The 124,738-nt window shown below is 46.6% G+C and overlaps 5 protein-coding genes, 1 long non-coding RNA gene and 7 other non-coding genes across 15 annotated transcripts; 8 read left to right on the forward strand and 5 right to left on the reverse strand.

Annotated features, from left to right (window-relative positions):
• The first annotated feature begins 8,759 nt into the window (after positions 1-8,759).
• Positions 8,760-9,743, forward strand: LOC110123544 (olfactory receptor 4D10-like). Its single transcript, XM_020871563.2, has one exon. The coding sequence runs from the start codon at positions 8,760-8,762 to the stop codon at positions 9,741-9,743; it is 984 nt and encodes a 327-aa protein (XP_020727222.1).
• A 16,797-nt stretch (positions 9,744-26,540) lies between these two features.
• LOC139036968 (olfactory receptor 4D11-like) lies at positions 26,541-27,476 on the forward strand. The gene has a single exon (XM_070472816.1). The coding sequence runs from the start codon at positions 26,541-26,543 to the stop codon at positions 27,474-27,476; it is 936 nt and encodes a 311-aa protein (XP_070328917.1).
• A 15,172-nt stretch (positions 27,477-42,648) lies between these two features.
• Positions 42,649-43,584, forward strand: LOC110122597 (olfactory receptor 4D9). Its single transcript, XM_020870107.2, has one exon. The coding sequence runs from the start codon at positions 42,649-42,651 to the stop codon at positions 43,582-43,584; it is 936 nt and encodes a 311-aa protein (XP_020725766.2).
• A 13,142-nt stretch (positions 43,585-56,726) lies between these two features.
• LOC110122596 (olfactory receptor 4D9-like) lies at positions 56,727-57,849 on the forward strand. The gene has a single exon (XM_020870106.2). The coding sequence runs from the start codon at positions 56,797-56,799 to the stop codon at positions 57,730-57,732; it is 936 nt and encodes a 311-aa protein (XP_020725765.2). The 5' UTR covers positions 56,727-56,796; the 3' UTR covers positions 57,733-57,849.
• A 6,012-nt stretch (positions 57,850-63,861) lies between these two features.
• On the reverse strand, positions 63,862-63,934 carry TRNAV-UAC (transfer RNA valine (anticodon UAC)). The gene has a single exon. It is a non-coding gene; the product is annotated as a tRNA-Val (tRNA).
• Positions 63,935-64,218: 284 nt separating this feature from the next.
• TRNAR-UCU (transfer RNA arginine (anticodon UCU)) lies at positions 64,219-64,304 on the forward strand. Its single transcript is given in 2 exon segments — positions 64,219-64,255; positions 64,269-64,304. It is a non-coding gene; the product is annotated as a tRNA-Arg (tRNA).
• A 404-nt stretch (positions 64,305-64,708) lies between these two features.
• On the forward strand, positions 64,709-64,791 carry TRNAL-UAA (transfer RNA leucine (anticodon UAA)). The gene has a single exon. It is a non-coding gene; the product is annotated as a tRNA-Leu (tRNA).
• A 4,832-nt stretch (positions 64,792-69,623) lies between these two features.
• Positions 69,624-69,696, forward strand: TRNAK-UUU (transfer RNA lysine (anticodon UUU)). Its single transcript has one exon. It is a non-coding gene; the product is annotated as a tRNA-Lys (tRNA).
• An 872-nt stretch (positions 69,697-70,568) lies between these two features.
• TRNAF-GAA (transfer RNA phenylalanine (anticodon GAA)) lies at positions 70,569-70,641 on the reverse strand. Its single transcript has one exon. It is a non-coding gene; the product is annotated as a tRNA-Phe (tRNA).
• A 741-nt stretch (positions 70,642-71,382) lies between these two features.
• On the forward strand, positions 71,383-96,065 carry LOC139037042 (uncharacterized). Of its 2 annotated transcripts, XR_011489821.1 has the most exons (3): positions 71,383-71,695; positions 74,325-74,408; positions 94,895-96,065. It is a non-coding gene; the product is annotated as an uncharacterized lncRNA (long non-coding RNA). The 2 variants fall into 2 exon arrangements; XR_011489820.1 differs by lacking the exon at positions 94,895-96,065 and having other exon boundaries at positions 74,325-77,541.
• Positions 71,400-71,472, reverse strand: TRNAK-UUU (transfer RNA lysine (anticodon UUU)). The gene has a single exon. It is a non-coding gene; the product is annotated as a tRNA-Lys (tRNA).
• TRNAF-GAA (transfer RNA phenylalanine (anticodon GAA)) lies at positions 75,899-75,971 on the reverse strand. Its single transcript has one exon. It is a non-coding gene; the product is annotated as a tRNA-Phe (tRNA).
• OSBP (oxysterol binding protein) lies at positions 80,584-112,790 on the reverse strand. 2 transcript variants are annotated; one of them, XM_020900106.2, is made up of 14 exons: positions 112,124-112,790; positions 107,461-107,669; positions 105,062-105,312; positions 100,168-100,363; positions 99,868-99,970; positions 99,507-99,561; positions 99,189-99,320; positions 94,572-94,817; positions 94,207-94,327; positions 86,669-86,772; positions 85,546-85,641; positions 84,637-84,818; positions 83,608-83,828; positions 80,584-83,194 (listed from the first exon to the last, which is right to left on the reverse strand). In XM_020900106.2, the coding sequence occupies exons 1-14, from the start codon at positions 112,486-112,488 to the stop codon at positions 83,052-83,054; spliced, it is 2,424 nt and encodes an 807-aa protein (XP_020755765.2). In that variant the 5' UTR covers positions 112,489-112,790; the 3' UTR covers positions 80,584-83,051. The 2 variants fall into 2 exon arrangements, with proteins under 2 accessions (XP_020755765.2, XP_020755766.1); XM_020900107.2 differs by lacking the exon at positions 112,124-112,790 and adding an exon at positions 111,560-111,976.
• Between the last annotated feature and the right edge of the window lie 11,948 nt (positions 112,791-124,738).

Genomic DNA, 124,738 nt, shown 5'->3' on the forward strand with positions numbered 1-124,738 from the left:
TCTGGGCTTTCTATTTTGTTCCATTGATCTATATTTCTGTCTTTGTGCCAGTACCATACTGTCTTGATGACTGTATATTTGTAGTATAGTCTGAAGTCAGGCAGGTTGATTCCTCCAGTTCCAGTCTTCTTTCTCAAGATTGCTTTGGCTATTCAAGGTTTTTTGTATTTCCATACAAATTGTGAAATTTTTTGTTCTAATTCTCTGAAAAATGCTGTTGGTAGCTTGATAGGAATTGCATTGAATCTATAGATTGCTTTGGGTAGTATACTCATTTTCACTATATTGATTCTTTTGATCCATGAACATGGTATATTTCTTCATCTATTTGAGTCATCTTCGATTTCTTTTATCAGTGATTTATAGTTTTCTATATATATATGTCTCTTGTTTCTTTAGGTAGATTTATTCCTAAATATTTTATTCTTTTCATTGCAATGGTGAATGGAATTGTTTCCTTAATTTCTCTTTCTGTTTTCTCATTGTTAGTCTATAGGAATGCAAGGGATTTCTGTGTGCTAATTTTATATCCTTCACCTTTACTATATTCATTGATTCAGTTCAGTTCAGTTCAGTTGCTCAGCTGTGTCCGACTCTTTGCAACCCCATGAATCGCAGCACGCCAGGCTTCCCTGTCTATCACCAACTCCCAGAGTCCACCCAAACCCATGTTCATTGAGTCGGTGATGCCATCCAACCATCTGATCCTCTATCGTCCCCTTCTCCTGCCCTCAACCTTTCCCAGCATCAGGGTCTTTTCAAATGAGTCAGCTCTTTGCATGAGGTGGACAAAGTATTGGAGTTTCAGCTTCAGCATCAGTCCTTCCAATGAATATTCAGGACTGATCTCCTTTAGGATGGACTGGTTGGATCTCCTTGCAGTCCAAGGGACTCTCAAGAGTTTTCTCCAACACCACAGTTCAAAAGCATCAGTTCTTCGATGCTCAGCTTTCTTCACCATCCAACTCTCACATCCATACATGACCACTGGAAAAACCATAGCCTTGACTAGACAGACCTTTATTGACAAAGTAGTGTCTCTGCTTTTCAATATGCTATCTAGGTTGGTCATAACTTCCCTTCCAAGGAGTAAGCGTCTTTTAATTTCATGGCTGCAATCACAATCTGCAGTGATTTTGGAGACCAGAAAAATAAAGTCAGCCACTGTTTCCATTGTTTCCCCATCTATTTCCCATGAAGTGATGGGACCAGATGCCATGATCTTAGTTTTCTAAATGTTGAGTTTGAAGCCAACTTTTTCACTCTCCTCTTTCACCTTCATCAAGAGGCTTTTTAGTTCTTCTTCACTTTCTGCCATAAGGGTGGTGTCATCTGCATATCTGAGGTTATTGATATTTCTCCTGTCAATCTTGATTCCAACTTGTGGTTCCTCCAGCACAGCGTTTCTCATAATGTACTCTGCATATAAGTTAAATAAGTAGGGTGACAATATACAGCCTTGACGTACTCCTTTTCCTATTCATTGATTAGCTCCAGCAATTTTCTGGTGGAGTCTTTAGGTTTTCTATGTAGAGGATCATGTCATCTGCAAACAGTGAGAGTTTTACTTCTTCTTTTCCAATCTTGATTCTTTTTACTTCTTTTCTTCTCTGATTGTTGTGGCTAAAACTTCCTAAACTATGTTGAACAGTAGTGGTGAGAGTGGGCACCCTTGTCTCATTCCTGACTTTAGGGGAAATGCTTTCAATTTTTCACCATTGAGGATAATGTTTGCTGTGGGTTTAACATGGCTTTTATTATGTTGAGTTATGTTCCTTCTATGCCTACCTTCTGGAGGGTTTTTATCATAAATGGATGTTGAATTTTGTCAAAGGCTTTCTCTGCATCTATTGAGATAAGCATATGGTTTTTATCTTTCAATTTGTTAATGTGGTATATCACATTGATTGACTTGCAAATGTTGAAGAATCCTTGCATCCCTGGGATAAAGCCCACTTGGTCATGATGTATGATCTTTTTAATATGTTGCTGGATTCTGTTTGCTAGAATTTTGTTAAGGATTTTTGCATCTATGTTCATCAGTGATATTGGCCTGTAGTTTTCTTTTTTCGTGGCATCTTTGTCTTGTTTCAGTATTAGGGTGATGGTGGCCTCATAGAATGAATTTGGAAGTTTACTTTCCTTTGCAATTTTCTGGAAGAGTTTGAGTAGGATAGGTGTTAGCTCTTCTATAAATTTTTGGTAGAATTCAGCTGTGAAGACATCTGGTCCTGGGCTTTAGTTTGTTGGAAGATTTCTGATTACAGTTTTTATTTCCGTGCTTGTGATGGGCCTGTTAAGGTCTTCTATTTCTTTCTGGTTCAGTTTTGGAAAGTCATACTTTTCTAAGAATTTGTCCATTTCTTCCAAGTTGTCGATTTTATTAGCATATAGCTGCTGATAGTAGTCTTTTATGATCCTTTGTATTTCTCTGTTGTCTGTTGTGATTTCTCCATTTTCATTTCTAATTTTGTTGATTTGATTCTTGTTCCTTTTTTTCTTGATGAGTCTGGCTAATGGTTTGTCTATTTTATTTATCTTCTCAAAGAACCAGCTTTTAACTTTGTTGATTTTTGCTATGGTCTCCTTGGTTTCTTTTTCATTTATTTCTGCCCTAATTTTTATGATTTCTTTCCTTCTACTAAACCTGGGGTTCTTCATTTCTTCCTTTTCTAGTTGCTTTAGGCATAGAGTTAGGTTATTTATTTGATTTTTCTCTTGTTTCTCAAGGTAAGCTTGTATTGCTATGAACCTTCCCCTTAGCACTGCTTTTACTGAATCCCATAGGTTTTGGGTTGTTGTGTTTTCATTTTCATTCGTTTCTATGAATATTTTTATTTCTTTTTTTATTTCTTCTGTGATTTGTTGGTTAATCAGAAGCACGTTGTTTAGCCTCCATATGTTTGTATTTTTAATAGTTTTTTTTCTGTAGTTGACATCTAATCTTACCACATGGTGATCAGAAAAGATGCTTGGAATGATTTCAATATTTTTGAATTTAGCAAGGCTAGATTTATGGCCCAGGATGTGATCTATCCTGGAGAAGGTTCCGTGTGCACTTTAGTCCATTGTATCATTTAAAGTTTGTGTTTCCTTGCTAATTTTCTGTTTAGTTGCTCTATCCATAGGTGTGAGTTGGGTATTGAAGTCTCCCACTGTTATTGTGTTACTGTTACTTTCCCCTTTCATACTTGTTAGCATTTGACTTACTATTGTGGTGCTCCTATGTTGGGTGCATATATATTCATAACTGTTATATCATCTTCTTAGATTGATCCTTTGATCATTATGTAATGTCCTTCTTTGTCTCTTTGCACGGCCTTTATTTCAAAGTCTATTTTATCTGATATGAGTATTGCTACTCTTGCTTTCTTTTGGTCTCCGTTTGCGTGAAATATCTTTTTCCAGCCCTTCACTTTCAGTCTGTATGTGTCCCTTGTTTTGAGGTGGGTTTCTTGTAGACAGCATATATAGGGGTCTTGCTTTTGTATCCATTCAGCCAGTCTTTGTCTTTTGGTTGGGGCATTCAACTCCTTTACATTTAAGGTAATTATTGATAGGTGTGGTCCCGTTGCCATTTACTTTGTTGTTTTGGGTTCACGTTTACACCACCTTTCTGTGTTTCCTGTCTAGAGAAGATCCTTTAGCATTTGTTGAAGAGCTGTTTTGGTGGTGCTGAATTCTCTCAGCTTTTGCTTGTCTGTAAAGCTTTTGAGTTCTCCTTCATATCTGAATGAGATCCTTGCTGGGTACAGTAATCTGGGTCTCAGGTTTTTCTCTTTCATCACTTTAAGTATGCCCTGCCATTCCTTTCTTACCTGAAGAGTTTCTATTGAAAGATCAGTTGTTATCCCTTTGGGAATCCCCTGTGTGTTATTTGTTGTTTTTCCCTTGCTGCTTTTAATATTTGTTCTTAGTGTTTGATCTTCATTAATTTGATTAATATGTGTCTTGGGGTGTTTCGCCTTGGGTTTATCCTGTTTGGGACTCTCTGGATTTCTTGGACTTGGGTGGCTATTTCCTTCCCCATTTTAGGGAAGTTTTCAGCTATTATCTCCTCGAGTATCTTCTCATGGCCTTTCTTTTTGTCTTCTTCTTCTGGGACTCCTATGATTCGAATGTTGGGGCATTTAACATTGTCCCAGAGGTCTCTGAGGTTATCCTCATTTCTTTTGATTCTTTTTTCTTTTTTCCTCTCTGCTTCATTTATTTCCACCATTCTATCTTCCACCTCACTCATCCTATCTCTGCTTCAGTTATTCTCCTGTTGGTTCCCTCCAGAGTGCTTTTGATCTTAGTTAATACATTATGCATTATTGATTGACTCTTTTTTATTTCTCCTAGGTCCTTGTTAAACTTATCTTGCATCTTCTCAATCCTTGTCTCCAGACTATTTATCTGTAACTCCATTTTGTTTTCAAGATTTTGGATCATTTTTACTATCATTATTCTGAATTCTTTTTCAGGTAGACTCCCTATCTTCTCTTTTGTTTGGTTTGGTGGGCATTTATTGCGTTCCTTTACCTACTGAATATTTCTTTGCCTTTTCATCATGTTTAGATTGTTCTGTTTGGGGTGGCCTTTCTGTATGCTGGTAGTTTGTGGTTCTTCTTTATTGTGGAAGTTCCTCCCTGTGGGTGGGGTTGGAAGAGTGGCTTGTCAAGGTTTCCTGGTTAGGGAAGCTTGTGTCAGTGTTCTGGTGGGTGAAGCTGGATTTCTTCTCTCTGGAATGCAATGAAGTGTCCAGGGAAGGGGAGGGAGGAATTGGGATATTGAGATTGACAAATATACACTATTGATACTATGCATAAAATAGAAAATGAATGAGAACAACCTGTGTAGCACAGAGAACTCCACCTAGTGCATGTGGTGACCTGAATGTGAAGGAAGAGTCCAGGAGGCACGGGGACATGTCTGGCAAGTTCATTCTACTCCACAGCAAAAACTAGCACAACGTTTTAAAGCAACTATTCACCAAAAAATTAAAAAAGAAAAAAACATTGTTGAGGAGAACCTGGACCTACTGGAGTGCTGCTGGTGGCAATGTCAAATGAACATACAATAAGCAAGTTTCCCAGTAAGAGTAAATGTGTACTTACCATATAATTGCCCTTACACCTCCAGGTACTTACCCAAGAGAAATTAAAAACTATGTACTCCAAAATGAACAAGAATATTGATAGCCAACATTTACCCATAATAGCCAAAAATTGGATACTACTCAAATGTCATTTAACATAATTAGATAAACAGACTGCAATATATATATTATATATATATACATATATATATATAATATATATATATATATATAAAATCTAATACCACTCAGCAACAAATAGGAACGACTGGTACATTCAATAACATGGATGAATCTCCAAAACAAGGAAAATTCAAATACAAAAGTTCTTCTATGTTACAACTCTATAGGCTTGATTTTTTTAATTGAACTGAAATCAACATGCCAAAAGATTAATATTTATATAATCCTGGTAATGAATACATAGTTTTCTATTGCTCTTTTTCAGTCATATTTATACAGCTGCAAAAGTTATCCCCAAAGACCAATCTTGTCAGTTCTCTGATAAGAATCTTCCGTTTCCAGCATAAACCAAAATTCTCTCAGTTAATCTAACCCTCCAGTTACCCTTTGACATCATTGCCTAATTAGTGGCATTCTCCATGCCTCACTCAACTATTCTTTCTGTACAAGTGTAAATTGCAACACTATAGGGCTATAATCATCCTGTGTGTAATTAGAAACTGGAATTGTAAAAAAAGGATTTGTCCAGTTGTCTTATTCCGGCTCTTTGGCAACCTAATTAAAACTCATTTGTATATGGTCCTCTGAGCCTTGTAAGTCCTAGAAATAGAACCCTTGCAGTCTCTTGGGCACAGAACTTGGCATGTTTTAACAAAGGTCTGATTGAGTGGTGGATTAAGGCATAAGTTTCATCTACTGCCTCTAAATACTTTGGACACTAATTAAAATTTGTATGAGTGTGTGTACATGTGCATGTCCTGGTGATGTTTTAATAACTCCCATTGAAAATTCATCACCAACAACACAATCATGCGATTGACTTTCCCTTCCTAGTCCAATAATATTCCCTTTCCAGTTCTTATATGAGATCAGAGGCTGAAGGGTTTGTCCATTAGACCAACGGAAGAGCCTTGAAGATGTGATTCTTTGAATCTGCACTTTCTCTCCTGAAAGGGGAGAAAAGGCACTAAGATATTCAGTCCTCCAAAGAGCTTTACCATCAGAAACAAATTTTTCAAGAATTAATGCCACCAGTATCTTGTTCTGCACTTACGTAATGTCATACAATTCACACTTGGAGTTTTAGGATCAAAGGAATTAGGTAAAGACATTTGACTTCTAGCTAAAGTTAAGGTCACGCAGAATGAAATTGAGATGTCCTTCTTGATTTTGTATAACTGCTTTGACTTTCATATTTCTCAGTTAAATTGTTTCAGAGCCAAGATGGTCTTCTCAGTGACAGAAACAAAGGTGGGTGTTAATCAGCAGGAAGAGAGATGTTGTGCTCAGAGGAATGCAGAGATATGGCCCATTCAGTGTGATTTTCAGAGCCCTTTTCGCCAAGTGGCTTATCTTCAGACATACTTTATCACACATTCCTGTTATACAAAATTATTGCTATATATTCCTCTTATATGTATACAAACACACATACACACACATACATATATTGTTATTGTTGTTCAGTCACCCAGGCATGTCCGACTCTTTGTGACCCCATGGATTGCAGCACGCCAGGCCACCCTGTCCTTCACCATCTCCTGGAGTTTGCCCAAGTTCAAGGTAAAAAAAAAATGGACAGTATTTCTTTGCATCCTATTTCCATCTCTTTATTCCCTTCAACCAAACATAAATTCATAACATATTCCACATAAAAACCAAGAATAATATTAATACTTACTAAAAGATGATGATAAATAAACTTTTCATTAACTCTTCACATATAGTAAGATCTTAAAAATATTAGTTTTGTTACTACAGAAAATCATGATATCTCCTATCAAATCTCTTATCCCACCCAAATCTATACTTCTCTCCTCACAACACATTTCACTTTATATCATTCTGAATTTATATATGTTCATCAATTTACATGTATCATCAATTTTGTGAACCTGTGGACACTTTGACAACATGGTGCAATATATCTATATGCATTGGGGCTTTTTATATACCTATAATTTTTAAACTGGAATATATGTGCTTTACAATGTTGTGTCAGTCTTATCCGTATGCATTTGAAGACTGCAACAAATGGTCACTAGCTAAGGAAGAACAAATGATAATTATAAAATTTCCTAAAAATGATCAGTAACAGCTTATGTAGACATGCTGATGATACAAGTGTCCCTCCCTGCTACGTGAACATGCCACTCTTTTATCTTTCATCCGCAGAAGAAAAGAGGCAGCGGAGAGTGTGCCTGACACCGTCTGGGCCGCCACCCAGAACCAGGCCGCTGTCTCTGCCGCTGCCCCCAGACTCAAGCAAGGATCGCATCAGTCATGCAAGATGAGGTCTGCTGCACATGACTGTGACCACAGTTAGCAGTACTGTATTGAGCACTTGAGATTTTTGTTAGGAAGGGAGCTCTTACATTTGTGTTCTTACCAAAATTAAAAAATTATGGTATCATTTGTGATTTGGATTTACACAGTTTCAAGCTATTTTCCAATAGCAAATTTTAAATGTTTTAAGGAATTATTAAGTAAGTTATCTCATTAGTATAAAATAATTGCAATGACAAGTTATCTACACAAAATAATGGGCAGCAGATTTAAGAAATCCCTCAGAAAAAGCCAAGAGCAAGGAAACTGACTCATGGACAGCAACATTGTAATGATAAACAGACAACATCTTTTTTTAAGCAAGAAGTCAACAGAATATTTCCTCATATGAAATTGAAATTTGCTAATATAAAGTGAAGGTTGCTCAGTCATGTCCGACTCTTTGTGATCCCTTTGGAATTCTCCAGGTGAGAATACTGGAGTGGGTAGCCTTTCCCTTCTTCAGGGGATCTTCCCAACCCAGGGATCAAACTCAGGTCTCCCACACTGCAGGAGGATTCTTTACTATTTGAGCCACCAGGGAAGACCAAGAATACTGGAGTGGGTAGTCTATCCCTTCTCCAGCAGACCTTCCTGACCCAGGAATGGAACCGGCATCTCGTACATTGCAGGCAGATTCTTTACCAGCTGAGCTACCAGGGAAGCCCAATGAGAAACAGATGACATCTTTTTTAAACAAGAAGTCAGCAGAATATTTTGCTAATATGGATATTAAACTTGTAGATTCTTAAGTCCACAATGTCTTACTTATCTTTGAATATAAAGATATGGTTTGAATACAAGAAAATACTTTAGACAGTTTCTGATATCAATAAATGTGTGTGAAATTAAAAATAATAGTAACATTTTTAAATAAATTAATTAAAATAGGTTGTGTAAAGGTCACTACTTAACACAAATGCTTATTCCTTCCAAAAACAGGTTTACAGGAAGTGAATTGTTAAATGGCTTCACATATGATGATTTGAATGGATCACTAAACTGACTGCAATCTTAAAAATTTGGACAACTCAACAAACTGCAAGCACTACAGCCACATGGGAAAAGTTCTGAATTGCATTCACAGTGTTTAAGAAGAAAACAAGGTAAACAGCTGACTATTTTCATATGAAGTAGCTTCAAACAAAATAGACAGAAAAGGGATGAATCCATGGAGCTGGGAAATGGCACCACGGTGAAAGAATTTATTTTCCTCGGCCTGACCCAGAATCAAGAACTGAGCCTGGTCTTATTTCTCCTCCTCCTTTTGGTGTACGTCACCACTCTGCTGGGAAACCTCCTCATCATGGTCACGGTGACCTGGGACTCCCGCCTTCACACCCCCATGTACTTTTTGCTCCGCAATTTATCTGTTGCCGACATCTGCTTTTCCTCCATCACAGCCCCCAAGGTCCTAGCGGACCTTCTGGCCCAGAGAAAGGCCATCTCCTTCAACGGCTGCTTCACCCAGATGTTTTTCTTCCATCTTATTGGAGGAGTGGATGTATTTTCTTTGTCAGTGATGGCATTGGATCGGTACGTGGCCATCACTAAGCCCCTGCACTACGTGACTGTCATGAGTAGAGGCCGGTGCATTGGGTTGATCGCTGCCTCCTGGGCGGGGGGCTTCGTCCACTCCATCGTGCAGATCTCCCTCCTCCTGCCCCTCCCCTTCTGCGGACCCAACGTCCTGGACACTTTCTACTGCGATGGCCCCCAGGTCCTCACACTCGCCTGCACTGACACAGCTGTCCTTGAGCTCCTGATGATTTCCAACAGCGGCCTGCTCACCACCCTGTGGTTTGTCTTCCTCCTTACATCGTACATGGTCCTATTATTACTAATAAGGTCGCACTCCGGGGAGGGCCGGGGGAAAGCCGTCTCCACCTGCACCGCCCACATCACGGTGGTCACCCTCCACTTTGTGCCCTGCATCTACGTCTACGCCCGGCCCTTCTCCGCCCTCCCCACCGATAAGGCCATCTCTGTGACCTTCACTGTCATCTCCCCTCTGCTGAACCCCCTGATCTACACCCTGAGGAACCAGGAGATGAAGGTGGCCATGCGGAGGCTGAGGGCAAGACTCGGTCTGACAGGGTGTAGACAGGTAGCTCACTCCATTTCACCGCCTTTGAAAGTCTTTGTGCATCAATAATCTCTAATTATTAAAGGATCTCTGATTAATTTTTAAAGTCTACTAAGATACATTATTGTTTTTGTTATTGCTGTTTAGTTGCTAAGTCATGTCCTACACTTTAGGACCCCCATGGACTATAGACCACCAGGCTCCTCTGTCAATGGGATTCTCTAGGCAAGAACACTGCAGTGGGTTGCCATTTCCTTCTCCAGAGAATCTTTCCAACCCAAGGATCGAACATGCATCTCCTTCATTGGCAGGCAGATTCTTTACCTCTGAGCCACCAGGGAAGTCCCACTAAGAAACATATGACTTACAACTGTTCTGATCAGCATGCAATCATAATTTTTAATGGATTTTATATTACAAAAGAAGTAGAGAAATTGAGTAGTTAGCTAGAGAGATGAATGTCACTTTACAGCCTTGGAAGAAATAAAGAAAATGGAATCCAATACACTCAGATAATTTTATCACACTGGATAGCTGTGAGGTTTTTTCAGCTCTATTGAGGTGCAATCAACAAATACAAATGGCATATATTTAAGATGTACAACTTGATGTTTGGATATACATGAATATTGTGAAATGGTCACTGGGGCAAAACGAGCTACAGTGGGGTCTCTCTTGCTATCTCTTACAGCTGCATGGGAATCTACACTTATCTAAACAAATTTTTCAATTAAAAAAAAAAAGCAGACTATATACCCAGACATTGTCTCTGCATTCCTACACTGTTCACAGAAGGGAAATGAGACACATTAGAAAATAACACACTTTGTGCATTTGAGTTCTATCAGGTTTTCACATCTTGAGGAAGTAAATATATCCAAATGAACTTCCTTCTCTGACTTTAGACTATGAATAAATTAAGTAACTATTTGCTGAAGGTCTTCCTTTCCAAAGCCCACACTTTAGTGGTGGAAAACAGGTGCCTTGCAGTTAGCACAGCTTGAATTAGAATATGGATGTAACCAAGGAGTTCTGTCTGAGCCACCCAGGAAGCACAGTCGAGAGGAGCTGCCCCACATCCAAGGTCAGGGGTGGTGGCCAAGAGGAGCTGCCCCACGTCCAAGGTCAGGAGCCTCATGTCCAAGGTCAGGGGCGGTGGCCGAGAGGAGCTGCCCCACGTCCAAGGTCAGGGGCGGCGGCCGAGAGGAGCTGCCCCACGTCCAAGGTCAGGGGTGGCAGCTGAGAGGAGCTGCCCCACATCCAAGGTCAGGGGCGGCAGCCAAGAGGAGCTGCCCCACGTCCAAGGTCAGGAGCCTCATGTCCAAGGTCAGGGGCGGTGGCCGAGAGGAGCTGCCCCACGTCCAAGGTCAGGGGCGGCGGCCGAGAGGAGCTGCCCCACATCCAAGGTCAGGGGTGGCAGCTGAGAGGAGCTGCCCCACGTCCAAGGTCAGGGGCGGCGGCCGAGAGGAGCTACCCCACGTCCAAGGTCAGGGGTGGCAGCTGAGAGGAGCTGCCCCACATCCAAGGTCAGGGGCGGCAGCCAAGAGGAGCTGCCCCACATCCAAGTTAAGGAGCCTCATGTCCAAGGTCAGGGGCGGTGGCCGAGAGGAGCTGCCCCACATCCAAGGTCAGGGGCGGCGGCCGAGAGGAGCTGCCCCACATCCAAGGTCAGGGGCGGCGGCCGAGAGGAGCTGCCCCACGTCCAAGGTAAGGAGCCTCATGTCCAAGGTCAGGGGCGGCAGCCGAGAGGAGCTGCCCCACATCCAAGGTCAGGGGCGGCAGCCGAGAGGAGCTGCCCCACGTCCAAGGTAAGGAGCCTCATGTCCAAGGTCAGGGGCGGCAGCCGAGAGGAGCTGCCCCACGTCCAAGGTCAGGGGCGGCAGCCGAGAGGAGCTGCCCCACATCCAAGGTCAGGGGCGGCAGCCAAGAGGAGCTGCCCCACATGCAAGGTAAGGAGCCATGGCTGCGCTTTGCTGGAGCAGCCATGAAGAGACACCTCACGTCCAAAGTAAGAGAAACCCAAGTAAGACAGTAGCCACTGAGGGAGGGCCTCTGAGGGCAGACAGACTGAAACCACAATCACAGACAACAGGCCAATCTGACCACATGGACCACAGCCTGGTCTAACTCAATGAAACTAAGCCATGCCGTGTGGGGCCACCCAAGACGGTCGGGTCATGGTGGAGAGGTCTGACAGTATGTGGCCCACTGGAGAAGGGAATGGGCAAGCCACTTCAGTATTCTTGCCTTGAGAACCCCATGAACAGTATGAGAAGGCAAAATGATAGGATACTGAAAGAGGAACTCCACAGGTCTGCAGGTGCCCAATATGCTACTGGAGATCAGTGGAGAAATAACTCCAGAAAGAATGAAGGGATGGAGCTACAGCAAAAACAATACCCAGTTGTTGATGGGACTGGTGATAGAAACAAGGTCCGATGCTGTAAAGAGCAATATTGCATAGGAACCTGGAATGTTAGGTCCATGCATCAAGGCAAATTGGAAGTGGTCAAATAGGAGATGGCAATAGTGAACATCGACATTCTAGGAATCAGCAAACTAAAATGGACTGAAATGGGTGAATTTAACTCAGATGACCATTATATATACTACTGTGGACAGGAATCCCTTAGAAGAAATGGAGTAGCCATCATAGTCAACAAAAGAGTCCAAAATGCAGTACTTGGATGCAATTTCAGAAATGACAAAATCATCTCTGTTCGTTTCCAAAGCAAACCATTCAATATCACGGTAATCCAAGTCTATGCCCAAACCAGTAATGCTGAAGAAGCTGAAGTTGAATCGTTCTATGAAGACCTACAAGACCTTCTAGAACTAACACCCAAAAAAGATGTTCTTTTCATTATAGGGGACTGGAATGCAAAAGTAGGAAGTCAAGAAACACTTGGAGTAACAGGCAAATTTGACCTTGGAGTACAGAATGCAGCAGGGCAAAGGCTAACAGAGTTCTGCCAAGAGAATGCACTGGTCATAGCAAACATCCTCTTCCAACAACACGAGGGAAGACTCTACACATGGACATCACTAGATGGTCGAAACCAAAATCAGACTGATTATATTCTTTGCAGCCAAAGATGGACAAGCTCTACACAGTCAGCAAAAACAAGACTGTGAGCTGACTGTGGCTCAGATCATGAACTCCTTATTGCCAAATTTAGACTGAAATTGAAGAAAGTGGAGAAAACCATTAGACCATTCAGGTATGACCCAAATCAAATCCCTTATGACTATACAGTGGAAGTGAGAAATAAATTTAAGGGACTAAATCTGATAGAGTGCCTGATGAACTATGGATGGAGGTTCATGACATTGTACAGGAGACAGGAGTCAAGACCATTCCAAAGGGGGGGGGGGATGCAAAAAAGGCTGTCTGAGGAGGCCTTACAAATAGCTGTGAAAAGAAAAGAATCAAAAAGCAAAGGAAAAAAGGAAAGATATTCCCATTTGAATGCAGAGTTCCACAGAATAGCAAGGAGAGACAAGAAAACCTTCCTCAGCGATCAATGCAAAGAAATAGAGGAAAACAATAGAACGGGGAAGACTAGAGATCTCTTCAAGAAAATTAGAGATACCAAGGGAACATTTCATGCAAAGATGGGCTCAATAAAGGACAGAAATGGTAGGGACCTAACAGAAGCAGAAGATATTAAGAAGAGGTGGCAAGAATACACAGAAGAACTGCACAAAAAAGATCTTTACAACCCGGATAATCACGATGGTGTGATCACTCAACTAGAGCCAGACATCTTCGAATGTGAAGTCAAATGGGTCTTAGGAAGCATCACTAAGAACAAAGCTAGTGGAGGTGATGGAATTCCAGTTGAGCTATTTCAAATCCTGAAAGATGATGCTGGGAACGTGCTGTACTCAATATGCCAGCAAATTTGGAAAACCTAGCAGTGGCCACAGGACTGGAAAAGGTCAGTTTTCTTTCCAATCCCAAAGAAAGGCAATGCCAAAGAATGCTCAAACTACCGCACAGTTGCACTCATCTCACACGCTAGTAAACTAATGCTTAAAATTCTCCAAGCCATGCATCAGTAATATGTGAACCGTGAACTTCCAGATGTTCAAGCTGGTTTTAGAAAAGGCAGAGGAACCAGAGATCAAATTGCCGACATCCGGTGGATCATCAAAAAAGCAAGAGAGTTCCAGAAAAACATCTATTTCTGCTTTGTTGACTATGCCAAAGCCTTGACTGTGTGGATCACAATAAACTGTGGAAAATTCTAAAAGAGATGGGAATACCATACCACCTGACCTGCCTCTTGAGAAACCTGTATGCAGGTCAGGAAGCAACAGTTAGAACTGGACATGGAACAACAGACTGGTTCCAAATAGGAAAAGGAGTATGTCAAGGCTGTATATTGTTACCCTGCTTATTTAACTTCTATGCAGAGTACATCATGAGAAACGCTGGGCTGGAAGAAGAACAAGCTGGAATCAAGATTGACGGGAGAAATATCAATAACCTCAGATATGCAGATGATACCACCCTTATGGCAGAAAGTGAAGAAGAACTAAAGAACCTCTTGATGAAGGTACAAGAGGAGAGTGAAAAAGTTGGCTTCAAACTCAACATTCAGAAAACTAAGATCATGGCATCTGGTCCCATCACTTCATGGGAAATACATGGGGAAACAGTGGAAACAGTGTCAGACTTTATTTTTCTGGTCTCCAAAATCACTGCAGATGGTGATTGCAGCCATGAAATTAAAAGACGCTTACTCCTTGGAAGGAAAGTTATGACCAACCTAGATAGCATATTGAAAAGCAGAGACATTACTTTGTCAATAAAGGTCTGTCTAGTCAAGGCTATGGTTTTTCCAGTGGTCATGTATGGATGTGAGAGTTGGACTATAAAGAAAGCTGAGCACTGAAGAACTGATGCTTTTGAACTGTAGTGTTGGAGAAGACTCTTGACAGTCCCTTGGACTGCAAGGAGATCCAACCAGTCCATCCTAACAGAGATCAGTCCTGGGTGTTCATTGGAAGGACTGATGTTGAAGCTGAAACTCCAATACTTTGGCCACCTGATGTGAAGAGCTGACTCATTGGAAAAGACCCTGATGCTGAGAAAGATTGAAAATTGGAGGAGAAGGGAACGACGGAGGATCAGATGGTTGGATGGCATCACTGACTCAATGGACATGAGTTTGGGTGAACTCCGGGAGTTGGTGATAGACAGGGAGGCCTGGCGTGTTGCGGTCCATGGGGTCGCAAAGAGTCGGACATGGATGAGCGACTGAACTGAACTGAACTGAGTTCTGTCACCTCACGAAAGGCCTCACTGTGACCTTCCTCTGAAGCCCTGGTCCACTGACCACCGTCCACTGGTCTCCTTCTGCGCCCAGTGCTGGGCTCCCAGCCAGCACTCAGGACACTGTTTCCCATTCCTGATTCTCTTTACACTGTGTTTATGGTTTTGTACCCAGCACCTGGCAAAGCAAGCAGACCATAGAAAACACTTATAAAAATCGTTGAATTAAAAAACAAGTTCTTAGAGAAGTATAACTTTCCAAAACTGAACAGGAAGAAATAGAAGATCTTAACAAACCCATCACAAGCAAGGAAATTGAAACTGTAATCAGAAATCTTCCAGCAAACAAAAGCCCAGGACCAGATGGCTTCACAGCGGAATTCTACCAAAAATTTAGAGAAGAGATAACACCTATCCTACTCAAATTCTTCCAGAAAATTGAGGAAGAAGGTAAACTTCCAAACTCATTCTATGAGGCCACCATCACCCTCATTCCAAAACCAGACAAAGATGCCACAAAAAAAAGAAAACTACAGGCCAATATCATTGATGAACATAGATGCAAAAATCCTTAACAAAATTCTAGCAAACAGAATCCAACAACATATTAAAAAAATCATACACCATGACCAAGTGGGCTTTATCCCAGGAATGCAAGGATTCTTTAATATCCGCAAATCAATCAATGTAACACACCACATTAACAAATTGAAAGATAAAAACCATATGATTATCTCAATAGATGCAGAGAAAGCCTTTGACAAAATTCAACATCCATTTATGATTAAAACTCTCTAGAAAGCAGGAATAGAAGGAACATACCTCAACATAATAAAAGCTATATATGACAAACCCACAGCAAGCATCACCCTCAATGGTGAAAAATTGAAAGCATTTCCCCTAAAATCAGGAACAAGACAAGGGTGCCCACTCTCACCACTACTATTCAACACAGTTTTGGAAGTGTTGGCCACAGCAATCAGGGCAGAAAAAGAAGTAAAAGGAATCCAGATAGGAAAGGAAGAAGTGAAACTCCCTCTGTTTGCAGATGACATGATCCTCTACATAGAAAACCCTAAAGACTCTACCAGAAAATTATTAGAGCTAATCAATGAATATAGCAAAGTTTCAGGATATAAAATTAACACACAGAAATCTCTTGCATTCCTATACACTAACAATGAGAAAACAGAAAGAGAAATTAAGGAAACAATACCATTCACCATTGCAACAAAAAGAATAAAATACTTAGGAGTATATCTACCTAAAGAAACAAAAGACTTATTCATAGAAAACTATAAATCACTGATGAAAGAAATCAAAGAGGACACAAACAGATGGAGAAATATACCGTGTTCATGGATTGGAAGAATCAATATTGTCAAAACGGCTATACTACCCAAAGCAATCTATAGATTCAATGCAATCCCTATCAAGCTATCAACGGTATTTTTCACAGAACTAGAACAAATAATTTCACAATTTGTATGGAAATACAAAAAACCTTGAATAGCCAAAGTAATCTTGAGAAATAAGAATGGAACTGGAGGAATCAACATGCCTGACTTCAGACTATACTACAAAGCCACAGTCATCAAGACAGTATGGTACTGGCACAAAGACAGAAATATAGATCAATGGAACAGAATAGAAAGCCCAGAGATAAATCCATGAACCTATGGTCACCTTATCTTCGACAAAGGAGGCAAGGATATACAATGGAAAAAAGACAAACTCTTTAACAAGTGGTGCTGGGAAAACTGGTCAACCACCTGTAAAAGAATGAAACTAGAACACTTTCTAACACCATACACAAAAATAAACTCAAAATGGATTAAAGATCTAAATATAAGACCAGAAACTATAAAACTCCTAGAGGAGAACATAGGCAAAACACTCTCTGACATAAATCACAGCAGGATCCTCTATGACCCACATCCTAGAATATTAGAAACAAAAGCAAAAATAAACAAATGGGACCTAATGAAACTTAAAAGCTTTTGCACAACAAAGGAAACTATAAGCAAGGTGAAAAGACAGCCCTCAGACTGGGAAAAAATAATAGCAAATGAAGCAACAGACAAAGGATTAATCTCAAAAATATACAAGCAACTCCTCTAGCTCAACTCCAGGAAAATAAATGACCCAATCAAAAAATGGGCCAAAGAACTAAACAGACATTTCTCCAGAGAAGACATACAGATGGCTAAAAACCACATGAAAAGATGCTCAACATCACTCATTATCAAAGAAAGGCAAATCAAAACCACAATGAGGTACCATTACACGCCAGTCAGGATGGCTGCTATCCAAAAGTCTACAAGCAATAAATGCTGGAGAGGGTGTGGAGAAAAGGGAACCCTCTTACACTGTTGGTGGGAATGCAAACTAGTGCAGCCACTATGGAGAACAGTGTGGAGATTTCTTGAAAAACTGGAAACAGAACTGCCATATGACCCAGCAATCCCACTTCTGGGCATACACGCCGAGGAAACCATATCTGAAAGAAACACGTGCACCCCAATGTTCATCGCAGCACTGTTTATAATAGCCAGGACATGGAAGCAACCTAGACGTCCATCAGCAGACGAATGGACAAGGAAGCTATGGTACATATACACCATGGAATATTACTCAGTCATTAAAAAGAATTCATTTGAATCCATTCTAATGAGATGGATGAAACTGGAGCCCATTATACAGAGTGAAGTAAGCCAGAAAGATAAAGACCGTTACAGTATACTAACACATATATATGGAATTTAGAAAGATGGTAATGATAACCCTATATGCAAAACAGAAAAAGAGACACAGATGTATAGAACAGATTTTTGGACTCTGTGGGAGAAGGCGAGGGTGGGATGTTTCAAGAGAACAGCATCAAAACATGTATATTATCTAGGGTGAAACAGATCACCAGCCCAGGTTGGATGCATGAGACAAGTGCTTGGACCTGGTGCACTGGGAAGACCCAAAGGGATCTGGTCGAGAGGGAGTTGGGAGGGGGGATTGGGATGGGGAATACATGTAAATCCATGGCTAATTCACGTCAGTGTATGACAAAAACCACTACAATATTGTAAAGTAATTAGCCTCCAACTAATAAAAATAAATGAAAAAAAATTAAAAATAAAAAAACAATGGGGCTTTCCTGGTGGCACATTGGATCAGAATCTGTCTGCCAGCACAGGAAACATCGGTTCAGTCCCTGGCCCGGGGAAGATTCCACACGCCATGGAGCAACTAAGCCCATACACCGCAACTACTGGAGCCCGCCCCCAGAGCCTGGAAGCCACAAGAGAAGCCACCACGATAAAAGGCCCACACACCGCAGCGAAGGGTAGCCCTCCTGCTACGCACTTAGAGAAAGCCCAAGGAAAGCAGGGAAGAACCAGGGCAGCCAAAAATAAACAAATTAAATTTTAAAACTAAAAAGTCAATAAATGAATATTGCCTCTCAGTCACTTTTTTGCTGCTCAGATCATTGGAGAACAGGTTAAGAAAACAACCGACTCTTTTTTTATGTCCTGACAACCTGACTTCCTAAAACAGACAGAAACCTTTGAAGCTGCTTCAGACAATCCACATATACTTAAAAGAGTTGGGATGAAGTGGAAAACATATTTCCACATATTTTTTCTATATTTTTCCATAAATCCATATTTCATTTGTTTACTGCTTACAGGTGATGGGAGAGTTTTTGTTTCTCTCCTTTTCTGTAGGTAAATTATAGTTCTTAAAATTTTTGAAATTAGACATATGTTCACGTTGTGATATACGTATCAGCCCACAAATCAGACATGCAAATGCCCTGAGGTTGGGGTGGGGGGTGTGCCCAGAGTATCCAGGAAACAGCAAGAAAGACTTTGTAATTAGATGAGAGGAAGCAGAGAGGGGTAGTCACTGAGGTCAGAGAGAGAACCAGGTCATAAGATCAGCTCATTAGGACTTTTTAAAGCATTGTAAGGATTTTGGCTGTCACAGTATATAAGATGAGCTGCACTTGGAGCACTTTGAAAAATGGACTAATTATGCAAGTTTTAATGGAATTGTAGGTGCTACTGTTATGAACAAACTAAAAAGGGTTGAGGACAAAAACATGGAGGCCAGTTAAGAAGTTACTACAGCAGAAATAACGAAGACATGACTTCAGGTAGTCATGGTGGAGGTAGTAAGATTGTTGAAAAACTTTGAAGGTCAAGCAAGTAGGATTTGCCGATGGAGCGGTGTAGACCTCACGAGGACTCCATCATCCACTTTGGTCATCACCCTGCTGAGCCCCCCTTCACTCTCACCTACATGACCCTTCTGACCCAAGGGGTCCTGCTGACACCTGCGTCACACTTCAGGAATCTCCCTGCACGGGTGAAACTGCCTGCGGAAATTCACAATCCTTAAAGACAACTTTTATTTCCCTATAGGAAAATTACAAAGGAAACCATTAGGGTAAAGAGGCATCCTGGCTAGCCTGACCTAACAGGATTCTTGCTGAAGGCATCCAGGGTGATCAGACATCACCTAGGAGGTGGTGGAGGATGAGAAAGCTGATTAGACGAGGAAGGTGATCAGATCGGGAGGGTGGGGAATTATGGCTAAAATACCTTAGCAGGATTTTTGCTAAAATTGGACAATGCAGAGAAAAACATGGAGGTCCAAAAGTGGAGGGTTTATTTAAAAATCCAGGGGAAGCTGTGCAGTATTTGATCAAGGAGAGAATCTTTACCACAGCTGGAAAATTTTAGACCCTAAACAAATGTGTGTTTCAAAGTGTATGTGCCTGCATGAAAAGATGCTCAGCATCCTAATTATTAGAGAAATGCAAATTAAAGCTACAATGAGATATCACCTCACACCAGTCAAAATTGCTATCATCAAAAAATCCACAAAGAGTAAATGCTGGGGAGAAGGGGATCTTCCTACACTATTGGTGGGATTGTAAACTGGTACAGCCACTACGGAGAACAATATGGGGGTTCCTTCAAAAATTAAAAATAGGGCTACCGTACGACCCAACAATCCCACTAGTAGGTATATATCTGGAGGAAAATATGGTCCAAAAGGATATATGCACCTCCAATGTTCACCGCAGCACTGTTCACAATCGCCAAGACACGGAAGCAACCTAAATGTCCATTGACAGATGAACATTATCCTTAGAAGATTTGGTACATATGTACAATGGAATGTTACTCAGTCATCAGAAAGAATGAAATAAAGCAACATGCATGAACCTAGAGAGTGTCATATGGAGTCAAGTCAGACAGAGAAATCCCTTATATGCAGAATCTAAAAAGGTTTGATACAAACAAACTTAATTACAAGACAGAAATAGACTCATAGACTTAGAGACCAGCTCTGGTTGCCAGTGGGGGAAGGCTGGGAGGAGAGTTGGGGAGCTTGGGATGGACATGTACACACTGCTATGTTTAAAATGAATAACCAACAAAGACATACTGTACGCGGAACTCTGCTCAGTGGTATGTGGCAGACTGGACGGGAGGGGGGTTTGGGAGGGAATGGATACATATGCATGTATGTCTGAGTCCCTTTGCTGTCCCCTGAAACTACCACCACACTGTTTATTGGCCGTACTCCAATACAAAATACACAGTTTGATAACAAAGTGTATGTGCCTGAATCGCCTTTTAATTACTCCCACTGAAACCACCGCTCCATCAGCAGAATATTTCCAGAGCCACATCCATCTACTTTCCCTCTGATAATTCTTACACTGGCTTGGGGATTAAGGAATTGGTAAATAGGGTGCGGCACTGTGTCTCAGCATGGATAAGTCAAGACAATGTGATTCCTTGTGTCTGCCCTTTTCCTCATAAAGATGGAAGCCACTGAAATCACTGGCTTTCAGAGGGGTATTTAACAGAACTTTCTGAAGCTGAGTGATTCATGTGAACATTACTTAGGATGTCAGAGACCTGGAAAGGAGATTGGAGATTTTAGGTAAGATGTATAACTCTACCTGGGTTTCCAGGAGACGCTAGGGGTGAGGAACCCGTCTGCCAATGCAGGAGACATAATGGGTGTGGGTTCGATCCCTGAGTCAGGAAGATCTCCTGGAGGAGGCTGTAACAACCCACTCCAGTATTCTTGCCTGGAGAATCTCACAGACAGAGGAGCCTGGCGGGCTACAGTCCAGAGGTTCACAGAGTCGGCACGACTGAAGCAACTTAGCACCCACACACAACTCTACCTGGGTGTGTACATCTGTGGTGTCTGGGTGTTTATGCATAACAGGGATAAAAACTGAAATCTAGATTTAATTGTTAATATTAATAGATATATTGTAACTACAAATAATAAGTACACAAGATCCCAGTGTACCCAGAGATAGAACAGCACAGACAAGAAATGTTAACAAGGAAGACACTGCAAGGTGAGAGACATGAAAACAGGCTCAGTTTGGAATGGGGAAAAGCACCGTTTGCTTTCTGGCCCCTCTTGAGTTGCACAAAGGAGAGATTTTTCTTATCCTTAATTTAAAACTAGGGAGAAAAATGAAATAGTTACAGTCCCCAAAGAAATGGAAAGAACTGTACAATGATGAACATCTACATATCTTTTCTTACATTTACAAAAAAGAAAAGGCATAGCAATGATTTTCTTTCCTGTATCTTTCCAGGCCTACCTGTTTACATCTCTTCATTCCCACCAAAATTCCCACTCACAAGCAGCTTTCATCTATCCAAACGGTCCCTGAGAGTCAGAATTCCCTTTCTCTCCATTTCTATGTGCCCCAAACATAAATGCCACCTCTTCCATGCAGGATTCCCTGAGCCTCTCAGGGAAAAATCACCCTTTCCCCATACACAGCTCTTCGTCTGTCTTCAGACGATCCCCATCATGGCCTTACTACTGTTAGATTTCTATTGTTTTTCCACTGGTTTAGGATTACACTGTTTTCTCACAAATAGCATAGAACTCTGCCAATTTTCCTTTAATGCTTGCTAAATAATCAGATGGATTCAAAATAGCAAAAAGATGGAGCAGCACCTGGAGGATGCTGAATTGTCAAAGGTAGTTTGTGAACGTGGGACCTGTTCCTGTCTGATAAATGGGCTCACCTCGGGGCCTGAGGTAACTAACTTCTACCCTGCTGTGCAGACCATAGTCTGTTATTTACTTGGGGGACCCTGTGGAAGGCTTCTGTAAGTAGGGTGGATTCTCTCAATCTCTCCAGTAACTATATGGAGTTGGTTTTTTCTGGTGACCATTTCCTCTCTTTTTTAAACTGATCAGGGTTGATAGCTCAGCTACCACTTGGTTCAATACACTCATTTAGTGATAAGCCTCTTGTATTAAGGTTACTCAACAGAGTACTAATCATCATATAGTCAAAGCTATGGCTTTGCCAGTAGTCATGTACAAATGTGAGGGTTGGACCATAAACAAGGCTGAGCACCAAGGAATTGATGTTTCAGATTGTGGTGTTGGAGAAGACTCTTGAGAGTCCCTTGGACTGCAAGGAGATTGAACCAGTCCATCCTGAAAGAAATCAACCCTGAATATTCACTGGAAGGGCTGATGCTGAAACTGAAGCTCCAATACTTTGGCCACCTGATGCGAAGAGCCGACTCATTGGAAAAGACCCTGATGCTGGGAAAGATTGAGGGCAGGAGGAGAAGGGGACGACAGAGGATGAGATGGTTGGATGGCATCACCAACTCAGTGGACATGAGAGCCAGGTCTGGGCGATGGTGAAGGACGGGCAGGCCTGGCGTGCTGCCTTGGATGGGGTTGCGAAGAGTAGGACATGACCTAGAGACTGAAGCACAGCAAGCCCGTGCGCTGCGACCGCTGCAGAAGCTCATTCCCTTAACCCTCCTGCCTCCCTGGGAGGTGGGCATTACAGCCCCCGTTCCACAGATGAAGTGGGACTCAGTAGGTCGCTTATTCACATGAATCACACAGGGGCAAAACCAGAACTTGAGAACCTGTGATTCTCCGTGCAGACATCATGCCCCAGCCTTCTCTGGCCTGCTAAGATGAGATCCGACCAGAAGCCCAAACAAGCCAACCTTCTTCTTAGGCCATACACTGCCGCCACCTTCTGGGTCACTCTGCTTGCCATGGAAAGAAAAACAGCCTTCTATTTTCCTCAAAGCAGGATGTTCTGATGAAGCTGTAAAACACATGTTCTCGGAAATGTTTAGCTCCTCCAAGAGATGGTCAGTATATTTAAAGAAGTCGTGTGTCCCTGTTGTATTTAAAACGGATAACCAACAAAGACCTACTGTACAGTCCAGGGAACCCTGCTCAATACCCTGTAATAACCTTAATGGAGAAAGAATCTGAAAAAGAATAGACACACGTATGTGTGAGTGTACACGCTCAGTCGTGTCCCACTCTGCAACCCCACGGACTGTACCCCACCAGGATCCTCTGACCATGGGATTTTCCAGGCAAGAATACTGGAGGGGGTGCCGCTTCCTTCTTCAGGGGATCTTTCTGACCCAGGGATCAAATCTGCATCTCTTGCATTGACAGGTGGGTTCTTTACCACTGAGTCATTTTGGAAGCAGACACATGTATACATATAACTGAATCACTTTGCTGTACACTTGAAATTAATATTACATTGCTGATCAACTATGCTCTGATATAAAATAAAATTTTTTCAAACTAAAGAATAGGAAGGTATATGGGCCCACAGCATCCCACAAAAGCAAATAAAGGACTGAGAGATTAAAGAACAAAACTATGCCTGGTCTCTGAGCCAATTGTTATTCTTATTTCATAGAAGATTTCATGAGTCTTAAATGTTAAAATAATAATTATTATAAAGCTCTCAAATGTGACTTTCATGTCTTCAAAAGGAATTTAAAAAGGGAAGCTTCCAGAAAAAAAAAAAAGTTGTATGTCTGTGAGAATTAATAACCTAAAGCTTTTCTTTGAGATAATACACATGTAATCACACTTACTATGGGCTAGGCAGTGCTCCCACCGCTGAAGCTTTGCTGTGGTTCCATCGCTCAGCCGTGTCCGACTCTTTGCCACTCCATGGATGGCAGCTCACCAGGCCTCCCTGTCCTTCACCATCTCCCAGAGCTTGCTCACACTCATGTCCATCAAGTCAGTGATGCCATCCAACCATCTCATCCTCTGTCGTCTCCTTCAGCTCCTGCCTTTAGTCTTACCCAGCATCAGGGTCTTTTCCAATGAGTCAGTTCTTCACATCAGGTGGACAAAGTATTGGAGTTTCAGCTTCAGCACCAGTCCTTCCAATGAACATTCAGGACTGATTTCCCTGAAGATTCACTGCAAAGCATCAATTCCTCAGCGTCTTTGTTATAGTCAAACTCTCACATCCATACATGACTACTGGAAAAACCATAGCTTTGACTATGCAGACCTTTGTCGGCAAAGTGATGTCTCTGCTTTTTAATATGCTGTCTAAGTTGGTCATAGCTTTTCCTTAAAGGAGCAAGCATCTTTTAAATTCATGGCTGCAGTCACTGTCCACAGTGATTTTGGAGCCCAAGAAAATAAAATCTGTCACTGTTTCCATTTTTTCCCCATCTATTTGCCATGAAGCAATGTAACTGGATGCTACGATCTTCATTTTATGAAAGTTGTGTTAAGCCAGCTTTTTCAGTCTCCTCTTTCACCTTCATCAAGAGGTTGTTTACTTCTTCTTCACTTTCTGCCATTAGAATGGTATTATCTGCATACCTGAGGTTGTTGATATTTTTCCCTGCAACCATGATTCCAGCTTGTGATTCTTCCACCCTGGCATTTCACATAGTGTGCTCTGCATAGAAGTTAAATAAGCAGGGTGACAATATACAGCCTTGACGTACTCCTTTCCCAATTTTGAGCCAGTCCATTGTTCCATGTCCAGCTCTGATTGCTTCTTCTTGACCTCCATTCAGATGTTTCAGGAGACAGGTAAAGTGGTCTGATATTCCCATCTCTTTAAGAATTCTCCAGTTTGTTGTGATAGACACAGACAAAAGCTTTAGTGTAGTTAATGAAGCAGAAAGTAGATGTTTTTCTGGAATTCTCTCTTTTTCTATGATCCAACAGATGTTGGCAATTTGATCTCTGATGCTTCTACCCTTTCTAATTCCAGCTTGTACATCTGCTGAAGTACTGATGTTTTACATAAGTGAGTTCATGTAATCCTTATAAAAATTATATAGGAGTTGCTATTCTTTCTAAACACCAGTGCAGAGCCGGAGGCCAAAGGGATGAAGCAACTTGTCCATTTTCACATAACCAGTTAGGGTCTATCTGGGACTTGAACAGGTTCCGGGATGCCAGAGTTCCCCAGGTCTCTGCTGTATGCCATGAGACCTCTCATAGCTTTATTAGTTTTCCATACTAAATAGACTGTGGACAAAACTGCACCCAGAGGAAAGACAACCTGAAAGGAAAGTGAGCAGCGTGGAAAGAAAGATCTTCATTGGAACTGAAAGATTTACCCAGAAAGTAGGAGGGGAGTGTATTTCACCTTTCCTTTGTTTCTGATGATAGCAAGAAAAGGGAGACAAACTGCAAAGAAATAAGTTAAGGGCCATTTCAAGGATTCACACACACACAAACACACACACCAAAAAAGTAGTAACTCAAAAGCCATAAGACTAAACAGTAAGTGTATGTTTAGCATTTTATGAATCTGCCAAAATGTCTTACTCATTTCGTTATTTTTGGCCGCACTCAGTCTTCACTGCTGCTCTCGGTCTTCTCTTGCCGTGGGCGTGGCTCTAGGCTGTGGACCTCAAGCTGTAGAGCTCAGCTTGGCGGCTGCGGCTCAGTTGCTCCTCAGCATGTGGACTCTTACTGGGCCAGGGATGGAGCCCGCGCCCTCCGCATTGGCAGGCAGAGTCTTATCCACGGCGCCACCAGGAAAGTCCTAACAAACGCTTTTTAAGAAATCACAACATTTGGGTATCATTTGTATCAGGAAATGTGAGGCATTTTTGTACTAGGTGTGCTAATGGCGTGGTAGATACATCATTATATGTTAGTATATCAAGTAGCAATAGGTAAATTTATGTATAATGTGGGCTTTTCTTTAAAATAATAAATCAAATAATTGAGGTGGTGGGGAGTGTGGTTTGAAAAAGAGAGAAGTGCTTCTGTAGAACTCAGGCCAAAGAGAACCATACTAAAGATAACAGTTTTTAAGCCATTTACATAAGGCATCATCTGGGGGGGAATGGACCTCCTGAGCACTCAGTCATATAGAGCAGGCACTCACGGAAACTCAGTGGTATCAGACACTGCCACTCACCAAGCTGACTCCAACTTCATATCCCTCGAGCTAGACTAGTCACTTTATCTTGAATACTTAGAACTTATATATGCAGAGCATCACAGTACTCATTTTATGAAATATTTATAATTTGTGTGGGAAACGATAACTAAATGCATGCTTGTGTCAGGAGGGATCACTTTGCTCATGTGAGCCGTAACCCCAGAACAGATATCCACCGGGTGAAATATCTCACTAGTGTTTAGACCTAATACCTGACTCTCTAAACCTCACTCTGGTAAGTTAGGCGAACACTCTCTGAAATAACACTTTTCATTTTTCCCGGGTATACAGGAAGAGGACACATGATCCAATGGAGCTGGGAAACGGTAGCAGAGTAAGTGAATTTGTGTTTCTCGGGCTTGCTCAGTCCCCAGGCCTGAGCTGGGTCCTATTTCTCTTTTTATGCTTCGTGTACGTGACCACTCTGCTGGGCAACCTCCTCATCACGGTCACTGTGAGCTGCGAGTCCCGCCTCCACACCCCCATGTACTTCCTGCTCCGCAACCTCTCCGTCCTGGACATCTGCTTCTCCTCCATCACCGCCCCCAAGGCCCTGGTGGACCTTCTTTCGGAGAGAAAGACCATCTCCTTCCGCGGCTGCCTCACGCAGATGTTCTTCTTCCACCTCCTCGGGGGCGCGGACATCTTCGCCCTCTCGGTGATGGCCTTTGACCGCTACGTGGCCATCTCCAGGCCCCTGCACTACGTGACCGTCATGAGTCGGGGGCGCTGCGCCGCCCTCATCGCGGCCTCCTGGGCGGGGGGCTTCGTCCACTCCATCGTGCAGATCTCCCTGCTCCTGCCCCTCCCCTTCTGCGGACCCAACGTCGTGGACGGTTTCTACTGCGACGTCCCCCAGGTCCTCACGCTCGCCTGCACTGACACGGCTGTCCTCGAGCTCCTGATGATTTCCAACAACGGCCTGGTCACCACCCTGTGGTTCGTCTTCCTGCTCGTGTCCTACGCAGTCATCCTGGCCATGCTGAGGTCGCACTCCGGGGAGCGCCGGGGGAAAGCCGTCTCCACCTGCACCGCCCACATCACGGTGGTCACCCTCCACTTTGTGCCCTGCATCTACGTCTACGCCCGGCCCTTCTCCGCCCTCCCCACCGATAAGGCCGTCTCTGTGACCTTCACTGTCATCTCCCCTCTGCTGAACCCCCTGATCTACACCCTGAGGAACCAGGAGATGAAAGCGGCCATGCGGAGGCTGAGGGGAAGACTCGGGCCTTCTGTAATGAAGTAGAGTAAGGCTTTCCAAGTTCTTCATCAGCAAGGACCCCTTTCATTATTTTTCCCATAGAGTCATATTTATATACTCAAATATATTGTCAGTAAACCAACTGCACGTACTAGGCAACACTTTATTTTGCAATTTAAATTAATAGACTACTGATAACCCAAGCTTCTGGTGAGCACACAGTATCAGTGTTACAGGATTAAGTTTTTCGATGTGTTTTTACTCAAAGACTAAAGTGACAATGTGTCAATCATGAAAGCTACATGGCAGATGAAGAGACCGACTGAATCTAATCCCTTTTTCAAAAGTAAATAGAAGAACAAAGATAGAGTGACTTGGTCAAGCTCTTATCTCGAGTTAATTCCAGAGAGAAGTCTTCAGATACTCAGATACTTCAGATACTCAGTCATTGCTCTCCCCATATGAATGCAATTTACTTCATTACTGGAGCTGTCCATACCAAACTGCAGTGCTTTTCTAGAAAGGTCTCATGATCAGTGCCCCTGAAATACACGTATATGAATACATATGGCCTGTCACAGATTAAGGAGTTTGTTCTGCTGAGCTAAACTCCATCTGGGCTCCCAACCTACTGAGCACCTCAAAGGTACACAACGGCTGTACCCCTAGATTCCTATCAGAATAAAGAAGCTTGGGAAGATTTCCCATCATGGCCTCAAGGCATTTACCTTATGCAGAACCAGACATGCCAGATTCACACTCTCATAAGTTTAGACAAAGGCAGGCAGAACCTCAGGGATCCTACACAAAGAGTAACCCATTCTCCTTATTCAAGGGCTAGTTTTCAGTTGCAAACCTTTCCAGGGCCAAACTCAGATAGGATTTACACTCTTCCCACTGGAAAGAGAGAGAAAGACAGATAAAACTCTAACCAGATTGTCCATTTTTCAATCTGTTAGTGTTTGTGAAGAGGCAGCATAGGTTAGCGTTTTTGTCTGTAAATATGGGCAACGTAAAAAGTAAAGCACTGCAGCTGAGAGCTCTAACTTCAGAGTTATACAAACCTGGCTCTGAATCCTACCTCCGCCACCCATCAACTGTGTGATCTTGAGTTCATTTGACTTTTTTCTTTCTTAGTTATTTACTTTGCCTGCGCTGGGTCTTCATTGCTGTGAGCAGGCTGTCTCGAGCTGCGGTGAGCAGGGACTACCCTCCAGTTAGTTTACCCTCCAGAGAAGCAGAGCATGGGCTTCTCTTTGCAGGGGCTTCTCTTTTTTACAGAGCGTGAGCTCCAGGGTAGTGGGCTTAGTAGTTGTGGCTCACAGGCTTGGTTAGTCGCTCCTTGGAATGTAGGATCTTCCCAGATCAGGGATCAACCGTGTCCCCTGTTCTGACAGGCAGATTCTTAACCACTGGGCCATCAGGGAAGTCCCTTGAGTTACTTTAACCCTTCATAGGTAACAGTTCACCTATCCAAATGTACTTATACGATCTCCTTGAGTTGTTGTGAAGGTTAGCAGGCGATGGCATATATGAAACACAATCCCTGGCAGATAGTAAATGCTCAGTCAGAGGCAAACAGGTCCATTTTATTTATTTATTTTTTTATATTAGTGTTTGTGCTTCTCTCTTTTCCAAAATGAAAATAACTTTATTTTAAAATTATAGTTATTAAAATAAAATAAAATTACACTTATTGTATATTTATTACCTAAAATGCAGAAAGCTTAGAAAGCATAAAGCAGATAGTCAAAAATCTCCTACAGCTAACTACTTTGTCCATATACAGTAAAAACCACAAATGGGTCCATTTTAATATGATCCTTTTTGCTCTTCCTAACACACATTCTGTCCCCCATCAGCCTGTTACACTCTTCTCCTATATGGCCCATATTCATCATTATTAGGGGGAAAAAATAGTGTGGAAAACATGGGAATGTACATTGAATTCAAAGCAGCTATCATCTTAAAACTTCTAGCGTTCTGAAACTTCCCTGGTAGTTAAGCCTCTCCAGTAGTTAAGCCTGCACACTCGCAATGCAGGGGGCCTGGAGTTCCAATACTGGTCAGGGAACCACAAGTCACTAAGAGTTTGCATGCCTGCAACTAAAAAAAGATCTTGCATGCTGCAATGAAGAGCAAAGATCCTGCCTCTGCAACTAAGGCCTAGCGCAGCCAAATAATAATGTATTTTTTTTAATTCTAGCTTTATGTCACTTAAGCATGGCAATCAGTCAGTTCAGTCACTCAGTCGTGTCCAACTCTTTGTGACCCCATGAATTGCAGCACGCCAGGTCTCCCTGTCCATCACCAACTCCCGGAGCTTACTCAAACTCATATCTATCGAATCGGTGATGCCATCCAGCCATCTCATCCTCTGTCGTCCCCTCCTCCTCCTGCCCCCAATCCCTCCCAATATCAGGGTCTTTTCCAGTGAGTCAACTCTTCACATCAGGTGGCCAAAGTATTGGAGTTTCAGCTTCAGCATCAGTCCTTCCAATGAACACCCAGGACTGATCTCCATTAGGATGGACTGGTTGGATCTCCTTGCAGTCCAAGGGACTCTCAAGAGTCTTCTCCAACACCACAGTTCAAAAGCATCAATTCTTCGGTGCTCAGCCTTCTTCACCATCCAACTCTCACATCCATACATGACCACTGGAAAAACCATAGCCTTGACTAGACGGAACTTTGTTGGCAAAGTAATGTCTCTGCTTTTCAATATGCTATCTAGGTTGGTCGTAACTTTCCTTCCAGGGAGTAAGGGGCTTTTAATTTCATGGCTGCAATCACCATCTGCAGTGATTTTAGAGCCCCCAAAAAATAAAATCTGACAGTGCTTCTGTAGAAGGAATTCATAGGGCCTGGACTTCATCTCAGGCCTGTCTGTGCTGATCGTGCTTGGCCACCTCTCCAGTGGGCTCTGAACTCTGCTTTGTGCCTGTGGGAAGGACAATGGAAGGATAAGACCCCCTCCGGACAGGGGAATCTTGAAGATCGTATCCAGGTTACTCATCACCTAAGAGAAAATAGACACTAATCACCCCTGCCTTCAGACAGTATCTATCGGAATGTAACCACAGGCTTATCAGTTATTAACTAGTTGGAATGTAACCACAGGCTTATTGATTATTAACTGTTTGAACACATAACACTTGAATGATGGGGTTATTGTGATTGTATTTACCCTTCCTTTGTAAGCCTCAAGGGATTTGGGCTGGTGGGTTTGGACACGTACACATTGGGTATAAAAGATTTTCACAAATGCTGGTCAGGGTTTGGCTAAGAACATTTCACAAATGCTGCCTTGGGCCCGCCGGTATAATAAACTGAACTCCACTACCTGCATTGTCCTTCTGAGTGAGTTTGTTTCCCAGAAAGCGTGGCTATAACACTTCCACTGTTTCCCCATCTGTTTCCCATGAAGTGATGGGACCAGATGCCATGATCTTAGTTTTCTGAATGTTGAGCATGACATTCAATGGCATGACAATAGGACTTCCTATTTACATAGCTTGAAGCATTACCCTGAAGCTGATGCAGTATAGCACAAGAGAGCAAAAGAAAACAATGGCTCAAAGATAAGCTCTGGCCTTGAGAGTAGAGATAAGGGATCAGACCGAGAAGGCAGACCCTAGCTGATGAAAGAAAGCCCTGAGGAAGTTAGTTAGCCAAAGGATGGTGTGGATTGAGGGGGCCTGCCAGGGGGCGCAGTGCTAAAGAATCCGCCTGCCAGCTAGGAGACTCGGGCCCAGTCCCCAGGTGAAGAAGACCATGGATCGGAGCGTGGCAACCTGCTGCACTACTCCTACCCGGAACATTCCGTGGACAGAGAAGCCTGAGAGGCTGTGTCCCTGGGGCTGCCCAGCTGAGTACACACAGTGAGTCTTAAAGACAGACTTCCTTCCCACCCCTCATTGGATCTGGGCTGACCTCATAAGGACCCACGAGCTAACTAGCTCACTTGGTCATTTCCTGCCGCCTGATCAATCAGCTCTAACTTTTCACAGTACTAACCCAGCCTGCAAATTCTAAGAATAATCCATACTTGTCGTCACCACTCCTACACTCCTGCTAACGTTGATCAGGTAGCCCTGGTCTCTAGACTCCCGAAGCTTTTCTTTATGAAACTGCTTATGAAAAATGCATACCACAAAGCACTTTATAGCCCATTTCATGCAAAGGCATCCTTCCCTTTCCTTCTTACGACTCACTCACATCAGAGTTTTATCACCGCGTTGGCACTGGACCTATGGAGTGTGAGTCTCTGTATTGCAGAAGCATAGTCCCCAGGGGACAGGAACTCAGGAACCCCAGCCACACCACTGTCCCTGACACTTATTCCAACTGTGTCTAAAAACATGGTATAACCTGATTCAATAACCCCGGAGAAGGGGAAAGCAATTGCATCTCATTATACCAAGATTTATTGTTTCTCTGGTTGACATAAAAGTCATAAGCTGGGCTGCATTTTTCCCATTTAAATCAGTTGTTATTATTGCTTAAGCTCTATTGCTAAGAGCCATAGAAAATTTAACAGACTCTGGTCATATACATGGGCTTCCCTTGTGGCTCAGCTGGTAAAGAATGCAGCTGCAATGCGGGATCCCTGGGTTGGGAATATCCCCTGGAGAAGGGACAGGCTACCCACTCCAGTATTCTGGCCTGGAGAATTCCATGGACTATAATCCATGGGGTTGCAAAGAGTCAGACATGACTGAGTGACTTTCACCACCATAGGTCATATACATAGCTTTCAAACTACCCTTTCCTACCTCACTCCTTCTAATCAAGCATTTTAATGATAAACATCTCTGGGTACCCATGAACCCGATGCCATAAAATAATTCTGAAGTAACTAAATTGATGAATATCAAGAACTGTCGCCATGCTACCTCCCTAGGCTCAGACCTCAGAGATGTAGATTAAAACAATCATATAGGGCTGACATTATGTCACATTAAACAGAAATTGCAGGGAATTCCCTGGTGGTCCAGTGGCTAAGACTGTGCTCCCATTGCAGGGGGCCCAGGTTCCATCCCTGGTCAGGGAACTAGATACCATATGGCACAACTAAGATTTTACATGCTTGCAACTAAATATGCCATGTGCTGCAACCAAAGATCCCACATGCTATAGCTAAAAAAAAAAAAAAAAATCCCGAATGCCGCAACTATAAAAGATCCTGTGGGCCACAATGAAGATCAAACATCCTCAGTGCTGCAGCTAAGACATGGTGCAGCCAAATTAATTAATTTTTGAGAAAAGAAACTGCATCTATAATCTACGCCATACGGTCTCTGAGAGCTACCCTGACTGTGGCCACAGAGCTTTGGTTTTTCTACTGTTGCCCTTTTACTTAAGTTTCATTTCGCAGCTGAGCAAGCAAACCAATTTTGTTGAGGAAGAAAGTAGCGTGATCCATGGTGTGGTTTCAGAGAATGTTTTCTTCCTAAGCCAAGGAGGGAACACACTGTCTCGCGTGCTTCCTCTAGAGAAAAGGACATGACCCGGATGTTCACCAGTGTCTCTGCAGGTACCTGTGAGATGGGTCAGAGCGGGGATGAGGGAGACAGAGAGAGAGAAAGAGGGCTTGGTGACCCTTTAATGAGTCCCACAAGAGCACCACTGAATTGGCCACTTAGCTTCTGCATTCATACCCAACAACGTTCCCACTGCGGACCCTTGATTAGGCTGTGGCTTGGGGACTAATAGAGGTGGCCAAGGTGCTGTGAGGCAACAGGAAGAGACAGGAGGACGTGATTTCCCGAGGTTGCCATTTCCCACCTGAAGGAAAAACATAGCAAAATCACTAGCCTTCAGGTAGGCTGTCCAGGAAATGCAGAATTTCCCCAGAACCAACTTCTTCTAAGATGCAGCTGGAGTGTCATAAGAAGATCGATTTTTCCCTTGGAGACTGAGTCAGTCAATTAGTGCTGGCGGATGTGAACTAAAACTGAAAAACTGCTGACTTTTCAGAAATGGTGTAAGTATGTAGAATATTCTTAGTGAAAGCAAACTCTTAATGAAGCCAAGAAAAGTGGTAGCTTTTCACTATTAGGAAAAAGGGAATTGGGGCTTGCAAAATAGAAGGTCAGGTGGCTCCAAGGACATGAAACCTTTTTACTTGGTAAGATGTTGTGATTTGAATTGTTTTCAAGGTAGTTGAGAAGGTGCTGATACCCCAGCTCTCTGGAGGCAACAGCCTTGGGAAAACTGCTCTCCAGGACAGCAGTTCCTAATTCAGTATATGCACTCTGGCAAGCTTTGCTTCTTGACTGGAAACGGAATTTGGAAAGCTTTGAGTAAGGTGTTTTAACAGCTAGCTAATCTGTACTCTTGTGTGCTACTGAATATGAATAATGTGCCTAAAATTTGGGGGGATTCAATCAAGACTAGATGCTTTTCAACACAGAAAAAGAGAAAATTGTGACGGGGGCCTCTCTGAGATTCAACTCAATGTAGGGAGTGGGGCAGCACGCTTAGTAGGAAACTGAGCTGGAAGGTAACCTGAGTTTGCAGACTTGAAGGTGTCTGATAAGCTTATTTCCAAAGGATGGTCCCCTTGTGGGAATTTCTAAGAAAACTCCATGATCCTTTTCACCTTGTAAAAACACAAAAAAATTATATTTCTTTTTTCTTTTTTTGATTGAAGTATGGTTGATTTACAATGTTGTGTTAGTTTCAGGTGTATAGCAAAGTGATTCATTTCCATATATATATATATTCTTTTTCAGATTATTTTCCCTTATAGATTATTACAAAATATTTAGTTCCCAGTGCTATCCAGTAGCTCCTTGTTGGTTATCTAATTTATATATAGTAATGTGTATATGTTAATCCCAAACTCTGAATTTACCCCTCCCCCCAATTGTATTTCTTTATCCACTACCCCGCTCCTGTGCCTGTGTTTCAATGCAATGTGATAATCTTACAGTTTCAAAGCATCCTTCTCACTCTGAACAAAGACAGCATCCTTAGGGACCCACAAGATTCATGGTTTTCAGGAGGAATTTGTGTTTGAGGTTATGCTACTGGGAACTCATTTCTGCACCTTGCATTGGAACACTATGTGGCTGACACAGGTTCCTGGTGAAGGTACCTCTGAAAAATGCAAAGTCTGCTTATCAAACTCTGCATTGTTTTCCAAGTCACTATGACATCCTCTCATGTAAGTTACTTTCAGTCAAACTTTTCACTCACTGTGTGCCGGCTTCTACCTTCACCATCTCACACCCACGTTCTACTTTCACTTGTTTTGCAAAAGATTTTTTTTCTCTGCAGGATTTCCTGAGAAGGGCTGATCAACACCAGGAAAAAGTATAGTTGCAGTAGTTAATAGCATGAGTCTTTGGATTAAGACAAATCTTGGTTGGAGACATGGATGGTAGACATGGATCTACCAGCAGTGAGATCTTGACCAAATTACTTAATCTTTCTGTTCCTCAGTCTCCTCATCTATAAGACCAGGATAATGATATTTATTTCACATGGATATGATGAGTTTTAGAAGCAATAAAATGAACATAAATATTCACAAAGAGCAAGAAAAAAATTAGCAAAGCAGAGCTCCATTATTCTGCTAACATTTCTATAATGCTGAAACCTTGAAAGCTGTCTGGACTCCCGCCCCATTCCACCCCACCCCACCCCGAGGCCAAATATCCAGATGACTGGGTTTCAAAGTGAGGGTTATAGTTTATTTTCTTTCTGTAAAGATTTTTTAGTATGAATACCTATATTTATGACTGCATACAGAGATAAACTTACCTATGGTTATAAGCAGGTGTGGGATATAATACTCTGATTTTTTTTAACATATGCCTTAGTTTAAATCGCTGTGTAAAAAAAAAAAAAAAAAACTTCCCTAGAGGATAAATGGCATTTTGCACTTATTCCAAAGTGATGGGAAGAGGGCTTTGAATCACAGGGTTGGTGGCAAGATGACCCACTCTTGGTCAAGTCCCCGAAAGGGACCTGGCTTGCGTAAGGAAACAGCATGAGCCTGAAGCTGGTGAGACGGGGTAGCAACTGGCAACTCAGGTTCCTCAACAGCTTCTAGTTTGCAAAACAGACATGCGGTCTCACCTCCCCCTTAGAAGAACCCTGCTTATGAGGTAGGTCTTAGTCGCCAAGTCGTGTCCAACTCTTTGAGACCCCACAGACTGTAGCTCGCCAGGCTTCCCAGTCGCTCACCATCTCCCAGAGTTTGCCTAAGTTCATGCCCAACTGTCACCGTATTGTAAATCAACTCTAGTGATGCAGGCTGAGAACTGACTCTAATTAACGTCCTATGAACCTCACATGTATTTCTCATGAGTTTGGTACTACTATTGAGTAACCTGCCCAAGGTCAAACCAGCTAGGAAGTGGTCAGTCTCAAACTGCATAAATGCTCCAGATGATCCACAAAGGTGTATCCAAAATGGGAGTGTAGGATGTGATACTGTCCCAGCAGGCCTCTTGGACAAGGTTTGCAAATATTCTATGTCCAAGTGGGACGTTTTTTCATATATCTCCCCGTGATTTTGCACCGCCTCACTTTTCTTTCTGCTGATTCCACAAGCTGCAACATGCTTCTTGTCTTAACTGTAAATGCCTTCAGGAGAGGATCTTGTTAGAGTCACCATTTAATGTCATTATGATGATTACTTTTATGTGTCAACTGGACTGGCCGCAGGGGTTCAGATTAAACCTGGTTGCTGGGTGTGTCTGAGAGGCTGTTTCAGATGAGATTAGCGTTTGGATTTGGGGACTCAATAAATCAGATTAGTCACCCGTCCCCCAGTAGGTGGATATCCCCCCACCTGTTGAGGACCCCAATAGAGCAAAAGAGGTGGAGGAAGGAGAAATGTAACCCCCATTCTGGTTTTTTTTTTTTTTAAGAAAGAAAGATAAAAAGAGAAAAGAAAAAATTTTCCAGTTTCCATTTTATTATTTACATTTGGCCACACAGTGCAGCACGTAGGATCTTAGTTCCCTGACCAGGGATCAAACCCACGCCCCTGGCATGAAAGTGTGGCGTCCTAGCCACTGGACGGACAGGGAAGTCCTTGGACCCCTTATTTTGGCCTCACAGCTCGAGTTCGGCCATCTCACCATTTTATACCATTGGCTCCTCTAGTCCTCAGGTTGTTGAATTGAGACTGAATTCCACTCTCAGCTTTCCTGGGTCTCCAGCTTGCAGAAGGCAGACTGGGGGACTTCTCAGCCTCCATAGCAGCATGAGCCAATTTTGCATAATAATTCTCTCTTTCACTAAATGTGCATATGTGTATATATGTATGTACATATATACATATATTCATATGATGGATACAAATATAAATACTGATCTTACTGGTTCTGTTTCTGGAGAACCCTAACACAGCCATGGAAATGGTATATAGAGGAAGGAAAAAAAGAAAAGAAAACCCAGGTCTCCCACACTGCAGGCGGAAGCCACCAGGGAAGCCCAAGAATACTGGGGTGGGCAGCCTGTCCCTTCTGCAGCGGATCTTCCAGACCCAGGAATCGAACTGGGGCCTCCTGCTTCGCAGGCGGATTCCTTACCAATGGAGGTACCAGGGAAGCCCCATGTACGTGATGGATACAGATATGAATACAGATCTTATTGGTTCTCTATTGGGGTTCTAGAGAACCCTAATACAGCCATGGAAATGGAATATAGAGGAAGGAAAGAAAATGGAAATAGGGAAGAAAAACAGGAGCAAGAAGGAAGGGAGAACAGTTGACAGAGAAGCTCTTAATCTTGTCACAGTGGTTTCCTGAGCAGAAGATTTGAAAACCATTCACTTATCACTCCAATATTTGAAAGAAAGATTCTATAATAAGATGCTGTCATCAACTAAAATATTTTTATGTTCCGGGTAAACCAAAGGCTTTGAGAATGATTTCTCCACTGGTTATGATACGTAGTTATTGTGGGGAATATTAGGATTCTTGAGAGCTGAAATTTTCTGTGATCATGATTCTGAACATTTATTCTTATCAATAACATTATTCCTATCACTCCATGTTGTTGACATAAACAACAAGCACTAATGGCAATGAAATGAAAAAGGGGTTCTTATCTTATTTTTCTGTGTGAATAAAAGGAGAATACTGCCTGGGGAACTGTGCTATTTAAAGGATTTTTTTCCTAAGATTTGGAGAAGGAAATGGCAACCCACTCCAGTATTCTTGCCTAGAGAATCCCATGGACAGAGGAGCCTGGCAGGCTACAGTCCATGGGTTTGCAAAGTGTCAGATGTGACTGAGCAACTAATTTATAAGACTTTCTAAGATTAGAAAAGCAAAAGGGGTGGAGATGGGGGAATACAGGAATTAAAACTAGAATCAGAGAAAGAACTACAGCAGGGTAACTGCATAAGACAAGAATTTGGGAAGACCTAAAGTAGATGGTGAATGTTGGCAATTTGATCTCTGTTTCCTCTTCCTTTTCTAAAACCGGCTTGAACATCTGGAAGTTCACAGTTCACGTATTGCTGATGCTTGGCTTGGAGAATTTTGAGCATTATTTTACTAGCATGTGAGATGAGTGCATTTGTGTGGTAGTTGGAGCATTCTTTGGGATTGGAAAGAAAACTGACTTTTCCAGTCCTGTGGCCACTGCTGAGTTTTCCAAATTTGCTGGCAAATTGAGTGCGGCACTTTCACAGCATCATCTTTCAGGATTTGAAATAGCTCAACTGGAATCCATCACCTCCACTAGCTTTGTTCGAAGTGGTGCTTTCTAAGGCCCATCTGACTTCACATTTGAAGATGTCTGGCTTTAGCTGAGTGATCACACCATTGTGATTATCTGGGTCATGAAGCTCTTTTTTGTACAGTTCTTCTGTGTACTCTTGCCACCTCTTCTTAATGTCTTCTGCTTCTGTTAGGTACATACCATTTCTGTCTTTTATCGAACCCATCTTTGCATGAAATGTTCTCTTGGTATCTCTAATTTTCTTTAGGAGATCTCTAGTCTTTCCCATTCTGTTGTTTTCCTCTATTTCTTTGCATTGATAGCCGAGGAAGGCTTTCTTATCTCTCCTGGCCATTCTTTGGAACTCTGCATTCAAATGGGAATATCTTTCCTTTTCTCCTTTGCTTTTCACTTCTCTTCTTTTCACAGCTATTTGTAAGGTCTCCTCAGACAACCATTTTGCCTTTTTGCATTTCTTTTCCATGGGGATGGTCTTGATTCCTGTCTCTTGTGCAATGTCACAAACCTCCATCCATAGTTCATCAGGCACTCTGTCTATCAGATCTAGTCCCTTAAATCTATTTCTCACTTCCACTGTATGGTTATAAGGGAGTTTATTTAGGCCATACCTGAATGGTCTAGTGGTTTTCTCCACTTTCTTCAATTTAAGTCTGAATTTGGCAATAAGGAGTTCATGATCTGAGCCACAGTCAGCTCCCAGTCTTGTTTTTGCTGACTGTATAGAGCTTCTCCAACTTTTACTGCAAAGAATATGATCAATCTGATTTCAGTGTTGACCATCTGGTGATGTCCATGTGTAGAGTCTTCTCTTGTGTTATTGGCAGAGGGTGTTTGCTATGACCAGTGCATTCTCTGGGCAAAACTCTATTAGCCTTTGCCCTGTTTCATTCCATACTCCAAGGCCAAATTTGCCTGTTACTCCAGGTGCTTTTTGACTTCCTACTTTTGCATTCCTGTCCCCTATAAGGAAAAGGATCTCTCTTTTGGGTGTTAGTTCTAAAAGGTCTTGTAGGTCTTCATAGAACCGTTCAACATCAGCTTCTTCAGCATTACTGGTTGGGGCATAGGCTTGGATTACAGTCATATTGAATGGTTTGCCTTGGAAACGAAGAGAGATCATTCTGTCATTTTTGAGATTGCATCCAAGTACTGCATTTCGGACTCTTTTGTTGACCATGATGGCTACTCCATTTCTTCTAAGGCATTCCTGCCCACAGTAGTAGATATAATGGTCATTTGAGTTAAATTCACCCATTCCAGTCCATTTTAGTTCACTGATTCCTAGAATGTCGACATTCACTCTTGCCATCTCCTATTTGACCACTTCCAATTTGCCTTGATTCATGGACCTAGCATTCCAGGTTCCTATGCAATATTGCTCTTTACAGCATCGGACCTTACTTCTATCGCCAGCAAGTGATGATCTGCTGGATCATCGAAAAAGCAAGAGAGTTCCAGAAAAACATCTATTTCTGCTTTATTGACTATGCCAAAGCCCTTGACTGTGTGGATCACAATAAACTGGAAAATTCTAAAAGAGATGGGAATACCAGACCACCTGACCTGCCTCTTGAGAAACCTGTATGCAGGCAGGAAACAACAGTTAGAACTGGACATGGACCAACAGACTGGTTCCAAATAGGAAAAGGAGTACGTCAAGGCTGTATGTTGTCACCCTGCTTATTTAACTTATATGCAGAGTACATCATGAGAAACACTGGGCTGGAAGAAGCACAGCTGGAATCAAGATTGACGGGAGAAATATCAATAACCTCAGATATGCAGATGACACCACTCTTATGGCAGAAAGTGAAGAGGAACTAAAAAGCCTCTTGATGAAAGTGAAAGAGGAGAGTGAAAAAGTTGGCTTAAAGGTTAACATTCAGGAAACTAAGATCATGGAATCTGGTCCCATCACTTCATTGGAAATAGATGGGGAAACAGTGGAAGCAGTGTCAGACTTCATTTTGGGGGGCTCCAAAATCACTGCAGATGGTGATTGCAGCCATGAAATTAAAAGACACTTACACACTTACTCCTTGGAAGGAAAGTTATGACCAACCTAGATAGCATATTAAAAAGCAGAGACATTAGTTTGCCAACAAAGTTCCATCTAGTCAAGGTTATGGTTTTTCCAATCATCCTGTATGGATGTGAGAGTTGGACTGTGAAGAAAGCTGAGCACCGAAGAATTGATGCTTTTGAACTGGGGTGTTGGAGAAGACTCTTGAGAGTCCCTTGGACTGCAAGGAGATCCAACCAGTCCATCCTAATGGAGATCAGTCCTGGGTGTTCATTGGAAGGACTGATGCTGAAGCTGAAACTCCAATACTTTGGCCACCTGATGTGAAGAGTTGACTCATTGGAAAAGACCCTGATGCTGGGAGGGATTGGGGGCAGGAGGAGAAGGGGACAACAGAGGATGAGATGGCTGGATGGCATCACCGACTCGATGGAGATGAGTTTGAGTAAACTCCGGGAGTTGGTGCTAGACAGGGAGGCCTGGCGTGCTGCGATTCATGGGATCGCAAAGAGTCGGACACGACTGAGCGACTTCACTTTCACTTTTACTTTTCAAAGTAGACAGTTGGGAGAAAGATAAGATAATTTTCAGGTTCTATTTGATAAAGGTTATAAGTTTATTTGTTATAAGATAATAATTATGAAAATGTTGTTGTTTAGTCACTAAGGCATGTCTGACTCTTTTGTGACCCCATCGACTGTATGTAGCCCACCAGGCTCCTCTGTCCTTGGCATTTCCCAGGCAAAAATACTGGAGCAGGTTGCCATTTCCTTCTCCAGGGAATTATCCTGAGTAGTCAATTAAATTTTCCTTGAAATGAAATTCAGTCATTACACATGAGACTAAAATATTATAAAATCATTACAATATGTTTATATTTTTTAACATTTTACTGAAGTACAATGTACATACATATAGAAAAATGTACATAAGCCTGGAGTCTGATGAATTTCCACACAAGCTGAATATATCTTTGCAACAAGTACCCAGATCAAAGAAACAGAACGTTATCAGCACCTCAAAAGTCTGTTTCATGTTCCCTTTTGTACATCTTGGTTTTTTGTATGAACAAAATGAGAGTGTGTGTATCTTTTGTGCCTGGATCATTTGGCTCAACATATTTGTGAGCTTCGTGTATGTTGTTACATGTAGTGAGATCTTTCCCACTACTATGTAGCAGTGTGTGAATTTAACAATTTATCTTTTCTACTGTTAGTGGGTATTTATGCCATTCTGCAGTTTGAGGCAATTATAAACAGTGCTATGAATATTCTAGGATATGTCTTTCAGTAGACATATGTCCATATGTCGTAAGAACGGAATAGATTGTTCTTAAGATGGAGATAGGTAGATAGATGACAGAGAGATACATATAGATCTCTGTCTTAAAATAATAGCTAATAAAGATGTAGAGATCAGTATTAGCAGATATAATCAAACAGCACCCACCAGCAGGGTTCCAACTGTCCCATAGCTTCACCATCACTTGATACTTTTCATGATTTCTAACTTTTCATGATATCATTTTGTGTATTAACAGCAATTTCTCGCTGTGATTTTAATTTGCATTTCCCTGGTAATTAATGAAGCTGAATCCACTTTTGGGCACTCGGGTGTGAATTTTTTTTCTAATAAATTTGCATTTGTCATTTCAGCCGTGCTGGGCCTTCCTTGCGGCGCAGGCTTCCCTCTAGCTGCAGGGAGCGGGGGCTCCGCTCTAGCTGTGGTGTGAGGGCTCCTCCTGGCGGCGGCTTCTCCTGCCGTGGAGCAGTGGGCTCTAGGGTGCTCGGGCTCAGGAGTTGCGGCTCCCGGGCTCTGGAGCAGAGACTCGATACTTGGGGCTCACGGGCTGAGCTGCTCTATGGCGAGCCGGCTCTTTCCCGACCAGAGATCAAACCCATGTCTCCTGCACTGGCAGGCAGACTCCTCGCCACGGAGCCACCAGGAAAAGCCTTTCAGTGAAGTTTTGGTTCCTGTCTTTGGCCTTTTCTGCTTTGCTCATCTGTCTCCTTTTACTGATTTGTAGAAGTTGTTTACATACTCTGGATGTCAATCTTTTCTCAGCTATAAGTATTGTAAATATCTTCTTCCATTTGAGGGTCCTTTTAATTCTCACAGTGATGTCTTTTGAGAACCCAAATTCTTTACGTGTCCTAAAATGTATGCTTACTCTTTATCATTGCAAGTGTCGCATGTTATAGTAAATGTAGAACTGAATAGGTTCACAGAGCTGTCACCTGTGTTTCAGTGGCCACAGTGATAGAACCGAGCTGCTCAAACGACTGTCATCGGAAACGTGGGTCATCTTCTCTCTCATGATGGCATACAGAATTGCAGGCACAGAGTCTGCACAGAAAATAAAGCACTTCCCAGGCCAACACCGAAACCCAAGTGACAGAAAAGACAAGGGTAGATCTCTTAATACATGCTCTAACTGTGCTGTTATTCTTCCAGAGATATTTCTGAAAAAGAATCTATGAGCCCATGGATCAGGGAAATTACACCAGAGTGAAGGAATTTGTCTTCCTGGGCATCACCCAGTCTCGAGAGCTCAGCTGGGTCTTGTTCGCCGTTTTGTTTCTGGTGTACGTGACGACTCTGCTGGGCAACCTCCTCATCATGGTCACGGTGACCTGGGACTCTCGCCTCCACACCCCCATGTACTTCCTTCTCCGCAACCTCTCCGTCCTGGACATCTGCTTCTCCTCCATCACCGCTCCGAAGGTCCTGGCGGATCTGCTGTCAGAGAGGAAGACCATCTCCTTCAATGGCTGTGTCTCTCAGATGTTCTTCTTTCACCTGCTCGGGGGAGCGGATGTCTTCTCCCTCTCGGTGATGGCCTTTGACCGCTACGTGGCCATCTCAAGACCACTCCACTATCTGAGCATCATGAGTCGGGGGCGCTGCGCCGCCCTCATCGCGGCCTCCTGGGCGGGGGGCTTCGTCCACTCCATCGTGCAGATCTCCCTGCTCCTGCCCCTCCCCTTCTGCGGACCCAACGTCCTGGACGGTTTCTACTGCGACGTCCCCCAGGTCCTCACACTCGCCTGCACTGACACGGCTGTCCTTGAGGTCCTGATGATTTCCAACAACGGCTTAGTCAGTTGGTTCATATTCTTCTTCCTCCTCATCTCCTACGCAGTCATCCTGGCCATGCTGAGGTCGCACTCCGGGGAGGGCCGGGGGAAAGCCGTCTCCACCTGCACCGCCCACATCACGGTGGTCACCCTCCACTTTGTGCCCTGCATCTACGTCTACGCCCGGCCCTTCTCCGCCCTCCCCACCGATAAGGCCGTCTCTGTGACCTTCACTGTCATCTCCCCTCTGCTGAACCCCCTGATCTACACCCTGAGGAACCAGGAGATGAAGGCGGCCATGCGGAGACTGAAGAAACAGCTAGGGCATTCAGAAAGGGTTTAGCGTCTGTGAGGACAAGATAATACCAGAACTCAAAGATAAATATTAGGGACTTCTCTGGCAGTCTAGTCGCTCAATCCCTGGTCGGGGAACTAAGGTCCTGAAAACGGCTTGGTGTGATCAAATATATATACATACACAGGAGAGGGGTCCATTTGAGCCAGTCCTGAAACCGGACTGTATGCTAGCCTTTAGCCCCAACTAACTGCAAGGGAAGTCTGGAGAATGTAACCTACCTCTGCACCCAGAAGGAAGAGGAGAGAACATAAAAATGCTGAGTGCTAGAAATCTCTTTGACATTTATGACTCATTGCTAAGAAATCATGATCGGATCAGAGTACAAGGACTGGGACATTGTGTTCAGGATTCTCTTTAATACATAGACATGTTTGCTGGAAGGAGTACTGGACACTTGGAATGTACAGAGAACCACAGTGAAGGGAAAGAGCCATGAGATAAAGAAACTTAACTTCCCTGACCCAGGGATTGAAGCAGCGTCTCTTGCATCTCGTGAATTGGCCAGCAGATTCCCGACCAGCAGCGCCACCTGGGAATGCCTGTTGAAGTGAACATTTATTAATACAGAGGCTCCTAAAGAGATGAGCGTCTTTTTCTTATTGTCCTTTCCAGTGTTCTATTTCCACCACTCAAAAATGTTCTGAATTATTTTCCAAGATGAGACATTCTTCCTCCAAGCGTTAAAGTCCCAGTAAAGACATATACTTGTCTTCAGTTGGATCCATCTGTAGAACAAACCCTCCTTTACGCCCTGGTTCCATCTTTACTCTGGTACCATTGTTGTCCACATCCTCTATACTTCTCACAAAGAGGTCTTTTTCCCTACTTCTCTGTTGACTTTACCTTGAGCAAGACTGTTATGACTGGGCAAAATTTTAAATAATCAAAGATCTGTACCATCAGAATTTGTGTTCCCAAGTGTGTGTGCGTCGCTCAGCCCTGTCCAACTCTTTTCAACCCCAAGGACTGCAGCCTGCCAGGCTCCTCTATCCAGGGGATTCTCCAGGCAAGAATACTAGAGTGGGTTGCCATGCCTTCCTCTAGGGGATCTCCCTCACCCAGGAATCGAACTGGGGTCTCCTGCATTGCTAGCAGACTCTTTACCAGCTGAGCTACCAGGGAAGCCCATTCCCAAGTGTAGGATCCCACAAACGACTGTAACCTAGCTAAAGTTGTTCATGAAGCTGACTTGGGCCATTTACAACATTCAAAACAACCTGATAAAACACAGTGAGGAAAAGCAATTGAATTCAGAACACCATTAAATTTACTTATCTATCACCACGGTATCAAATAATTACTTGAATTAATATATATACATATTTTTTCTCCAAGTAGGGACATCTTCTTACGGAACTATAGATATTGAACTGATTCTAGTTTATCCTACACACATTCCATATATTTGACCCCTATCATTTGTGATTTTTTTTCCTACCCCAGGATCATTGATTTTAACCTTCCACAATATTTTCATAAGCAAATAAATGTATCTATATACACAAGTGGGCTGATTCAGGAGTGATCCTGTCATTCTGAATGTCTTTGAAAAATTCAAAGAAGCGTCAGGTTGTTTCAGCTTTGTTTCCAAGATGCTAGTGTAGTCAGCACCACAGAAACTGTACTGAAGCAACCGTGAGATTCCAGGCACAAAACCCTACCCTGGACAGATCTGCAGAGTTCTGCTGTTGTTACTGTTACGTAACTTGTCTTTCGAGTCTGAAAGAGAGCATTGTCCACATAGCTCTCACTAGAAAATAGACTATCAGCTCAGTACGATGTTAGCGAGTTATTGCTGCATAACACATTACCTCAAAAGTTAGTGACTTAAACCAACACCCATTTCTTTGTCTTTATTTATTTATGGCTGTGCTGGGTCTTCGTTTCTGCACGTGTGCTTTCTCTAGCTGCAGTGCGCGAGCGGCCCGTCTTTGTGGCAGCTTCTCTTGTGGGGCTCGGGCTCCAGAGCACACGGGATTCAGTGCTTGCGGCAAGCAGGCACAGTCGTCGGGGCTTGAGGGCTCCAGAGTGTGGGCTCAGCAGCTGCGGCCGCAGGCTTACCTGCTCTGCGGCACGTAGCGCCCTCCCCGACCAGGGAGGGAACCCGTGTGCCCTGCACTAGCAGGTGGAGTCCCACCCCCGGTGCCCAGGGAAGTCCCACACACATTTCTTAAGTCGCAGTTTGTGTGAGTTGGGAATCCAGGCACAGCTTAGCTACATCTTCTGCATAGAATCCCTCACAAGGCCGCAGTCAAGGCATCAGCTGGGAGCTGCGGTCTTATCACCAGTTTCGACCGGGGAAGGTTCGGCTTCCAAGCTCACTCATATCGTGAGCCATTGGCCTGGGGGCTGCAGTTCCTCCCTGGTTGTGGCTGGAGGTCATCCCCCGGTTCTGACCCTCGCGGGCGTCTCTCACAGGGCACCTTACTTCACCAGAGCGCGCAAACAAGAAGAAGAGTGTGTCAGCAAGGCAGAAGTCACCGGCTCTTAGAGCCTCATCTGGAAAGGGGCTGGCAATCACTGTTGCCGACGTCCCTTCATTAGAAGCAAGTTGACTAAGTCCAGTCCACACACAGGCAAGGGGATGGCACAAGAGCATGAATATTAGAGCGGGAACTGACAAGCTCTCCAAATAAACTAGGAAGAAATGATTGCAAATGATGAAAGAAACCTAAAAGCAATTGATTCAAGAAGGGTTGCAAAAGACCACCCCTCCCCAAAAAAGGGGGGAAAGGGAAGTGTCGGAGGTATTTCAGAAATACTGAGTTCTTGTGACAAGCAGAGTAATGGTGCCAGGTACACCGAAAGAAGGATTTAGGTTTCCTTTTTTTTTTTTTTTTTTTGGCTGCCGGGGGCCTGCACTGCTGTGCTCGGCCTTTCTCTAGCTGCGGAAAGTCGGGACTACCCTCCAGCTGTGGCGCGCGGACTGCTCACTGCTGTGGCTTCTGGCGCAGAGCACAGACTCCGGGGCTTCAGTACTTGTGGCCCACGGGCATAACTCCCCACACCCTGTGGAATCTTCCCAGAGCCGGGATGGAACCCAGACCCCCTGCATTAGTAGCGGATTCTTATCCAGTGGACCACCAAGGAAGTCCTAGTTCTTTAAAAATATTTATTAGTTTATTTGGCTGTCCTAGGTCTCAGTTGCAACGCGCAGATCTTTTGTTGTGGCGTGGGAAGAATTAGTTGCTGCATGTGGAACCTAATCCCTGACCAAGGATTGAACCTGGGACCCCTGCTTTGGGAGCACAGAGTCTTAGCCACTGGGCCATCAGGGAAGTGCTGGATGTATTTAGTTCTTGATAGCAATGATCAGATCTATTTTAGATATTTTGAGTTGAAGCTGTGCCCTATATCCAAGTGAGACAATCCATGGATATATGTTGAGAGACAAGGTTTCAAAAATGATATTGAAAATAAGAGGAAGGGGTAAATGGAGTTTGGGGACTCATAGGGTCTGGAACAAGGGAGACGCTCAGTAAATATTTAGAGATGAATTGTCCCAACCCATCTTTTGTCTGTTTATATGCCTTCTTTGTATGAGAAGTTTGGGGGGAAACATGAAGAAATGCATCTCCAAGTCTCTATGATGCATCTGATTATGTACACTGTCAGGACAAGCAGACTGCCTGCCTTAAAAAAAGAAAGAAGGAAATGAAAAGAAATAAGCTGACACACACCCTCCAAGGAGTTCTATTCATTTTCCCCAAGTTCCCACCTCTTAAGGAGACAGAATCCTGTCTGTCCCCGTGAGCCCTTCAGGTAAAGCTATTTGGGTCCTAATCCGAAGATCTAAGAGGAGTCACTCCCCCCCCCCCCCCGCCCTAGGAGAATTTCAAAACCAAACTGTGCACGTTCGCATACCTTTCCCCGTGCGTGTTCAATTTCTTAATAAGACTCGAGGGAAGGGCATCCCATTAGGAAAGTCTGGCTGCACAAGTTGAACAGTCACACCTGGAAGCACGCCCTCCTTCACCGGGGGCTGAGGGGCTCAGGGCAGCGGCACCAGAGGGTGGGTGTCAGGACCGCGCGGAGGCGATTCTTGGAGCCTGCCCTTTGCCTTTGCAGCAGGAGAAGAGACACTGTGCTGCGACCCCAGCGGCATGGCCATCTTGAAGGGGACTGTTCACGAGCATCGCTGACTCCTGAGATCAGTGTATGCCACCAGCTGGCCAGCACTACTTCTCAGGTAGGAGTTAGAGGTCAGGACCTTTAAGTGGCATTATTTTGGGGCTTCGGGGCGCGGGCCTGTGTGTCTGATTGTACATCTGTGTCTGTGTGCCCGTGTGTGGAATCTAAGCACTACCAGCTTGGAAAATCTTGTGGATTTCAGAAATACACTGAATGGTAATAATGCTCCTGAAAGGTAGAGGATGCTGGGCATTAAACTCAAAACTTCGGAGACGCAGTGCAATTAGCCCTTCAGTATTCGGAAGGGTGCTTGAGGAACAGAGAGAGGTCAGCTCGTCAGCGGGGCCCGGGTGACACACGCTTGGTGGACAGTTGAGGGGGTGGGGAGCCCCGCAAGCTGGGGGCTCCATGAGGTTCATTAAGCCTGTTTTGGTTGGGGGATGTCGCTTTTTGCTTGCTACTGTTGTTTTGCATTTTGGCTGAGCCGTTCAGCTCGTGGGATCGTAGGTTCCGGCCAGGGTTCGAACCCAGGCCCCAGCAGTGAAAACACGGAGTCCTAACCACAGGATGGCCAGGGAATTCCCTAGCCTGTTTTACCAGAATGGGTTTCCCTGGCCCTTTTTCTTTTCTTTTTTTTTTTATTCTTTTTAAACTTTATTATTTAGATTAAAACATTCTTTAGAAGTTATCATTTTGCTTTTATGAGGGTTTATTTTATGAGTAGTACATTTATTTTTTAATTGAAATATAATTACAATGTTGTGTTAGGTTTCCACGGTGCAGCAAAGTGAATCAGCCACATGCATACATACCTCCCCTCCCCACGCCACCCCTCCAGGCATCACAGAGCACCTAGCTGAACCCCCGTGCTATCCAGCAGCCCCCCACTAGCTGTCTATCTTACGCACAGCAGTGTACATGTCAACGTCACTCTCTCGATTCATCCCTGGACCTGTCTCTAAAGCAGTGTTTGGGGTCTTGAACTCATTCTTGCCAAAAGCAAAAACTAAAGGAAACTTATAAACAATAATTTTCACCTTTCTATTCTTCTTTCCTGTTGCAAACAGACACGCATACACAGAGATGCTCATCTATCTTTCCACCCTCCATGTTTACTTTCTTAACTGTGCAAATACCCTGTGGAAGGAGGAGCTGCACTTTCAGCATTTTCAGTTGGATCAGTGGCGTGATCACCCTCACCACTCCCTCTGCACAGAATCTTTGCGTCTGGGTTTCAGAGCCCATTCTCCTCACCACTATGACAAACTGCCTCTGGCACTTCTTGCCATCACCAATCAGCCATCAGTTAACTGTCAAGACACACTTGAGATTCATAGGTTAACTGAGATTCAAATGCTGGTAAGCAATAGACAGAATACAGTCTTAGACTCATCACAAGATAATTGAGGGCAACACTATTTAAAACAATTGAGAATTAAAGCTCCAAAGGTCTAGAGCAGGGGTAGGGGCTCAGGATAAATTGGGATTAACAAATGCACACTGTCATATATTAAAATAGATAAACAAGAATTTACTATATAGCACAGGAAACTATATTTGATATCTTGTAATAAACTATAATGCTATAATAGAAACAAACTTTTTAAAGAATATAGATATTTACAGATATATATATAAAACTGAATCACATTGTTGTACACCTGAAACTAACACAATATTATAAGTAAATTATACTTAAACAAAAAAAATTTAATGTATATTTATTTTTAAAAAGTTCCAGAGTACTTACCTGGCAGTCCAGTGGTTAAGACTATGCTTCCACGCAAGGGGCACAGACTCTGGAACTAAGCTCCCACATGTCTCACAGTGCAGTCAAAAATATTTTTAATCTTTTAAAAAATGAAAAGGATTTTTTTAAAAAGCTGCCAAAGTCTGGAAATCACCTGGATCAATGGATCCATTTAATATTGTGCAATACCGGGCAGACCTTGCCTACTTACAAAGGGACTTGAGGCAGTGTGTGCTCCCATTTCACTCATGGAAAGACTGAATATCCTGGAGTTTAGATGCCTTTAAAGATTCCACTGTTGTTTCATGAGGACCTCAGAGTTCACATCTCCCAAGCTGGTATCTTCTTCCTGAGCCACAATACTTCCCACTATAGTTCAAAATTTTTAAAAATAAATCCTCTGTGCACTGGAGAAGGCAATGGCACCCCACTCCAGTGCTCTTGCCTGGAAAATCCCATGGACGGAGGAGCCTGGTGGGCTGCAGTCCATGGGGTCGCATAGAGTCAGACACGACTGAAGCGCCTTAGCAGTAGAATCATTATCTAAAAAACTAAAAAGTTGCATATGCTCTGATCATTTTATTTTAAAAATTTTTTTAAATATTTACTCTGAAAAAAAAATAACTGGCCCTTTTAAAAACAGAACACATTTGAAGGGGATGAAATCTTTGGGGAGTTATTAAGTCACTGGGAGTAAGCCAGGAAAATTAGCTTTGTGTGGCTTGGGCTTCAAAGAAAAGAGAATAGGAGGAAAGTTACCAACATGAAGTTCTGTTCTGATGAGAAAATGAGACATAAAGTACAGTGGGATCCAGAGATCTGAGTCGTTAACTGAAGCTGAAGCTCCAATACTTTGGCCACCTGATGTGAAGAGTTGACTCATTGGGAAAGACTCTGATGCTGGGAAAGGTTGAAGGCTGGAGGAGAATGTGGCAGAAGATGAGATGGCTGGATAGCATCACCGACTCATTGGACATGAGTTTGGGTAAACTCCAGGAGTTGGTGATGGACAGGGAGGCCTGGCGTGCTGCAGTCCATGGGGTCGCAAAGAGTCGGACATGGCTAAGCAACTGAACAGCAACAACAGCGGAACAAAAGGATGGCTTCAATGTGGGCACGAAACAGGAAGGAGTAGAAAGAAGTGTCAGAGGTGAACACAGCCTGATGTTCCTGGAACAGCTGAGCTCCATGCCTATTTGCCCAGGGTGATCAAAGGCGGCGCAAAGGAGGGGGAAAGCTAGGGCTCGGCAGAGTCAAAAAAGTGGGAAATTGCAGCATTGCTGCAACCAGGCCGTTTGTCTGCCAGCTGGCATTTATGTAAGTCACCCCCCTACGCAGACTGGGAGACAGAGGTTCCTTCCTTCATGATGATCACATTCAAAGAAATGGCTCTTGGTCCTTGAAAGAGACACTTGTAAGTTGCCAGAGATACACATCACTGTTGCCAGGACTCCGTAAATGCTCTAAGCAAGAGAGATCAAGGGCCACCTCTGATGTTGGCTAGAACAAACAGTGAATTTTCCAGGCAGCTTTGTGCTTTCCCAGGCAGGCATTTTTTTTTTCCTTTTTATTGTTTTTTTTCATTTATTTTTATTAGTTGGAGGTTAATTACTTTACAACATTGTAGTGGTTTTTGTCATACATTGACATGAATCAGCCATGGATTTACATGTGTTCCCCATCCCAATCCCCCCTCCCAACTCCCTCTCCACCCAATCCCTCTGGGTCTTCCCAGTGCACCAGGCCTGAGCACTTGTCTCATGCATCCAACCTGGGCTGGTGATCTGTTTCACCCTAGATAATATACATGATTCAATGCTGTTCTCTTGAAACATCCCACCCTCGCCTTCTCCCACAGAGTCCAAAAGTCTGTTCTGTACATATGTGTCTCTTTATCTGTTTTACATATAGGGTTATCATTACCATCTTTCTTAATTCCATATATATGTGTTAGTATACTGTATTGGTCTTTATCTTTCTGGCTTACTTTGCTCTGTATAATGGGCTCCAGTTTCATCCATCTCATTAGAACTGATTCAAATGAATTCTTTTTAATGACTGAGTAATATTCCATGGTGTATATGTACCACAGCTTCCTTATCCATTCGTCTGCTGATGGGCATCTAGGTTGCTTCCATGTCCTGGCTATTATAAACAGTGCTGCGATGAACATTGGGGTGCATGTGTCTCTTTCAGATCTGGTTTCCTTGGTGTGTATGCCCAGAAGTGGGATTGCTGGGTCATATGGCAGTTCTATTTCCAGCTTTTTAAGAAATATCCACACTGTTTTCTATAGTGGCTGTACTAATTTGCATTCCCACCAACAGTGTAAGAGGGTTCCCTTTTCTCCACACCCTCTCCAGCATTTATTGCTTGTAGACTTTTGGATAGCAGCCATCCTGACTGGCGTGTAATGGTACCTCATTGTGGTTTTGATTTGCATTTCTCTGATAATGAGTGATGGTGAGCATCTTTTCATGTGTTTGTTAGCCATCTGTATGTCTTCTCTGGAGAAATGTCTGTTTAGTTCTTTGGCTCATTTTTTGATTGGGTCATTTATTTTTCTGGAATTGAGCTGCAGGAGTTGCTTGTATGTTTTTGAGATTAATCCTTTGTCTGTTGCATCGTTTCCTATTATTTTCTCCCAATCTGAAGCCTGTCTTTTCACCTTGCTTATAGTTTCCTTTGTTGTGCAAAAGCTTTTAAGTTTCATTAGGTCCCATTTGTTTATTTTTGCCCAGGCAGGCATTTTAAATGAGGGCCTGGGGTCATCCTAAGGACACTGTCTTGTGTGTCCAGAGACCATGCTGTGGTCTGATCATCTCTTTTGCAGGTTTGGACAGAGTCCTTAGGTGCCAAAATTCTGTGGTTCTCAGGGGCACAAGCAAACTTTGGGATGAGGGAGATGTTCTTTATCCTAACTTGGTGATGGTTTCATGGGTGTATGTGTATGTCAAAGCTCATCAAACCAAACCTTTAAATGTGTGCAGTTCATTGCAAGTAAGTTATACCTCAACAAAGCTGATTTTAAAAAAAGAAAAAAGGTGCAAAGGATAGTTTTGTTTTGTTGCTAAAACCACAATAGACTGATGCCTGTTAACACCCAAACTAGAATTTATTCTAAATATACTCTTTAAAACAGGGTGGCAAACAGGAGAACAGCAACAAATTAGGATCAGCAAATGAAGCTCAGCGATAAGTGTTGTAAAAATTGTGTTCGTTGGCAATGTAGAAAAGTTCTCAATTGTTTTATCCTTTGCTATATGTGTTGGGGCAGGAGGGTTCAGAGGAATAGATTTTATTTCTTGGAGCAATTTTAAGTTCACAGGAAAACTGGACAGAATGTACAAAGAGCTCCCATCAACTGCCTCTCCCCACTACCACCCCAGTGGGCCTTTTACTCCCACTGCACACAGTGGGCTCCCCTGGGTAAAAACTGACAGACCAGCACGGACACATTATCACTAACTGGAGCCCGTGGTTTGCATGAGGGCTCACTCTTTTTGTTAAGAAAGCTAAAGGAAATTTTAAGTTTCCCTTCCACGCCATATATGATCATTTCCTATGAGGAAAAGAAAGTTGTTTGGAATCACAGTTTTCCATATTCTAGATGTGTTTACAGCACTGATACTTAAGCATTACTTTTAAAAAGGGAGGAAAATAGACACTTATCACATTCTTATTCTTTCCGATAAAAAACAATAGTTCAAATAGTCCTAACAGCTTAATCATAAAAACAGGTTGTGGCTTCTATCCATAAAAGATAAAGGATATCAACTTTTATCCATTAACTCACTTAGTGCTGAGCATTTCAATTTTCCTGCCAATAATAACAGAATAATAAAACGTATGTCACGAGTATAGTACTTGCATGATTTTAGTAATGTTTTTTTAAAAGTGGATCTACCCTTCAATGACCTAGTATTGAAGAACTGCAATACTTCCTAAAAGCATGACTTAAAGGATTTTCAAGCATTTGCTGAAAATTCGTTAAGTATCACTAACAACGATAGCATGACAATTAGAGTGTTCCTAAAGCTCTTTAGAATAACAACTTACAATATTCTAAGCCAACCTGAATCATGAGTGCAAATGTGGCTTCAGTGTAGAATTCCCCTGGCAGTAGCTGTTTCAAATACGTGATCCAAACCCTTCCCCATACGGAAAAGCGAGAATGTTATTATGTGTGCTTGTACAAGGTGAAGGTGTTCCAAGCACATGAAAAGTCCAACCACGACCCACTGAAAGCTTGAGATCCTGATCTTGAACACCACTCTTAGTGTCGTACATTCTATGGGTTTACACGATGTCGTGAACCCACAATCTGAGCAGCCTACAGAATAGCTCCAGTGCCCTAAAAATCCCATGTGGGTGTGTGTTAGCCTCTCAGTTGTGTCCGACTCTTTGCAACCCCATGGACTGTACCCCACCAGGCTCCTCTGGCCATGGAATTCTCCAGGCAAGAATACTGGAGTGGGTTGCCATTTCCGTCTCCACAGAGTCGTCCTGACCCAGGGACTGACCCAGGTCTCCTGCGTTGGCCGGCAGATTCTTTACCCTCTGAGCCACCAGGGAAGCCTCAAAAATTCCCTGTGTCTCACCTATTTATCCCTCCCAGCCTCCACACCCAGCCCCCGGCAGCCATTAATATTTTATTATAATTTTGTTATAATCTTTCAATTATGATTTATCATAATGTCATTTCCAAGCTATCATATAGTGGGATCATGCAGTAAGTACATTTTCAGATTGGCTTCTTTCACTTAGCACTATGAATAACGTTTCATCCCTGTCTTTTGCTGGCCTGGTACCTCATTTCCTGTGATCACTGAATAATATCCCACTGTACAGAACATATCTGCTTTTGAGATGTTAGATTAGATAATAGTTGCAATTATTTCAAAGAACCATATTTTATAACAAAAGTATAAAAGTGCATTTTTGTCAGCGTTTTCAAAAAATAAAATGTATAAAAGACTGACCCTGCTAAATGTTAAGTGTATTATACATGGGGGAGATGTGGTCTGTGTCACCTTCAGTTGACTGTATTAAGCAAGTCTCCTCAAGGTCCCCAGTCCTGTCACACAAACACGATGAGACTCATTTTTACTGATGATGAACTGAGGCTCAGGGTTACCTGCCAATTTAGGAGCAGCATCTACACTCAAATTCAGGTCTGCTGCATAGAGAGCAGACTTGTGGCTGCCCAGGATGAGGGTTTGGGAGGGGTGCATCGGGAGTTTGGGACTAGCGGATGCAGAGTGGATAAGCAACCGGGTCCTACTGTAGGGCACACAGAACTATATTCAACAGCCTGTGGTAAACCATGATGAGATGACTAAATGTGTGTATTTACTAAATCTGAGTCACTCTGCTGTGGAGCAGACACGTACACACACTGTAAATCAGCCACACTTCAATAAAATAAGTTTGAACACACACACACAAATTCAGGTCTACTTATACTAGCATCTTTTTTTTTTTTTAACTTTTTATTTTGTATCGGGGTATAGCTAATTAAAAATGTTGTGACAGTTTCAGGTGAAGAGTAAAAGGACTCAGCCATACATATGCATGTATCAAGATCCACTCTCTCCCAAAGCCCCTCCCATCCCGGCTGCCACAGAACATTGAGGAGAGTCCCGTGTTGTACAGGGGGGTCCTTGCTGGTTACCCACTTTAAATACAGCAGTGTGTGATGCTAACATCTTTGCTCTCTGTGCAAAACTAAAACCTCTACAAATACTGAAGTGATGCACAAATGTAGGTGATGAAAGGGAGGGAGACTGAGGAAGGAAAAGCATTGGTCCAGTGGCCAGGGTGGTGAAGTCTTTGCCAAGAGCACTATGAAAAGCAGAGACTGTAGTTGCCAAGTCCTGATCTTGGGCCACAGAAATCAGAGGAAAACAAGACACCAAAGAGAAGGGAGACTGAAAAGGAAAAGGAGGAGGAGGAGAAGAAGGAAGGAAGGAAAGAAGAAAAAAAGAAAGAGAGATGCACGCAATTAAATTGTCTTAGCTGCAGCAAAGCTGTTTGTCCTAAGGAGAAAGTAAAATGTAAACTGTCTTTCTGGCCTTAATTTACTGCTGATCACTGGTATCATGAAGATCCAGCAAGACTAAGCCAAGTAGATTGTCTCCGGTGGAAGAAAATGAAGGAGAAGCTATGAGCTTCCATTAGAGCCACAGACTATGTATTATACTGTTCCCTTGCATGTGTTTCCCACTTCCTAACAATTAGATGCATGAGTGTTCATTGAAAACAAAAACAAACCCAGTCTCTTCACTTCTCAGAGCATTCAGTGGTTTTTCAAGAATAAAATGATGAGACCATAAAAATTTTAATAAGAATAATGCATTAATTAAGGTGTTTTAATTAATTTGTTGGTGTTCACTCATTAAGTCATGTCCTACTCTTCACAACCCCATGGACTGCAGCACGCCAGACTCCGCTGTCCTTCACTGTCTCCTGGAGTTTGCTCAGATTCATGTCCATTGAGTCAGTGATGCTAACAAACTATTTCATGCTCTGATGCCCTCTTCTCCTCCCGCCTTCAATCTTTCCCAGCATTAGGGTCTTTTCCAATGAGTTGGCTCTTCGAATCCGGTGGCCAAACTATTGGAACTTCAGCTTCAGCATCAGTCCTTCCAATGAATATTCAGTGTTGATTTCCTTTGGTTTGATCGCCTTGCAGTTCAAGTGACTATCAAGAGTCTTCTCCAACACCACAGTTTGAAAGCATTAGTTCCTCCTGCTTAGCCTTCTTAATGGTCCAACTCTCACATCTGTACGTGACTATTGGAAAAACTATAGCTTTGACTATACAGACCTTTGTCGGCAACGTGATGTCCCTGCTTTTTAATATGCTGTTTAGGTTTGTCATAGCCTTCCTTCCAAGGAGCAAGCGCCTTCTAATTTCATGGCTGCAGCCACTGTCTGCAGTGATTTTGGAGCCCAAGAAAATAAAATCTGTCACTGCTTCCACTTTTTCCCCTTCTATGTGCCATGACTGGAAGACCCCTGGAATGGCAAACCACTCCAGTATTTTTGCCTCAAGAACCCCATGAACAGTATGAAAAGGTTTTAATTAATTACATCCTTTGAAAACCCACTCTTGGTTTTGCTCTGAGATAACTCAAAAAACACCATCTACAGGAGTTGGCGTCTTTCCCCAAAAGGAAAACAACTGCAAAAATAACACCCAAGGCAATCCAGTCATAAAATTCACACTCCTTCGGTCTTTAATGATATCTTTTCTATATTCTATTTTCTGTCTTCTCTCCAGGAAGTTGAGAAAGAAGAAAAAACATGACCCAATGGAGCAGGGAAATCATACCAGGGTGAAAGAATTTATTTTTCAAGGACTGACCCAGTCCCGAGAACTGAGCCGGGTCTTATTTCTTTTCTTATCGTTGGTGTACACAGCCACCGTGCTGGGCAACCTCCTCATCATGGTCACTGTGAGCTGCGAGTCCCGCCTCCACACCCCCATGTACTTCCTGCTCCGCAACCTCTCCGTCCTGGACATCTGCTTCTCCTCCATCACCGCCCCCAAGGTCCTCGTGGACCTTCTTTCGGAGAGAAAGACCATCTCCTTCCGCGGCTGCCTCACGCAGATGTTCTTCTTCCACCTGCTCGGGGGCGCGGACATCTTCGCCCTCTCGGTGATGGCCTTTGACCGCTACGTGGCCATCTCCAGGCCCCTGCACTACGTGACCGTCATGAGCCGGGGGCGCTGCGTCGCCCTCATCGCGGCCTCCTGGGCGGGGGGCTTCGTCCACTCCATCGTGCAGATCTCCCTGCTCCTGCCCCTCCCCTTCTGCGGACCCAACGTCGTGGACGGTTTCTACTGCGACGTCCCCCAGGTCCTCACACTCGCCTGCACTGACACCTTTGCCCTCGAGGTCTTAATGATTTCCAACAATGGTTTGATCTCTACCCTGTGGTTCGTCTTCCTGCTCGTGTCCTACGCAGTCATCCTGACCATGCTGAGGTCGCACTCTGGGGAGGGCCGGGGGAAAGCCGTCTCCACCTGCACCGCCCACATCACGGTGGTCACCCTCCACTTTGTGCCCTGCATCTACGTCTACGCCCGGCCCTTCTCTGCCCTCCCCATGGACAGAGCTGTCTCCATCACCTTCACTGTCATCATTCCTGTCCTGAACCCCCTGATCTACACCCTGAGGAACCAGGAGATGAAGGCGGCCATGAAGAGACTGAAGAGGAGACTTGGACCTTCTGAAAAGGAATAGATACCATGCAGTCTAGAATGGAAGAGTCAGAACTGAAGAAGACCCTTATCAATAGACCATCATGAGGCCAGATAAGGCCATCTTTACCCTATGGCAGAATCTTCTAATAAAGATGGTCTGAAATAATTGTTTCAATAAGGATTTGTCATGGCGAGATTGTCTGCAACTTAAGTCTCAGATCCAAAAGCCATTAGCTCATGATGTTGTTGTTGTTGTTGTTCAGTTGCTAAGTTGTGTCCGACTCTTTGTCCGACCCCATGGTCTACAGCACACCAGGCTCCCCTGTGCTTCACTATCTCCCAGTGTTTACTCAAATTCATGTCCATTGAGTCAGTGATGTTATAAAACCATCTCTTCCTCTGTCACTACTTCTCCTTTTGCCTTCAATCTTTCCCAGCATCAGGGTCTTTTCCAATGAGTCAGCTCTCCATATCAGGTGGCCAAAGTATTGGAGTTTCAGCTTCAACATCAGTCCTTCCAATGAACACCCAGGACTGATCTCCTTTAGGATGGACTGGTTGGATCTCCTTGCAGTCCAAGGGACTCTCAAGAGTCTTCTCCAACACCACAGTTCAAAAGAATCAGTTCTTTGGTGCTCAGCCTTCTTTATAGTCCAACTCTCACATCCTTACATGACTACTGGGAAAACCAAGGCTTTGACCATATGGACCTTTGTCAGCAAAGCGATATCTCTGCTTTTTAATGTGCTGTTTAGGTTTGTCATAGCTTTCTTTCCAAGAAGCAAGCATTTTTTAATATCACGGCTGCAGTCACTGTCTGCAGTGATTTTGGAGCCCAAATAAATAAAATCTGTCACTACTTCCACTTTTTCCCCTTCTATTTGCCATGAAGTGATGGGACTTGATGCTGTAATCTTAAAGGAACTCCAAAGTTTATATCACTCAAACACCTCATTTCATAGGTGAGAAAATGAAATCTGAAAGAAAATTACCTCTTAATTCTTGAGTTGTGGCTGTACCTTCTGCAGCCCAAGCAACAATTAGTAAAATGATCTTCAGGAACCAGAGTCCTGATTGTATAAAATCCAGCCACTCCTCCCTTTGTGGAAAATTTCCATTGCCCATTTTGAGGATATCAGTTCTGCTTTTCTAAGGAAACCTCTGGGTTTCCCTTACAGAAGCTGAGATGGTTCATATTTTATCAAAGTTTTTGTCATTGATAAATAGCTGAGACAAGGCTAGATCTGAGATGTCTGACCTCACTTCAATGCATGTCTGACTATTCCTGTTGCCTCAGGCAGGATTTGACGGCATCTGAAACCAGCTCATCTATTTATCCTCTACTGTAGTGTTGCGCTTCCCATGTGGCACAATGGTCAAGAATCCGCCTGTCAAGGTAGAAGCTGCAGGAGATGCAGGTTCAACCCCTGAGTCAGGAATATCCCCTGGAGGAGGGAAGCAGGCAGGCCACAACCTTTAAATGAATGACATAGCCCTTGAGGATATGACAAACTGGTTAGAACCGACTGGGTCTAAGATGGCAGAAGATTTGACTTCCAGTGGACCTTGAGCCTCATTATACTCTCCTTGTAATACACTAGCATCTAAATGCCATAGCCACAGTCACCATAATTCCGAGGCCAACCATCAAAGACCAATGGTGCTGATCATGGTGCTCAGTTGTGTCTGACTGTTTGCAACCAGTCAGACTGTAGCCCACCAGGCTCCCCTGTCCTCGGGATTATCCCGGCAAGAATACTGGAGTGGGTTGCCATTTCCTCCTCTAGGAGAATTGTCATGGTGCCTGTGGGTATGTCATTTAGATGCTAGTGTATTACAATCCATACATGACTACAGGAAAAACCGTAGTTTTGACTAGATGGTGGAGAAGGAAAAGGCAACCCCCTCCAGTATGAGAATCCCAGGGACAGAGGAACCTGGTGGGCTGCCGTCTATGGGCTCACACCGAGTAGGACACAACTGAAGGGACTTAGCATGCATGTATTGACCAGATGGACCTTGGTCCACAAAGTCATGTCTCTACTTTTCAATATGCTGTCTAGGTTGGTCATAGTTTTTCTTCCAAGGAGCAAGTGTCTTTTAACTTCATGGCTGCAGTCACCATCTCCAGTGATTTTGGAGCCCCCCAAAATAAAGTCTGTCACTGTTTCCATTGTTTACCCATTTATTTGCCATGAAATGTTGGTACCAGATGCCATGATCTTAGTTTTCTGAATGTTGAGTGTTAAGCCAACTTTTTCACTCTCCTCTTTCACCTTCATCAAGAGGCTCTTTAGTTCTTCTTCACTTTCTGCCATAAGGGTGGTGTCATTGGCATATCTGAGGCTATTGATATTTCTCCTGGCAATCTTGGTTCCAGCTTGTGCTTCATCCAGCCCAGCATTTCACATGATGTAGTCTGGATACAAGTTAAATAAGCAGGGTGACAGTATATAGCCTTGACGTGCTCCTTTCCTGATTTGGAACCAGTTCCCCCCTGTTTCACCATCACTACAAAAGTTAGATACATCTCTGGAAGGCCATGGCCATCTTCTGGTGGTTATGGTGCAGAAAGGGCATCTGCAAGCCCATTCTCAGTAGTGTCTCACTAGTGATTAATTTCAGGTGGTCTACCGGCCCAATCAATGGCCCCAGGTGTCATCTCAGAGTGGAAGAGATACAGGACAGGACAACAGGTTGCACATGCGGGAGATAAGTCCAAGCCCAGGTGTCAGAGGTAACCTGAGAGACCCAGGTACAGACAAGTGAAATACTTCAGCAAGGTGATGGGGTGACACAAGACAGGAGCTATTGACAAAATTCACATACACTCATATCTGATCATGGGCTTTTAAAACTCTACATTTCAAAAAAAAATCTACATTTGCTTCTTTGGGGTTACTGTTACTTCCTGACTATAATTAAAATCATTCACCAGATTTCTGACTATAGCTTTGAATTTTGTACCTAGCTACCCACAGGAAAAAAACATCAAGAACAACAACAACAGAAAGTCAAGAAAATTCAAATTTTTTCTTGAACCAAAGAATACAGAATCATAATTTCCCATAATAAGTATGTTCCTTTATCAACAATAGCTATTTGGTTCCTTGTAAATCAATTTTTATACCAAAAAAAAAAAAAATTCCCTTCCTCATACCTTTTCTCAGTGTTTAATCTTTACTTTCTAGAGGCAAACAGTGAATTGAGGATTCCAAATACACACACACACACACACACACACACACACACACAAATTCATACACACACAAATACCCACACATTTACTTTTAAGAAACAACTGATTTTAAAGAAAGTGAAAGTATTAGCCTCTCAGTCATTTCCAACTCTTTTCGACCCCATGGGCTGTAGCCCGCCAGATTCCTGTCCATGGAATTCTCCAGGCAAGAACACTGGAGTGGATAGCTGTTCTGTTCTACCGTGAATCTTCGCTACCCAAGGATTGAGCCCAGGCCTCCCGCATTGCAAGCAGATTCTTCACCATCTGAGCCACCAGAGAAGCCCAATTAATCGATTACTGGGTTCCTAAAAGACTATGGTGCTTTGGAGACATAGTATACATTAAAATCTGTTTCCCCAAGGGAATTCCCTGACAGTTCAGCAGTTAAGATTCTGTGCTTTCACTGTCAGGGGTGCAGGTTCCGTCCCTGGCTGGGGAACTAAGACCCCCAGCTTTCTGTGCAGCCAAGTTCTTTTAAATAAGTAAATAAGTTTGTGCTTAAAAAAAAAAGTATATATATATATATATATATATATATATATCCACATATATATACTTTTCATGAAAATGTTCTTCTCCTTCAGTGTGATAAAAACATGTTGCTTGACAACAATCTTTTAACATATGAGTCCTAACACAGGGTATTTGTATTTTGACTAAACTGTTCAACATCTCCCACCCTGGGAAGCTGTATTTCTTTCTGTTTTTTGAAGTGGGTGGGGAGCTATATTTCTAAAGAACCTCTTCAATAGGAGCAGACTCTACAGAGCAAAATGTTTTATAATGTCTTCTCACCACTAGAGGGCGACATACCTTTTCCATAATTCTCCCCTTGGCAAACCTAGAGTTGTTAACTGAGATTTTTATTTCCAGAAATGAGGCCTGAAAACCCATCTAGAAGGCGGGGGCGGGGGACACAACCTAGGAATCAAGAATTATGTTTTATTCGGTGGACTTACTGAGGACTTAAACCTGGGTCCAGGCTCTCACGTAGCTCTGAGGGGTTGTTCTGAAGAGGAAAGAGAGGACCAGGATGTATAGTGTTTTGAAAAGAAAAACAAAGAGTCAAACATCAAAAGATTACTGCTAATTAATCACAAGTTAATGAATTTTGCACCTTTTTTATGTATGGGAAGATGCAAGAGTTGGGCTTAATGGAGTCATTGCTTTGATGTGCACCTTAACTGTCTAGGGCAGTGTGTGACTTGGGCTATCACTTAACTTCTCTGTTCTTTCTCTTCCTCATTTGTAAAACAGGTTAGATAATAGTGACCATTCAAGATTTCTGCTATTATTACTCCACAGACTGATCCACTCCAAAATCTACAAATAAGGAATCCCACTAGAGCATGGTCTGTAAGACTGAATACAATGTAATTTCTCGTTAAAAGGCACAGATTAAAGAATTGGGCTATACCCAAACCATGAAGCGAAAGGATAAGCGAAGGCTTAAGAAGGAAATAGAAAGACTTCTAGGATATTGCTGGGGCGGGGGAGCGGTCCTTATGGCATGCTACCTTTTGTACAATAATCTAACCCTAAGTTTTTTATGAAGAGGGTCTTCCCAGGCGGTGCTAGTGGTAAAAAAAAAAAAAAAAAAAAACCCGCCTGATGCAAGAGACACAGGTGATGAGAGCAGATTCAGCTCCTGTCTGGAACAAACAGTAAAGGCAGAACGGGGCGGCAGCATTCAGCTTTCTCAGGCAGACTCTGTAACTGAAAGTCGGTCATTTTAGGGATGCAGCTTTGAATTCAGACAGTTCAGTCAGGTCTGACTCTTCGCGACGCCATAGACTGCAGCACGCCAGGCCTCCCTGTCCATCACCAACTCCCGGACTTTACTCAAACTCCTGTCCATCACGTCGGGGATGCCATCCAACCGTCTCATCTTCTGTCGTCCCATTCTCCTCCCGCCTTCAAGCTTTCTCAGGATCAGGATCTTTTCCAATGAGTCGGTTCTTCACATCAGGTGGCCAAAGTATTGGAGTTTCAGCTTCAGCATCAGTCCTTCCAATGAATATTTAGGACTGATTTTCCTTAGGATTGACTGGTTGGATCTCCTTGCTGTCCAAGGGACCCTCAAGAGTCTTCTCCAACACCACAGTTCACTAAGAGCAATATTAGTGCTACTGTCTCTTCAAGCCGTATAAACAGGCTACTAAGAGAAGGGCTCAGAGGGGCCGGCTACAATTTGGTCAAAGAGAAATTCTTAGCCAGGGGGAAGCAACACCGTCAAAACAGAGGGGCTGGTTTGGATTCTCCAGCACCAGCGTGTTACGGCTCAATGCTCAGTCTCCGACTCTTTGCGGCCCCAAGGGCTGCAGCTCGCCGGGCTTCCCTGTCCCTCACTGTCGCCCAGGGTTTGCCCAAGTCCACGACCATCAGCACACAAGGTTTCAAAAAGTACTGTAAACATAAATAAATGAAGCAGCAGGTCAGCGGACGCGAAGTAATGAGCAAACAAGGGAGGGGACCCTACGGATGTCCTTCGCGGCCAAGCAGGTGTGGACGGGGCAGGGCGGAAGAAGCCGGGCCGCACTCCTCAGCCGCCCGCGGACTCCCGCAGGGACCCGGAAACAGACCCACCGGCGGGCGCGAGCGCGCAGGCGCAGCGGCGCGCGACGCCCGCAGCCCGCTCAGGAACCCGGAGGTCAACCCTCCGGCAGGCGCGCACGCGCAGGCGCAGCGGCGCGCGACGCCCTGAGGCGGGCGGGGTCGCCCGCACGCTCCTAGAAACGCCAAGAAGGGGCAGTCTCGGCTGCCGTCTGCGCGGGCACCCCGGCGCGAGCCTGCGCTTGGGGCGCGGCGTCGAGCCCCGTTGGGAGTCGCAGTCAGCCATTTCCCGGGTTAAAACTCAAGTTGCGACTGGCACCAAGAAATCTCAACTTAAAATGCAGAGGCCTCTAAAAGAGAGCGACCCCCGCCTCGTGGTTCCACTGGGGCTCGAACCCAGGACCTTCTGCGTGTAAAGCAGACGTGATAACCGCTACACTATGGAACCGCGCGCTGCAGACCTCTGCCAGGATGAGATACAGAAAGCTCGCACAGAGACTTTTCCCTGCGCACAGTCAGCGAGACGGAGGGTGGAGGTCGGTGACGCCCGCGCAGGGAAGCGTTCAGATGGCCCTCAGACCTCCCAGCGCAAGTCCCATCCACACTTGTCCTCGGCGACACGAGCTCCCCCACTTGTCCGGGACAGAAAGCGGGTCTGGACGCGCCCGCGGCTGCCCCCAGACGCCGCCGCTCCGCCTTGATGTCACTTGCGCGGAGGGGGTCTGAGCGCCGGGCTCTGTGGCGCAATGGATAGCGCATTGGACTTCTACACAGACGGAGACATTCAAAGGTTGTGGGTTCGAGTCCCACCAGAGTCGCTTTTCTTTTGATAAATGAGGAAAGAGCTCGGAGGGAGACAAACACATCACCTACCGCCTCCAGCGACCTTCGCCCACATTGGGAAGGGTCCCGTCCCACTTCGCTGTGATGGCCTCAGGCCTGAGTCCACTGGGAGTCCTGCTACCGGAGTCTTCCACCATCGCTTTAATGTGGTTCCAGAGTATCTGCTAACTCGACCTGCGGAAGTTAGCGGGTCGTGGTGAAAGCTGCTGAGCGTCCCCCCCGCCCCCCACTCCCATTCCCTTGCTGTTCTTTTACACTAGGAATAAAATTTTTAATTTATTAAAAATTAACAAGGAATAAAATTTTTTATTGTTTTTACAATTTAGCAGTAGCTTAATATGCCTCAATTTGCGTAAAAATAAAGCCCCCTTTGACAGGTACCAGAATGGCCGAGTGGTTAAGGCGTTGGACTTAAGATCCAATGGATTTATATCCTCGTGGGTTCGAACCCCACTTCTGGTACAGCGGGTCGTACTTTTCCAGCCTTGAGGCGCGATGACGTTTTAATCTGAGAGTTTGTAGCAGACCTGGAAAGTGTAGCAATAACTTCAGAATTTACGGTTTGGAAAGTTTGAAAGTACACATCCGCCTGAAGCTATACAAAGTACAGCGAGCAGGAGAGGAGGCGCATTGTGCAGTAAAAACGTTCGCTTTTTGAAACAGTCACCATTTAAGTTCATGCTATGTGCCAAATAGCGTTCTAAACGCCGAGGTTGTGGGAATGCGAAGATTAAAAAAATAAACAGAAAATAACATGAACAGCAACAAATATACAAGGTCCTTACCAGCAAGCTTCCAGAGTAGAGTAAGAGAGGGGAGAGATGGTTTATAAACCAGCAAATAAATAGGAGAATTCCAGATGGCGGTAAGCGCTATGCGCAATTAAGTGGGCTGGCACGATAGAGCGCCACAGAACTTTTTCAGAACAAAGTTGTTCCATTTGACTGTGGAAATCACTCACCTTGACGTTCCTGGTCTCTCCCCTCGCTCCAGCAAACGAAAGCTTCCAAGGACCGGTTCTGCTCCTCCTCCACTGAACGCCTTCCCTGACCTCTGGCCCTCGCGCAGCCACTGCACTCATTTCATTCATTCCACAGTGTTTGAGAGCTTGCGTGGTGCCAGCCACTCACCTAGGCCTCGGAGATGTGCAGAGTTCCTGAACCACAGCAGAAACATTCCAGGAGGAAAGACAGACCCATTCAACGGGGGCTGAAGGTGGGCCTACCTGTGGTGGGCGGAGCAATACCGACGGCCCAAGAGTCCTCAGGCCCGGACCCCCTCTGGAAGGCATCAAGCCAGGATCTCTGTGGCAAAGACAGGCAAGATCCCTGACTTAAAGGATTGGAGGGAACTTCCCAAACCAAAGAACTTAGAAAGTGGGAAGACAGTGGCATTTCAGGATGGAGGATGAAGAGATGGAGGGATCGTGCATAGGGGGGAAAAAAACACTACAGTTTGTTAAATGAGATTGCACACAACGCCAGTTAACTCTCTCTGTGCTAAGCAACCCAGTTCACACCATCAACACTTGATGTTTCGCCCTCTGAGACTTCGGTTCTCAGTGTTCGGTGCCTGTCCATCTAGTCTGCCTTCAGGAGAACAGCAAATAGATCTTCATGCTCCCCCGAGTTGTATTCAAAGCCATGCTCAGCTTTGAAGCCCGAGCTGTGCTAGAAGCTGAGGTTATGCCAAAACCTCACCAGCTCCTCAGAGGATTGACTTCATCAGACAGGGAACTCCTGTGGTGGGGATGCAGGGAGCTGCGTTTATTTTTCTTGGTTAACTCCATGTCATATGAGTCATAGGGATCCACACCTTCACTTGTGAAAGATGCTTCTAATGTCACTGGTGATTTTTCACTACCAGTGTAGGGGAGCAAATTCACCACCTCAAAATGTGTCTTTGGCACGCGGATTGTCTGAAGCTGAAAACAGTCAAAGTCCAAAAGACTCGGGAAGAAAGTGTGACTTTCGACCTTCTCCCTAACTGCCTGAAGACAGGGGATGGAGGACCTGTTTCAGGCAGAGAGCTACCACCACCATAGACAGCTAGAGTACTAGCAGGTTTGTAGACAGGGAAAAGCCTAGCATAGGCTCTGCATTAAAAGTCTCCTCTGTCCCGCCCATGGCCTCTACATGGCCCAGCCAACGTTGGTTTATCAGACATTTGCTTTTCCATCCCCATGCCAGTTGCCTTCTCCCCCTTTGAGGTCCCAAATCACTACCCCTAGCATCCTCTTTTGGCTTGAGCTGAAAATATTTGTGGTGAGGGTTTCAGGCGTTTTGTCAAGTTACTGATTTTTCTGGGTCCCTTTCATATATACATGTTATTCAACTTTTGTTTTATTTTCTCCTGCTAATATGTCTCATCAATTTAATTCTTAGGCCATCCAGAAGAACTAAGAAGGATACAGGGGGAAAGTCTTCCTGGACACCAGGAACTCCCCTCCAAAACCCTGAGGCTCAGAGGGAGACCCAGCCCCTACTGGGAGGGAAGTTTGCTTTTCACTTTTGTCTGCTGGGGTCTGTAGAAAACACAGGATCAGGGACGCTTTGATCTGAAGGACTGCCTGTGTGATCTCTGAAGGATAGAATAATCTGATACATTTTTTATTCTTCATTTATTATTTAAAACAACACATGCTTTTTTTTTAGCCGATAATACAGATGTACTTAGGAAACACACACTTCAAAGCTGTTCCTCAAAAGGTGGTCATTTTTATTAGATTGTTTTCTGTCCTTAAACATCTCATGTATATGCAAAAAACAAATATATAAATATACATATTTAATACATGTATACATATGTTTAATACATATATATACAGATGTATATTCCTGTACACATCCTTTGACTCTTCGACACATATTATGTCATACATATTGTTTAGCACCTTCTGTCATTTTTTTTCCAATGGAACGTGAATATCTTTCCATACTGGATTACTTTTTAAACTTTGCTCATGGTTCCTGAGGTTACCAGCAGGAGCTGGAAATGAACTCAGGTTCAGCTGCTCTCACTCAAAAGTCAATGTTCAAGAGACAAAAGAACTGGTGGGAAAAGAAAGACGCTTTATTCAGGAAGCCAGCAACGAGGAAAATAGAAGGCTGGTGTCCCCCAAACCATCTCCAAGTTTTCAGTTGGAGAGAAAAAGATTTCACAGGAAAAACCAGGAAGTGTCCGGGGTGAGCAGGTGGGGCTTGTGTGCAGAACAGCACGGCCAGCTCTGACGATCGTCTCAAAATGAGTAATGCTGTGGTCTGGCTGGACTTGTCTTGTTTTAATCACAGTTAATCTTCAACTCCAGGGTCAGTTGGGTTCCACTTTCTTGAGGCGAGTTTCTGGAAGTATGCAAGCCACAGATTCGGTACTGCTCAAGATGGAGTCACTAGCGTCAAAGCTATAGTCTGCTCACTGTGCAGTTAGCTTTTTCCTTCTGGTGGTGGTTTTAGCATCTGCAAACCACCTCAGGAATGTGCATCAGATACTATCTGTGTCCTTCAGGGAGGAACTAAAGATTCTATGACTTACATGGCTGATCTGTTTCCATTGTTACCAGTTCTCCTGGCCTAGGAAGTGGGCGGCAGAGGATGAGATGGTCAGATAGCATCACCACTCAGTGGGCATGAATTTGCGCAAACTCTGGAACATAGTGAAGGACAGGGAAGCCTAGTGTGCTGCAGTCCATGGTGTTGCAAAGAGTTGGACACAACTTATTGACTGAATAAAAACTGCTGGCCCAACTGCTAGCTTTTGTTACTATATCTTTACATTTTCCCAATCCTTACCTCTAGAGCTAGCCTTTGGGAGGCCTGGGAGACTAAACCTTTCTACAAACAAGAGGCAGGTAGAGCTTGTAGTGAGGGAGGGGTGTATCCCAGGAAGGCCCCCTGGGATCCTGCTTGGTTACACTGATACATTTCTCCATAAAAGAACTGCAATTATTCTTCCCGGACAGAGGAAGTATCTGAATTCCAGGGACAGCTAAAACCTTTATGAGGCTCTACTCCCATAGGATTCCCTTCCCTTCCTTTCTCTTTCAAGGGATCTTATCCAACACCTTAATGAATAACATGGCAATGAAGGAGCAGGAGTAAGAAAATAAAAGGCGGTGGGCCTACTAGTGACAACTGAAACACACACACACAGAGAACCTACAACTTAAGAGCTACGTTTTATTCAAGGACCTTACTAAAGACTATAGCCAGAGAAGCAGACTCTCAGATAGCTCTGAGGAACTATTCCAAAGAAAGTAAGGACCCAGGATATATAGGAGTTTTTCCTGGAGGGGAAAAACAAACAAACATGTAATTGAACATCAAAGACTGCTGCTAAACACAGAAAAACAGACACCTCGAGTTAATTATTTTAGTGCTTTTCTAAGTATGGGATGATGCAAGGATTTGGGCTCATTGAAATTATTCCTTTGACATGCATCTTAACTATCTAGGGCCAATATCCTGTTTTTTCTCCATTCTGCATTCCCCTTAGAGCGAGCGCACCAACAAGGAAGCTGCAGTGACTGATGGCTTGATGGCTGCAACATGTCATGACAGGCATGACAGGCAACACAGGTTGCCTCCAGGGTAATAGGACTTCCTAAAAATATAAAATTCAACCTGATCAGAACTTTTCAATGAGAGCTTAGAGGCAAATGTTCAGATTCACTAGCGGAGGTCTTTTCCCTCTGCTCAGAATTCTCTTCCTGAGCCTTCAGGCCCCCAGTTACCATTGGCAGCTCAGCTGGGCATCATCAGCCACTGGAAGACTAATTAGGATCCTTAACTTCTGGTGTTGACCGGCTTCCCACCACCCAAGCGCTTGACATCTATTTCGTGTGTCTGCACGCCTCACTGTGGACGCGCACCTGATCTTGGTGCTGGATAGGTTCTGATGAATAAAGACAGGAAGCCTAATCAATTATTCATAAGGTTCCACCCACAAGATGCTCTGGGGCTCTTCACAGACCAAGACTGGGTTTAGAAATCCCCAGCTCACCAGGAGACCCGCCCACAGATCCTAAATCAGGAGAATTCCTCCTGGGATGTTCCCTTTAGGATGCAAGGGGTGAGAGTCCTGCTTTGGTCGGAGCAGGGGTTGGCAGGCACTTACTAATATTTTCTTCATAGTCTGTGATGGGATCAGAAAAGACTTCCACCAAGCGCCTGCTGGAACTTGACTTTGCAGTTGCACCACTCACTAAATCAACAAAAAGACTCCGGATTTTAATCCAATAGGAACGGCAACGCGGTCTGTTTTCTGTGGATAGACTAAGAAAAGAAGTGTTCTTGAGAGCCCGGATAGCTCAGTCGGTAGAGCATCAGACTTTTAATCTGAGGGTCCAGGGTTCAAGTCCCTGTTCGGGCGGCGGTTATTTTAAAATCGTGAAACAAATTGGAATGTGTCCACAGCACTCTCTGAGGTGAGGTTGTGCAAAAACACACTTGATTCTGTACGGAGTTTACAACCCAGCAGGCAGGCGAGACTGGGGTGGGTTTTGCAGAAAAAGTGAAAGGGGAGGAAAGTGCCCGATAACTTTCTCTCCCAACCTCAGTCTTTTACAGCGTTTGTATGATAGATATTTGGTCTTTGGATATTTTTACCTTAAAACTAATATGTAGTATTAGTTTATATTCAAAACATCAATAAACACATAACCGAGACATTTGCATCCGTGTTGTCAGAGTCACGATGGCAATGCTCCTGCCAGGAAATATGCAAACATTCGCGCTGAGCAGTAACACTTCATGCACGGTTGATGAGAAGAGAGGTGAGAAAACTGAGGTTGCAAAAAATATTTTAGGTAGTGACACGTGCTTATAAATCACCTCTCCAGCCAGGAAGCATCCCGACCATTCTTCTAACGCATTCGTGGGACCCTGATTTGCCAGTCCTGCTGTAGAGACACATTTTTGAACACTGTCTTCATGTCTGCTTCCGATAAGGAAAACTTGCAAGCCCAACGCGATTATATTTGGCGTCAAACCCAAGACCTTCCACCTGTAGACCTGAGCTGACCACATTATAAATAAGAGTCAGGCCACATGCTGTGACCCAGGATGCAACAGTGTTTAAGTGGAGTGACTGTGCGACTGGGTCCAGGCCATTCCATGATCTGTGGTTTATTTTGAAGACTTAAGCTCTTCGCATCTTCACCGTGTGTGGCGGCTTGCTTTTGGGAAGTCACTACGTTAAGAAAAGGACTCCAGACCCACTCAAAGACGGGTCGGCAAAGGCCCTGCCGAAACCCGGGCTTGAACCAGGGACCTTTAGATCTTCAGTCTAACGCTCTCCCAACTGAGCTATTTCGGCGAGGCTGGCTGCGCCTTCAACTCTGTTGAGGAAAATTTTAAAGAAAAATTTTAAAACTATTCGACTCTCATCTCTGCTTTCTCAGTTGCCAACTTCACTTGCCAAAGTGCGCCGCTTTTAGCTCGGAGCTTTCCAGGGCAGTGAGAAAAAACCGCATTCATGTCGCCTGAGGGGCATTCACGTTCTGCCGAGTCCCAGGCCACCTTTTCTCGCCGCCTGAGGCTTTCCCGGGCTCTGCCCGGGACGCCAACGAGAGGACGGAGAGGCGCCCCCTAGGTGCCCGCCGGGTGCGCCGCGCGTGACTGGCGCGGGTCCCTTCAGGCGCCGCCCCCGCCGTCAGGGTGGCAGAACACGGGATCTTCTAACTGAAGTCACTGGTCTGCCCTCAAAGCATCCACAACCGAAGCAGGGCTGCCCCGCTACAAAGCTCTGGGTGAGGCCGAGGGCGGCGGCCACTGTGGCAGCCCCGGCCTTCCCGAGGCGCCGTCCACCTCAGCAGCCGAGGCCGCGCCGCCCGCCGGCGGTTGCCCGGAAACCAGCTGCTTTAGAGCGTCCGCGACGCACCGCGCATCTCGCGGCGTCTCCGCAACCAGGGTGCGAGGGGTCTACCGAGCTGTTCCCCCGAAAGCGACTGGATTCGCAGCGTACACGCGCCACATTTCACTCCCTTTTCTAAAGGAAGGGGGCTAACAAATGGAGGCTCCTACAACTGGTTCTCACTTTCAAAAATCCCGGTTTTTTTTAAAAGTAGTTTTTAACGCCCGAACAGGGACTTGAACCCTGGACCCTCAGATTAAAAGTCTGATGCTCTACCGACTGAGCTATCCGGGCTCACAGCTGAAAACTGCATTCTGGTGAATGAAAGCCGTATCTAGGCTGGCGCTGAGGATTGTGGGGGAGACGTTCCGGGCGTTTCCCGCTTCCTCCTGCGAGCGTTTCAATTCCAGTCAGCAGGCCCCGCGGCGGGGCGCGGGCCAAGTGGAGAAGACGGAAGGAAGGGGAATTGGTGGCTCTCTGACAGCCGAAGGCAGGTTTCTCCAATGAAATAGAAGAGGTGCGCCTTTCTGTAGAGATCCCCTGGCAAACGTGCCTCCTGAGACCTGCACAACCCTGAGGCGGGAGAAGCCAGCCCTCAGGGACCCACCCCGCGCAGCGCCCTCACCCCGGAGCGCGCGGGGTCCGCGGCCTCGTTCAGCGCGCGTGGCGGGGTGCGGCCGCTTCCTCGTCCGAGAAGGGCCACGCGGCACTTTCCCGTCCCCGTCCTGGGCCCACGAGACGGATTAGCTGAGGGCGACGCTCTGGGCTCCAGCCCGAAGCCATGGAGCGCCCCCGCCCAGGGCTCCGGGAGCCGCGCGACCCCGCGTCCCTCCGAACACGCCCTGTTTCGGCGCCACAGACCCCTTCGTGCCCTTTCGGTCCTGTGGGCCTCGTCACGCCGCGCCCTGGGGAGGCGCTGGGTGACCCGAATGCTTGGTGCTCCCTGCCCTGCGCTGTGCCTCCACTATAGAGCTGGGAGCAGACCTTTCAGTTCAGTTCAGTCGCTCAGTCGTGTCTGACTCTCTGCGACCGCATGGACTGCAGCACGCCAGGCCTCCCTGTCCATCACCAGCTCCCGGACTTCACCCAAACTCATGTCCATCGAGTAGGTGATGCCATCCAACCATCTCATCCTCTGTCATCCCCTTCTCCTCCCACCTTCAATCTTTCCCAGCATCAGATCTTTTCCAGTGAGTTAGTTCTTCGCATCAGGTGGCCAAAGTTTTGGACTTTCAGCGTCAGCATCAGTCCTTCCAATGAGTATTCAGGACTGATTTCTTTAGGATAGACTGGTTTGATCTCCTTGCAATCCAAGGGACTCTCAAGAGTCTTCTCCAACACCACAGTTCAGAAGCCTCAGTTCTTCAGTGCTCAGGTTTCTTTATAGTTCCCCTCTCACATCCATGTATGACCACTGGAAAAACCACAGCTTTGATTGGAGGGACCTTTGTTGGCAAAGTGATGTCTCTGCTTTCTGATATGCTGTCTAGGGACCTGTCGGGCTGTGTGATTAATGCTTTAATACAGGAAGATGGAAGTGCTCAGATAACACAGAGTAATGCATAGAAGGCAAGGAGAGAAGGCCCTGCCAGCAGGGGTGTGGGGAGAATTAGAACTGTGCCTTGAAAGGCGAGTAGAAGTGTGCCAGGCTTTCAAGCTTGGTGATGCAGGCAAGTGACACCTGTCTTCCCTGGGCCTCTTGCTTCTATCTAAATACTTTTGGAAGAGATTCTTCAGACTAGAAACTGGGAAGAGTTTGCCTTTTTAAGGCAAAGGCCCAACATTTCCTAGGAATATAATGCCCACCCCCATGGTCCTGAGGTGGTTGATGTTGTTCAGAGCACTTTTTCCTCAGAAGCGATAATAACTATCTCACCCTTCTGTCTTACCTGTGTGTGACACTTTAAAGCCTACCATCCTGGTGGATAGATCGAGACTTATTATTTTATTGGGGCTTCCCTGGTGGCTCAGATGGTAAAGAATCTGCCTGCAATGCAGGAGACCCAAATTCAATCCCTGGGTTGAGAATTTCCCCTGGAGAAAGGAATGGCAACCCACTCCAGTATTCTTGCCTGGAAAATCCATGGACAGAGGAGCCTGGCAGGTTACAGTCCATGGGGTCACAAAGAGTCACACAGGACTGAGAGACTATTATTTCATTGTGGGGGCTGGCAAGTTTAAAATCTACTGGGTTGGCCAACAAGCTGGAAATTCAGGTAAGAGTTGATTTTGCAGTCTCTAGGCCAACTTCAGCAGGGCAGCCATTGGTAGGCTCAGGCAGGTTTTCAGTGTTAGTCTTGAGGAGAATTCTTTCTCCGTTAGGAAACCCCAATCTTTGTTCTTAAAACTTCAGATAATTGGATGAAGCATACCCACCTTATGGAGGGTAATCCACTGCTTTATTCAGAGTCTACTGACTTAAATGTTAATTACATCTAAAGAATACCTTCACAGCACCATCTCACCCGGCATTTATGTACCAGAGCTAGCTATATTGACACATCAAATCCACCATCACACATGCTGGCATAAATCATGCAAAGTTTGGTCTGCCTCACATTTATCCACCGTTCTTTCCCTTTCTTTTGATCATCATTGACTTTTTCAGAGGCCCTTATCAAATGCATCCTTCCACCCAAAAGCACAAAGATTTGGGGGATGAAGCTCCTCCTCAGCGGCTCTGGGCACAGGTTAACAGAAAGGGGAGAGCAAATCACAGGTCCTCCATGCTGACTTTCATCACATCTTGAGTTTTTAGAATGTGAAGTGTAGGCCTTCTGCCTCTCTCCCTGTGTCCCAGCCTGGGAGCTGGCAAAAAAACGGAGCCTTGCCTGAGAGCGGGTGGTCCATGGGGCTTCCCAGGTGCCTTAGTGGCAGAGACCCTCCAGCCAATGCAGGAGAAGTAAGAGACCCCCGTTCGGCCCTGGGTCAGGAAGATCCCCTGGAGGAGGGCATGGCTACCCAGTGTTCTTGCCTGGAGAATCCCATGGACAGAGGAGCCTGGTGGGCGACAGTCCGTAGGGTTGCAGAGAGTCGCACATGACTGAAGCGACTAACACTTTTACTTGTGTGTGCCATTGCACTGCCTTGAATGAAGTGGCTCATTATCTCAACACATTTTTCGATGTTTTCTGTTTGTTTTCAAGATTCAGTCCAGAGATTTCAAATCTCCCTTTCCTTGATGCCCCCATCCCAGACCAGTGTGGGCAGCACTAGAAACCTAGAACCAGGTAAGATGGCTGATTGCTGGGGTGTTCCCTGGTGATCCCCCCCTGAGGTCTTGTCTGGCGGTGATGAGAACAAATCAGCTGATGTCTTTTGAAACCTGCTAGTTGTTAAGAACAAGAAACTACCAGTCCCTTCTGAAATTCAGTTCCTCCTGATGAGAGTTTCTGAGTGTCTTTGCCGGACGTTCGGGGTGGGGTGGCAGTGAGGGTGGGAGGGCGCATCCAATTCAGAGCAGTGTGGGTATATGATGGACAACAGAGGTTTGCAATTAGCAAATAAAAATATAGTTATGTTTGAATTTCAGGAAAATAACGAGTATGTAATTATTATGTCCAGTGCAATCTTTAGGACATGCTTATACTAAAAATAGTCATTGTTTCTCTGAAATTTAAATTCAGTTGGGCGCCCTGTATTTGATTTGGTAACCCTAGTAATGGCAACCCGTGCCAGTTCTCTTGCCTAGAAAATTCCATGGATAGAGAAGCCTGGTGGGCTACAGTCCATGGGGTCACAAAGAGTTGGACACGACTGAGGGACTTCACTTTCACTTTAGTGTAGACAAACCAAAAAGAAATTCCAACCTCTCACCCCACTTCACCCGGCCTCTGCCACCATCACCGAAAACTGTCCTTGTGTAGTTAAACTAAGCTGCAGTTGAGGATCTCTTTGGCAGAGAGACGGCGCGGGCTGTGGCCAACCCCGAAGGCAGCCCCCCACCTCGCACGTGGCGGCTCCCTGCCTGCAAAACCCCCCTGCAGAGCCGGGAGCCACCGGCCCCTAAACACGCGGGGAAGATTGGAACCCGCAGCTCGAGGCGCCTGGTCCGAACCAGGAAGGTGGGATGAACTAGAAAGGGAATGAAGTGGAAGAGCCTGGCGCTTATTATACAGAGTGAAGTAAGTCAGGAAGAAAAAAAATAAATGTATGTTAACGCGTGTGTGTGGACCCTACAAAGATGGTACTGAAGAACCAATTTGCAGGGTAGCCGTGGAGACGCAGACAGAGGGAACAGACGAGTGGACACGGTGAGGGAGGAGAGGGAGGGACGAAGTAAAAGAGTAACGTTGAGAAATATACATTATCACATGTGAAACAGAGAGCCAGTGGGAACTGGCTGGCGAGGTAGGGAGCTCAAATCCGTGCTGTGACGCCTGGAGGGGTGCGTGGGGTGGGGGTGAGGGGGGCTCAAGAGGGAAGGGCATGTCTGCCTACGGCTGACTGCAGAAGCGAACACACTATTGTACCTCTAATTAAAAATAAAATTTTTTTGAAAAGCGAAGAGCTCATGGTGCTTGGGGAGAGCTGGTTCCTCACGGACATAAGGGCAGGGAAGGGACACTGACTTTATATTGACCAGCTTAAATGCAAAGGCATAGGGACCAGGGCTTCCTGTCCATCCAAGGGCAAATGAGGTCCCCCTCACTAGAGGGAGACAAGGATGCAAACAGAGGGTACTTGTGGAACATCCGTTGGTGGTGATACCTAAAACCACTGCCAAAACCCAGAATTGAACCAGGGACCTTTAGATCTTCAGTCTAACACTCTCCCAACTGAGTTATTTCGGCAACTTGCAGAAGCTGGCTTCCTCATATCTATAATGAAATATCTGCTTCCTTGTAGCAAAAGAAGGATTTGGCTGTATGTTTAGTGAGAGGTAGGCAAGGCCTCTCTTTATAAGCTAAAAGTAATAATTTTACTTTTCTCTTTTTCTAACTACCTTGCTATTTGTTTTTCTCATGTAAAAATAAATCATGGACTTTTTTTCATGTTAGCTATGTAGACCTATTTCATTCTTTTTAATGTTTACACAGTATTGGTTGTGTGGATATAACACAATCTACTTAATCAAATTCTTAATGATGGACATTTAAATTTTTTCCCTCAGTTTTCATTATTAAAAACAATACTGTAATGATTATTCTTTTGTATTTGTTTTTCTTGTGAGAAGGCAGATTTCACAAAATCAAAAGTTATGAACATTTGGAATTTTTCAGATGTTGTCAAAGTGGCCTCAAGACTTGTATGGAAAAAACAGTCAGAAAGGCCATTTGTAAAGATTTCCAATGTAAGTTTTCAATATTACCTACTGATGAAATATTATACACAGGGTCATGGTATCTGTATGTTAAAAGCATTGATTTGCTAAACCTAAATATTTAAAGTGTACCTCAATTTCGTCGAGGCTGTATATTGTCACCCTGCTTATTTAACTTATATGAATAGTACATCGTGTGAAATGCTGGGCTGGATGAATCACAAGCTGAAATCAAGATTGCCAGGAGAAATAACAACCTCAAATATGCAGATGATTCCACCTTTACGGCAGAAAATGAAGAGAAACTAAAGACCCTCTTGCTGAGAGTGAAAAAGCTGGCTTAAAACTCAGTCTTCAAAAACTAAAATCACGGCATCTGGTCCCATCACTTCACAGCAAATAAATGAGGGAAAAGTGAAAACAGTGACATATTTTGTTTTCTTGGGCTCTAAAAATCACTGCAGGTGATGATTGCAGCAATGAAATTAGAAGTCACTTGCTCCTTGGAAGAAAAGTTATGATAAACCTAGACAGAGTACTAAAAAGCAGAGACATCACTTTGCTGACAAAGGTCCTTGTAGTCAAACTGTGGTTTTTCCACAGTCAAACTGTGGATGTGAGAGTTGGACCATAAAGAAAGCTGAGCACCAAAGAATTGATGCTTTCTAATTGTGGTGCTGGAGAAGACCCTTGAGAGTCCGTTGGACTGCTAGGAGATCAAACCAGTCCATCTTAAAGGAAATCAACCCTGAATTTTCACTGGAAGGACTGATGCTGAAGCTGAAACTCCGATACTTTGGCCACCTGATGCAAAGAGCCGACTCTTTGGAAAAGACTCTGATGCTGGGAAAGATTGAGGACAGAAGGACAAGGGGGTGCAGAGGATGAGATGGTTAGATAACATCAGTGACTCAATGGACATGAGTTTGAGCAAACTCCTGGGAGATAAGTGATGGACAGGGAAGCCTAGCGTGCTGCAGTCCATGGGGTCGAAAAGAGTCGGACATGATTTAGCAACTGAACAACAAAACCTCAATTTTTGTAATCTCATCTTGGCATTTAAAAATTTTGAAACATATAAACATTGTCAAAAAGTGGAATTGACTCAGACCTTTCTCAAACTCTGAGAAGCAAGCTGTAGTTTATAATATCCCCTAATATGCTGATTTATCCCACTTTCACCCATTTCATAATTTTTGACCCTTTGATTATATATAACTGCACTAGCCCAAGCTCTAACCTCTAACTGAGTAAGAGTCTCTGTAGATGGGGCTCAGAATTATATATACATTTTTTAACTTGCAGGTGATTTCAATGTGCAGCCTCTCAGCATCTCATTCCTCAATTTTCACAAAAATGTAGCCATTACATTTGGACCTATGACTTTAATGTTTATTGGGATATGGTTGATTTACAATGTTGTGTTAGCTTCAGGGGCACAGCAAAATGAATCTGGGCCCATGTTTTAAATTGCTTCCTTAACCTCTCCACAGGCTCCTCCCACTCAGAATGCCCAAAGTGAACCCATCTTTCCCTCTAGACCTTCCATCTACATTTCCAGAGCCAGAAAAATACAGATTCCTTCCTCCTTCTGCTCTCCACCAATAGTCATGCTCAAGTGCTCTTCATTCCTGTTCAACATTACTGGAATTCCTGCACCTCTCATTCTCACAGTTTCTCCAGCCTCTTAATTGATTGACTACCTATCACTCATTTTCCACACTGGAGCTCACCATCCTGCTTACAGATCTTTCTTTGGCTCTCTCACTGAAAACAGAAAACAAGACTTCTTTAAAGTATATAAAGACTTGCATGACTTGGGATTCACCTCTCTTCTTGATCCTAAACTCTAGCCATTCATGTAGCTGTCCAAACTCAGGATGCTTTCCTTGATTTTGGTCCTTGAGTTTTGGTCCATGCAGCATTTTATACTGTGCTCTTCCTCTAACTCGGAACTCTCATCTCAGATACACTCTCCTAGTTGTGGAAGGCTTCTCTGACATCTTTATCCCCCCTCCCTACTCCCTATAGGCGTGTTGCCACTCTGCAGTGCCATTTATCAACCTAGATTGTAATTGTCCCTTTATCTGAGCTCGCTATCCCTGATGTATATTATGTAGCAAGTTGGAAGTCAATGTTTAATGAATGAAGACATACTTAGCCATGTCTATCTCAGGGCCTACTGGTTTTTCAGTGTGTGTTAGTCACTCAGTCGTGCCCAACTCTTTGCGACCCCATGGACTGTAGCTCACCAGGTTCCCCTGTCCATGGAATTTTCCAGGCAAGAATACTAGAGTAGGTTGCCATGCCCCTCTCCAGGGGATTTCCCGACCCAGGGATCGAATCTGTCTCTTGTGCTGCAGGCGGATCTGCACAGTCTGAGCCAACAGGGAAGCCCAGACTCCTGGCTCTTCACTAATGTCTAAACTCACCCCACCAAGCTCCGGCGTGGCCTCCGCAAGGCCGCTTTTGGAAGACTCTGAGAGCTCTAGTTCTCACCTTGAAGGGAGCTGCGTCTGATCAGCCTGTCAGCTTCCCCTGGGGAATCAAGGTGAACCCCAATAGGAGAACTTTACCTGAAAAGACAGTAGGAAGGGAAGCCTGAGGAGACTGTAACCACCGTCTATTTTATGAACTTTGGAATGGAAAACCATGGAAGGCTTCGGGAATGCTTCCCACAGGGCAGTGCACATTCCTGGGCAAAAGCTTTATAAACCTTTATTTTTTAGTAAACCCTTTAGAAGCAAACTCTTTTAAATTTTTAGAACAGTGTTAAGAGTTTCACAAGATATATACCTTATAGTAAATACGTTCTAATGATTTTTCTACACTTCCTTTTAGGACTGTAAGTTGATTTTCATTTGTCTTGCTGAAAGTAGAGCAGATCCTTGAAATGTAGAGGTTTAATGTTTTTGTGGGACTTCAGAGGTCCCTGTGGAGAAAGAAATGGCAACCCACTCCGGTATGCTTGCCTGGCATAATCCCACAGACAGAGGAGCCTGGCGGGCTACAGTCCGTGGGATCACAAAGAGTCGGACACGACTGAGTGACTGGGCAGAGTTCCCTGACAGATGCAATAATGTATCATTTTGCTGAGTCATATATAATTTTGAATCATGAGGAAGGTAGACTCCTGGGGATCTCTGTCCCAGCCCATCATGTCACAGCAGCCCCTTAAAGGACTGAAGGAAGGATGTTGAAAGGATGGAGCTAGACAGCGTCATACTGAGTGAAGTAAGAAAGAGAAGGAGAAATATTATATGATATCTTTTACATGTAGAATCTAAAAAGAAATGATACAAATGAACTTACAAAACAGAGACTCACAGACAGCAAATGAACTTACGGTTGTGTGGGGAGCAGTGTGAGGAGGGCCAGTTAGGGAGCTTAGGATGGACATGCACACACTACTGTATTTTATTTAAAATGGATAACCAACAGGATTTATTGCACAGCACATGGAACTCTGTTGAATGTTATGTGGCAGCCTGGATGGGAGGGGATTTGGCAGGGGAAGAATGGATACATGCATATGCATGGCTGAGTCCCTCCGCTGTTCACCATCAGCTACACCCCAGCACAAAATAATACGTTAAAAAAATAAAGAAGGATATTGAAATGTTTTGGGTACATTAGACTGCCCCTATTGGAGGAAATTACACACCACCTGCTATTCAAGATTGCAGGACGCAGCTCTCACAAATGTCAGGGGTCTACTACCATGTTATAGCTGTCAGAAAAACCACTGCCGATACTTCACACCAAGCCCAGTAACGGGAATCAAGCAAATGACTTGTACCAGATAAGTGGCCTTCCCGAGAACCAGGCTCGAAAAAATAAACCCTGACAATGCAGCTGATTTTGTGGGCATGAGAGCCGTGAGAAGTGAAGGCGTCAGGAGGCCAAACTTCAAGAATGCTCCTTCCTTCAGGTAGGACTCCCCACAAGGTATTAAGCTTCTGGAAAGAGAGATACCCATTTCTTCACGATGTATAGTCCAGGAGGAGGAAATGACTTAGCTACCGGCTGCCTTCCAACCCAGTGGCTCACAGAACACAAGGTTGTAAAGGTCGCAAACTCCAGGGTTAAACAAACCCAGCTTGGAATTCCAGTGGTGTGACTAACCAATCAACTACGTGACCTTGAGTAAATTAGTTTATTTTCTGAGTGTCTTTCTTCATACTCAGCGTGACAACTGTAACATGAACATCTTAAAAATTGTTGAAGTGGAAGCCAGGCAGCCTTGAGCTCTCCGATCTCAGGACCCTGGACAAAGAAACACACACTCAGCAGACAGGGGCTGCTCCCTCAGGCCAGGAATTGGCATTGCCCCCCTCGGAGGCCTCCAAGCCGCTTCCACCCATTTGCCCACTTTCTCCCCTCCTTGAACTTTGCAGAGAAAAACTAAACTAGCATTTTCAGTGTCCTCACGTCTTTCCAAGGTCTTCCAATCACCTCTCAGTTGCTTATGTTCAAAACATAGAATTTGAATCCCTGCGTGGGATTTAAATGGGCAGGTGAAATTAAGTTCAGTCAAACATCTGGAAATCCATGCCCAGTTTTTCTCGCAGTTTCTCATGAAGATCAAGTTCCCCAACTCCCAAAAAACAAATCACCGTGGGGCCAGTTCTCCACCTCTTCCCGCCGCCTCCTACTCAGTAGAAGTGAATCAGACAAACAATCTGACTTTTTAAAAATTATTTAATTTAGTAGTTTTCTTGGAAAAAAAAAATTCAATAAGGCAAAAAAAAAACTGAAAATATATATAGTTTTGTTTTGCTTCCGTGTGACTTTATTTCACCGGAAGGACTCGAAGCCTCTTCCTTGAGCAGGAATCTGAGGATCAGGCTGGAAACGTAGTGCAGATGGAGGAGGAGGCAGGGGGTGGGGGGACAGAGCAGGGAGTTCAGTCCCACCGGCCGAAGCACCCACCCCAGGAGCGGGTCACTGCTTCCGTGGGGCTCCCTGAAGGCGGCAGCCCCGCCGGAACCCCTCGCTCGTGCTGGGAAGCGAGTCCCCGGAGGCAGCTCCCCACGGCCACCAGGGAGGGCAGGCGGGGAAGGAGCAGGCCTGGTTTCCCGGCAGAAATCCAGTTTCCCTGCGGGGACGGCTTCCCCTGGAATGATTCCCCGCAAGGACCCACGCTGGCTGAGGCTCGGCAGTTAAGGAGCAGAAACAGAGAACACCAACGAACAGCAGACAAGGAAGGCACCTCGATTTGTGATCCTCAACCACGGGTGGGCGGCACGGGGTCAGATTTCTGACCAAAGACAACTGAAACAAAACAAATACGGAAAAAAGAAGGAAATCTGGGCCAGACAGGAGCGGTTCTCTTACCAGCCCCGGTTCCCAGGAAGGAGGATCAGCTATGCGGCGGCGCTGCGCTTAGGCAGAGGCAGGCTGCAGCCGCAAACGCCCCTTCTGCCCGACTACCCACACTCTCCCCAGTGGAGGAGGACAGAACGCTGGGCAAAGGGGCAGGGCTTCGTCCTCCAGAGTCGGGTGAGGAGAGCGGAGCTGAGACAGGAGTGGGCGCCCAGGATGCGACCCGCAGACACAGACCCTGCCGGGTGACAGCGGGACGTGTCCGCTCAAGAGGGCTCCCATCCGCACTAGTGTGTCCGAGAGTCCCTGGGGCACAAGTGAGATCGGAGAGCAAGATTCTTAACGGGAGGGAGGGAAATCAAACAGAAAATTCGGACTTTTCTCTACATATATATAATATACAGGTATTTAACACGCTATTCCAGAAGTGGCTTCAGTCCGTGGGTTCTGAGAAATGGTGAAAACTCACTCGGAATAAACGCTTCCTCTCAGATTCTGAAGTGTGGCAGAATGGGGCAGGTAATGCTTTGTTCCTGGAGGCAGAAACCTGAGCGGGTACTGTGCCCAGAGATGGAGAGAGAGCGAGAGAAGAAGACAGGAGAGGGGAGCAGAAGGCGGCGGGGACGGTGGGGTGAGGGGGCGGGAGAGCGCGGCGGCCAGCCGTGTCCACACGGCCTCGTGCTCCGGGTTCTCCGAAGCGCTCTGCCTGAGCGAGTCCGTGAAGTCCCCTGTGAGGACAAGGCGACCCTCCTGCGACGCCCGAGCGGCCTCAGCAGAGGTGGAGAACAGCAGCGGGGTGTGCTAACAAGCGAAGACACTGCCAAGCATGATCTCTGCGCTTCCCGGTCCTGCAGACGAGCCCCTCGCGGGCGCCTCGTGCGGCCCGGCCGTCTCCTGGGCTGTGCCCCGGCTCCACCACGGCGCTCACGATGCTCCGTGGCCAAGTCTGAACGTGTTTCTTTTTCGAGGGAACCTCTATGATCAGCTCGTGCTGCACAGGGCCTGGCTGAGCGTCTGTTCCGGGGGGGTGGGGGGTGGTGAGGGCCAGCATCTCGGGGGTTGGGTGGGGCCCCCGACTCCGGAGAAGTGGGGGGGCGCCTCCCCGACAAGCACGCGGGGTCCAGAATGTTGATTTCAGGGTCAATCAGCTAAGGCAACCAGCCAATCACGACCAACCGGGTCTGCTTCTGGTGACTGATTCGGAACAAGAAGTGATTGGTTAAGACAGACGAGCTCGGGCAGGCGCCGGCAGCAGTCCGCGGGCTCCTCCTCCTCGGCGGCTCCTTCAGAAGATGTCGGGGCACGAGTCCCAGTCCTGCCGCTCCTTGCACTCCCAGTAGCCGCCGCGGTAGATGTGCGTCAGCTCCCGGGTCACCGGGTCCTTCCTGCGCTCGAACCACAGAGCCTTGTAGGGGTCGTGGGCTGTGCCTGTCGGGCAGCAGGCAGGGAGGCGGGATCAGGGCCATGGGCTGCGCGCGCCTCCCTCAACCGGGGTGCAGACACACGGGCGTGTCCCTCAAACGGGGCGCAGACACGGGGGTGCATCCCTCAACCGGGGAGCGGACACGGGGGCGCATCCCTCAACCGGAGCGCAGACACACGGGCGTGTCCCTCAACCTGGGCGCGGACACGGGGGCGCATCCCTCAACCGGGGAGCGGACACGGGGGCCTGTCCCTCATCGTGGCGCGGACACGGGGGCGCCTCCCTCAACCGGGGCACAGACATGCCGGCCTGTCCCTCACCTGGGGCGCGGACACAGGGGCGCATCCCTCAACCAGGGAGCAGACACGTGGGCCTGTCCCTCAACCGGGGCACGGACACGCGGCAGAAGCACCCTTACCGTCCTCCGTGGCCCTCACGGCCTCGGCCTCGCGCTTCTTCCTCGCAAGCCGCTGCTTCTCCTCCAGGCGCTGCTTCTCCGCGTTCGCCTCGTCCCAGCGCCCGTTCTCCATCAGCCTCTGGTCAGGCCGCAGCCGGCTGTCCGTGGGCGCGGTGCCGGCCTCCCAGGCGTTGAGGGTCAGAGCCAGCTCGGAGAAGTAGTACATGTTCTCCGCGTTCTTCCTGCAAGGCAGGGGTCAGGAAGGGACGGGCACCGCCAGAGCCCAGAGCCCCGTGAGCTGAGCTCACGCCACAGATACAGCCCCCAAGTCTCTAGAGTCTGTGGGTGCGCCTAATTAAGAGACCCGGCGGACCCGTCCCCTCCCAGGACACTGCCCACCCTCCCCTCAGGGCCCCCCACCTGGATGGTTTCCTGGGTGTGGGATATACTCAGTTGAAATTAGGAAGACTTAAACATTCTACTAAATAAAACTTCAAATTTGTTTCCTTTTACTTTTTACTACTTTCTGGGATAACCTTGGCTATCACTAGGACTGAAATTAAATGACGACAGCAGACAGTCTCCGCCTTAATTATTTCCAAAGTCCTGGACATTGTCTCAGGGACCATCACATCGCCATGAGCCTTTAGGCCATAGGTAGTAGGCAGCTTTCTCCCTTGGCCCTTTCTGAACAGTTTTGCTCTAAATTACAGAAGAATATTCTTCTGAATCACAACCCGAATAACTGCTCTGGTGTGTGCATGCTCAGTCGTCGGGTCTGACTGTGACCCCATGGACTGCAGACTGCCAGGCTCTTCTGTCCATGGGACTTCCCAGGAAAGAAAATACTGGAGTGGGATGCCATTTCCTTGTCCACGAAAGGAACTTTAGGAGACACCAAATCATTTTGGTCTGAGTCATTCGAACTCTCCTGGGACAAGGCGCTCAACAACCCCACCCCCACAGGGCCGCCTTTCGGTCCTCTGCCAGCGCTGGTCCGCGAAGACAAGCGGGAGGGCAGGGGAGGGACGCCGCCGCGGCGATACTCACGGTAGAGGGTTCCGCTTCCAGAGCAGCACCCTGCTCTCCTCTGCGTCATGGCCGCGCTGCCGGGCGTCACCCCCGTTCTCCCCGGGGACCGGCTGTGATTTGAAGCAGTCCATTTTCTCATCCCATGTGCCCAGCAGCACGAAGTGAACTCTGCCCGACGGGTCGGTCACCTCCCCTGTCACCTAGGGGTGGAGAGCAGGCTCGGGAGCACGGCGGCAGTGGGGGTGCGCCCCAGACGCCCGGCCCTGGGGCAGGCTGCTTGCACCCCGCTGCAGACTCGGGGAGCTGCTGGACTTACTCCGTGGGAATGTGCTTGAATTGCTCAAAGGGACAGCGTCATGAATGGGGGCTTCGTTACCATTTTGTGGTACAGGGCTTTTTGTCCTAACGATGTACACAGGAGAAAGGTCTGACAGTACTCGGGATTATGTTGTGTTCTTCTCCCCAGAAATCAGAGAGACCACAGACGGACCTGTTCACTCTCCCAACACAACTCCCGGCACAATTCCGCTGTGCTGGTAACAGAAGCCTCGCTCAGACTTCACAGGGGCCGCACCACCTGTGCCTTCTTCCCGCAGTCCCCTCCTCAGTCCTGCCACAGCGGTTCCCATTTTCAGTCTCTCCTGGTTCTGTATGTCTGTGTTTGCTACATTCACTCAGTTTGCAGGATCCTAGTTCCCCGACCAGGGAGCGAACCTGGGCCCACAGCAGTGAGCGCACCCTCGGCACTGGGCCAATCCTACTCCCTCGCTGCTCTTGACTCACTTTCTAACTTACTGCCTTTCACTGAGGTTCTCCTTTACCTCTCCGCTTTTGAGCGCACACACATCCATCTATGCCCGCTGCAAGGGAGCAGACTTTCTGCAGGACACACACTAGGTGAACAACACTTTAATCCCAACTTCTTACCTTTCTCGCGACGTCCCGAGAGAAGTAGCTATAAGGAACAAACTTAAGATTGCACTTGTCCCCTGTCTTGTGGTTCACGATGTCAATCTCACCAGACTATGAAAAGAACAGAACCATGGACTGTTTTATTAAGACTGAATGACCTGGATATACGCTAAGCCCCACGCCTCATAATTCTTTTCTTTTCAGTCTTATGTTCTTGCACTCCTACACTTAAGATTCAGGTCTCAGTCATTCTTGAGATGCTGTAAAATGCTTTTATCATCTTGGTATTCCTGGTTGGAATCAAGGCCAAATGACCTTTTTTAAAAAAGCGTGTGCCGCGTGAGGTGGCGTAATTCAGCCTTTGGCATGCACGCTGACATTCACGCTATAATTTACCTTCCCAAACTGAGCCTCCACTCGTACCCTTATGAACTCCGTGCTTAAATCAAAGGGTTCCACTCCCAGCTTCAAGACTACACGTGGTGGGCCTTTCTGTATTTTATTCATTTCACTCTCTCCTCCTTTCCATCTTGTGAAGCCCAATCCACTCGTGAAGACTCAGCTTCATTCCCACACCTACTGTGAAGCCTCTCCCACTGTTCGGACAATATTCCCTTTTTTTCTAAATTTACTGCAACCATTGTCTTAAGAGCAAATTGAAAATGAATTAGATATTATCTTAGCACACCTCTTATGCGGGTCGTTTTGCCAAATACTTTTCATTCTACGCATATTTGTCCTAAGTCTCCAATGATAAAATAACTCTTGAGGGACAATGCCCCATCTGACTTGGTACCCCAAAGACCCCAGGCTCCACCCGCCAATAAATGCGTGATGTGCAAGGAGAGGACAGAGGGTGGGAGCCGTGCTTATCACTTTCTTGGAGCCTTCCTGGCGCCTGACAGTCCTAGGAGAGCAGTCACCCATGAATGTGAGAACTTCGTCATTTACAGACAATAATCTGTGGTACAAGAAGTCGGCAGTTTGGGAGTGTGGTTACTGCCTGAGAGGAACTGCTTTGGTGAAACTGAGAAACCAGGAACGGCAGCCAGGGTCCAGGCCACGCATCCTGAACACTTTGAAGATGGACGAAAGGACTCTTCTGAGCTTCAGAAGCGCCGAGAGGCCCTTTGCTCACCTGGTCAATCCACAACTTGCCCACGATGATGTTGTGCACTGTTGTAGTCACTTTCTTCCAAGTGTAGTGGTGCCCAGTTGCATGGAAAATACAGTGGATGCTACCTAGAAGCAGAGAGCAGCACACATATTAAGCTGAACGTTAGAAAAACAGCACCATGCTGGCTGGAAACAATGATGGATTGATTTTATTCTACCAATATTTCTTACTTTTAAAAAGAAATCAGTACGTCAGAAAGGACTTACAATCTTTACAAATGTTGGAAGTACCAAATTTTTTACTTGATTTTTAAATTTGTTAAATATGAATAAAATATAATTAATGATGATGAACACCGACAAATGATACAGCTTAATTGAGAAATAATATTCTGCAACAGTAGAAATAAAAATGAAAGCAAAAACCCCAGACTTTTCACTAACTATGCCTGCCATACTAGCAGCAAAATTAACAACAGGTAAAATCTACCCCAACATGAAAAAAAAAATCTGCCTTGAGGAAAAGAGCACGTTGGTGGTCAGTATTGAGGAGAAGCCCCAGTGTGAGTAACTAGCTATGTGACCTTAAGCAAGTCACCGGTCCATACATGGACCTTTTTAAAAAATAATCCTTTAGCATTTTTTTTTTAGTCTTTACTGCATCTGTTACAAAACTGCTTCTGCTTTATGTTCTGGTCTTTTGGCCTAGAGGCATGTGGGATCTTAGCTGCCGGACCAGGACTGAACCCGCAACCACTGCACTAGAAGGCCAAGTTTTAACCACTGGGCCATTAGGGAAGTCCCTACCTTTTGAGCCTTAGTAGAAAAAAAAAAATAAAGAGGAATAGTGGATAGACCAAGGGCTCTAGAATCAGAAAGAACTGGTTCACTGGCTGTACAACTCATTGGATGTGTAAGCCTGTGTCGTACAATAAAGAATTTGTCTGGTCTTTGTCCAGCACTTAAGCCCTTGCAGTTTCCCCAGTGACAGTGTTGTCTCTGTTACTCGTGAGGGCCCTGGAGGTGTCTGCCAGTGCGGTGCCTCAGCTAGGCCCCTGGACAGCTTACGGTGAGGGCAGGGGAGAAACACCCACCGTGTCATCAGAGAGCAGGAGCCATACTCCCCTCCTTCCAAAGAGGGAAGGAGGCAGGACACTGAATCCAACCACGTGGCCCAAGATTCAGTCAACTGTTTCCTTCCAGCGGAAACCCCAGTAGGCTCTCCAGACAACGAAGCGTGGTGGGGCTTCTAGGAGGTGAAACACATCCATGTTCTGGAAGCTGCGGCCCTCATCTCACGGGGAGGGGACAGAAACTCAGGCCAGGGTCCTCCCGAGCCTGCTTCCCTGCGTCTCTCCACTGGCAGGTCCTGACTTTATAGCTCTCACCAGTAAGTCTCGGTGAACACCAAACCAAAATCAGGGGTTTGAATGGGAGATTCAAAATAATTTTAAAAATCTCAGAAGACATATATAGTTTTTTCAAAGATTTTTTTTTTCGATGTGGACCTTTCTCCCCCAAGTCTTTATTGAATGCATTACAACACTGCTTCTGTTTTATGGATCTTTGGCTCTGAGGCACAGGGGAGGTCCCTGATCAGGGACTGAACCCAAACAGCCTAAACTGGAAGATGAAGTCTTAACCACTGGACCGCCAAGGACATCCCAAGACACACATTACATGTTTTAGTTCCTTCCGGGTCACGGTCCGGGAGCACTGATGAAAGGAGCAGTGTGCGTGGCTCAGGGATGTCCTCCTTGTGCAGAAGGCCGCAGCGGGCACGCCCACAGGCAGCAACGCTGACGGCAGCAGTGGCAGTCGGCGCAGTCCGTGTGCTTGCACCAGACACTGCACCTCTCCCCGCCACCCCCTCCCCCCCAAGCTGGCCTCCCAAGTGTCTTCAGAAACATCTCCTCTGCCCACGGCAGCCAACAGTCCTGCCTTCCCTCCGCCACCGCAGTTGCGGCCCCAGCAGCACTGGCCTGGACCCCTCCTTGGCCTCCCAGCGTCCATGTTGGCCCTCCTGAAGTCTCTAGGCAAAATGATCTGTCTAAATATACCACGTCAACTTTCCACACCATAGAATCCCTCAGTTCCTCCCACTGCAGTGAGAGGAAGACTCAACTCCTTTCCGTAGAATACAAGACCCTCAAGAGCCGCCCCAGAGCCCCGAAACGAGCCGCGGTGGCCTTACCGCTGCTCACGCATGCTATGCTTGCTCGGGGCCCTCGGCTCTGGGCTCTCTCTGCCTGGAACACACTCCCCCAGGTCGTCTCCTGGTTCTGGTTCCCTGTGTCCTCAGGTCTCAGGTCAGATGTAACCTTCTCAGAGAATCTCCCGACTCCCCCAGCCAGGGAGATGCCACCCCCTGCCTTCCTCCACCACTACCCCCAGCCCCCACTCACTCTAGTTTCTTCACGGGACTACCACTATCTAAAATTAGAGTATTTATTTACTTTTTGTCTACTTAAGAAAAGAATGCAAGCTAAATGAGGACAAAGTGGCTTTTGTTCACCATCGTACACCTACCTAGGATAGTTGCCGGCAGATAGTGGGCACTCAAATCCCTGCTGATACCTTAGCTGGCAGGCATCGTTAACCCCTATATCTTCTTCCTACTGCTGCTGGAACCAACTGCAACAAACTCCGCAGCTTAAAATAACACAGCTTACTCTTTTAAAGTTCTGAAGGCAGAATCTAAAACCCAGGTGTCAAAGGAGGCAACAATAAACAAAGGGGCAAAGACAGCCTCTGCAGCAAGCAGCGCTGGGAGAGCTGGACGGCAACATGCAAAAGAATGGAATTAGAACACTTCCTAACGCCACACACAGAGATAAACCCAAAGTGGATTAAAGACCTAAATGTAAGACCAGAAACTAAAACTCCTAGAGGAAAACAAAGGCAGAACCACTCGATGACAAATCACAGCAAGATCCTCTATGACCCACGTCCTAGAGTAATGGAAATAACACCAGAAAAACAAACAACCCAATCAGAAAATGGGGAAAAGACCTAAACAGACATTTCTCCAAAGAAGACATACAGATGGCAAACAAACACATGAAAAGATGCTCAACATCACTCATTACCAGAGAAATGCAAATCAAAATTACAATGAGATAACACCTCACACCAGTCAGAATGGCCATCATCAAAAAGTCTACAAACAATAAATGCTGGAGAGGATGCGGGGAAAAGGGAATGAACGCTGTTGCACTGTTGGTAGGAATGTAAATTGATATAGCCACTATGAAGAACAGTGTGGAGATTCCTTAAAAAACTAGGAATAAAACCACCATGTGATCCAGCAATCCCACTCCTAGGCATATACCCCAAGGAAACCAAAACTGAAAAAGACATGTATGTCAATACTCATTGCAGCACTACATACAAGAGCTAGGACGTGACTTCCCTGCTGGCTCTGATGGTTAAGAGTCTGCCTGCAGTGCTAGAGACCCAGGTTCAATCCCTGGGTTGGAAAAATCCCCTGGAGAAGGAAATGGCAACGCACTCCAGTATTCTTTTGTTGAGTTAATTCAGTCGTGCCCAACTCTTTGTGACCCCGTGGACTGACGCCCACTAGGGTCCTCTGTCCATGAGATGTTCCTGGCAAGGATACTGGAGTGTCCTTGGATACTGGAGGAGAGGGTGGGGCGTCTGCAGAGAGCGACCCGGAAACACACCCCCCCATGTGTAGAACAGACGGAAATGAGGATCTGCTGTAGGACTCGGGGGACTCAACTCAACCTCCGGGGCTGAGATGGGAGGGAGATGGGAGGGAGGCTCCAGAGGGCGGGGATGCATGTGTACCTGCGGCTGACTCCTGGTGATGTCTGGCAGAAACCAACACAATTCTGTAAAGCAGTTATCCTTCAATTAAAAATAAATTTAAAGTTAAAAAAAAAAAACCAATCAGGTGCCGGCAGGGGCATGTCCTTATGACATCTCTAGGGGAGAATCTATCACCGTGTTTCTTCCAGCTGCCAGAGGCCACCTGCGTTCTTTGGTTTCCAAGGATCACTCACATCTCTTGCTTCTGTTGTCACCGACTGACCTTCAGCCTCTCTCTAATAAACACCCTGTGATTATATCAGGCCCAGAGAAAAATCCGGACCATCTCCCCATCTCCAGGTGGTGATAATAGGTAGAGCACTTGAAGAAATAATGGCCAAAAATTCCCCAAGTTTGATGAAAAATACTCATCTACACATCCAAGAAGTCCACTGAATGCCAAGCAGGATCAACTCAAAGAGCAAGACATACAAACCCACCACAATCAAATTAGAAAGACAGCGTCAAAGAGAATCGGAAAAGCCCAAAAGGAACCGAGGAGTGACCGCATCACAGGCAAGCGATCCGCAGAGACCATGGGGGCAGAGGCAGTGGGAGCACATAATCAAGAGACTGAAGGACAAAGACCGTCAAGCCCAAAAGTCCATGTCCAGCAAAACTGTCCTTCATAGACAAAGGAGAATTCAAGACACTCCCAGAAAAACAAAACCTGAAAGAATTCATCATCAGCAGATCTCACCTTCAAGAAATACTCCAGGAAGCCCTTCAGGCTGAAGTGAAAAGACACTAGACACTGACTTAAATCACCTTAAGAAATGAAGAGACCAGTGAGTCCTCAGGCGCGTATGCCTCTTTGCAGCCCCATGGACTGTCGCCCACCAAGCTCCTCTGTCCATGGAATTCTCCAGGCCAGAACACTGAAGTGTGTAGTCATTCCCTTCTCCAGGGGATCTTCTGGACCCAGGGACTGAATTTGGGTCTGCTGCATTACAGGCAGATTCTTTATCATCTGAGCCACCATTAAAAGACAATTATGTTATAAAACGTCAATGGAATTACAATGCAGAAAAATGGTTTGTATGACAATAAAAGCACAAAGGAGGGAGAACGTAATGGATCCATACAAGGGCAAAGTTTTTATATATTATAGAAATTCAGTTGTATTAATCTGAACTAGATTATTAGAAGGTTTTAATACCCAGGGTAACCACAACAAAAATATCTTTAAAAATCACAGTAAAAGAAATAAGGGAATTAAAATGGTAAACTAGAAAACTACCTATTATTATAATACAAAGAAAGAACTAATGGACAGAGGAACAAAAAAGACCTAAGATGTACAGAAAGAAGATACCAAAATGGCAGATGTAAACCCTAACTAATCAATCAGTAATTATAATAAATATAGATGGATTAATCGCTCTAAGCAAAAAGCAGAACTGGAAAAATGGATAAAATGCATAAGGAGGAATTTTGACCACAGTGCGGACTAGAGCAAACTCAAGGCACATAGAGGCCGGCGGTCACCGCACAGACCAGTGGGCTGAGTGTGGTTTCATCCAGCCTCAGACGGTGACTCTTCTCAGGTTTGAGAACTCCAACTGTGAAAGAATAGTCTTATTTAAACGCATCTCTTTAAACTGCCAAGTTGCCACTCAATTCCAAAGTGAGTGGATGAGTAAACTCTTATCTATCCTCTACTACAGTCTTCACAATTTTGCAAACATCAATTACATTTCCTAGAAGCATTCTTTTTTCCAGATTGCAAGAATTCTAACCTGATTCAGTCTATTTTACAAGAAGACTCAGACTTCTATCTGCCTCACTTATAACCCTGTCTGTACCTCTTTCACTAGTGACATCTATCAGCTTAACGACTTACCCTCTGAGAGGTGAACATCCCTGAATATGTGAAAATTAAATTGCGTGACTCTCCTTCCAAGTCACAGATGCAAAAATGTTAAATACAACCATCCCCAGGACTAACATCTGGAAATCCCTCTTTGTATCTCTGTATTCAGATTCCTGTCACGTCAATTCTTTGTTCAATTTCCCTACAAAGGCAGAGATCTCTGCTTTGTTCACTTATATTTTCCCAAACATCTTGGAACTACATCTAGTATGTGGTAGATACACTCAATATCGAATCCTTAAAAAACCATAGGAATGGAATCCAAACAAAATTTTTTTCAACTCTTTAAAAATTGGATCCACCACTTTTATCATGTTCCTATAGTTATTTACCCCTTAAAGAATTTGAGATTAGTCAAATTACAGAGAAAATGTTCAGCAGATCAGTGGTAATTTGGGTCTACTGCTCTTTTTAAAGTGCATACCCTCTCAGAATTAGATACATATAATCCACCCCTTCAGTGATCCTCAGGGTGCTCTGAAACTCTTCTGCATGGATGAATTTACACAGCAACATAACCACTGACACTCAGGTTTGCAGATTAGGAGTGGACATTTCAAGTGTTTACTACTCTCAACCTAATACACTTCTGAAACTATTCGCTTCAAAGACAGTTAAGCAATTAGAACCTTTTTACAGGTTCTCAGGAAAAGATCAAGACTGAAATCACTTAGTCTCCTTTTCACCTTGGGGTCTCTTGCATACTAATCATGAAGCAATCAAGTTAACACTTCAGTTTCACTTCCAACATCCCTGGATCTTTTTCTCATGTCTGGCTTGCACTGTACCTGTCACACGGTGTGTTTCCTGAGAGAAAGCGGGCGGAGTAGAGCAGAAGGCCGTCCTGCAGCAGCCCAGCCCTGCAGCTCTGCCCCCTGAAAGATGGAAACCCAGAAAGGGAAAGGCACACGGAGCTCAGGCACCTACTGCCAGCTGTCTCCAGGCGACCTGGCCTCTCCATCTGCTCTGGGTTTCTTTTCCTGCAGACCAGCATTCCCTCTCAGACACATACAGGGTCAAACGTGGCTGCTCTTGCTGAACTATGCTACACTATTTGAATAACTGCTTTTCACCTGAAGCACAGACATGCTAACACGGCATACTAGGATTCCTATTCCCAGGCTGGATCCTTTAGGTCTTGGTGCAAAATTAACATGTAATCCAGTAAGATCTTTTAAAACAAAGTTTCACCTTACCTGGAGCTTACCCCTTACATAAGCGATACCTAACCCCTCTGATGGAGGGAGGGGGAGGGGCTGCCAGGAAACCTAACCTTGCAGCCACAGGAGTTCTGGTCTGTGGAGAGAAACTGCCTGCTAGGGAAGGAGGGGCAACACCACCAGTTTAAAGACAGAACTTTTAAAGTGCACGCTGAGATGCATATCCTAAAATAGTACTTAAAAGTAAAAGGAAGTGTCACAGTGTTAGTCACACAGTCCTGTCCAACTCTCTGCGACCCGATGGACTCCTCAGTCCATGGGACCCTCGGTGCAAGAACACTGGAGTGGGCCGCCACTCCCCTCTCCAGCAGGTCTTTAGACCAGGGAGCAGACCTGCTCCCCTGCACTGCGGGCAGCGTCTTTACCATCAGAGCCACCAGGGGAGCCCCCCAATAAAGACGCATTAGACGTGAGCTGAGAAGACAAAGAACCTGTGACTGAGCGGGTCCCTGAACAGTCTCTCAGCCCTCCTTCACCCCACGGCCGAGAAGTTACGTGACCTGCAGAGCTGGCTCCCAAGTTCAGTACCCGAACCAGGCCTCCAGGCTCCCGGCTCCAGAACCAGCAACCTCCTCTGTCCCGCCAGAACGGCTTTCCTTCCTGGAGCACCAACCCTCACCCAGGTGCTGGCCTTACCGAGGGGCATAATGGAGAGGTATTTGCCGCGGAACTTGCTGGTGATCTTGATCTCCTGCCGCAGTGTCCAGCCGTTTCTGGACTCAGCGTGGTGTGCAGCCGCTGGGGGGTGGTGGCTCACCTGGGAGAGACAGGGAGCGCCAGTGAAAAGGCAGGAAGGGGAAGAGATTCCCGCCGGACGCCGCCCGCCCGCAGCACTAGGCGAGCATCAGGGCCTCCGTGGCTGACGTCCTGAAGGAAAGGAAGGCAGCCTGGGGTGGCAGCGTCGGGGATGTCTACAAACGCTATCGCCCAGGGTGGGGAGCGACCCCCGAGTCCCCTCCTCCTCAAGCAGGACGCGTGCCACGGTCCTGAGGCTGCCTCACCTGCTCACAGAGGGATCGGTAGCCACTCTCCTCTAACCGGTCCAGCTCAAAGGTCTCCCCAAGGAGTGGGTTGAATGGCTTGCTGGTACGGAAGACAGTAGTGGAGTAGGAGGACACGGTGAAAGCTGCAACATAACAGAGCTGTTCTAGAGAGTTCTCACACTTGGCAGCCCGGTCTAACAGCTCATGGTACTCCAGGTCTTCAGTGAGGCGCTGAAGCATGGATAAGGGCTCGTTAAAGTTCACCTGTCAGGAAAAGAGCAGATGTAAACGCCTTGCCCACACAGCCACACCAGACCATTTCTTCTTTTTTTCCCCCACAGGTGGAGACACACACTGAGATATCAAGACATCTCAGATATAGCGGATCCTTGGGAAAAAAAGCCTGTGCTCAGTGGAGACGCTCTAAGCTCTGACCCCAACAACAGCCCGTTCTCCGCGGTGAGCTGCTTGTGTCTGGGACTGCGGAAATCTCCACCTGCACTGATTTGCTAACTGAAAGCTGAGATAGGAACCATGCCTCTTCTGCTCAGCATTGCATATCCACGACGCCTGTCACCAAACAGGCATCGAATGAGTGAATGAAAGGGGAACGGACGTGGCACCAGGACACCCAGAGAGGAGGCTGGGCGTGGAACCCTTCTGAGGAGGAGAGGAAGGCTAGCAGAGTCCAGGAGGGGGCAGTCCTGACGGGAGCAGGCTGCAGGGGCCAGCTTCCCTCCACATTGGGCCACCACTGGTCTCAGTCCAGGGCCCCATCAGGCCAGGGTGCTGCCTCCTTCTCTGAGGCTGCACCGCTGTGTTTCTGGCCCAGGAGTGTTCGCTCCGGGGGCAGAGACAGGGCTCCCGTCTTCAAGTTTAGAGCCAACTTGAAGGCACACGACTACAGGATGAAGCGAGCATGTGTCTGTGTGTGCCTCTCTTGGGGAGAAGGTGCCCACTCAGGCCACAAATTCACGGGTGCCAGGCCCTGTACAACCCATCGGGGGCAGAGAAGTCAAAAGAGGAGACTGTTCTCCCTCACCCCCAAAGAGTCAGCTTCTAAGTTGACTATTTGGAACGTATGATGACTTTACTATTTTATTATCAAAAGAGGTTAGGTTCCCAGGTTGTTCCGAGGTTGGCTGCTGTTTAATCAGCAGCCCAGCTAAACAAGCCTGAATATCAGCAGCTCGAGTTCTGAGTCCAGAGAAGAGAAGAAGGAAGAAAAAACCACCCTCTGTACTGAATGAAGCTGACAGAAAGCAACATTTTGGTTACTGAAACAAGCAAAAACAACACTTTTCTTTCCTAGAGTCCTATCTCTTTTCTGTCTTTTTCTGCATTTTTACCCAACCTCCTGCCCGTCAATCTCTATGAGTCATATATTACCCTAATATTTACTGTCTTCCCAATTATGAAATATCTTGTAATTTCTGCTTTAACACTTTGGAGAAACAAAGTTAAAAGGAAAAAAAAATCTACTTGAAATACCATCACCCAAAGATAACCATCCTTAGTAGTTTCCATATTTTTTCTATGCATTTATATATTTTTTAAAAGGGCCTGTTTTTTCTGAGAAATAAGCCAAGCATTTCCCTGTGAAAACTTCCCAATGGGGAAGGATGATCTACCACGCCTCAACTAGAACAGTCTTCAAGTAGAGGACTCCACCACCACCTGTCCATGGAGAGAAGAGCTATATGATGAGGAAAATGCACATGGAGGGGAAATGGATGGACAGAACGCAAATCCTCCAGGTCTTTCACAAGCGGGCACTTGTCAACCATGCGGACAACACCTCTCAGGGGCCGAGCTGCAGCCACCAGGCAGTAACAGTTCCATACGCTTCGGGGAAAGTGGGGCGTGGATACGCTCCGCTGGCGGCGACGTACAGATCAGCCTGCCGGCGGGTCATCACTACTCATCACACCACATGGCCCTGCCCCCAAGAGCTGTGCCAGGACCCACAGCGTCTCCGAGAGTGGGCAGGCTTTTCCTACTGGTCTTTTTTACCACTCAGAGGGCTCACCGGGGTCAGAGAAATCTGAGACTTCAAAGTGGAAGGGAGCGGGCATTAGTGACATGGCTGACGGAGCGCGGGGCAGCCTAAGAGACAGCCTGGAGACGAGCAGCAGCAGGAAGTCGCCGGCGTTGGCAGGCTGCAGGGACCGAGGGCCACATGGGGTCACTGCACACAGAGGCCACAGGCCCGGGCAGGAGCTGAGGCCGCTGGGCCCATCCGGCAGGAGTGCGGCCCAGGATGCAGCTGCGGGGAGCACCCCGGAGCGGCTCCCTCCTCCCGCCCACTCCAGATGCCTTCTGGGGCCTCGCCTGGGGCCCCAGCACAGCCCGCAGACAGACAGAGAAGCCGCCCGGGGGCTCAGCCTCCTGTGAGCCAGCACAGGCGGGCGAGGGGCGAGGGGCGAGGGGCGAGGGGCAAGCGCCGGGCAGTGTCAGCGTCAGCAGGAACCGACAGGGACAGGGGTCACGGGGACACAGACGCTCCTCTGAGCAGGAACTGAATCTCCACGGCGATGACTGGCCTTTCCAGCCCCCTTTCCTACCACTTTCTTAGGGCGCTGGGCCAAAAGAGTGAGGCTTCTTTTTCAGACCCCCTGCCCCACCCCATGAACCAATCATTTTACGTTTCTCTCCTGTGCCTACTCACAGCCCCTCCGGTCTGGAGAGGAGTCTTTTTCTACCAAAATCCTACACGCTCATATACAAACCTATTTATTTTCCAAGACTCACATTTGCTGCACGATATGTATCTACCAGGCCCTGGCTACACACCAAAGGTATGAAGACTAGTAAAGTGGTCTGCGCAGAATGCCATCCACGGGAGGCAGAACCGCTCACTCTCCGTACGCCCCGAGCGGCCGGGAGCCTCTGTCTCCTGACAGCACGAGGGCAGAACCTGCAGCACCCCCACTCCACTCTCCCTTCATCCACAGGCAGCAGAGTCCCCAGGTGTCATACTGGCCACGGCACCAGAAACAGAAGTCGTGATCCCTAGCGAGCTGAGGACCTGAGTTCTGAGGACATAAAGAGACTGAAGGGGTGGTTCATGCACTTTTCAGGAAGCACCCAGAAAAGGCAGGTGTGCCCTCTCCTCGCCCCCCGAGGGCCTGGGCTGCAGCGGCCCCCCGCACCCAGGAACCGAGGCCACGGGGCAGGACCACAGGCCGGGGGAGCCTGGTCACGTCAGCAAGAGCATTGACCAGAACCCGACCACCTGCTGCTGGATTCCAGCGTGATGGTGACTGAAGCTGTGTTTGTGGGCCAGCTTTTTCTGTGAAAGGCCAGACTGTAAATATTTGGGCTTTGAGGGCCAGATGGCCTCTGTCACACCTACCCAGCACTGCTGTTCTAGGAGGAGGGCAGCCATGGACAATCGGTACGTGAAGGAGCGTTCACTGCATCCCAATAAGACCTCAAGGACACTGACGTCTAAACTTCATACAGTTTTCACATCACAAAATATTAGCCCCTTTTTGATATTTTCCAACCATTTAAAAATATGAAAACGGTGCTTGGCTCATGAGCTGTACAAAGGGTAGTCAGATGTGGCCCCAAGGCCACAGTCTGCTGACCCCCGGTCTAAACCAACATATTTTGAACTCTTCAAATTGAACCTATACCTAACTGATACACCCCCGGCAGCTGGGCTGCCAGCAAATGCTCAGAGGATGAAACAGAAAGTGAAACCCACCGCCCAGAAATAAATAGGGGCACTTGCTGGGACACAGGGATGAGACGGCTCGCCCTGACAGGACGCCTGGGTGAAGGGGGCTGAAAGACGGCTCTGCAGTCGGCTCCTGAAGAAAAGGTACCAGCCAAGGTAAAAGTGGAGTGGCAAGGGCGGGTGGGAGCTGAGGGAAGTGTGGGCAGAGAGAGCAGTGTGTACAGACGCCAAGGAGCGGGGCGGACCTGAGGTGGCTCCCGGGGGCACACTGCCTGTGCAAAGGGCGTGCTTCCTGCGGGGAGGGCAAGCCCCGGGGGAGCTGGACTCCGCTTAGAGCAGGGAGCAGTGAGCAAAGGATTCCCAGGGAAGCGGTGACGGGACCACATTTGCAATCCTAAACCAACTCCTTCTAAAGCAGTCTGGACAGACGGGAGGTGGGCCTGATGGGAGGCAGGGAAACGCCACCATCCCCAGGACATGGGCCCCGGCTTCCGGCCTGGAAGGAGCTGCTCTGCTCTGCACTCCCCAAGCCTCTGTGAGAGCGGCATTTCCCACCAGACGATCACTGAAAGCAAGGTCCGCTACCCATCTTCGTGCCTGTCTCTTGAACAACATGGTTCATGAGAACAGAAACGATACTGAATTTATCTCTGCACGGCCCCAGTACATCTGGCCTAAGAAACTGCTCATAAATCACTGCTTTTGAACAACGCATCTGATTCTCACTGATCTGGAAGCATACCAGAAACCTAGCCCAAATGAAAGCCCCTGGTTCTAGATGATGGATTCTAGTCTGTGATTGTACGGATAACACCGGTCATGCCGCAGGTGGCCATGGTGGTGGGGGGGGGTGGGTGGGTGGGTGCCAGGGGGGGCGGCGTGGCTGTCCCAGCAGCCCTCCCGGGCCTGAGGGGCCCCCGGGCAGCAGCCCCGGTGGGCCAGACCCTCACCGGCATGGGGATCTTGGAGAGCTCTTTGCCAATGCAGTTCTTCATGATGCTCCACAGGTTCAGGCTGTAGTTCGGCTTGTATGGTATCCGCGTCCGCTTCTCCTTTTTGGTCTCCTCCAGCTGGTGCTTGTACTAGCACAAACACAAAGCCATTCAGGGACCCGCAAAGAACAGACAATTCAGTATTCCTAAGCCTCCCTTCCCCCAGGCTAAAAAAAAAAAAAGAATCGGAATCTCCTGTTCCACTTTAGTACTTTACAAGCACATCCCTGGAACACACTCGGTCCGCCCCTGCTGATCACCCCAGGTGAGTGTTACCTGCTCATCAAGGCTGATGTCGCTGCTGGCTCCACTGATGTTGCTGCCGGTGCGTCTACACAGGTGGGAAATGGATGAGGATGAGACTAACGAGCAGAACTAGACAGCAGTCCTCGCCACATCTTTACAAAGCAGAACGCTAAGGATACTGCACCAACTTATTCACGAGTGACCGAGAGCCGCCACTGAGAAGAGCGCGTAGGAATAAACGTCTCTGGAGAAGCTGTTCATGTAAAGACAGACACTCTCCCAGGCACTTAGGGCAGAGTCCAGGCCTTGGGAACAACTAGGATGTTCCCACGGAAACATTTCCAGCCTTTTGATGGCCGGGCAGGGGGGAGGGCAGTCAAGCCTAACTCACTTGTGGCCCAAGTTCTCGGGCACGGTGATGATCTCAGGGGCGTCAAAAAACTCGTTCTCGTCATCCTCATCACTCAGGTCGCCTTTGCCGGAGCAGCACTGATCTGCCAGGAGAGGACAAGCCTCGTTTGTTCACTTTGCTACATTTGTCAAACCCGGCAAGGCAGGCCTTCCAAACAAACCACACACAGGAACAGGCAGAAAGCAGCAGGAGAGGCAGGAGACACGGAGGGCTGAATTCCACCTTGGGTGAGGCACCGGCCGCCGCGCAAGCCCCCCAGCGGGCCCCCGGGCCCCCCACCTTTGCCGGCGCCGGCGCCGGGCGCGCCCGCAGGCAGCACAGTGGCGCCCCGGAAGGCCCGCTCCAGGTGGTTGTGCTGCTTCGCCAGCTGCTCCAGGGTCTCCTCCAGGCGGATGCGCTGGTCCCTCTCGTACTGCAGGGACTTCTGCCACTTCTTACTGTGGGTCTGGGCCAGCACGAGGAAGTCTCTGCAGGCCTGTATGGAGACAGAGTGGACGGGGGTCCCCTCACCTTGACCGCTCAGAGTCCCCCCAGGCCTCCGAAAGCCCACCGAGTAATCTCACTCCGCGGACCCGAGCCAGCGAAGTACAGTGAAAGGCCTTCGCTGTCACGGCACAGCGTCAGGGACAGCCAGCTCCGTGACACAACCAAGGTCAACCCCAGAAAAACAGACAGAGAACCCCGAGTGCGGTTGTCACAGTTAGTATTTTCCTGGTCATGAGGACCACACGGAAGCCAGCTAAGCAGCAAACCTAGACCAAGGTTTGTGGCAGCCACGGGGGCTGCTGACCGGGAGGGGAGAGAAAGCCTGGGGCGCCGTGTGTGGCTTCTGACCCATTCCCGACCACACTCAAGCTGCCAACAGCGGAGGAACGCAACGCTGACGGCGGCCGAGTCTGCACCGTGTCAGACCAGACACCGGAAACATCCTTGGCTTCTATCTCGGTCACTAAGAGAACGACCGACCTCAAAAGCCAACGCCTATCTGAGGGGTCAGAGAAGAGACAGAACACAAACCTGACCTGCTCAGTCCCGCCCCAGGCTCCACGTGGGTCAGACCCAGGCCTGACCGCTGGCTGTGGACACACAGGGCCCCGCCCCCGCCACGGAGCCCCCCAGAGCGGCGCACCCTTCTCAGACACGCAGATTTCCGCCGGTGCTGTTCCCTTGGCCCAGAATGCCCTCCACCCGCTTCCTCTACTTGGCCAAGAGCTCCTCATTCTTTGAGATCTGTGGCAAATGTTACTTCTCTGGGACATCCCCCACCCCCACCCCCAAAGGAGCCAGGCTCTCCTCTGCACATATTTCTCTTTCTCAGCATCCACAGCAGGATCGCGACTTTCTCTCCAGATGGATCATGAGTGACTTGAAGATACCATTTACAGCTTATTCACATACTTATCTCCAGCTCCTAACTTGGCTGCTTTGTACACAGCGGAAGTCTATAAAGTTTACTTAATAAATAAATGGAGGAAGAAAGCAATGGAAGCTTAAAAGTCCAGACAATGTTAAAGAGAAACTAAAAGGTAAATAGAGTATCTGCTCCCATGGTTTCAACCCTGACCTATGGACTACAGCCTGTGGAGTCAGGAATTCCAGCTCTGTGCTCGGGGAGCCGCAGATCAGACTACCCAACTGCCTATCCAACAGCTCAAAGTAACCTCAAACTCAGCGTCCCCCTGCCCAACTCGCCACGCTCCCTTTCCACTCACATCTCCACCCAAGGACAGTGGCAGGCCCTCCACCTGCCTGAGCGGAGAAGGAAGGCACTTCCTGGATTCTGAGCCTTCCTCCCTCCCCACGTCCAACAATCAGAACCTATGGACTGTTCTTTGACATTGTTGCCATCTTTACACTTCTTTCCAAACTCTGTACTCCAGGCGGCACAGACAGCATACCCTGGGTCATCACAGCTCCATCCCACTGTCTAGCTGGACTTTTAGCAAGTTATTGAACCGAGAGGCTCCTCACCGTCCTCATCTGTGAAACAAGCATGACAACTGCAGCGCTCTCACAGCGTTGCTAACGGAACAGGTAAAGCTCTCAGAAAGACCCGGCTCCGAGTCATCACTCAACAACGTGTCTGCAACTACAGTTAGGCCTGCACCAAAGTCAGTCTTGTCCCCTCCTAACCGACTCCCCCCAAGCCCAAGTAGGATCTGCATGCACAGCATGCCTGGCACCTGAGCGCCTCTCCAGCCTTCTCTCAGCTCCTTCCTCCACCAGAGCGGCTCCCAGATCCTGCGGGGCAGAGATGCGCCCCGCCCCCCCAACCACACCTGGACAGGCTCCTGCCCCACATCCCCTGAGACCAGCAAGAGGCGACAACATGCCAGGAACTGTGCCCATCTCTCCACGCCCATGAGCTCATGAAAGCCTTTCCACACCCCAAGAGCAGGACCATCGCCACTTACAGAAAGGGAACTGGGGTCACAGAGGAAGGAGCCCCCCAGGCTACAGAGACGGTTAACTGGGGTCACTGGACTCCACGGCCCCGAACCAGGGGCGCCTTTGTTTTCACAGGAAGACCCTCTCAGGTCTTCCAGAGTCTAGTTGAGGTGTTACCTTCTGAAATCCTCCCAGTCTGAGCTGGGCCCCAAAGGGTTACAGCGCAGCAGCCTGTGCCCATGTCTCTTGGGGCGCCAAGCACACTCCATAATTGTCTGTTCACCTCTCGGCCCCTAATCGGAGAGCAATCTCCCCGAGGGCAGGCACCACGGCCACATCCCTTAGTGCTGTGCGCAGAACACAGAAGGCGCTCACTCTGTGTGCGCTGAATTAGTGAGTGCATACACTAACACAGTCTCCAATTCACTCGCCTGCTTAGCGACTGGCTCTGGTAGCAAGGAAAGCTGTATCCTAGGCGAGCAGGCAGCCGAGTGAAACTTACGCACTCCTTTGCGTTGACACTGCCTGTTTTGAGATGTGATGTGCTACACAGCACTTTTCAGGCCTTGCCATTATCCCCGAGGAAACAACACATGGGTAAAAAAATGCCTTTCCAACAATAACTGGCTACAAAAGGGGCAGAGGCCGTGCACGCTGGAGAAGAGCGTGAGAGAGGACACAAGCTCCGGACGCCGAGAGCTCGGGAACAAAGACAAGCATGTCTTCAAGGGAAAGGTCCAAAATAAAGTTTCAGTTTTGTGAGACATTTTTAAAGCAAGAGGTGTTTTATGCAGCAAATATCTATCATAGTAGGAAAAAAAACTGTCATGGGAGCAGACTTGGATAAAAGGTAACAGACGATTGTTTCCCGAGCTGTTCTATTTCATGCATGTATTTATGTACTATTGATTAAATGACCTGTATGATTTATGAGTTTTCCTGATCAGAGGAGGACGAGAAAAACAGGCACCAAGAAGTGGAAGAGTCTGGAAAGAGCACAGGACCAGGCGTCAGAGACACAGGCGCCCGTGCCGGGGTGCAGAACGCGGGCTGATGCTGCTGAGACTGATCTGCCCCCAACCCTTCAGTGGACAGAGTAACTTCTCTCCCCAACTCTGTGTGAGTTGGAGCACGGAAGAGTGCTCGGTGCCTCAGAACAGGGCACAAAAATAAAGTCACCACAACTTTCTATTCAGGGGTTTTAAATGCAGGAAAGTAAAATTTCGCTTGGTCAAAGGAAAAGACTTTTGATCTCTGAGAGCTGCACAAACTAAACCAGTTCTAAACAGAAGCCTCGTTGTCACTTCTTCAATAAGGGGCAAAATCTGACCCTACTGAAGGTAGTGTGAAAGTTGCTTAATTGTGTCCAGGTCTTTCTGACTGCATGGACTGAGTCCATGGAGTTCCCCAGGCCAGAACACTGGAGTGGGCTGCCACGCCCTCCTCCAGATCTTTCAAACCCAGGGATCGAACCCACGTCTCCCGCATTGCAAGCAGATTCTTTACCAGCTGAGCCACAAGGGAAGCCCAAGAACACTGGAGTGGGAAGCCTTTCCCTTCTCCAGGGGATCTTCCCCAGCCAGGAATCAACCCGGGGTCTCCTACAACTGCAGGCGGATCCTTTACCAACCAAGCTATCGGGAAGCGTTACGTTCCTGCCATTTAATTAGACAGGAAAACAAAGCACCACCTATGTAAGCCCTTTCTCACAGAGCTGACTTCTCACGGGCCTTGAGAACCATGCTCCTTGTGCCCCTACCTGGAAGGTGACTAAAATCACCTGCCGGGTGCGGACAGGTCTCCAGCAGGGAAACGCGGCAGTTTACAAACCGCACTCACTCTGCACCCGGCCCACATCGCCAGTGCCAGTGCACTTTGGGCTTACTGGGAGCCCTGCCCTCCAGGCGGCTGACGGGCCCCTCAGACCCACGAGCCGCAGGGGGCAGAAGCACTGGCCCCTTCTTTCGAAAAGCAAAGTGCTCAAGGTTGAGTGTGTCGTCTTATCACCCAGAAGTGTGTTCAAGTGTTAGCCGCTCAGTCGTGTCTGACAATTTGCAATCCCATGGGCTGTAGCCTGCCAGGCTCCTCTGTCCGTGGGATTCTCCAGGCAAGAATACTGGAGTGGGCTGCCATTTCCTTCTCCAGGGATCTTCCCGACCCAGGGGTCAAACCCGCGTCTCCTGCACTGCAGGCGTTCTTTACCGTCTGAGCACCAGGGAAGCTCCATCACCCAGAGCTCTCTCAAAGACCAAAGGGGAGACTCACCCAACTCCAAGGCTTTCAGTACTACTTGACCCGGCCCCCCACTTACCACTGCAGGCCAGCACGCACTAGCAAAGCAGGGGTCAGACTCCAACGGAAATCTCAAAGAACTAAAAGGTGGAAAGGACCCATGAAGATCTTTCAGTCCCAACAGACAGTTAAGAAAAATAGATAAGGAGGGAGGGAGGGAGGCAGGAAGAGACAGAAAGAATGAAAGAAAAAGAGAGAGAAAAAAAGAGTTGCAACCCCGAAGGTGAAGGACTCAGCATCGCCATCAGAGGCCCTGCTGGGGCAGAAGCCGGGCTGGGCAGCACCCTCCTGATCACTCGAGCAGGGCGTGGAGGGTCATTCTTTTCCTGCACCCTATTCAGTTTCACGCAACAGACACTGCAACTCAAATCCCTTGAACAGGGACGCAGGACCTATGGTCTAAGCTTTGCCAGTCACAGCCTTTCCCATCCGGCGGGAGGGGCGTGGCCCTTTTCCAGCACGCGGGGGAGCGGCCTTTCCCGCGGGCGCTCACGTTGATCATGGCGTTGGACGTGATCCTGAAGAGCGTGGCGCGCTCGTTGACCTGCTTGATCTTCTCGCTGCTCTCGGCCGGCAGCCGCAGGGCCTCCAGCTCGCTGAGCGAGCGCTGCAGCGCCGTGCCGTGCTTGGCGATCAGGTCGTTGCAGGTGCTGAGGTCCTCCACCTTGCTGGACAGGGTCCGCAGGGTGTTCTGCAGCTCCGTCTTGTCGGTCTGGGAGACGGACTCTTCGTCTCCTGACTCATCTGTGGGGCGAGAAGGGGAGCGGTAGAACTCCGGGCCCAGGGCCGAGAGCCGGAACCCTCCCGCTACGCTGCGAGCGGACCCGCGCCCTCAGCCTGCGCAGTGACTGGCCGGGTTCGCCGCCGCCAGGCAATCCCCCCACGCGGGTCCTCGGCCCGCGGCGGCAGGTGCCTGGGGCAGACCACCATGGGCGCTTCTCCTGCTACTGCTTTTCTCATTTTATTGAGACGTAATTGGCGTGTGATGCTGTTGTAAGTTTCAGGTGTACACCACGTACGTCTTGCATCTATCGGGAAATGATTAAAGTAACTAACTTCCGTCACCTCACACAGACACAAAAGGAAGGCTTTTCCCTGTGATGAGACTTTCAGGATTTGCTCTCTTGGCAACTTTCAAACACACCACACAGCAGAGCTCACCACAGCCACGTGCTGTCCACGACATCCCTAGTACTTACTTGCCTTCTAACTGGAGGCCGGCATCTTTGGGCCACCCTCATCCAATCCCCTCACAGCCCACTCAGGGTTCTTCCTAAAGGTGCAGAATCTCCGGTCCCACCCCGAGAAAAGCTTTGATCTCGCTGGTGTGAGCCAAGGTCCAGGAACCTGCATTTCGAATAAGCTGTCTGGGTAAGTCTGATGCACACTAAAGTCTGTGAACAGGTGACCAAGAGGTTAAGGTGGAGAAACTAAATGGCTCTTACGGTTGGGAATGAATTATTGAGCCTTTAACCCTAGCGTGAGGGTCCCAAAACAGTCAATCTGACTATGAGTGCCAATCCACAATCATCTGTTGGGTGGTCAGCAGGCCCCTGTATGTCCTGCAGCCCAGCCCTCTGTAAACCACTCTCACATCATCAAAAGACACATAATTCCTCTTTCCTATGAGAGAACTCAGGAACTTCACAATGAATTCATCTGACACTGAAGTCACCGCTGCACTGGAAGCCATGCAAGGCCTTCTGTTAAACGCCTCCTAAATAACAAGGCACGGAGGGGCTGTGCCTGCCTCTCGCTGGCAGTTTTGTCCTTAACGATGTGTAACTGCAGAGTTCTTTTCTAGCCATGTCGCTTCCTTTGGGGGAGCTAAAATCAGCACTAAAATCGAAACAAAAGAAACAAGGAAAGACCTGCCCCATCTGTATCTGCCAGACAAAGGGGCAGGGCTGGAGTCAGAATGTAACCTGTGACCCGGAGGTTTATAAAGCAGGAAACTTTCCTCTCATTGCTTAAGAGACATTAAACACAGCATGGGGAACCACAAAAGATAAGAAGAACAAGAGATGAACAGAAGTCAGCAGGTGAGCACCGCGGTCAGCTCTAAGCGAACAAGCTCAGTATGATAAAACTACCATTTTCCTTTAAGAAAAATCAAAACATAAGCAGGCTATGCTCTTTAGTGAGACTATGGTAGCAAAATTAAGATTTTTCACAGAAAATATCACAAGTAATTTTTTCCCATGTATCTCAGGCATGAAACAGCTCTGGTCGCCGACCCAGGAGTCAGGCAGAGATGAGGGATGGCTGGAGCCCTTCTGCCCCTAGCGCCATGAGAGCAACCCCTCCATCAGGGATCTCTGCCCACTGCCAGGGGGTTCACACATCATGCTTTTGGCAGTCTATGGAGATTGCTGGTTTCAATTCAACTAAACAAACAGTTAAGTAAGAAGATGTCAGGAGAAAAGGAAACGGTAAGGACAGATCCAAAATGTGAGCTTATCAGTCTGGATCTTATTTATCAATAAAATCAATAAAACTGATTTATCAAATCATCCTTTCTCAAGATTTTAAGGCAGTCGGTGGGCATTAGAAGCCAAGAGGTAACTGCCATGCTTCTAAGACAAGAGTTTCCCAATCTCAACCGTTCTGACATCTGGGGCCAGCCGCCTCTGGCGGGGGCAGGCGGGGGGCTGTCCTGAACGCCGCTGGGAGCTCCAGCCCTGGCCTCTGCTCCCGTGTATCAGGAGCACCACCCCCCTCAGTAGCAACAAGACGTCTCCAGACATCACCAGACGTCCCCTGAGGAGTTAAACTGCCTAGCTGAAAGCCAGCCCTCCAGGAGAGATTCTGCCCGCCGGGCAGCCAGCAGACAGCTGGTAATTAGATGACAGTGGGGGCAAAGGAGGTCTGTGCGGCAGGGGCTCGCCCCACCTGACTCGGCCAGCATCTTCACCGCCTTGGCCTTGGCCAGCTCCAGGGCCGTGACCCAGCGCTGCCGCTCCACCTCCGAGCTCGCCTTCAGGTGGTAGGTCTGCGCGCCCCCATTGGAGATGATGAAATTGCAGGAGTCCTCCACCGTGATGTTGGCCGTGGCGAGGTTGATGGTGCCGCGGCACGTGTGCCTCATCTCCGCCTTCGACCTGCAAGAGCGCAGACAGCTGAGCGGGGGCTCACGCGCGCCTTCCCTCAGCACATCCTACTTCACAGACACAGACGCATGCGTGCCTTCCCTCGGCATACCCTACATCACAGCTCCCAGTCTTTCAAAAGTACCGCAGTCTTAGGAATCAGCAGGTTCCAATATTCTCCTCGCATGGCTCCCTCCAATTAAAAAGCAAATCAGCAGGGACTTCCCTTCTGAGCCTGTAAGTGTTCTGGGTCGGAGTTTACTGCTCCGCTCTTCCCCTCACCCTGAGCTTTGGAAAAACAGGCTTCACTGAAGGCGAACTACAGAGAGCATTAACCCAGCAATTTTAAGTGTACAATTTAGTGAGTTTGGACAAATATAAACAACTGTGCAACCACCTTCACAGTCAAGATGGAGAGCACTTCCATCCCCCCCCCAAGAGTCCCCTCAGGCCCCTTTACAGTCAGGAGTTACCTTTCATTTAGCAAGATACAATTATCAAAGGGTGCTTTATAAACTCATGCAACCAAATTCTGCATAATAATCTTATTCTCTAAGAGAAAGAGGGAGTTCTCTGGCAGGCCAACGGTTAAGACACTGTTCCCAGGGCAGGGAGCACGTGGTGTGGCAAAAAAAAAAAGAAGCTAAAAGAACAGCTCCATTTTATAAATATTGAACAATCCACTCCCCCAATCCACTATAACTCAGCCCCAGTGAGAACTGTCATAGCACTCTTAAAACCATCTTGCAGACGTGTAAGGCACACTTAGATGTTTAGAGTATCAAATACTGTGTGTGTGTGCTCAGCCTCTAAGTGGTGTCTGACTCTCTGCGACCACATGGACTGTAGCCCACCAGGCTCCTCTGTCCACGGTATGATCCCCCAGGTAAGAGTACTGGAGTGGGTTGCCATTCCCTTCTTCAGAGGATCGAACCCAACCCAGGGATAGAACCGTGTCTCCCACACTGGCAGGCAGATTCTTTACCACTGAGCCACCAGGGAAGCCATAAAATACAGCTTAAATGATATGAAAGAGGAGTCACTAGCTCTCTGTGGGAGTGAAGAAAGAATATTCATTAAAGGAGCACGGGGTGGTATAATCTTTCATGAATATATTCTTTCCTAAGGTCCACTGACCTCTATTGGTGGGAACTCCTAAGCCACCCTATTAATAGCTAGGAGAAATTCAGCAAATCTCTTCTCAGAGGACCGGGTGTAAAAATTTTCTCCATTGCTACTGACTGACAGTTCTATTAATAGGCTAACTTTTGAACCGTACAGCCCTGCTTGGTGATAACAAGCTACAAGAGACTTGGCATAGAACAGAGCCGCCAGCGCAGCCGAGTGTACAGGGCGACCTGCGCTCATTTCCCCGCCACCGGCGGACCTGCCCAGGGGACCTGCATGTTGAGACTGCAGTTTTCCCTGACCAACTTGGAACAGAAAGAGGTCAAAGTCCTTTGCCAGCTGCCAGCGTGCAAAGCAGGGCCGTCTCTCTTTCACAAGTGCCAAGTGGCCAAACACACCTGGCACATCCCAAATTCCTGCATGCCGGAAATGACGACATTCTCTCCATCTCTAGAAACCAAGATTGGGGTAGGTTTGAGAAAGCCTGTTTGCTGTGCTTAGGAAGATAGCTTGGCTATTGTTCGGTTTGTCACATGAAACTGGTTTTTCTTCCTCAGACGCACAGCCCAGAAGCATGGGATGGCCAGTGGGGAGGGCGGGGGTCTCAATAAACCAGGCCGTTTCCCACCTCCCGCACCTGCCAGGCTGTAAGGCGACTCCTGCTTTCTACTCCTCCTCCCCGCCCCCGCCCCACGCTTCAGTTACATTTTGAATAATGCAGGCTGAATTCCCGGCTCACCCTCACTTTCTACTCCAAAGGTGTGACTCGGACCTTCTGCCACATTCCTCACAACGCGCTGATCTTTTCCACAGGCTGCTTCCTAGGAATCTCCTCTGCTCAGGTCATGTCCATGAACTAAAAAAGTTTCCCGAATCATACAGTCTATAGTGCTTTTAAAAATACCAGAGGACTCTGGAAGTTTGGGCAGGCTTGACTCTGGAGCTCTTGGCTCAAGCAGATACACCTCTGCTTACAAATGATTAGTGCAGAAGTATTTCAAAAGAACTGCTTTTCAGGGTGCAAGAGAAGTTCTTCAGGCACCACAGTATTAGGTGGTGTTTTCTGATTAGTAAGTTCTTCCTGGAAAAGGCCAGCCAAAATAGTAGCTCCATCTCTAGAAGCTAGCCAAGAAAACTAATACTATGGGCTTGTCATGACCTGTCTGGGAGAGCTGGGATTCTACATATGGTTTTAAGTAACAGGACAGCTGTGTAACTTTGTATATAATGAAGAACAGGATAGGTAAAAAGGCGGCCTGCCAAAGCCTATTAGAACAGTTCATCAGAGGATGGGTTTAGGAAGCACTTGGTTAAAAAGAAACCGTATTTTGTCAAAGGCATATACAGGAGATGGTTTTGGAGGCGTGAAAAGCAGAAGGCAAGACGACTTGGCTAAATGAACCCTAAGAACATGGGGATCCAAAGAACCAGTTTGGAAGAATACCAACTGGTTGATAGAAAGTAGTTAAATGTGATTTTGAGGGTAGCGTGTAGACTTGATAATTCTGAACACTGTTCCTTGGTTGGTTTGTGGGTGGAACTGTCTTGGCTGGCAAGGACAGGCCCGGGGGCACATTTCCCAATACACAGTTTGCTATGTTTGGGAAGGCGTTCTAGCTGTGGTCAGACAGGTACCACTAGCTCTTGTAGGAGAGAAATTAAAAGTGGTTACAAGTACTTAAGAGATAACAACATACACGTTATTACTGTCCAACCAAGATCAATATTGACCAAGACAGGTACTGATTAAAGACTAAACTGGGCTGGAAAGTAGATCTTATTAAAAACTTGAGTCGGAGAAGGCAAGGGTGGGATGTTTCGAGAGAACAGCATCGAAACATGTATATTATCTATGGTGAAACAGATCACCAGCCCAGGTTGGATGCATGAGACAAGTGCTCGGGCCTGGTGCACTGGGAAGACCCAGAGGGATCGGGTAGAGAGGGAGGTGGGAGGAGGGACTGGGATGGGGAACACATGTAAATCCATGGCTGATTCATGTCAATGTATGGCAAAAACCACTACAATATTGTAAAGTAATTAGCCTCCAACTAATAAAAATAAATGAAAAAAAAAAAACTCGAATGAGGAAAAATGACCACACACTAAGGCTTTCAGCTGATACACAACTACTAAAAAATGGGAAATCAGTGTTAATACTGACTTATAAGCCAAGCTAGGATATGAATCAGTTAACATTAGAATGATGGTCAGTGTAACAGGAAAACATGAACTTGAGCAGGGGAAAACCTTTGGAACAAACAAAAACTTTAGATTTGTGATTTAACCTTAAACTGATTGTCCTGGACAAATAATTAAAAACGATTAAAACGAAAATTAATTCTGAATAATTCAAATGATGCACATAAACGTTCACAATTAATGTCACTTAAGCAGTGAGGATGCACTAAGGCATTTTCTACCATGTTAGAGACCAGGTAAAAATGTGCTCCTACTTCAACAACCTCCAACTCCCATCTTCAGTTCTCCTTCAAAATTCTTTAAGAGTCAAGACAATGAAATTGAGGGAAAAGAGATTCCTTCACCCAAACTGTCCCAGTGGCAAAGCGACTCCTGGCAGAAGGCAAGAAATATAGTCTTAACACTACTCTTTCGGGTCTCAAATAGAATGGTCTTGCCAAAAGCATGTTATGTTATGGCAAGACTGTGAGTCACCACAAACGTGTACTATACGTCCCAACACAAGCGCTGCTAAACAGGAGTCAAACAAAAGACATGGACTCTACTTTTGAGGAAACTTGAACCGAACTAACCGGCTGGCCCCCAGCAATCCTGGCTGGAACACTTAAGGATCTTCCTTGGGAGGGCGCGGGAGCAGACAAAACTACCAGAAACCTTGGAGGGCGCGTCTCCGTTGTGGGCTGTGCAAAGGCGAGAGTTGAGGCGAATCTTGAGGAGATAAGGACTGGGGACAGACCCCGAGGCCACCCTATGCGTGGCGTCCTTGTGCCTGAACGTGGAGGGAGCAACGGCGGGAACATCAAGGGCCGCTGATAACCCTGAATTCTGGAGCCGGGGCACAGACAACCAAGCCTCGGGACTCTTGACAGCAAGTTCCAGGGGAGCGGTGCCAGGGTTCTGCCCCCGTAAGCACCGACACCGGCGCCCTCCCTGCGGACTCCTCACTGCACCGAGGCGCTGCTGGGGTCACAACGCAAGAGGAGACGCGATGCTCCCGGAGCAACTGGCGGGGCCGGGGGCCGGGGGATGCCGAGGGCGGGGCACGCGGGCGGCGCCGTACGTCCCGGCGCGCCCACTCTCGCGAGGGTGGGCTTGTGTCGCGGGCGGCGGGGGGGACGCGCCCCGGAAGCAGTTACCTGTAGTAGCTGAGGAGCCCGTTGCTCAGCACGAACCACCGCCGCTGGTAGCCTTTGATGTAATTGGTCCATTTGAAGAGCCAGCCCTCGCGAGCCGAGCCCGAGCCCGAGCCCCCGGCGCCCGAGCCCCCCGCCGGCGGCGCGGGAGCCGGGCCCGCCGCCGCCACTGCCCCGGCCCCAGGGCTCGGGCCGCCCGCCGCCACCGTGGCCGCCGCGCCCGGTACAAGCCCGGAGCCCGGCCCGGAGTCTCCACGGCCGCCGGCGCCTCCACCTCCCACCCCGGGGGGACCGGCGCCGCCGCCGCCCGGGGCCGCCATGGTGGCCGGGCCCGGGCCCAGCGCTCCTCTGAGCTCCGTCGCCGCCATGAGCCGCCGCCGCCCGCTGATACACGACCGGAACCGCCTACGAGAGCCGCCGTCGCCGCCTGGAGGGCCCCACTCGGCGAGCGCCTCAGCCGCCGCCGCGCAGCGTCCCCGCCCCGCCAGGCCGGCCGCGGGGAGGAAGAAAGTCGATTGGTGCCGCCGAGTGTCACTTGCGGAGGGCCCCTAGGACATTGGCATTTCTCTGGGGCCTGTCATGCCGCAGCGCCCAGTGAGCGTCCGAGGAGGGACGCTTCCGCCAGGCCCTCCGCTGATTGGTGCAGTTGAAGGCCAATCAGACTCAGGTCAAGCTCATTGGCGCTTTCCCGAAGTCTCCGGCGCTCAGGGAGGACTCGAGAATACAGACCGCCCAGCCTGTGTGGCTGTCGATTGGCCAATATTTCTGCCACTCATTCAGTTTGTGCATTCGTCACCGCCACGTCACCTCCTCCCATCAGTCGTCTCCGCGGCCTTCTTCCGCACTGACGGATTGGTGGTTGATATCAGCTGCTCAACTTTACTACCATTCACTGAACGAGTTGAGGGAAAGGGGGCGGAGTCTACGCTTCACATCTTCACTCTCATTTATTATTGGTCGGAGTGGATGTTACAAGTCTGCGAAGAGCCGGGGCGGTGATTGGAGATGATTGGCTCCTGGAATTGTCTGTGAACGCTGGAGCGTGACACTTCTGGCCAATGAAAGAGACCAATTGAGAGGGGGCGGGGCAGGCCAGGGCAACCAATAAAACCCGGGAAGAGCAATTCGGGGGCGTGCCCGCCTGCTTCCGCCTTTGGGGAAGTTTGCGAGTGGCGAAAGACCGTCGGTTTCTCTAACGCGTGATTTGATGCTGTGTGTCAGTGTTGGAGTAGCTCTTTCTGAGTTAAGATCGTCAGTTTGTTGGGAAGAGTGTTTCTGCGTAGTCGGCCTTTGCCTGAGTTTTCCCCTGCGAGTTGGAGGCCCTACTTCCTGGGGACCCCAGAAATGGCTTCCCAGTGTCCTACAGAATCCACCATCCTAACTCCCTTTCATGGTTTGCTCATCATAGTACCACACACCTTATCTCTTGATTCTAGACTGTCATATGCTTCTCCTGATTTTTGTCCCACGAGTTGCTGACCTAGCTGTGAGCGTAAGTGGACTTGGGAGGACCTGACTTTATTTGTACTTGGACCCATGTCTCCAACAGTCCTAAAGGCCCTTGTTGGTTTTAGCATCATAAGCGCACGTGTGTGTGCTTAACTTTGCACGCAATATTTTAGATACACTGATTTTTTTCACATCTGTGAAAGTCACAACTTGAGTAACTCATTTAACGTTTAGATGTCGTGAACTATTGTTAACAAATGGAGCTTTTCGGGAACCTGGTATCTCTTATATTTTGCGAGTTTTGCTGGACAATAGCAATAGCTGCTGGATGGAAAACAAATCGCTTTTTCTTGGCAGTGTGCTTCATAGTATCAGGAAAATAAAAATATCCTTTTTTAGAAAACGTTTTTAAGAGAAGAGACATTTATTGAATTCTGGAGATAAAATGCACTTTGAAAATCTGCAGTTAGATGTAGGTTAGAGGATTGTTTTAACTCAACTAAAGTGAACCCCTTTATGCTTGAGTCATACCTTTAGTGGCCCTCTGACTGGGAAAGTTACTTAAGCATTCCCAGCCTCAGTTTTCACTTCTGTTAAAAAGGAATAAAACCTTATAGGGATATTGTTCTGATTAAATGCATAGATGAACATGTTTGATAAACTAAACAGCTAGAAAATGTAAGTTGTATTGCCGAATACATCCGTCTGTTTATTTGCCAACCACAAAGGAGAAACACATACTTTTACACTGAGGACAATCTGGCTGTCCCCACCTTAACCCAGTTAACCAACTGGGTTATCATTAACCCTGGGACAGCCAACATTTTTTATGAGGTCCCTTGTTTGCTGCTTTAAAAGATGCTTGTTCCTTGGAAGAAAAACTATGACCAACGTAGACAGCATATTAAAAAGCAGAGACATTACCATGCCAAAAAAGATCCATCTAGTCAAATCTATGGTTTTTCCAGTAGTCACGTATGGATGTGAGAGTTGGACAGTAAAGAAAGCTGAGCGCTGAAGAATCGATGCTTTTGAACTGTGGTGTTGGAGAAGACTCTTAAGGGTCCCTTCGACTGCAAAGAGATCCAACCAGTCCATCCTAAAGGAAATCAGTTCTGAGTGTTCATTGGAAGGACTGATGTTGAAGCTGAAACTCCAATACTTTGGCCACCTGATGTGAAAAACTGACTCATTGGAAGAGCCCCTGATGCTGGGAAAGATTGAAGGCAGGAGGAGAAGGGGACAACAGAGGATGAGATGGTTGGATGGCATCACCGACTCGATGGACATGAGTTTGAGTAAACTCTGGGAGTTGGTGATGAACAGGGAGGCCTGGTGTGCTGTAGTCCATGGGGTCACAAAGAGTTGGACACGACTGAGTGACTAAATTGAACTGAACTTGTGTGCTGCAGCATGAAGTATACAGCTCCACTTAATTAAGTTTTCTTGATCCTGAGTCCAGTCAAGCCTTTTTAGATTTATCCTTTGGTTTACAGAGGCTGGAGGAACCAGTTAAACAAAACCCCCCAAGGAGACAATTGAATATATCAAGAATGTGAGAGTCTATAAGACAACTGATTTTACAGAAGATAAGATAGAAAGATTAAGGAAAAGTGATATAGTAACAGAGTCACGTGGTGATTGTTGTAAATTAAAAAAAGAAAAAAGAATGTTTTTAAAAAAGACCTCCCCAACAAATGCTTGACTTTATTTTGATTCTGAAACAAAACAAAACAAAAACAAAAAACTGTTCTTGTAGACATCTGAGGATAACTGGGGAAATTTGAAAATGGACTGGTATTAGATGATGTTAGGCAATTATTGCATTTGTTCAATGTAATACTGTATGATGGCTATGAATGAAAGAATCTTAAGACTCTGGAGAAATGTCACCCTCTTCAATAAATGGTTTTGGGGAACATGGCTAAACTACCTGCTAAAGAATCAAATTGGACTACTACTACAAACTCTCACACCATATTACAAAAGAAGTTCAAAGTGGATCAAAGACTTGAGTGTAGGGCCTGAAACCATAAAACTTCTAAAAGGAAGCTTAGGCAGTATGCTCTCTGACATAAGTCTTAGCAATATTTTGGAAGGTACGTCTCCTCAGGCAAGGGAAAAAAAATATAAGCAAATGGGGCCTACTTGAACTTAAAAGCTTTTGTACAGCAAAGAAAACTGTCAACAAAATGAAAAGACAGATTACTGAATGGGAGAAGATATTTGCAAACTATATTTGATAAGATATTAATATCTAAAATATACATAGGACTCCTACAACTCAACTTCAAAAAACCAAACAACCCAATTTAAAAATGGGCAGAGGCTCTGAATAGACTTTTTCCGAAAAGACTTACAGCTGGGCACCAGACATGTAAAAAAGATGCTCAATATCATCTTTTCCCCGATGACCCCTAATCATCAGGGAAAGGCGAATCAAAACCCCAGTGTTTTATCACCTCACACTGTCAGAATGGCTATTATTTTAAAAAATATTTAACAAGTAGCGAGTATTGGCAGAGGTGTGGAGAAAAGGGACCCTTTGTGCACTGTTGGTGGGAACGTGAGTTGGTACGGCCATGACGGAAAACAATACAGAGGTTCCTCCAAAACTAGAAGTGGAACAGCCCCATTCGATCCAGCAGTCCCACTTCTGGATATTTATCTGAAGAAAATGAAAATGCTAATTCAAAAAAGGTAATCTGCAGCCTCATGTTCACTGCAGCATTGCTTACGATAGCCAAGACATGGCAACAGCCTAGGGATGCACTGAGAGATGAATGGGTAAAGAAAATGTAGAATATTACTAAACCATAAAAAGGATGGGGTTTTGCAACATGGATGGACCCTGAGGGAGCTCTGCTTACTGAAGTAAATGGAGAAAGACATGAAGGTATGTTATCACTTGTGGAATCTAAAAAAGTGAACAAACATATAACTAAACAGAAACAGAGTGGCAGATACAAAAAACGAACAGGTGATCCTCAGAGGGGAGGCAGGTGGGGGAAGGAGAGGAATTAACTGGGAAGTTAAGAGGTTCACGCTTCCAGTTGCAAAAGTATGAAATGTAGATTGTGGGGAATAGAGTCATTATGTAATATCTTTGTATTGTGACAGATGGTAACTAGACATTCTGTGGCAAACATTTTGAAATCTATAGAAGTATCAAATCTCTATCTTGTGTAACAGGAACTAGCAGTGTTGTAGGTCTATTATACTTGAAGAACAAATTCATAGAAAAGGAGATCACATTTGTGGTAGGGGGCAGCGGCAGGGGGCCGAGAGGAGTAGGGTGAAGGTAGCCAATGGTTACAAGCATTCAGTTACAAGACTAATAAGTCCTAGAAACTGTAATGTACAACTAATACTGCTCTACCTTATGTATAAAAGTTAAGAGAGGAACTCCTCTAAGAGTGCTCATCACAGGAAAAAAGAATTGTTCTATTTCTTATGTATCTACGAGATGACAGATATGAACTAAACTTGTAGTCATCATTTCATGATGTATGTAAGTTGAATCATTGTGCTGGATACCTTAAACTTACACAGTGCTGTATATTAATTAGATCTCAGTAAAACTGAACAAAAAGAAACAGATTTTGGAGAAGTCTTAGGAATCTGTAAATTTCTTCTAAAATGGTCAGAACAGGAAAGAAAGAAAGCCCCCCTCCCAAAGTAATACAAACTTTGATATGCACACACACACACACACATTTACATGTGTGTATCTGTGTATCTGACATGACTGAAGCAACTTAGCATAGCACATCTATATACCTGTACATAATAAAAGCAGACTGTTACCACTGTTCAGTCACCGAGTCGTGTCCGACTCTCTCAGACCCCATGGACTGCAGCACACCAGGCTCCTCAGTCCTCCACTGTTTCCCAGAATTTGCCTAGACTCACTCCAGTGAGTCAGTAATGCTATCTAACCATCTCATCCTCTGCTCCCTCCTTCTCCTTTGGCTTTCAGTCTTTCCCAGCATCGGGATCTTTTCCTCTTCGCGTCAGGTGGGCCAAAGCATTGGGAGTTTCAGCTTCAGCATCATTCCTTCCGATGAATATTCAGGGTTGGTTTCCTTTATAAAGGCAAGTAGACAGAGGCTGGGCTTCCCCAGTGGGTCAGCAGTACAGAATCCGCCTGTAATGCAGGAGCCCCAGGAGAAGCGGGTTCGATCCCCTGAAGGAGGGCACGGCAACCCACTGCAGTATGCTTGCCTGGGAAGTCCCAGGCACAGAGGGTCTGGCAGGCTACAGTTCATAGGGTTGCAGAGTCGGATACAACTCACACGCACGCAGACACGTTAATGGTTGAATGCTGGTGAGAAGTACACAGGTATTTATTGTACTATTATTCCTACTTCTGTCGTATATCTGAAAACACTTCCTTAAAGGTTTTAAAAGGCTGACTTGAGTTAATGTTGTTGCCCACCAATGCTTCCCGCCACCCACACTTCTTTGCCTAAGTGAGGTCTTTGAGCAGCTGGTGTCCCTTCCTTTCTAGCCACTCCGCCTCTCTTGCCCTGAGCACTCCGCACTCCAGTTGCGTTGATCCCTGCGTCTGCACCACCTTTGCGCTCTCCTTTCCCTCGTCCACAGAGTCTGCTCTGAGGTCTCTGCCCAGAAGAGCGCTGCTTCCTTGGGACTCGGGATGTCCTGTGATGCTCGCTGTCTTGCTTTGTAGCTAGCTGTGTTCCTACCACGTCACCCCTCCTCGGGGTAAGATCCCCCAGTGTGTGATCTGTATCTCTTTCATCTCTGGTTCCCTCATGACAGCCCACAGCCTGTTACCAAGTGGGTGAGAGGTCTGGCTGCTTGCCGAACAAAAGCCAATAAATAGGCCAGGCTGGTGGAAAGGGAAGTTTGCTTTATTTCAGATGCCAGAAACTGGGGGTGCGGGGAGGGTGGTGGACAGCTGTCCAGAGGCTGACTCCCCACCCCTTGACCCTACAAGCCGGGAGTGAGAGCTTTTGTAGACAGAGTAGGGGGTGGGCGTGCTACGTGCAGAAACAGCACAGTCAGCTTCAGATTGCTTATTGGTGGTCTGACCAGCATCATCTTTGTTGTTTTAGGTACAGATAATCATTAGTTCCAGTCCATTTATTCCTATACTTTTTGAGGCCAGTTCTCGGAATTCTGGCCACTCATGTCCTGGATACAGTCCGGTCATTAGTGTAGTTCTCCACCTGGTGTTTCAGTGTCAACAAGAGAGACAGGATATGGCTCTGAACATGATCTGTAGCCCGTGAGAAAGAACTAAAGTCCTTGACTTTGCTTACCGACTGCATTGTTATTCTTGAGTCTCCTTTGACTGTTTCCCTTTGTTTTCACATCTTTCTCTTCTCTGATGAAACATATTCATAAGGTTTTCCATAGACAAAAGGCATGGTGGAGGGGAGGCAAGGACCATAGAATCCTGCCCTGTCTCAAGCCCAGCATGTTTACTCATTTCACAAATATGAATTGAGCATCTCTCATATAATCCTCAGGCTTTTTCAAGTGTTGGAGGCACAGTAATGAATGTATGGATACGCTGTAGTTCCTCATGGAATGTAAAGGACAGGCAGATATTAAACCAGAAGCATACAGATGAGTATATACAGTATCTGCATGGGCTTCCCAGGTGGGGCAGTGGTCAAGAATCTGCCTGCCAATGCAGGAGATACAAGAGATGGGGACTACATCCCTGGGTCAAGAAGATCCCCTGAGGAGGAAATGGCAAGCTGCTCCAGTATTCCTGGCCTGGAAAATTCCACGGACAGAGCCACCTGGCGGGCTGCAGTCCATGGGGTTGCAAAGAGTCGGCCGTGACTGCATGCACACACACACACTCGCACAGAGAAAATGTGGACGGCTGCAGTATACTTGGAGTGACCCGGAGGACCGCCGGGGGGCCATGAGAGGACGGCAGGCGCACCTGTTCCAAACAGGTGGACCCTCTTTAAGCACCTGGGGGCTGCAGAGGGATTAGAGAGAGAAACGAGAGGATGGCAGGTGCACCTGTTCCAAACAGGTGGACCCTCTCTAAGCACCTGGGGGCTGCAGAGGGATTAGAGAGAGAAACGAGAGGATGGCAGGTGCAGCCTGTTCCAAACAGGTGGGCCCTCTCTAAGCACCTGGGGGCTACAGAGGGATTAGAGAGAGAAACGAGAGGACGGCAGGTGCACCTGTTCCAAACAGGTGGACCCTCTCTAAGCACCTGGGGGCTACAGAGGAATTAGAGAGAGAAACGAGAGGACGGCAGGTGCAGCCTGTTCCAAACAGGTGGGCCCTCTCTAAGCACCTGGGGGCTACAGAGGAATTAGAGAGAGAAACGAGAGGATGGCAGGTGCAGCCTGTTCCAAACAGGTGGGCCCTCTCTAAGCACCTGGGGGCTGCAGAGGGATTAGAGAGAGAAACGAGAGGACGGCAGGTGCACCTGTTCCAAACAGGTGGACCCTCTCTAAGCACCTGGGGGCTACAGAGGAATTAGAGAGAGAAATGAGAGGACGGCAGGTGCAGCCTGTTCCAAACAGGTGGGCCCTCTCTAAGCACCTGGGGGCTGCAGAGGGATTAGAGAGAGAAACGAGAGGACGGCAGGTGCACCTGTTCCAAACAGGTGGACCCTCTCTAAGCACCTGGGGGCTACAGAGGAATTAGAGAGAGAAACGAGAGGATGGCAGGTGCAGCCTGTTCCAAACAGGTGGGCCCTCTCTAAGCACCTGGGGGCTACAGAGGAATTAGAGAGAGAAATGAGAGGACGGCAGGTGCACCTGTTCCAAACAGGTGGGCCCTCTTTAAGCACCTGGGGGCTGCAGAGGGATTAGAGAGAGAAACGAGAGGACGGCAGGTGCACCTGTTCCAAACAGGTGGACCCTCTCTAAGCACCTGGGGGCTACAGAGGGATTAGAGAGAGAAATGAGAGGACGGCAGGTGCACCCGTTCCAAACAGGTGGGCCCTCTTTAAGCACCTGGGGGCTGCAGAGGGATTAGAGAGAGAAATGAGAGGACGGCAGGTGCACCTGTTCCAAACAGGTGGGCCCTCTCTAAGCACCTGGGGGCTGCAGAGGGATTAGAGAGAGAAACGAGAGGATGGCAGGTGCAGCCTGTTCCAAACAGGTGGGCCCTCTCTAAGCACCTGGGGGCTGCAGAGGGATTAGAGAGAGAAACGAGAGGACGGCAGGTGCAGCCTGTTCCAAACAGGTGGACCCTCTCTAAGCACCTGGGGGCTACAGAGGAATTAGAGAAATGAGAGGATGGCAGGTGCACCTGTTCCAAACAGGTGGGCCCTCTCTAAGCACCTGGGGGCTACAGAGGAATTAGAGAAATGAGAGGACAGCAGGTGCACCTGTTCCAAACAGGTGGGCCCTCTCTAAGCACCTGGGGGCTACAGAGGAATTAGAGAAATGAGAGGATGGCAGGTGCACCTGTTCCAAACAGGTGGGCCCTCTCTAAGCACCTGGGGGCTACAGAGGAATTAGAGAGAGAAATGAGAGGACGGCAGGTGCAGCCTGTTCCAAACAGGTGGGCCCTCTCTAAGCACCTGGGGGCTGCAGAGGCGTTAGGAAGAGAAACGAGAGGACGGCAGGTGCAGCCTGTTCCAAACAGGTGGGCCCTCTCTAAGCACCTGGGGGCTGCAGAGGGATTAGAGAGAGAAACGAGAGGACGGCAGGTGTACCCGTTCCAAACAGGTGGGCCCTCTCTAAGCACCTGGGGGCTGCAGAGGGATTAGAGAGAGAAACGAGAGGACGGCAGGTGCACCTGTTCCAAACAGGTGGGCCCTCTTTAAGCACCTGGGGGCTGAAGAGGGATTAGAGAGAGAAATGAGAGGACGGCAGGTGCAGCCTGTTCCAAACAGGTGGGCCCTCTCTAAGCACCTGGGGGCTACAGAGGAATTAGAGAGAGAAATGAGAGGACGGCAGGTGCAGCCTGTTCCAAACAGGTGGACCCTCTCTAAGCACCTGGGGGCTACAGAGGAATTAGAGAGCGAAATGAGAGGACGGCAGGTGCACCTGTTCCAAACAGGTGGGCCCTCTCTAAGCACCTGGGGGCTGCAGAGGCGTTAGGAAGAGAAACGAGAGGACGGGATAGTCTTTCTCCTGTGAAGAAAGAAAAGAGAGGCGGTACCTGAGGCAGAGGGGTTAGAGGCGGAGAAGGCAGACGTGAAAGGCCTCCAGGGCCTCCTGAGGAGCGTGGGTTTTCTTTCAGGAACAATGGGAAGCAATTAAAAGTGCGTAGCGTGCGGGCGTGCTGGGTCACTTCAGTCGTGCCTGACTCCTGGCCGCCCCACGGACTGTAGCCCGCCAGGCCCCTCTGCCCATGAGATTCTCCGATCTAGAGCACTGGAGTGGGGTGCCACGCCCTCCTCCATGGGATCTTCCTGACCCGGGGGTGGATCCCGTGTCTCTTATGATTCCTGCATTGGCAGGCGGGTTCTAGCCCGCCTAGGAAGCCCCGGGGTTAGGATAGTGACCCTGTTTTTAAATTTTTTTTTGCCTCACCGCATTGTTTGCAGGGTCTTAGTTCCCTGGGAGTGAGAGCCCTGAGACTTAACCACTGGGCCACCAGGGAAATCCCTGGGGTTCACTCTTGGTGTTGTACATTCTGTGAGTCTTAACAACTGTGTGCTGATGTGTGTCCATGATTATAGTATCATACAGAATAGTTTTGGGACTTTATTGGCGACCCAGTGGGTAACACTCCGTGCTTTCAAGGCAGGGGGCACAGGCTTTACCCCGGCCAGGGGAACTAAGAGGCCACATGCCCTGGGGCACGGCCGAGACAGACAGACAGACCTGCATCTTCATACAGAACAGTTTCCCTGATCTCAAAATCCTCCATGCGTATTCATCCCTCCATCCTTCCCCTGGTGACCAGTGATCTCTTTCCTGTCTCCATGGTTTTGCTTTTTCTTAGAACGTCATAGAGTTGGAGTCACATAATATGTAGCCTTTTCAGATTGGCTTCTTTCACTTAGTCATATCCATTTCTGGTTCTTTCATGTCTTTTCACGGCTTGATGCTTTGTTGCTGTTGCTTAGTTGCTAAGCCGTGTCCAACTCTTTGCAACCCTATGGAGTGCAGCACGCCAGGCTCCTCTGTCCTCCACTGTCTCCCAGAATTTGCTCAAACTCATGTCCATTGACTAGGTGATGCTGTCTAACCATCTCATCCTCTTGTCACCCCCTTTTCCTTTTGCCCTCAATCTTTCCCAGCATCATAGTCTTTTCCAGTGAGTTTGCTGTTCGTACCAAGTGGTCAAAGTATTGGAGCTTCCGCTTCAGCATTAGTCCTTCCATTGAATATTCAAGGTTGATTTCCTTGGAAATCAACTGGTTTCACTGACTGATTTGACTGGTTTAGGATTGACTGGTTTGATCTTCTTGCAGTCCAAGAGACTCCCAAGAGTCTTCTTCAGCACCACAATTGGAAAGCATCAATTTTTCAGCCTTCTTTACGGTCCACCTCTCACATCCATACATGACTACTGGAAAAATCATAGCTTTGACTAGACAGACTTTGTCAGCAAAGTGATATCTCTGTTTTTTAATATGCTGTCTAGGTTTGTCATAGCTTTCCTTCCAAGGAGCAAGCATCTTCATATTCATGGCTTCAGTCACTGTCCACAATGATTTTGGGGCCCAAGAAAAAAAAATCTGCCACTGCTTCCACTTTTCCCCCTTCTATTTGGCATAAAGTGATGGGACTGGATGCCATGATCTTAGTTTTTTAAATACTGAGCTTTAAGCCAGCTTTTTCACTCTCTTTCACCCTCATCAAGAGGCTCTTTAGTTCCTCTTTGCTTTCTGCCATTAGAGTGGTATCATCTGCATATCTCTGGTTATTGACATTTCTCCTAGCAATCTTGATTCCAGCTTGGGATTCATCCAGCTGGGCATTTTGTGTGATATACTTTTCATAGAAGTTAAATAAGCAGGGTGACAATATATAGCCTTGTCATGATCCTTTCCAAATTTTGAACCAGTCAGTTGTTCCATGTCTGGTTTGTTTCTTCTTGACCCGAGTACAAGTTCTTCAGGATACAAGTAAAGTGGTCTGATATTCTCATCTCTTTAAGAATTTTCCACAGTTTGTTACAATCCACACAGCCAAAGGCTTTAGCATAGTCAGTGAAGCAGAAGTAGATGTTTTTCTGGAGTTCCCTTGCTTTTTCCATGATCCAATGAATGTTGCAATTTAATCTCTAGTTCCTCTGCCTTTTCTAAACCCAAGTTGAATATCTGGAAGTTCTTGATTCAAGTACTGATGAAGCGTAGCATGAAGGATTTTAAACATAACCTTACTAGCACGTGAAATGAGCACAGCTGTATGGTAGTTGGAACATTCTCTGCATTGCCTTTATTTGGGATTGGAATGAAAACAGAACTTGTCCTGTCTGTGGATCCTGCGGCGTTTCGCTTATGGCTTGATGGTGGTTTAGTCCCTGAATTGTGTCCACCTCCTGTGGCCTCATGGACTGTGGCCTGCCAGGCTCCTCTGTCCATGGGATTTCCCAGGCTAGAATGCTGGAATGGGTTGCCATTTCCTTCTCCAGGGGATCTTCCTGACCCAGGAATCAAACCTGGGTCTCCTGCATCACAGGCAGATTCTTCACTGACTGAGCCACCAGGGAAGCCCATCATGGCTTGATAGATGATCTCTTTCTGGCACTGACTGGTGTTCCGTTGCCTGGATGGGCCACAGTGGATCTATTCACCTACTGAAGAACAGCTTGGTTGCTTCCAAGTTTTGCAATTGGTAGTAAAGCTCCTATAAATATTATTGTGCATGTTTTTGTGTGGATGTAGCTTTAAACGTATTTAGGTAACTTTCATGCTTCTTTTTTTTTTTTTTTCTATCATTCTCCACATTGTCACTGGCTTGCTCTCCCAAGTTTTGCCAAATAATAGTTTCATCATGCAGATCTTATCGATGTGATCAGTCCAGATATTTGGTTTCCCAGTCTTGCCTTCATTATAATCAATAAAAAAAATTCTTACTGGAAAAAAGTAATTCGTGATTTCAAAGGACAACAGTGTGTCCCCAACCAAATGCAGCAGAAATTCAAGTTTAAGGCAGGTTCGCCTCGTAAGTTAATTGAGGAATGCTCCCAGGGACACCTGTGAGGGGTGAAGGAAACAGGACCAGAGGGAGAAGTTGAACTGAGAGGCACTTAAACAGAAGC

The sequence above is a fragment of the Odocoileus virginianus genome, chromosome 10, assembly GCF_023699985.2.
Source record: "Odocoileus virginianus isolate 20LAN1187 ecotype Illinois chromosome 10, Ovbor_1.2, whole genome shotgun sequence".
NCBI classification, from domain to species: domain Eukaryota; kingdom Metazoa; phylum Chordata; class Mammalia; order Artiodactyla; family Cervidae; genus Odocoileus; species Odocoileus virginianus.

What these genes read in the sequence shown, in the direction of transcription:
- LOC110123544 (XM_020871563.2), top strand. Translation starts at nt 8,760, where the DNA reads ATGGAGCTGGGAAATGGCACCACGGTGAAAGAATTTATTTTCCTCGGC.
- LOC139036968 (XM_070472816.1), top strand. Translation starts at nt 26,541, where the DNA reads ATGGAGCTGGGAAACGGTAGCAGAGTAAGTGAATTTGTGTTTCTCGGG.
- LOC110122597 (XM_020870107.2), top strand. Translation starts at nt 42,649, where the DNA reads ATGGATCAGGGAAATTACACCAGAGTGAAGGAATTTGTCTTCCTGGGC.
- LOC110122596 (XM_020870106.2), top strand. Translation starts at nt 56,797, where the DNA reads ATGGAGCAGGGAAATCATACCAGGGTGAAAGAATTTATTTTTCAAGGA.
- OSBP (XM_020900106.2), bottom strand. Translation starts at nt 112,488, where the DNA reads ATGGCGGCGACGGAGCTCAGAGGAGCGCTGGGCCCGGGCCCGGCCACC. An exon ending in TCTCCAAGATCCCCATGCCG is followed by an intron (nt 94,818 to 99,188) that starts GTGAGGGTCTGG and finishes TTTTCCTGACAG; the next exon opens with GTGAACTTTAACGAGCCCTT. An exon ending in ACCGATCCCTCTGTGAGCAG is followed by an intron (nt 94,328 to 94,571) that starts GTGAGGCAGCCT and finishes TGTCTCTCCCAG; the next exon opens with GTGAGCCACCACCCCCCAGC.